Raw genomic sequence first — 144,179 nt, forward strand, 5'->3', positions numbered from 1 at the left:
GAGTGACCATTGCGGTTGTGAACGAAAGAAGGGAAACTTTAACGACTTTGCTAGAGATAACATTAATTAGAACTAATAGACAAGAAAGCCAAGGAAAGTATAAGGGATGTTACTTGTAGTAATTATGATGTAAATGTGAAGAAAGTCAAGTGCACGAAAAGATAACTTGCCGCCGGCAGGGACCGAACCTGCGGCCTTCGAATAACGCGTCCGATGCTCTGTTGTGGCCACATCAGAGCTAAGCACCACACAGAGGATCATAGAGATCGTATCTGGCACCGATGATTTCCGCGGCCAACACCCGCAAGTCCTTGCTATGTGGAGATGACTGATGAACGCGATATGTCTGCTCCTCAGCAGAATTTAAACACAATTAGCTGCAAGCGTACTGCGAGTTCTGCGTACCACGAAATCAGTACTCAAGTCTCCGTGAACATCATGCATCCAAGTCCATTTTCTCTACGACAATCGCAGAGGAACCGGACTCTAAATATCGTTCTCGGTTGTGACCGTCTGTACAGCCCACTGCTTCGACAGGCAGCCTTGAATTTAGATTGCCCGTCGTTTATAAAACGTGGTAATAACATGTACAGCGTAGATCAACCTATTACAGTCACAAATTGCTGAGATATTCAAAGTTTTCTCAGACCTACTGGTCTCGAAACTTTTGACGCCGACTGTACTTGCCCGATGAGCGCTATGTGTGCGTGCGTTCAAAAAGAAAGACAGAAGTTCAGGGGAAGATGGAAGCTTGGTGAAATATTCTTGAACACGGGTTGAGCCGACGTTTCGGCTGCAATCTGTGCGTGCGTGTCAATTGTTCTCTCTTTCCTTCTCCCACTCCTTATTCTATCTTTTTTTTTTTGCCGATCTCCCTCTATCCCAGAGTAGGATAACAGACCAAGTGCAACCGGGTTAACGTTCCAGCTGAACTTTACCGCTCTCTCTCTCTCTCTTTCTATCTCTCTCCCTGTAACCATACAAGTGCCAGTAAGTTGTGCTTGTTTGCGCAAACAGAGGCGCTACAGACACAAGTGATACGGCAAACTGGGCGATCGCTGTTGTCACCCTTGGTCGCCGCCGCGAGGCTGACAACCTCGCTCGCGAAGAAGACGAGGCTCCACCCTGACGGTCCCGCTGCCAAAGGCTTTGCCGCGGGGGCCGGAAATAGGCGCCCCCCTCCCAGTGCCGGTCGGTCGCCATCGTCCGTCTAGAGAGACCTCGGAGACCTTGGAGCGTGGCGGCCGTCCACACAACAGGTCTGACCGCTAGACACTCGCGGTGCCAACGCGACGACCCCCGCGACAGACAATGCGCGAAGCCCATGGCCTTAGGGCAGGCACGTCGATGGGATCTCACGCCGGCACAAACTGTAGCGATGTCGCTGAGACAGCCTTGACATCGCGATGCCGTGGATAAGAAGGCATGCCGAGGGGGGCACTGTTCTCAGTAGAGGGCATGCACTCTTTCGAAATCCCTAGAGCAAACCCTGGCGCTGCGATCTTTCAGCTACCATTGGAGTTGTGGTAGCCGAAATTTCTCTTGGCAATGAAGGGAAAGCTAAGGGGGCGGAGCTTCTGCAAACGCACTCCTGCGCGAGGTAGTCCCGTTTGGCGCGCGTTTCGTACAACTGTGGAAAGTGATGGCTGCGCGCAATCAGGGTTTCATATCGACGCATACGCCACCTAAAGTTTGAAGTACACGTAAAAGACGCGACTTTCTCACGTGTGAAAAAAAAAAAAAAACGCAAAGGGACAACGTATGAAGTACAACAGATACAAATATCTCACTGGTACGTACTGCGTCCTGCCTCAATGAGCTTCATGTAGAAAACGAAGGATATATTTTATATCTCACGTAGAAAATACGGACGCAATTGTGGAACTACATTATTTGGCGGTAGGATACGCGCGATTTGGCTCTGTAGCTTTCGCTGCATTGCCAAGAAAAGTTGCCCGCCAGTACAGTACGTCAATTTGATTAATCATCGTGCTATAGTGACTTCGGAAAACAGTAGGGGGGTGCGAATATTCGAGTTTCCCATTCGAATCGAATAATACCTGATCGAATAATTCGACTCGACTTTCGAATAGCTAGTATTCGAAGTTTCCTCTAATTCGACATGACGAATATCTAAAACGAGAAAAAGGCCAACCGTGCAACTTGGTTATGGTGGGGTGGCTAAAACTAACGCTAACGTCGTTACAGTAGGCCTTTCGTTATAACTTTCACCGATATGCTGATTCAAAGCGAGCGCATGTTTATTTTAAAGGAGATTTATGCCATTTCCGCAAGCAGAAGGAACACCCGTGAGAATTGTCGAGCCCTTCTCAACTGCGCTTCCGAAACGAAGGCGCGGACTTCTTGCGTAGTTCGGTCGCGTATGCCGCAAGCGCCGTAAAACGTCCCCACTTTTGCCCGCGACACCCTCTGTGATTGGCTTGACATGTGAAAATTTGTTCACGCTGTGTAGTCGCCACTGCCGCACCGCACCAGAAACTCCCATCGTTCCGGCGCGCAGTTAAAACGTTGCTGGTAACGCGCGCCCGAAAATTTTTGGGCCCGGAGCACTTATGACGATGAAGCACAACATTACCGTTGTCCTTTCTTTCAATTTTCAATGAAATTCTTTGTATTCGATATTCTATTCGTTATTCGACATTTCCGGCCACTATTCGGTACTATTCGATTCGAGATGAAATTTCACTATTCGCACACCCCTAGAAAACAGCGTTTATGCCCATATATGACAGTCGTTGAGTGAAACGCGCGGGTTAGGGCTCCCAAACAAGGGCGACCTTTAATTCGACTCAACTGCCCTTGGGTACTCGGTGGACACTTGTCAAAACCCGTGTTCGACCTTTGTAAAGGGTACTGCATGCACAATTTGCAGCGATTTAAACACAATACTCGTAGCGCGTGCCTGCAGCCACTTACTGTATGCGCCGCCATTGGGAGTTAGGAACACTAACCTCATTCATTGCGACGCGTCATGAAAAGTGAGAGCCTACGTGTCACGCAATTGTGTCCACCAGGGCCCCAGGCGATCGCCCACCGCTCAGTGGTGGCGCAAGAAGTGTCGGCCGCCATCCAACCAGGTTATCGCGCTTGAACATGATTACAAGGCACGCTAAAGCGGAGGACTCCGGATATATTTTGGCGATCTGGTTCTTTAACGTGCGCCTTAATTGAAGCACACATGCATTCTTACATTTCGCCCGCATCGAAATGCAGCAGCCATGAAAAGGAATCAAACCCGCGTACTTGAGCTTAGCAGCACGGCAGCTGAGCCGTTAAGCTACCAAAGCGGATGATGGCGCTTGAATCGGTGGGCACTATACAACGCAAAGGTATCCCTCCACACGTGATCTACGAGACATTATTCTGTGTGTTCAAGCCCATCCATATGTATACGTCTATTTGAAAATAATAAATATTCATTGATTGATCGATTGATGTGCTGACATCCGTGCTGAGCTTCACATGACAATTGGAAAACCCATTATACGGAGCAGCACTAAGAAAACCTACAGCGAAACCTTCAAAAATGCCAAATTTTCGTACCTTCTCTAGGGCCTTGTCGATAGCGAAGATAATAAGCGCTTCCTGGATGGCAAAACAATCTGCAATATTCTGGTTCTCTTCGATTAGTCGCACTAGGACTGTCCGAAAAGCTAGTTACGACAACGCTCATTGAGCGAACGCTGGCCTGGGCAATCATGGACGACACATCGAAGATGGCTACACTGATGCAATAGGAGCATCAATGCCAAGAAGGTCGTCACGGGAGCAGTATTGTCAGGAGAGCGCCTGCAAAACTATACTATCCGCAGATACTGGCACTGCAGAAGTCAGTGCAAACAGTCAGGGGTGCTTTGCACAGCGCATATCGCTTGTCGAAGTGTCCAAACTCGAAGGTGGCTGACGCTGTCAGCAATCAGCAGCAGAAGCAAAGCGCTTGCCCAAGGCAGACGCAAGGAAAAGAATTCTTCGTGTAATGGCCGCACCATCGTCAGACGAACTGAGGGTGGGTACTGAAAGAACGCGTCCTCTGCAAGACGACGAGGTTCAAGTTTGGGGCGCGCCGACGTGCGGTATCGCGTTACTGCGTCCCGACGCTGGTTGACCGGCCTGCATTGTTAGTAGCGAGTGCAGAAACACCGGGTATGCGAAGCCTTGCCCGATGCACAGGCATGCCGACGGAATCAGAAGGCGGCGACCGACGTTCCTCCCAGCATCGAGCGAGCCGCCGTATGCCAGGGACAACGAAGAAGGACCGATGTGGGACAGACTCGACGAGCGGTCGGCTCGAGCGTCGAAAGCGAAAGGCAGGCAACCCACCTGGCAGAGGCGAGGGCGAAACTAGGGCAGCTCGCCGCGAAAGAGGAGGTATATAAGCGCAGGGTCCGGCGGCATGCCGAGTAGTTGCCGTGTGTCTCTCCTTTCCTCTCGACTCGTTTTCTCCTAAACCGCCGCCGGGTGTTCTCTGCCTGTCCCCTGCACTTTTTTCACACAGTGCTGTGTGCGCGGTGGTCGGGAAGCGCCAGCGACCAGCCACTGCATTTCATCCGTGACTCGTCTCCTTGCGACGACCGCTGATAACGGACTGTCTTCTTCACATCTTCGCCGCATCTTTGGTGATCTTCTTCAGCGAAGAGTCGCCCACACCTACACCCAACGGTAGGTATACGCATCGGATGTGAACGTGAAGCCCGGGCTACGGAATCGTATACTCGCAAACTGATGAACCACGGTGGGCGGGTATCTATCTGACCGTCGATGCTGCGCTATCTTTTTGTTTGATTGTGGAGACAATGTGAACGCCGCGCAAACGCCATCTGCAGCGATTGCTTTCCGTCTGAGGATGATGCTCGTAGCATCTGACATGAGAATGTAAGAGCCGCTCATTTTTCCTTCTTTTTTTTTTTCGGGGGCTCGAAGAACGGTCCCCGTGTGGTGGCAACCGCGGATTACGCCGCTTTACCTTAACTTAGCACGAGTTCATTCAAACTAACCTCGCGCGGTTGTTAACATACGGATCGCAGAACGTGGTAGCAGCGTTTCGCCTTCATTGGAATTCGTGAACTCCGGTCTTCGTGAAGCTGATGATGAGACGTTGAACGTTCAGCCACCGTGACAGCTTCCGCACACTTTTCGCATGAAGCCCAATTTGATAACAGTTGTAGCGTTACACATATTGCAGGAGTGTGCCGGGCTGGGCTGGTTAGTACATAATTAGAACGGGAACAAAACAGCGCTAGAGACGGAACGGTGATAGGACGACAGGCCATGCGCTGATTGTACATTCCACTCTCTTAGTAAGCATTTCAGTGTGTGCACGATTTACCTCCCAGAAATAGAACACTACCTCAAGGCGCAATTAGGCGCCAATTGCAGCCTGGCAAGCGTTACATTAGAGTGTGCAGGGAACCGTAAAACGATTCAGGAATAGCAAAAAAAAAAAAAAGAATGACATTGTGTTCCCCGAGTCCCAGGGCGTCAGCCACGCTATCCAGGAAGGGCAACATCCGTCCCTAAGGGGGCTGGTCCACTTCCAGTAGCATATGCATCTCCCCAACAACTGTTAATAACGGTGCTTTTTAACTATCCGTGCGTAGAATGCCATTACTGTTGATATCTTCGATGACAGCATTAACAAGTGGCTTCCCTTAACTTTCACGTCGCTCTTACAGGTAATAACAGCGGCTGCCATCATACGAAACTATACACCAAGTAATGCATTGTAAAGCGCAGCGATCGCGGTATCCTTTTTAGTACCTGAAGGATGTCGCGATAATTTCTGTCTATCCGGAGGAAGGCCCATCATACCATAATAACGGCACTTAACGCCGTGTGTAGTGACGGCCGTTTTGCATAACCCGATGCTGTTTATGAGAGAAACACAACACACCAGAAAACAAATGTCACACTCAAACTTTCCCGGACAACTAACCGTCTTTTTATGCAGCGGGCACGTTGCTTGCATATGCGTGCTTGCCGCTCGCGCGATCCCATCAACGCCCTTAAGCATTTGCAAGCCGACGTCCTCCACGCATATACGTGAACCGACCGACAAACGCGCTTTGACAACAGGCGCGAGCGATGACCTTTCGACGCCGACAGACGTTCCCATATGCGCGATGCGCGACGCATGCTTAAAAAGCACCCCCCTCCCATGCAACATAGACACCACCCGCACCAACGGGAGAAGAATCCCCGCTTCGTTCTCGTTTTTTCACAATCTGGCACCGGCATCGTGAAAACGTCTGGGCACACACGCGGCTACTGCGTCTGCTGCCGCTCCAGTGGGGCGTATAGCATTATACGCTGCCGGGTGCAACGTAGGGATCCGCTTCCGCGTGCCTCGGGTCTATCGCCATTGGCGTCGTCGGCAGCGAGGTTCGTACAGTAATACGCGAGATATCGGCGCCAGATACTCGGGCTCGTATGAGACGAGAGTAACAGAGGAAGACAAGACGACGCGGCAGCGCGTCTCTTCTTTTTTGTCAACCCATCGCTCCCGAGTCTCAGCGTCGTGAGGTCCCGTTATTTGCCTCAGCATCGCCGACCGGAATTTCTGCTCCGGTTAATCTCTCCTCCCTGCCTCTTTGCGAAAGAACCCTTCCCTCTCTTTCATTACGCGCGCTCTCTCCCAGTGTTTTGTATCGCCAGAATGCTGCGTTGTTGCGATAGCCGAGCTGCATTGTTGAGTTGCAGCGCTCACGTGAAGAAAGTGACGAGCTCTAACAGCGTTTACAACGAGCGAAGCATATTGCTCTATACTCGGCAAACCAAATTTGTGTACAGGCACGTGTCTCGATCCAGAATCTGCTTTATGAAGTTACATTGTTATAAATAAAGAGCCACGAATCAGTGATCAGACTAGAGAAACTATGTTACGAAACAAGCTCGTGGTTTTTATCTGATTTATGCGTCTTTGTGAGATCGCTTGTTCGTATCCGTGTAGCGAAATCATCATCTCTGGAGATCCATAGATGCGACGGTGCGAGTGAAGGCCTCGTGCGATAGTGCAGTGGTTAACAGGTGAAAATGTGTCACAAACATAATCAGATTTAAGAAGTGACTGAAATATTCATTACGCTATTTTGAGCATTGTCGAATTCCGCCATATTTTCGGATTCGACACCATTTTTGTCAGCAGTGACCAGCTCAGGCCGCCATTGCCGTCTTGTTTATGTCCTGAGATCGCCTGTTCGGGCCGCTGTATAGAACAGAACTGCCTGCCTAAGATGGTACTTCAAGGTACATCGAGGTACTCATCAAGGTACTCATCAAGGTACTGTTAAATTACCTGCTTACCACAGTCGCGAGCAAAAGACGCGGGGCGCAAGCCGCGAAAGGATTCGCCGAAAACGTATAGTTGACTGTGCTGTATGTCTGACGCGAGCTTCAGTGCTGAGTCTCCAGCGCTGCACGAATTTACTACAGTGCAAGTGAGGCTGTTCCTCCAGCAGTGGATAAACAACGCATGCGCGGCTAAGGAAAGAAGGTGGCAGAGGGCGCGCCGTGTTCTTGTGCTTTATTTCCGCGGAAAGACCGGTTTTCCTTCTTTATGGTCTGTGAGTTTTTCCGTCCACGGCTGCCTGACAACAGCAGCAGCCGGCTCTTTTGGATTTTAGTTAGGTCACCGTGCCGCCACCGCAAGATAGAGCCGAGGAATCCTTACCCTCCGCTATATGGGCGTGATCAGTTCAGGAGAGGACTGCAGACTGGTTCTTGGCCGCGCAGCAGAAACACTTCTCAGCATATGACGAACGCCAAAACTTCTGAGTCGCGATACGTCCTGCAAGAGAGTTTGCCTAGAAGTCTAGGTCCTACAGTATATCAGGACAGAAGACATGTAGCCTAACATGGAGAAAGAAGATGCGGAAAAAGTTTACAGCGCCGAATGTGTAAAAAAAAAAAAGCAATTTATATTTTGTTGAAATTGTGACTTCTTCAGCAGTGCTTAGAGAATGACTGTCACTGAATACTCAATGTGACTTGCTTGTACATTATAATTTTCCAAGTATTCTTGATATTTCGTTTAGAAACTAAGTATAGGAAATGTACGTGGCTCGACCATTATTGTTAAAAATCGATATTTCCCGAACGGATATTTACTAATGGTCTATAAAAAGCCCGAACGATGTTAACGAGGATTAAGCTGGCTTCTATTTATAATGCGGAAAGAAATACAGCTTCAATGTCACCTGCATACGTTTAACAAGCTAACGCCGATTTTTTACCAAGATCGAAGCCAGACCATGAGATTAGGCTTTCTGCGCGCATGCTGTCAACAACCACTTGCTGCGTGCTAATTGTAGAAAGCGACTTCTTTCTTCCAGGTTAACAAGAGATTAATTCATTTTACCTTATACAGCCTGATGCTCAAATTTATTATTCAAAGAAATGTAGACACTACACCACTGTACCATCTATTTACTGCGCTTATTAAAGTTGGCCTACTCTGTATCGTCATTCCCACACACTGTTTCATGGATTCAAGCGAATGTCTTCTTAAAAACAAATGATAAGATGATGGTGGTTGTTAATGATGAACCCAAACAAGCTCGCGTCTCTCATGCTTCTTTCGTACCGGTTGAAAAAGAACTATGTTCCTATTTTCTCTCCCTTGCTTCAATGAAAAAAAAATAATAGTGCTTAAGGAAGGTCAATTGTAAACTGTCAAACGAGTTCGCAGAAAGCTGCTACCCGTTCATTACCGCTTTGGCAGCAAGGTCAACCAGACCAACGATTTCCGAAGGTAACGCTACCCAGCCGTAGCACCCAAGGGCGACCACAAAGAAATGTATAGGGATGTATCCGCAATCACGTTCACTGATGCTACCAAGCTTATGAATACATCCAGCAGGTCTAATTACTATACCTGCCAATCACTAATTGCATGCTGCCGCATATGCGAAAAGAAGGATCATGCAGCGTATAGATGGCTTGTACTGACTGACGACATCATAGCCACCATGTTGGAGGACGAGTAATGTCGGAAAGTTGCATCTGCTGTGGCCCGTGGGTAAGCGCGGTGGTTTTCGTACATGCGCCAGCAACGTTCCATTGCGTCTCGATGGCGCGGTGGTTCTGCTGCAAGTTCTCGTACACACTCCAGCAGCGTTCTGTGGCATTGAATGCGATACACTGACATCATCCTAAAGCCACCATAAGCACCGGTACCGTGGGACCGTGGGACGCCGAGTGTCCAACGTCATGTGCAAGGCATCTATGATGATGATAATTGTTGGGGTTTTACGTCCCAAAACCACGATAAGATTATGAGGGACGGCGTAGTGGAGGGCTCCACAAATTTCGACCACGTGGGGTTATTTAACGTACACCTAAATCTAAGTGCACGGGCCTCTAGCATTTCGCCTCCACCGAAATGCGCCAGCCACGGCCGGGATTCGATCCCGCGACCTTCGGGTCAGCAGTGGAGCACCATAACCACCAGACCACCCCGGCGGGTAAGGCATCTATATCTCTCCCATAGAGGCATGTGCACATACGCACAGACGTTCATTATCGTCTTTTGAGGCAGAAAATATCTCGGGATAACCGTCGGGGCTTCGGAACAGCTCGGACGTGCTTAGCTTTTCAAAAGGTGCACAAACAAGCGCCAAGAGGAGCGGTGTCTCGTTGTCCGAGAAGTAGCGGCCGAACATACAGGCACTCGATGGCGGCTACTTTTAGAAGACAGGGGCGTTTCTCTCGAGATCGAACGAACGCAACGCCGAGCGAAGCGCAAACCGACCGATTCATGCGTTGCGACGCTTATATTTAGAAGTACAGCCTCCGGGGCTTACACACACGCACGCAAGCGTGTACGAGAGCGCCAGTGGAGTTTTGCCAGGACGTGTACCAACGGGAAGACGTAGGCGGCACGCTGACCCAGACGCAGTGAACCGGCGAGCGAGCCGATGTGAACGGGCGCGCTGGAGCGCGAGCAGGTGCATGCCGGCCGCGTTCGTTCGCTCCCTTCTCGTGGCAAACTCTTGGGCGGCCGAGCTCTCTTTACGTAACCCGGAGGCGACGAAGTTAGCGCCCGCTCTGCTCTTCCTCCTTCGCGTCCGATAGCCTAAGGACTCATTCACACTGGCGATTGGCAGAGGGCGTGCGACCGATAGCGACTGACGACCAAGAACCGACTCGCGGCAACCGACGTTCACACCGGCTAGGTGGTGGGTGGTGAAAAACTTTGTTGAGTCGTTTGAACCTTATGCGGTTACATTCTAGGACTGGGTTGGCTGCGTGCAGCGGCTGGTAGCTGGTGCGTATCGCATCAGCGACTGCTAAAGCCCAGTTCGTTAAGTGTCGTTGCACAGCCGGATCAGAGCTAGACATCGCAGCCTCCCATCGCCCGAGGTTGGCGAGTTGCCAATCGGCAGGCGATTGGAGCCTGGATCCAAAGGTATAGCGCATCCAAGACGGGACAAAGCGAAAGACACATAACACACGCACACGGCGTCTTATGTGTCTTTCGCTTTGTCCCGTCTTGGATGCGCTATACCTTTGGATGCTATGAATCACCAACAAGCCCGCCGTGCAACCTTAGTGGAGCCTAGAGCATAAGTATAAAATGTAATGGAAGTCCGCCTTTGGCGCACCACAGAGGGCGCACTCAGGCGAGAAAAGCCTGGTGGCAGACATGTCACCGCCCCGTTATAAAGGGGACGCTCATAGCATCCATCCATCCAGGCCCGGGTGTGTTAGTGCTAGATGGGCGGGAGGGAGGAAAACGCGGGATTGCAGCTGGTGCCACGTCACCTGTGGCAGTTTGGTGAGAGATTTGTGTGGTGGTGGGCACCGGAGCCTTTGCTCTTCATAATGAATAGAGTATCCGGTGCGTGTGAGAGGTCGAGTTCGCTCGTCAAGTGGCATCGCTCGTCAGTCCCGCGTGCTCGTGACGCGATTGTAATGACGGCCAACGTAACTTCTCATCCTTTAGCAACAGGAGAGACACTCAAGCAAAATGTGTATGGGTTCGCGTGAAGACAACCATGTTTACTCGCATAATACGAGGACAGCAGTATTGTCAGCTACAGCTAGCTATCAAGGTAATTGAGTGTAGTTAAACGTAATCTCTCGCATTCACCGCTAAGTCACCAGTGAAATTATTTTCCTGGCCCAGTGGGTATTCGCTGAAACACAGCTGCAAAGAGCACACACACACGAAAGAAGACACACTGGCTGCCTCTCTCCTTTTTTGATGCCCTCCTCGCGGTCTATACGTACGTTCCTCAACAACACGAGTTCATGGGCTAGTAAAGTGTGGAAAAATTGCATGAGCGAACTCCTCGCGAAATTAGTGTTAGAGATGCATCCAGGCTTACGTTGGCAATTTTGCTTACAACGCTTTTCATAACAATTCCATTCGTTTTGCATTGCTGTTGTATTTTTTGTTTGCTGTTTTTTGCCATTGTTGCTTCTACGAAGAAGCGCCTCCGCGATCGCCGTCGTTGACTACATGATACGAAAATTAAGAAGAAAAGGACTATAGAACTTCAGTTGCGGAAGTCACGGTATGGTCATGAGGCACGCCGCAGTGGGGGTCTGCGGATTAATCCTGAGAACCATGGATTCTTCAGCGGGCATTTAAGTCTAAACAGACGAAGGTTCTTGCACTTCGCTCCCATCGAAATGCGGCCGCCATGGCCGGGATCGAACCCGCGATTTCGAGCTCAAAGACGCAAAGCCATAGGCACTGTGCTACCATAGGTAATACGATACTATGGCCCTATATAGCCGTTAAAGCAGAGGCCACCCACGTGAACATTCAATAGATGAAACAATAAATAAACTAATAGACTGTATGTCGCTTTAAGATATTAAACTCAATAAGTCAGTCAGTTGAGGAAATCGCAGAAACGCGTGGCCTCCTTTCGCACAAAGAAAGAGGTGTCACAATGGCCGTCTCGTCTCTAGGAATTCCGAGTCGCTCAAGGACGCACCCGGCAAATTGCATACCATTCACACACACACGCGCGCGCGCGAGCGAGTGATAGCCAGAGGGTGTCGCATAGCAGGCTAAACATTTGAGTGCGGGTGCGTATAGTCGTCAATGCGACTGCGCCACACTTTCTGTCCGGGGACACACTGGCAGGCAGGCAGTATAGGTTGAGTGGCCTAGTTACCGGACGCAGCTGTACGCAAGAGGGGCCGCCGTTCCGGACGAATTGAGAAGGGCTGGACGAAGCCGCGGTGGAACGGAGCAGATCGTTTAAAACTCGCTCACACCTCGACTTCGGAAGCCGTCTCTCGAAAGCGAGTCTGGTGGACGAGGTTCGTCCAGGAAGGAACGTGGGCCGGTGTGGAGAGGAGGGCGTATTTTTTGCAGGGCCCCCCAGGAACCGGACTTTCCTGATCCTGACCTGAGCGTGACCGCTCTCATTTCGAGTGTTTGTACTACTCCGCGTTGCGAGGCGCCGTCGCGGTATATTGCTGATCGGTTGTAATATAGTGATAACTCCTCGTATGCGCATCGAAGCACCGCACCGTATAATGCGATGTCGTCTTTGTTACGGTTTCTGATAGGCCAACAACTTCAGCGGAAACAGCGGGAAGACACGAATGGGTCCGGGATTCAACGCACGTTCGTTGGTCGTTATATGAATGTGCGCTCGTAAAATGGGCGGGCACGATTTCGAACACATCCGGACGACTGCATTTCTCGGTTTTTTCAACTTGTCAACTTGTTTTGCATAAGGATAATAACACCATATGAAAGAATTATGCGGAGCGCAACAACAGAAAACATTAATTTCACTGGAAGAGTCATTTTACCAGAGACGAATCATTAAACCGAAGAGCGGCAAACTTCGCCAAGCGTGACAGCAGTGGTAGGTGATCACACAAGCATTAGAAATAATGAATTGTTGGGGTTTTACGTCCCAAAATCGCAATATGATAATGAGGGACGCCGTAATGGAGGGCTCCGGAAATTTTCAACACCTGATGTCCCTTAACGTGCACCTAAATCTAAGTAAACGGGCCTCTAGCATTTCACCTCCATCGAAATACGGCCGCCGCGACCGAGCTTCCATCACCATAACCACTAGACCACCGTGGCGGGTCAAGCATTAGAAAGGGAGTGAGATGTCGAGAAAGGACTAACACTTGCACGAATGTTTTAAAGACAATGCCGCAGACAGCCGCCCTAAAGAGCCCATCGCCGTGCACTTCCTCAAAGACGTTATCCCACACGCGTTGCCTTCATTCGGCGCTGAAGCTTCGCCTCGGAAATGTTTTGCCGGCTCCGTTTCTGGGTCTTTACGCTCCCGCATGACGTTTTACGGGCGGCCCGTGTTAAAAGGCAAACCGGCCACGCATCGTTTCCTGCTCCCGTGCCGCCAATCACGAAAAGCGAGAACCGGCCGGCTCTGGCGAGCTCTACGCCTCTCTTTTGTTTCTTCTCCTACAGTTTGTTTCTGTATGCCTCATGCACGGCTCCGCTCGGGTGCCCCGCGGCGTAAAGCTTCGGCGAAGATTGATGGCTGCCGCACTGGGCGCCGCTGATCCTGAGAAGAAGAGTCCGGACGCTTCTTAGTATAGCACTCTCCGGTTCTCCATGGGAAAAGCCGTGTTCGTTGCTCCTTCCACGCGCACGCTGACGAGGCAGGATAGAGGAAGTGTCTTACGCGCTGTCGTCGTTATAGCCAGCAAGGAGCGACATCGGTATAAAAAAAGGCTGAGCCGTCCGTCTGATCAGTGCGGGACGCATAGCCTCGTACAGTGATCCGCAGCAACACTGCAGCCGACAAGGTCTCGCTGGAAAACGAGCACAGCTCTCGGCTTCCGCGCTAAGCGAGATCCCCCGGTGTGTGTGTAACACGTCGGATTCACTCTTTCTGACGACGCACGCTGGGCCCCCTGGCATATGGGCACCCGTCAGCTTCTCTGCTTAGCGACCTGTGCTCACACTATTAACGTGAAAGCCTCATATGCCTCGCCCGGCGCAAAAATACGGCCTGATCACGATGCGACACGAAATATCACAAACTAATAAATACCGTGGCTCGAGGCGCACGAGCTGCGCGTTCGCTTCGCGGCGTTCGCGTGAAGAAAAAAAAAGGTGCCTTCGTGAAAAGACCATATACGCTTTCGCCTTGAAGTCGTCTTAAGTGCATAAGGGCCCCGGTGATGTTATTACTGTTATAATGATTATTAAAATGAAAGTAATTAAACAGTATCAGTCAGATTATACGGCGGTGACCGCTACTCCTATTCGCGGAGCAATGAGGAAATAGAAAGTTAAGCCCGCGCTTTGTGCGCAAGCACGCCATACAGGGTGTTTCCGCTCATTTGCGCCAAGTATTCTCTCTCTTTTTTTTTAACCCGCATTTTAAAGAAAGGCTGGAATAAAATTAAAACAGGGCAGTTATCTTAGCATATGCGAAATAATCCCACTTTTTTCATTGAGCGCTACAACTTTTGTATTGAAGATTTTTCTCTATTTTAAAAGTTTATTAAGCAATCTTTGTTAATTACCCAGCTTGGCGGATATGAAAAAAACAACATGACGTGCTGCACGTGGCTCAGAACAATACTGAGCCAATTTTACGCGAATAGTGTATATATATATATATATATATATTTAAATACTTGGCGCAAATTAGCTGAAACACGACCAGGGCACTAGACTGTGCTATTCGATACATAGTGCTTATACTACCGGGAATAAAAGTATCCACGGCAAGATATTTGCGAAAAAGCCGAATTCACACTTAGCCGGGAAACGGAGTCTAATTAAAAGTCTCTACCTGTACCGTAGGTTTTGCGATTTAAACATTTGTCAGTTAAACTAAGGGCCATGTATTACCTAATAAAGCATAAACTCCTATTTTTCGCGAAGCCCGTATCCTGGAGTCTTTCGTCCGCGGTATAGTACATGTCGTGCGTGTTTGTACGACATACGGGTGGATCATTTTGTACATCACCTGGAGTATAGCATGCTCGGGGCCACGTATATGGTCATTTATTTATTCCTGTCTAAATAGATGGAAATGCAGCAGTTAATTTGGGGAAAGGCGTATAACAGTAACGTAAATGTTTCTTTACTTTGAATTTACCTTAGACGTCTTTTCTAAAATGAACAGATTCCAACTCACCCATTTCGATGCTATCCTCAAGTGTCGTAGGTTGTTAAAAAGGCGTCTAAGGTATTGACATGAACGGGGCTACAAGGATTGAAACTAAGCGCACATGCACAGCCGTCAGCACGCTTAACATGACCACTCCGCATGCAGCGTGATCTGAAACGGTTTGATTGACGCCAGCGCCGCGTAGCTTTGTGTTCTGTTGCCGAGATGTTACCAATACATGCCGACCAATCCGAGCATACCGAGGTATTATCCCGGCAAGAGAGCCTAGCACTTCGCGGCTGGCATCAGTCAAACCAGTCCAGGCCACGCTGCGGAGCGTTCGTGTTAATCTTGCTGTATACAGGCAGAAAGTCACAACAACCTGTCTAGTTCTGAGTCGTGCTGCGAATACTTTGGACCCGCCATCAGCCAATTAGAAAACAGGCTCGCAGAGCCCTACGCGTGCAGTAATGGTGCGTAATCGACACGTGTCACGTAATGATAGCAGTATAATTGAGGCAGGCTGGTGGCATACAAGTGTGAACAGAAAAACGAAAAGTAGAATACATGATCGCTGTTTCTCAATATTATGACAGCCGAATCCGAATTGAAGCGCATTCCTGTAGCCTATTTTAAAAATCTGTTTCGTGTCACTGCCATCTTGGGCTACTAACGTTGCCGTATTATATCCGTAACAACCACATGCACGATGAAAAATCATTGGAACACGCGGTGTCGCTGGAGCCCGACGTTTCAACAAGCGGATTTGTCTTCTTCGAGGCTGCAACTTGAAGTTGCAGCCTTGAAGAAGACTAGTCCGTTTGTCGAAACGTTGGCTCCAGCGACACCGCGTCTTCCAACAATTTTTCATCACTTCAAGATTCCATCTTCCCCTGGACTTCTACCTTATTTCAACTACATGAACAGTACTACAGAATTCATAGGCATGAAAACGGCTGTACAGGTGCCTGTGGCGTTTCATGACTTCCTTAATTTGACGTCACGATATATAAAACTGAGAATTAATTCCCAAGATGGCGGTGAACGCGAACACGTCCACCGCCAAAACAGACCGCCGCAGTGACACCGGCCGGCCTATGACGATAAAAATGTCCGAAGCTGCAGCCACCGCTGCAGCCACCCAATCGTACATTCAAGGAAATGTAAATTATCGGCATCAATTCGCACACCTGCAAGCGGCTTCGCGCATGCGCAGAGCGATTATCTGGTGGAAGGCACTGCGAAAAAGTTCTCCCAGACGACCTGGTTCGCAGCCCGTTTCCACGGCGCGAAGCTCTCGTGAAACATTACTCAAGACGCTCCGATAAGACGATGCTTCGTGACTTCTTTGTTCTTGTTCGAGCTTCTGAATCGCCGGTAGCGAAGCTTGACAAGACTTTCCTTGAGGCCTACACGCATCAGATGCACCGCGGCACCAAAGGGTTTCTTTCATTAGGCGTCCTGCGAAGAACACAGCCTTGGCTGTACAACTTCGCTATCGTCAATGGCGGGACACATGGCAACGTGTCTGCATGATCCACATTCGCCGACGTTGACGACGTTCGACGCTTCTCACTTTAGCGCCTGCACTCGCCCGCTTCGGTACGAACCGTTTTTAACTCGAAGCTCTCGTCACGTCTTCCTCGTACACGCGTTGTATACTATATGTCGATCCTCCGTGAGCGCTTTGTTCTACATCAGCTTTCTGAATCGGAGCCTTTTGAGTACGCAGCGGGTATGATCTACTTTCGCCGACGGTGTCAAGGTACGGTCGCTCCTTGGTTTGGAGGCGCCTTCAAGCAAATTGCTCGGCTGTCTCTTGTCGCGAAGTTCCTGTGAAGTCTTGTGCATACGAACATCCTCTCGCACGTCGACTGTTCGTGATGGCTGTGTTCTGTGCTATACTAAATCTCTGCAGTAGGTCTTGGCTTTTGCTTTTCTTCGTTTTAGTTTCCGACCGCGACCTTCGTAAAGGCGTACATTTGACTCCTAAAGGTAATATTCGCGCAGTTCGTACAATAAATATGTTACGGTCGTGTAACTTTTGGTTCTTTCATTACTTCTCGTCAAACACGTGGTATACCTGAATTCCGTCAAAGGATCCACATACACGGCGTGTTACAGTACAGTACGAGATCTTGACCGGTATTAAAACATCAGAATTGTATTACACCATCTGTACAAACTCGCACACCGTTCCGCAAGCCTTTAGTCGGCTCCCGCAGCATTCTGTCATGTTGAGTGAAGTTACGCAGAATCAGGTTTGCTTTTCGTACATCAGTATTTAGGCGTCATACCTTAAATCGCGGCGACTAAGACAGTGGGCAACTCGAGCGGCTTCCTATTCGACAGTCTAATGAATTGATGGAGTGCGTAAGCACCCCCTTTGAAACTCGATTGTAGCTGTTGTTGTAAAGCAGTATCGGGCTTTCCTATGGTTTCTTTTTTAACTTAGAGCGCGGTTCTTAGGCGCCCTTTCCTGCGTTGAGCGTGGTCCCTTGATGGCCCTCGCTGTAGGCGCCTGTCTCGCGAGCCTCGAGCCATGCGGTGCTCTTCAGTGTAGCCGAGGCCGGCTGGATCGCTCTGAAAGCTTCGCCGTCGAAACAGAAAATAAAAATAAAGAACAAAAGCATCTCTCAAATTATATGTTTCAATATATTGCCAAATGAAAAGTCACCAAGGCTTTGGACTGGGCTACTATAGGTACCTTCCCCTGAGACGACTCGTAATTAAAACTAAAAAGCGGACGCAGCGAAAAAGCTATCGGGAGCAAAACAGCAGGCGCGAATCAGCGCAGCGATGCGCGATTTATTCAGCGCGTGCTCCATCTTAAACGTGACAACAGAGCTTAGTCACGGCGATGTGCACCAGCAGGCGCACTGATGTCTCAGCAGGCCGATCTACCTGCCAAGCCGGCCATCTCATTCACGGAGTGTCATGCTACAGTTCGCACTTGTTTCCACACGAAGGTTGTCCCCGCCTCAACATGCCGTCTCATCACCGGAGAAACAGCAGCCTTCCCACAGCACTTCACGAGACTTCGCCCAGTCGGAGCATGGCGTTGGGAAGTCCAAAAGGGCCGGTGCGTCGTGTTCGAACAGTAATCACCGTGCGCTCGCGATACTGCGGAACCGGTCTTCCGTTCGCCAGCCGATTTGCGGCCAGAATGGAGGCAAAAAGGGGTTGCCGCGCATTGTTCGCGCAACGAGGATTAAACGCGACTGAGACCGATTAAAGCCGCGTTTCGCTGTTGGCGGAGGACTGAGATTCTTAAGCAGCGTCATTCACATCGTGGGCTCTTTTTTTTTTTTTTTCCCGACGTATTCCTGGCGCGGCCGCTTGCTGCCTGTTCGTCGCCGCGCCACGCTAGCGCTGCAGACCTATACTTCTGTCGGCAACGTCACAAGATATGCGGCGAAAGCAGCGGTCAGCGTTGCGGTATCCTTTGCTCTATCCTCACGAAAACTTCATGGACATCAGGTTTTATCCTTTTGAAAACTTGACTATAAGTGACAATAGAAATAATTCAAATCTAGCTTCGACCGAGCTGTTACATATATATATATATATATAAGGCACCGTATATCAATGGCTTAGTAATCAACCACATTTTACTGCCGCCGACTAAACTAAAAAAGAAGAAGAAGAAGAAGAAGAAGAAGAAGAAGAAGAAGACAGCATTACTTCATATAACACAATTGTATAGGGTCACGAAAGACGAAAAATGACAGTTCACGGTTCTATTTGCTGCCATCCGGTTGAAGGAATAAACACAGCCGACTTAGATATGATTAGCGATATCCATGTGTTCAGATACGCGAAGACCTTTTTTTTTAAAGAACAAACACGAGGAATCGTCACGTGGAGACCCTGCTGTACGCACGCACACGACAGAAGTCTCATCTATATCGAGGTACACATAGGTGTTCCGGAGCTTAAGTATCCTCTATACCAATCAATCAATCAATCAATCAATCAATCAATCAATCAATCAATCAATCAATCAATCAATCAATCAATCAATCAATCAATCAATCAATCAATCAATCAATCAATCAATCAATCAATCAATCAAGCAATCAATCAATCAATCAATCAATCATATAGAACTTTATTACATGAGATTCTAAACGCTTGAACAAATGTATTTGCCGATTAGGACTAGACCCCTCGCCGAACCCCGACTCCAGCGATTGCAAGACGTTGTAACTAAACGCCTCAGTCATGACACGCTATTCACTTCCGGACAAGCCATGGCACGCTGTATAACACGTTCCGCCGGGCTCGAGACGTCCGCGTCGATGAGCTCAAAACGTCCGCGCAGAAAAAAAAAAAAGAAAGAGAACGTGTTCTCTGCGAAGAGATCGCAAAACCCTCGCAACATGTCTGCTGTACCCTGAACGCCGTTTCCGCCATATGGCAGACATTGCATTTTGCGTGCGCAATGCAGCAATCAGTCAAAGCACTACACTCGCATATCAGACACGCCGTGACTTTGTCGATAACGACCCGAACGAGCGCCGGCGCGGTGTGGGCAAGGCGCGGCCAGTCGTGTAACGAATGCTCCCGTCCAACACCGACCGCATTTCTCGTCTAATTGGGCTCTAAATGATCGTGTATACGTACGGACTCGACACGAGAGTTGGGCGTTATGAAAGCTAGAACATGCACGAGCCAACGAGGGGACTGCTGAGATACGTACTTAGAACAGAGCAACTATAGGCCGCACCACAAGGCCGTAGAGCGCTTGTGGTGTGGCTTCATTGAGAGTTTGTCACCTGGCCTCGCACACTGCACCTTTAGGTTACACCATGATGCAGGGTGGCGGGGTTCGATGGTCCTTTAATCGCATCCCGACTGTTGTAAGTTGTTCACATGTCAGCCGTCCATGCCAGACAGTAGAATATGTTAGGTCAGCAGTAAATTTTCTTTTCGGTTACTTATAAATAAATAAATAAATAAATAAATAAATAAATAAATAAATAAATAAATAAATAAATAAATAAATAAATACAATTTTCATTCCTATTTACTAATTTATACTTGACCTCTAAATAAACAACCAGTCGCTGCTACTACTACGAGCTCCAACGAGCAGAGAAAGCCTGTATATATCAATCCACTGCGTTTTTTTTTTTTTTTTCGCTGGAGAAAAGTTCACGTTATCAGCTATTCCGCCGTTTCTCCTCTTTCTGTTACGCTGTTCTCTAAAGAACACTGGCGCCGCCTTCGTTCAATACCGCGGGATGTCGCACATATGTGAATTCGTTTAGTCTTCGTGCTGTGGCTTCAGACATCCCTGTGGCATTATTTAATGCAATTTAGCTCTCTAAATTTATCAGCAATCATTTTCTGCTAGACACGCACGAAGACAGTAGCTGCACGGTGTGCAAAAGCAAGGCGGCTATGACGTGTTTGCGGCTCCTCCACGGACATCCGGCGTTTGCATTACTTAATGTAACGTTCCGTGTGTTGCAGGCTTAGTGCCCAATCATTAGCGTCGCGAGTAACTACTTTGGGTCATTCACATTGTGAGTAAGGATAACGCGTTTCAAAAGCAGAGGCACTACGTTTCGGCTGACTGTGCCATAAAGTTTGTCCGCGCCCTGCGCAAGGTACGATTCTCATGCACACGCAGGCAGTACGAGGACAGTATTCAGGCGGGGCACTATTTTCTGCAGCGCATTAGCGATCACAACAGCAGACACCTTGTTCCTTTCCCACGACGTAGCGTGTACGATATTCCAACAACAAACTACGCAGCTTGTACAAGCTGTCATCTGCTTTACCAACAGCAGTCGAAACATGTACCGGCCGTTGCACGAGATTATTACTGCAGATGGACAAGCCGCAGATGAACAAGCCCTGCCGACTGTTTCGAAGACGAATAGACGATTGTCCACAAGGAGGAAAGAAGATGCCGCTCGTAACCAGGACATTCGCGCGCACGCATACGAATGCATGTCGTCGTGACGAATGACTTGTTGAGCGTGCAACGATGTATATACGTTCAAGTTCACCTCGTCGCGCAGTGAAAGTGTGTCATCGGCGACTAACTGCGCTTACGCACACTATGTATCGTGCGTAGCAGAGCGATGTAACGCGTTCGCTCTCGAAAATGCAAGAAGGGGGCCGATTGGTTGGCGTGACCAGCCGTGAGGACGTCACCGAAGATGCCTATAAACGCAGATGTTGACCTGGTGGACATGCGTCAGAAGCACATAGGTATAGAAGACAAATCCAAATGTTGCCTGTTGTATACGTACTATACTGGAGCTATGATTACGTTGTTAGCTGAATGAGAGGTCGCGAAAGGAAAGGATAGTTGCCGACAGTTCTCGCACTTCGCTTGATACGATCGTAAAGAGCTTAGAACGCCTGCACGACGCATTAAACAGACGAACCCTGTTCACAAACCGCTGACCTTGGTTTCAGGAAACCAAAGGAGCGACATGAACGGCACCGTAAAATAATTATGGGTTTTACGTGCCAACACTTATGAGGCACGCCGTATAGTGTGCGACTCCAGATCAATTTTGACCGCCTGGAGTCATTTATCGTGCACCCAGATCTACGTACACGGGTGCTTTTGCATTTCACCTTCATCGAGTTACGACCGCAGTGTCCAGGATTCGAACCCTCGCGCTTAGCAACACCTCAGCCGCGAAGCCACCAACCGTATTGAGCTGCACCGTGAAAATTACTTACCAAATTAAATGCATCAAGAATGCGTATGAACATAGGTGACAAATGTAGCGATGCGACGCTACCTTAACTTTGACGTATTCAGAAATTATGAGCAAGTGACCATTTCTGCACGTCGCGATTGTCGAAACAGAGCGACACAACTTTGTCACGACGGGCCTCGGAGATCTTGTCGTCACTCCCGAGTGAGAATATATAAAACCCACGCAGCCGCATCGTCTGGGACGCTGTTAGTTACCGCACGCACGTTCAGGTACAACCGGTCAAAGTTAAAGCACGACTTGCCTCCCAGATACCTGTGGCCTCGACGATAACAAAGCTTCCCACGCCACATGCTCGACTATACATACCGCTACAGCGTTGGCGCACACGGATAGATGCTGCTTCGAGCTGTCAGGCCGCGAAACCAGCGGCAGTGCACGGCACAGACGCTCCTTTGGCCGCAGCGGACATTCATCACACTTTAGATGCGAGACCGCCCAAGGGCGCGCGAACAGTTCCAAGGTCGACGACGACAAAAAAGAAGCGTGCGGACGTGTCCAAAGACGACGCCGCAGCGAAAAGTGGGGCCGCGCCTCAGAGAAGGCAAGCCATGAATAGCCGACACCGATGGCTGGAGGCCTAATGGACTAGTACGAAAACGACCTTGTCTCGAACAAACGTCAAATGCGCGTCTGTCCGACGCGAGAAAGTTTCCACAGAAAGGGCAGAGCCTGCTTTTGGCTCATACCGGATTGACCATATCTGCGATCAGGCACAACGAAAAATACTGTTATCGGATCGACGTTGTCAGTCATCGCATGAACGTGACCTGTCATAGTTGGCAACTCTCATAGAAAAAACATAATCACGAGAAAGGACGTCCACGATGACTGTTCTAATGACTGACTGTTCCGATTACTGTTCTGATGAATGTTCATGTCTCCAGTATACCTCCGGTACGCATCGCCAAAGGAAGTGACGTTAGCGCAGATGCTGCGCCAGGACAAGGCAAGTAGGATGATTTCCGACGAACGCGCACGGCGTTTCCTCGTGCCGACTTTCTCGAACAAACAGAGGCGCATACCGATCGAATGCCAAGCTTCAAGGACTGCGGTTGTCCTCGGCATACGACCCCTAGCGTACAAAAGCAGATCTACACGGCTCTGCGACATGCAAGGATAAGGACGCTATGGACGTAACGGCTTCAACGACCGCGCCCCAACCACTGCGAGGGAGAGAGAGAAAATACAGCAGAAGTCCCGTATGACTTGGGGCGGTGCCCAGCACAGCGGGTTTCAGGGCAAGGCACGTTGCGGAAAAGAAATTAGCAGCGTCGCAACGAGTGAGTGAGATAGGGACGCCCCGAGCGCGAACCATGTGGCGCCACTGAACGAAAAAAAATATATATATGGACGTCGATTTTCATCACTCGACACAATCAGACCACGCGGCGAGTGAGAGGGGGTGGGTCAGAGAATGGGTGCCATAGGCTTTTGCCTTGAACCGTGCTTCTCAGGGAAGAAGGCCGAGGGAGACCCGCGCGGACAAGGCGACCACGCCCGCGCCTGGAGAACAGCGATATAGTCCAACTCTCCTTCCGCTGTGGAAAGGGCGTATCTCTCTTCCGACGTGCCCAGTGCGCATATGCTTTTATTGCTTATGGAGCGTGTGTGTACTAGCAAGCGATTGTCAACAGGACGAGCGCCGGTAGCCGTTATAGATGTTTTAAACGATACTGTCCCTAAACATTGCCAAGACTCCTAACAGGCTCGTTAACGACGTCGAAGCGCAGTTACGATCAACGCGTACGGTGTGCTGAGCACAGCAAAATGAAAACGCAATGTCGCGCTCGATATAGACTGCAACACGGCGCGAAGGCGTCGCAAGACTGCACGATGACAACGGCAAACATTAACTTAACCAATCGGAACAATGCTTAGGTTTTACTTTTTTTTCCCTTCATTTATCAGCGCTGCCGTCTAGTATTACACATTTTCAACAGAATATTAACTTAATATTTCCAAAGTGCACATGAAAGGACAGCATATGAAAGTACACGATGGTTCAAAGGCGTTACTACGGAGCTTTAAGATTTCACGAAGAAAGAAAGTAATTATTGTAACGAAGAAACGACAAGCAAAAATCACTTTCGGGTAAACTATAAGTTGTTCTCGCCATTGTAGGCAGGAAGCAACGCTCATTCAAACAACTCGGTGTCGCAAAATGCTTCAAATACAGAGCGTATTTTAAAACGTTTGCTCCGCACGCGGCCACGCCGGCCGCATTTTGATGGGAGGCGAAATGCAAAATCATTTGCCTGCTCTGCTTTGTGTGCACGTTAAACAACCTCGAGAAACCAAAAATAACGCGGAGTCATTAACTATACAGTACAGCAGGAGGACTTGATGTTGGGCTTGTTGGTGTTTGCCGATCGTTGTAATAAAGCGCGACGACACAAATACACAGACACAGAGATTATATGTCTCTGTAATTGTCTTCGCGTTACATTATGACGACTAACTAGGGCACGTCTCCCATCGCCTACCATTCGGTTTCATTAAATCGAATCCCGCAATTTAATTTACTATTAAAACATCAGTGCCCACGGAGGCAAAAACCGAAAATAGAGCACGACGCTCACACAACGCTCGTTACTCCATCTGTCGGAACATAAGACGGGCGTCGAAATGGAAAAACCGGCGATCACCCGACAATAGGCAGTTTTAGAATAGCGTACGCAAAGCCTTGCGTTGGCTTTTCGCGCAACTGCGCATGCGTCCTACGCTAACCGCTTGCGGGCTCCCGTTATGACGGAAATAGCGGGCCGCAAACGCTAACGCTAACTTAGCGTACGCTATTCTAAAACTGCCTAATAATGACATACGGCACCGAAGTTTCCTGTGGCGTCTGGTTAGGCCTGGACGTCAGCTAGTTAGGCCTATAGACCACTACAGAAGCATATTTATTTTTTCCGATGGTAATATATAGAGAGATAACTTGGGTCACAAAACCTGACGCAGAGCGTAATTAACTAGCGAACGCCACCCTTGCGTGAAGCTCGAGCCCAAACAATATAAGTTAATAATGGCTAGGCAAAAAGAGACACCTTTCTCCGTCAGGAAACAGACGCTCGTTAAGCCTACTTCTGAGAACCACTTCCTTCTCTTTCACCACTTCGATGATACATACCGAGTGAGCTCGACGTATACAGAGCGAGCGCAAAAAGCTATTCACCCCAAAAAAGCGAGCTTGCCGATTGCTTTACCTGGATGGGTCATCCTCTAAAAACGAGCGAGTCAAACAAGCAAGAGTCGTCAGTCTCATGCAAAAGAACACGGTCGCGCTCACGACAGACGGTGCGCGTACTATACGGGCAAATGTCGAGGGCCGATCGTTTTTTAGCAAGCTGCATGCGGCACGAAGGCACGCGGCTCCCGGAGAAACGTACGTCGTCTCACGGATGTCCAATCATGCGGAAAGTTTGACCCCGCGATGTTCTCTCTTCTTTTCCTTTTTTTTTTTTCACCGAGTTTTGCCGCTTTCTCAACATTTCCTATCCAGGAAACGAAAACGCGTTTCCTGCGGGCAGCGTGTAAACACTGACGGATCAGTCGTGCGAAACGAGAAACCCGCCTCCTGGTCCCGTTCTTTTGAGTTATAACATTTTCGTATGTTCTTTATTTTTTGCAGCACGCAAACGACTACCATCTTAATTGCGCGCAGCGATGCGCGGCGCTATGCGAGGTGCGCTGAGCAGGTGGACGCTGAGAGGAGTCTGTTACGGGAAGAACCTTGAGTAAATGAATGATTGAATGAATGAAACTTTTATTTGATTGAAAGGGACGGCGTAAATGAACTTTGATCGCCACAACGACGGATTATTTCTGTGTGCCTCCCTCAGTAGACAGCTATTTCGACCACCACCTCCATCCCAGAGAGTCGCCCCCCAGAATACAATAATTTTGTTTTCTTTAGAGGTTTAGATTTTCTGTAATTTTCAAAAGAACTTTCTATTGCTCGATTAACCGAGTTGCAAGCTTCATGCTTCTTACACCAAATTTCGCGATCTTTAGCATTTTTTAAGGAAACAACTGATATGGCATAAGTACCAAATGTGCTTCCGGTCGGCGGATGTTACTGTTTTCTTTAAAATACACAACGAACCTCGTCAATATCGGTGCAGTGGATGTCGAGCAATACCACCACCTCGCAAAAATTTCGGATCGGGAGTAAATCTTCCTTTTGAAGTTTTCAGCGGCTACGCAATCATTTGACCAAGGAGCCACAATACCCTGCAGGGCCCTGGAAGAGGTGCTCCATCCGCAGTAACTAACCGCTACCTTTATTAAGCCGCATATGCCTCAAGCGACCGTGACCTTGAACGAGACGCCGGTATAAGTCACGTGACCATCCGTGCGCCTCGTGGCGCGCGAGCTGCGCGTTCACTTCGTCTTCGCGGCGTTCGCGTGACTAACGAAACTAAAAGGCGGCGTTAACGTGGTATTAGGTGCACCGAAAAATAGCAACACCGGGTGGCTTTCGCCTTAGAGTCCTCTTAGGCGAATACATAAGGGACCTTGTGAGTTTTTCTTTTTTTTTTTTAATAGAGCTCGCTCTCCCCTTTCAGAGGCGAGTAGTATATAGCCTCTGCAACGGTGCACGGTTTTAAAGGTACGCCTGCAGCAGCTGCGCTATCCATGCAGCGAACTCGTGCGTGCGTGTCGTACGCACGCGTGACGGAACATTAGACGCGTGCACGTTACGTGCAGTGAGCACGAACGCCGCTTTAGTGCCCCGGAGCACTTTTTAAATTTCTAGCCCGTAACGTCGTTATCGCGTGGTCGGCATTATGTTACACACCGGAAACTTTGTTGCGTGCGTCCGAGACGTGATTCGGGTAAAGAGATCGTGAAATAAAAGCGGGAAGCATTGTTTTGCAACAAACCACGCTATTTCATTTGAGGTTACCGCTATGGCGAACGACGCTGAACAAAAAGTACCTCCGTTATACAAAGAAAAAAAAAAAAGAAAACACCAGGCCTGCGCTGCAAACGCAGCACAGTCACAGCGAAAGTTGGAGGAGAGGCCTTTCTAGAGTCCGTTGTAAACTCTCCTGCAGAAGAGTTTGCAGTATCCGCCCCATGGGGCGGCTACTGGAAGTACAGTTGCAAGGTACCCGGTACACATCTGTAAGGCATTATGCGCACTTTGTTGATTCTGTGGCTGAAGACGATGATGAATGCCATTTGTAATAGCTGGGAAGCTTTAAACAACCGCCCGTTAGGCAATTCGCATTGCGTGACGCCTGGTTGTTATTTTAATCTTCTACTACGCTTTATAACATCTTTTAACACGATTCCTTGCCCGACATGACGCCTGTATAGGTCTTTTTGCGAAGGAGTTCTAAGCACCGGCGTGGCTATAAGCGACTGCCACGCAGAGGGCCTGGTATTCGTATTCCGCTCTATCCAGGACATTTTTTTCTCATTGTGCGCGACAGTGATTACGGACACCGGCGGCGGTGGCAGCGGACAACTGCCTCACCAAAATCGGCTGCTGTTGTGATCTCATAACAGCTTTCTCTGCAAAAAAAAATTCTTCAGACTGCATTCTCATGATTTATACCGCGTCTTCTGCACGACCAGAATGTAAAATTCGTGTTGTTCAAACGTCATATTGGTGTTTGCAACATGCTTGGCCTGTAGTGTAACTATATACACGCTGAATCAAGGGTCCCCGGTCTGCGTCTAGACTGTACAATCTTACAGAGTCAACGCGCAAAAGTGGTTTAGGAATCCGGCGTCTGTTGCACAATAAGCGAGTGATACAAAGTAAAATTAAGCGCCGAATAAAACTGCCCGACGACGAGAAAAGTCGTTAAAAGTATCAAAGCTCGCAAGCAACCATCCCCATCACTGCCTGCGCATCGAGAGCATAGCCTCGCTACACCGAGTGTCATAGATGGACAGCGGACGTTACTCAATTCGTGCCGAAATCGCAGAGCTGCGAAGAGAAATACTGCTTAGAAGTACCAAGAGGCAGAATACATGTCGCAGGAAAATCGAAAATACACAGAACAGTCATGCGACAGGACTGCCCCACAACAGCTTTTGTAACGGCAAAAACATTAAGTTGACGAATTTAATGCAGTAAGTTTTCATTCATAGTCATTGCAATCCATATTGGAATTTCGAGCAGAAACACGATTATCTACATGAACGTTTGTATACCAGTTTTTATGCCCGTAAACAGGCACTTCACATTATTTGCTACGGCGCTTTATCCGCTTATGCTGGTTCACTCTAGTAGCCATTGCATTATCAATAGTTATGGTGCTCTTTAGCCAAATATGTCATTAAAACACATTAACTAATCAACCTCACAAAGCACATCTACTATATTTCGCCAACACTGACGTACTACTATTTCACATAAACCTATACAAAGATTTTACACTGCGAAGTGTTCCTTCTAACTTCTGTTTTCAATATTCCTAATAGCAGTTCATACTGTTAGTGCGCACAATGCTACAATGTATAAATTCAAGGAAATAGGCACAAGTGTGGAGTAAGGCTAGCAAAACCTTCGTCTTGTAAAGAATCCGCGTTTTTGTCAAAGCTCGCTGTTGCGCTTTTATTACCTGGTCGTATGAAAATATTTGAACAGCAAACGAATATCGTGCAAATGCTTCGCCTATACGCACTTCGCGGGTAGTTGATGACTGCCGTTACTTGCGAATAGTATCGCCAATGCCGCTAAGGGCCCGCAAAGATTTTTGAAGCACGAATATGCATAACGATAGTACTTGGGCGTGTCTCTTAGAAGAACGGAGATTTGGCTCGCACTCCCAAGTCGGTTTCGACACCTGGTCCCCTACGCTCCATACCCTCTTTTGCGGATAATGCTGCGGCAGAATGGCAGCGCTGTATACATAATTCTAGTACGTACGACAGTCACGCAGTGGCGTGGCCATGGGGTTAATTAGGGTGCCCCAAGTTTCTACATTTCTGCATGTCGTGGTGCAGGACAATACCTTTCTTTTTTTTTCTTTTTTGCTAAAAATCATATCCCGTGCGAACACGGAACCCCGTAGACGGCCACGCGAGAGATTAAAAGAGGGCAAAAAACGAAGCGGGACAGCAGGGCATTAAAAATAAAGAAAGAGGGGGAGGGAAAAAAACAGGAACGCGGGAAAACGCCTGAAGGAAAAAAAAGTGAAGCCGAGATGAGTGATTTGGGTTAGCGCGCGTGCGACCTGCCGCACGAACGCCAGCAAGTAAAACACAAACATAAGCACGTACACCGGGAACAAGCGACCCAGAACTCTCGACGGCGCGAGCATCTGTTCGGTATTCAAGGAATAAAAAAACAGCGGCAGAAGCGCGCTTTCGCCTTCCAAAAGCAAGCGACCTTGGAATATGAAGGAAGTACACATTCGCTCGAAGGGCTCTTCGCAAGCATTTTTTTTTTTTTTTTTCATTCAGAAGGCGCGGTCGACCGCGTGTAACCTTGATGCCACACTTCGCCGGAGCCTTTTAGGCACAAATGTATTCAAATTCAGAGTTTAAAGAAACCCACTTTTTTGTTTGTTTAAGGCACACTCTCTCCGAGTGTTACCCATTCTGCAATGCGTTTTCGTCTGCACACGCGAGGAATAGCGGGATGCACGGAGCGATTATTTCTTTCTTCCTTCCTTTCTTCCTTTCCTTTTTTTTTTTGTGTGTGTGGGGGGGGGGGGGGGGGGGCATAGATCACTGCAGCTAGGAGTTGGAGAAACACTGTAAATGCAAAAAACCATTCTCGTCTCGTTTAGGACAGTGTGCCTAACGTGCATACGCTTTGGTTCCATTCCCGCCTCTGGGCAAACACTCGTTTTTTCATTAGAGTCGGGTAAAAAAGGTGAGAGGATAAATCGCATACGATTGACTCCATTTCCGTCTGAATAAAAAGGACGACGCGCGAAATCACACATACACAGCAGTCGAAGAAACGCAGCCAGCCACTGTAGCAAAGCCGTGAAGTACAGCAACGTGAAGTATACGTGAAGTATCGCTCGCCGTGAAGTACAGCAGTAGCAGTGTTCTTCATCGTCCGCTCTGGAGTTCAAGTCTTCGAACCTATCTCTTTCGAGCTCTTTCGCATGCGCGTGCTGAACTGTACGTCAAGCACGCCTGGGACAACGGTACGTAAGGGACTCCCCGCAGAACCGATTCGCAGTGTACAGTCCTGGTGCCACTGTTAAAGGAACACGCCGTTTGACTTCCACCATTGACTATCGTACGAGATATAGTGCGAGAAACCGAAGACAGATACCTCGTCAATGCATTTTGCTGGGCTATAGTTGGTACTGACTTAATGCTTCCATAACACTATAGCAGACACACGCGAAGACTACACAGAATGACACAGGGCAACAGCAAGACTTCAAGTGATCACAGTTGAAGACATTGGTTGAAGTCTACAGCGGTTGTCCTGTGTCGTTCTGTTTGTATGTGTTCGCTAGTGTTACGGGAGCACCCGAAGACAGGTTCCTTTATGTGTAGAGGTATGCTCGATTATATCAGGGGCCTTTTCACCGATAGGAGTGTAAAAATTGGTTGCGTTGCTTTTATCAATAGAGGGCAGTTCCCTTTCACGGTGAACAGGACCGCACTCGCTATACATCAATACAGTGAAATTGCCGTTCCTTAGAAAAAAATATCTGTCTCGCGAGTGCAGTCTTTCGGCGCCGTGTTCGTGCTCAAGTCTCGTGCGTAGTTTACGCAAATTTACACGCGCGAAATTTGAATTGAAGAAAGGAATTATCACCCTCACTTCGCGCTTTATTCTCCATAGTCGTTTATAATGAACGAGGCTCCTTAATAAATTTCGCTTCTTTCGTTCACTGTCACATTACGCCGACTACAACGTGCGGCATTGGCCACTGCGTCCGAACCTATTCCGAAGCTTCAAACATCTAAGTGAATCAACGTGGATTTTTGGGCTAGTTGGTTATATGCTTCAGAATATTAGCGCCTGTCCTGTTGACTCTTCCTCGTCCGTGTGCGTTAGCGCTATGGCCCATTCTGAATCTAAGTGAAGCCATTTGGTTTGGTTATCCTGCCCAATAAACTTTGAGCTTACGCAAAGAATCCTGCTTAAGTTCGTCTGCAGTGTCTGAAAATTGCATTGACCATTGAGGTCTTCAGAACCACCTCGGTAAAACCCCGTTTTATTTCATTTGTCTCATTGCAGGTGCACCATGAGGACCACGATTCTAGCGGTCACGGTATTCGTGGCTATCGCGGCAGTGTCAGCATCTAGGGTAAGCAAAGGACCTCTTACCGATTCCAATAACGAATTATTCAAATGATGACTGCGGAATTCCGTAAGGAGGCGGAAGGGTCATGAAAGAAAATTTACAAGAACCCTCGATTAATTTGCGATCGCACTGCCGATTGCTAGCTTCCTGGTTAGCTCAATTGGTAGAGCGACCGCACCGGAAAGGCGTTGGTTTCGGGTTCGATCCCCGGACTAGGACTAATTTTTCGGCAACTAACAAGCTTTTTTTTCTGAGAAATCCGTATGAATTTCATTGTGTCTTCGTGATGCAAACGGGTGGTTGTCAATTTTCCTTTCACAATATCGAATCCACAAGCTACTCATCTTACAGACAGAGGCTATCATTTGGGCTAGTTTGTAAATTCGTGCTCATTAAAGAAATGAGGAAGATATAAGGAACATGCGATCTGATATGACCGACAAGGCACGAACTGAACATCTCACATTGTATTGGCCTTCCTGCAGCATCAACTCTGGTGCTTAAAGGTTTCAAGTAAAAAAGTGCAGGTGCAGAATGGCAAAAATTAAAGTCGCTGACGATTCCTAGTGATGCCGAGTGCATGAACGCCTTTAAGGTGGAGATAACTGTTAGTTCAAAAGTCCATGGTGTTCCCAGAGCTCTACGCCAGCAGCAACATAGCTCAAAAGAATCTGGCGTTCTTTTTTTTTTTTTTTATTCTCGCAAGGTGCATACCTCGCACCCATATATCACCGCCGGAAAAGACAGGGCGTTAACGAGACAAGTTTGAGGCTGACACCAGCGCCTTTCATTACCTTTAAAAGTTCACTCATTGCCCACAGCGCCCATACAAGCATTACAGAGGGGGGAGGGGAGACACGGAAGAAGAACGAACATGAAAATTGCAGTTTTACATAAATTTGTGCAAGTGAAAAATGTAGATTATTTTATGCCGACACAAAAACACACAGCTGCGTAGCAAATGTCACATGTATTAGAACTACTACATACGTATTCATGACACATGTATTAGAACTTCACAGCTACTCTTCGCTGTATCTCCTTTGTAGAACTACCATCGGCGTCTGTTCTGGATCCTAGAAAAAAAATACATACAGTGCTCTACAACATCTGTATACTTCAGTAAAGAGTAACGGGCGCGGAGTGCGAAGCACCAAAGTAGATTCCGCAAGAAAGGCTCCCCTCCTCAATCGTTTTGTGGTCGTTCCAGTCGGCGCGGCAGGCGCATTACCAGCCCAGCGGCGGCGCAGCAGCTAGCCGGGGATCTGCCGGCTACGACGCCTACCAGCCTCAGCAGGCGCAGGCGCAGTCCTTCAGGCCGCAGGTGCAGGCGGCGCCGCAACAGTCGTACGACCAGTCCGCCTTCCAGGGACAGCCGGCCCCGCGGGGAAGGGCCACGGTGCAGTCCTTCGGCGGCGGACTCGCAAGGCCCACGCAGCAGCAGCAGTCGCAGGGAGGACAACAGGTACGCCAAGCATCGTCCGCTCCCATAGCGTGCTTTCGATGAGTGGCACAGCGCGGAAAAACAGGAAAGGACGACAACAGAGACAGAGTGCAAAGAGCGCTGTCTCCGTTGTCGTCCTCTCCTGTTTTTCCGCGATGTGCCACTCGTCGATATGAACCAACTAGCCCAGCAAGCAACCATCCTTACTTTTGATGTTGATGATTATGTTCCTTCACATATGGCTCATACCCACACTGGGAGATTGGCCAAGAATTGTTCATATGAAATTTTAAATATTCAATTCGGAGGTAGCCAAGGGCTCCCTCCAAATCAAACTCAAGGCGACTCTGCAAGCTTGTACGATCAGAGTGGACACAGGTACGACTTTTCTGTCTTCATGTTTGGACTATTTGCGCGACGACACTACCGAAAAAAGAATTTCAGCAAATGTACAGACATTTTGTTACGTTAGAAGATCGAAGTTTGCGCACCACTTGACCTGTCCTTTTTTTTTTTTTGTTAGTACTTCATGCATTTTGCTCAGCGCAGATACATTTGAACTAATGTACCAGCAAGTTTCTGCAGATCGCATACAGGAACTGCTCTCCTCGCGCTTCTTTCATGCTCATGCTGACATTGCGCGGTACAATAGTGAAATCGATAGCGGGACAAAATGACCTCACATTATTCGCAATACGAAACCCTTGAGCGAGTGAACAAGAGCCCACAAGACATTCCATTTTCGTTAAATAAAGCCATCTAATCCACAGAAACAAATCCGATATACCGCAAAGCGTCTTGGACGTAGCCGACTCCGTACCGACAGGTGCAAAAGCAGGGTGGCATTCTCCTTTAAAATGACCACGCTTAGAAAATACGTAGTTGACAAATGTATATAAAAAAAACCTTATAAAGAACCATATAGTGTTGTTCGAAGCTGTCGCTTGTTATCGCTAGAGATAAGAAATAAACAGAATGCGTTTATAGCAAGCCACTGATGCTCGATTCCCTGACATAAATTGTAGCACGGCAACCAGATACCCTGGAAAAATACCCGATGCAAAGAGCACCACGGTGTCAAATTATTGATTCCAGCCATATATTGTACTGCGCCAATAAATCCACAAGGCCCAACTGAACGCAACTCGGACCTTCGATATGCTATAGCTTTCCGTTCGCCAAAGGCGCCTGACAAGCGTGCTTCGCCGCAATATGTCATACATTGCGGAAAAGCCACCCTTCTGCAGTCCCTTCAAAGCTCGTTGGCACCTGCGACTAGCACCGGTCGCTCGACCATTTGCGACTGGCGATCAAAACGCGACTCTGTCTCTACGCGACCGATGTTCACACCTGAGTACGACCTATACCGTCGCCACACAGAATTCACGTCTGCTCGAATTGCCATTGCCCCGTAAAATAAGCTGACGTCCTGTTACTGCGCATGTGATTGGTTCGCGTGTGATTGGCACTGCGCATGTGACTGGCTCAGTCGCTTTGCGACCAAGGTGGCCATTTGCGACCAGCAGCTTTGCAACTAACTTGGTCGCAGTTGTGAACGACCCTTCACTCTCTCATTCCAGTCCCAGAGCGAAGAGGAGGAGGAGGAGAAGCCCAACCCACTGACGCTTCTGCTCGAGAAGTCCACGTTTACCTGCTCCAGCAAGACAGACGGCTATTACGCGGACAACTCGGTAAACTGCCAAGTATTCCACTACTGTGTCGGTGGCGCCAAGCACTCGTGGATGTGCCCCGAGGGTACAGTGTTCCACCAGGTGCACCTGAACTGCGTGCCCGCTAGCCAGGACATCTGCAACAGCGCCGAAAAGTTCTTCTTCGTCAACGACTACTTGCACAAGGCGAGTGCTCCCGCACACGAGCAACCTGCGAGTTTCTATTGGCCCTAGTATAGTGCTTTTACAAATACGTTAGTATTTACCAATATTTTTGGTACCAGTACCCGATTACCAGTATTTTTGTTCTTGTTTGCTGGTGTTCACTCTCCAGTGGTAACTATTTCGAGTTAATTGCGTGTGTTTGCCTTGTTTATGCTAATTTACCGTTCCCACTCCTGCTGTATTTCTACCACAGGGCTGTAGCATGTGCTAAGTTAAATTAATTGAATGAATGAATGATTGAATGAATGAATGAATGAATGAATGAATGAATGAATGAATGAATGAATGAATGAATGAATGAATGAATGATCCTTCTCTGATCCATTGAGGAAGCTCCGTGGCTATGCCATATAGCTACTGAGTGACAGGTCGCGTGTTCTATTCCAGGCAACGGTGGTCACATTACAGTAGGATCAGAATGTAGAAACATTGTTGTACCAGCTATTAAATGCACATTAAAGAATATCAACTAATATGAGGATCTCTCTCTTATGGTGTCTCTCATAGTCCATGTACGTGTTGCATTGGAGACTCTATATGTACATATACACATTTACATAATTTTTCTTCAATCTGCAAAGGCATTCACAAGCACTCCCAGAGCACTGCACGGGCCCGGGCCGGGCCGGCCCGAAAGCCCGGGCCCGACCGGGCCGGGTAAGGGATTGTTGGATCGGGCCCGGGCCGGGCTCGGGCCTGAGCCAGGCCCGTATTAGGCCCGGGTCTCATACGTATCTGTATAATTGCGTGTGTACGTTGTTTGGCTTTGTTTTTGTTGTTTTGTGGGGTTTAACTCTCCGAAGTGACCTAGGCTATATGAGACGCCGTCGTTGAGGTCTTGAGTCTCCGGGTAATTTAAACCACCTGGAGTACATTGGCGTGCACAGAAATTGCACAGTACAAGACGTCTACAATTTTGCTCCATCGGTATGCTACACATAATTTCAAGAAACGCCTAATATAAGTTTCCTCCATTACAGTGAGTGAAAGACGTTCTTGGGTACCGTGTAAGGAAACGGTAAAGTGCCTAGATTAGTGTATATAAGATGTGTTCACTTCGGCGCTCTAATAGACAGTTGTTTTGGAAGCCCTTAGTCCGGTCTTGCTTTAAGGCGTAACGTTTTCAAAGATCGAAGGCGGTCACACGAAGACGACGAGACAGCCACCTTCAGGGAACAGCGAGGACGGTGGCTCGCTCGCTAACGGGTGTGTCTCGCTTTGACAGATCTATGGCACTGCGGTGGCGGTGACTTGGGGAAGAAGGGTGGGACAAAGAACCTTCTTGTTTTGAACACGTTGGGTGCAGTTGTCTGCCGAGGAGTAAACACGACAGCTTTAATTTATGTAACGCTGCCCAGCCTGGTGTATTCCTTCCAGAAGCAGCTAGAGCACGTTTTTTTTTTTTTATTGCATTGTGCAATAAATGAAGTTTGCAGGAGACTTGCTACTATTACTCAACAGCCCTAGCTCGTATGCTGTTGATGTAGACTCAACCTAAAAATGTCTGCCATGTTTATTTTTCCCACTTTATGGAGGTATTTTGTAGTCGTTCTTTGAAATGCAAAACTAAGATTGCGTGGTTAGCACTGCGTGCGTACATGAAACAGCCAGCTATGACTCCAAGTATATTTTATATTGCCCTGCAATTATTTCGCAAGAGTGTTACGGGCGTAATTAACAGAAAGTATACACAGTACCAGTGAAAGTCGTGACACTGAAAAAAGTTCCTTAAACAATCTCTAGATAATGTCTGGTGTGTGGCAGGTATCTTCACAATCACCGAAGGTTGGACAGTGTCTCCTTTATGCTCAAGGCATAAGTAGCTGAAACGGGCCGGGGCGGGCCGGGCCCAGACCTTCCGGGCCCGGGCCGGGTACGGGCCACATTTAAGAACACCGGGACGTGCTCGGGCGGGCCGGAACATGGCGTTTTCCGGCCCGGGCCCGGCCCGGCCCGGAAAAATCGGCCCGTGCAGTGCTCTAAGCACTCCTACCAAAGCCACTAAGAATGACCATGAAAACACAACTGTTTTTAACAGTTGTGAAGCTGCAGGGTGTAGAAATGTGACCAACTATTCACACAAGGTGCATCTGTATGAATAATGCAGGCGTTTAACAGGCACAATTGGTAAAGTTGTAAAGGTGTTACACCAAGCCAGAAGTTTTGGTATTTGATAGTTGAAAACAAGCATAAATGGATCTTTCATTGTTTTTATTAGTTTTCAAATTGCAAATATTTTAAGGAAAATAAAACAAATGTCCGATGCCGTCCTAGCAATGAAGAGAGTCTTCAAAAGTGCAGCGATTAGCTCGCGCTGTGGTGGAAAATCACTGTCGATGTAAAATCTTCCAACCCTCCGCTACACCTAACTCTCAGGCACTACATTGATGATGTTGATTTCCACATGCTAAGGACACAGCGAGGAAAGATAGACAATGTGCAGCACCTAGAGTAATCAGGGAAAGACTGTCAGCTTAAAAACCCTGTGCCATCATAATTTACAAGGGCTATATCAATGCTGTATTGCCACATGGATGTTGTCCAAGTTGACCAAGGCCTGCAAAACAGGAAAAGGCCATAAGCCTGAGTGAGCGTCAAGCCAACCTTCCAAGCACTTGCAGAAGCTGTGAAAATTCAGCATACAAAATTTTATTTCCTTAGCCCTTTAGGTAGAAAGACCATAGGAGCCAAAGTTGCAGTGAACTTTGAGTGGGAAATTGCATGGTCCCTATCAGAAGCCTGCCTTCAACAGTCGTAGACTATAAGAGCACAAAGGTTCTGATGTGATGAGGCACTTTCATTGTTTCACGTTTCACTGGAAGAACACTGCTGAATAATTAATGCAGTTGTGTTCACAATTTTCTTACACCCACTGCTGCTGCCTAATGCCACTGCACTGCTCAGCTCAAGGTGACAGGTTTGATCCTGGCCACAGTGGCCGCACTTCAAAGTGGGCAAAATGCAAGAACGCTCCCGTACATACATCTCAATGCAAATAAAAAATCTCAGCCATTCAAAGCTAATCTAGAGTCCCTCATTATAGTGTACCTTATATTCATGCTGCAATTTTGGTACCTAAATCCCCAAAGGCTTGCCTTCTGGCATGAGCTTATGCAGTGAAAATTTTCAGATCAGGAGGCTAGAAAATTTGCACGTAGTATGTCTATCACATGAAACCAAAGCAAAAGACATGCAGGGAGTTACAATTGATATTGAATATTCCGTGCCAGTTCTTGACAGTATGCGCTAGACTAATGGAGAGCTGAACTAGTTGGTACATAATCATATTAAAAGACTGGGCGCGCAAACGCAGACACAAGAGAGAAGTCAAGACAACACGAACGCTGTGTGAGTGCATCCATGAGCCAACCATCGATTAACTTGCATAAAGAAATCAAATGCCTGAACAGTGATCTCTCACTTAGAGTTCCACGCGTGCCAGATTGATAGGTATTGCCTCTTGCCTGGGCATGCGGAGATAGGTTTTTGTGCCTACGTTCTTTTCTGCCGCTGTGCGCCTTCTCAATTGTTAGTCGGCGTTTGTGGTGTCCTGACTTCTCTCTTGTGTTCGTGTTTGCATGCCCAGTCTTTTAACATGAGTACGCACTAGCCAGAACATTGCAGTTTCGTTATAAAAGGAATGTGCCGCATAAGCACCCAGTGTTGACCATTGTGAACAATGAAGGCCTCGTTCACTCATTTTCTCACCCTCGTTTTCTCTCTCTCTACAAAAAAAAAACAGGAGCTGGAGACCCGTGGCCCCAACAACACCGTGCTCTACGCCCAGCGATACTACCCTGAGGGATACGTGCTGGGTGATCCCTTCCAAGTACCATCTGGTGGCCAGGCCCCCCGTGCACAGGCACCACCTCAGCAGGCCCCTTACGAGCCCCAGCCACAGGCTCCAGCCAGGCAGGCCTTCCGTGGACAGGCCTCCCCTCGTGGACCCCCCGCCCAGTTCCAGCCCCAGCAGTTCCAGCCACAGTCCCCTCCTCAGTACAGCTCTCAGGTACAGAAAACTTCAATGTACAGCCCCATCCAGAGACAATTTATTCTTTGTAAAGGAAATTGGCTTTTTAAGGGAGAACATGACCCTGTCCTCCCTTAAAGTGAAATCCCAGCTTAACATTGACTCACTTGCAATGTTCAACATATCATAACTTTTGTTCAAATGAATTTAGAGCATCCGTTTTTGTTGTACTGCACACAGTTCTGATTTCATATTATTGACTTTGCAAGTCTCTTAGTTTAGGAAAAATCTTGTTCCTCAAAAAGGCACATAAAATATTTTGCATTTCAGAAAATTACACATTATACTAGACAAATAACTGCATATTTGAAATGAGAACACAAACATACATAAACTCGGCAAGTTCCATCAAAATCTATCAATAAATAAAAAAAGAATTTTAAGAGCAGTGTTTAAGTAAGGTTTTGAACTCAGCAACTTTAACTGATTTTTATCTAACACCTTGTGGCTAGTGCAGCATAGCCGTAGTTGCCTTTTTTGCCATAAAACCTTATTTAACTAACGAACAACCTGTGCTTTCAAAAACGAGTGAACACTGTGAGCAAAAACAAATAAGCAAGCAGAAAACTACATCTTTTACATTGCCATTTGGAGCAAGATGGAGATTCAGGTTATTTATTTGATGTTCATGTTAAGGTTTTTTTTAAAGAATAATAACAAAATCTGGAGCACAGAACACAAAACTTGTCAAAATTTGGACACTGTTCCATTTTTTGTCAGGTGTGCTTTAACCTCTTGTCTATCATTGTAATTCAAGGTGAATTTTCACATTCGCAGCTTTGCATAATTTTTGCCAAGTAGCATTTTGAAACTTGTTTACCACAATTTCTGAGAGAATTTGAAGCCAGAAATTTGAAGGATGCCTGAGCTGTGCCTACGCAAAAGGAACATGACAGCGTTATCAAGCCCCGTTTGCACTGCCTTCTCATTTGCTTGCTATGCTTCGCTTCTCAGTGGACACCTCAACCGTGTTGCGAGAGAAGGAACATATGTGCTCGCTACGCTGGCGCTTGCAAACACTCCTAGGGTGCCTACTGCAAGTACAGTTGTGAAGTGCCCACTACATGTCCATGAGGCAATAGGCACACCTAGGCAGCTGAACACCTTGTTGGTGGTGTGGATGACGACGTTCATTATGCCTGAGCACTTTGTAATGAGTGGGCCATTAAACCACCCACTCGTTACGCACTTTACAGGGTGCGATGCCTAGTGCGATTCTATGCTTCCGCCACTCTGAATATTACATTTTTTAACACGACTCCTTACACTACATGACACCTCTAAAGAGCTCTTTTTTTCCAGAGCAGTTTCAAGAACTAGCATGCCTCTGTGATAGAACACTTGATTGCCTTGCAGAATACCTGGGTTTGAGTCTCGCTCGAACCCCTGACTTTTATTCTTTGCATACATCTCGATTTTTTCGCTTACGGACAACAGACTTTTCGCTCACAACCAATGCCGCCAATGTCAACATCAGAATTTCTGCAACACAGGCTCTTTAACGCTATCACGTTAAAATACCGTTCTTTATTGTTGCTACATAGAAAGTGACAGCTGCGATGTTGCTTCTCCAGTTCATCATGTCATGCTCTCCAGCTCAACTAAAGTTTCCGCACGAATATCTGTACATCCAGTGCTAGCAGCGATATCCATCTGTCCATCAATTCGTAACATTATTACTTGACACACATCTATAAAGTCACCAAAGAACAGACAAACAGGTTCCCAGTAACCTAAGATATAGTCTCGATTTTTTGCGTCTTACTGTTTATGACAATTTGAAATATTGGATTTTGTTACATTTGCCTCTTCTCTCGGAGCGAGTTTACGGTGTAAAATGCATAAAAGAAAGCACAACCAACAGCCACATTCACGATTACGAATTGCAGCGCTTTGAAACATTCACCACTGTCGCTGACAACACATTTTCATTCATACTCATGCCTGCAGCAGCCCGCAGCTCCTGCGCAGTTCGGTGGAACACAGCCCAGCCGGGGATCCGGTGGCAACGGCTTTGGCTTTCCCCCCACACGCACCTACATAATCCCCGCTCCTAACAAGGCACCAGCATCAGACTCAAACCCATCCTACCTCTACCGCCAGGGTGCCGCCTCCAATTCGGCCCAGTCCCATCAGAGCTCGGTCAAGTATGACGACGACTACTGAGAGGCATAGGAACAGTGTGAGTATATGCCAACATCAGTCGAGTGCATGCGTGTGTGGTGTAGGGGAGGATGGACAGAGACGTAGCTATACTATTTTCTCAAGGGAAGAGGTAGTGAAATAGAAGCTGAATCCGTCGTTGTGATCAATATCTTGGAGTTTCTTTGTACAATGTTCTTTCCAGCAGAATATTACTTGATGTCTAGAATGAAATCCAGTCAGTAACTAGGGCTGCTAACATATGCCACCCACAAGGAGCAGACATATCCGTGCCACCCTTAACTGATGCCCAAGTTAGTGAGTGTAGTTGCCCTGCCACAGGAAAGTGAGCTGACGATTAACTATATAGTAGATCAAAATTTAGGACAGTATGAAACATCTGTGTAAAAGCCCTCGATAGTTTCACTCAGCACTCAACACTTGAAACCATACATTCACCTTTCCTATTGCCTCATTCCCTGTAGCTCTACATGAAATATACAAAGCAATAACGTCTACACACAGCTCCAGACCAAGGACAAGTTAAGCAGTTCGCTCATCATTATTTATGGTCATGGAGAGCACATTTTCATATATAAAAAAATATGAAATGTTTTTGAACCAGTACTTTAGCATGATATTTATTTGTAATTAGTTTTTGAAGCCCTCCAGCGCTGAACTCTATCCAATGCATGAAAAATTTTATTGTAGGCTATGAGTTACACTTCCGACGCATTAAATCAGAATTTCAAGGCGTAAAATGTGGCTTAACAAAAATGATACATTGGGAATTAGTGTTAAAAGATACTGTCAATTCTAGCAACAAAAGTAAAGATTTCTCTGAAGACGGACCACTACCACCGCTGCTTAAACTGTGTTGTCCATCTTGTTAATAATGCACTTAAAGACTTCAGATTCAAAGGCACATAGGAACATGTTTCACAAGTGCTAATAAATACTAGCAAGGCTTCCTGGTCATAATATTACAATGTTTAAATAAACATAAAAGAAATTTGCATCAAAACCTGACAACATTGTTATGTCTTTTGCAGCAATACAGCCTGAACGGAAGTGGCATCAAACCCCTCATTAATTCATCACAAGCCTCCAGCCATGGCTTCCTTTGTGACACTGGCATGAGATAACGCAACGGGACAGTGCCGCAAGGGTTCGCCTGGCACGCATTTTGCTTCACATCAAGGTTTTAGTGCCTGCGAAGACAAGAACTCTGCACTGTCTAGCCAACAGCTTTTTTCCATTTGTGTGTGTGTCTTCGGTACAAGGCGACAGGCAGAGTCCTTCCAGTGGGCAACGTAAGCCGACACAGAGCACAGACAAGACGCCTATTTTTGAAGATGATGGTCTGGCTTCGAAAGTGTGTTGTTTCATCCCTCCTCTTATAGCTTGCCTTTTCTCCCTCTGCACTGATTGGACAGCTGGACGCTGCTGATGTGTTGATGTGGCACCATGGCTAACCTTTACCAGATGTGCAAATACCACGACGTTAAACCGTTTCACACTGCTTTCGCTTGCAAGACTGAAAGCATGTCAGTGAGGTGAAAGCAGGGAGGATGGAGCTCCCTGTGCATGCAAAAGAGAGCAGTAATTACGTAACTCACAGATAATCGAGTGAAGAAAAAAAACACATATAAACGACACAGGATTTCAGGGTCACAAGAATATTACTAAGCTTAACTAGACTGAAAGAGAAAAAAAAGACAGTTGCCAAAGTAATAGGTCACAACTGCATGCAGAATACAGCTAGCATTTCTGTAGAGGTCACAGATATGAAGTGCTAAGCGCAATAGCTTCACGTGATGCTTTTATGAAAGAGCACATTCCCAGCCTTCACGCTGCTCTGTCTGCAGGCCAAACAAAGTTAAGTGCACTGTTGGTGCTAGTGAGAATGGCAATATATATATATATATATGTACACATATATCTCTTTTCATCATAAACAAATGGAATATGATTACTGGAGCTGTGGAACTGTACATTCCGGAACAAAATGATACATAGTGTGTTTTTTAAATAAAGTTGTGTTGTCACTGTACAGAGTTTTTTGTTTGTTCCACATGGTTCGAAATTCGTGGACCGTACGAGCAACAGTAGTTTGAAGGCAAGAGGCTACTTACAGTATGCTGTCAACTCTTGGCTTTATCTTCATGAGAATCCTGGGAAGCAAAAAGTTTTAAACTACACATGAAGTCTGCAGTTGAAAGTGAGTGATATTTTACAATAATATGCACAATCCATTGTTTCTTGACAAATGTGTCCTCTTAAATGTACTTTTTCATATATTCAGCAGTTTACAAGTACATAATCAAGAAAAATGGCCAAAGAGATGGCACTGTGGCCTAATTGATAAGGCTTTGCATGCATAATTCAGGGGATGTGGGTTTAGTGAACATAATGTGCACTTAATCTTTTTATCTAATTTCTCTTTACGTAGTTATGCATACATTTAAATTCGACATAACAGTTAACTTCTATACTTACTGCGGCTTCATATTCAATCACTTGGCGTGACAAGCCCATTAAGATGGAGCCCACTGAATAACATAATTCTTATTCCTCACTTCACAGCCTATTATCAACACATAAGCTAAATATTAATCCCAGCAGCATGAAATGTAAGATATAACTCAGTTGTGACTAACATTTTCCTGCATAAAACATTGCTGAAAAAAAAATGTGCTGAAGAAGGTCACTGGATTACTTATAAGGCCAGGACTCCATGTAGGCTAGATGTTAAAGGGACACTAAAGACAAATAACAATTTATGTCAGAGTGAAAGCCCAATGTATGACAACTTCTAAAACGGCAATATTATCAACAGCAGTGCCCTACTTACCGAGAAATTAAGCTAAATGTATCACATGATGAGCGCCACGAGTGGGACATTTTCGAAGTGATCCCGATGACGTATGGAAGTCGGCCTACAATAAATCACTAGTAATCAAACTAGCAGCAGTAAAAAAAGAACATTCCGAGCATCAAAAGACGTAATAAAATGCTGTTTGTTCGTTTCCGCTTGATTCATGGAAAACAAAACCTCCGTGGAGTTGCCATGGGGAACGGCGCGCGTGGTTCAAAGGTTCCGTTTTCGCCGAACTGCGCCTCGCCCGTCTCAGTGGTAGTTTCGGGATCGCGTACTGCCGTGCGTGTTTTGCGCGCTCGTGAAAGTCGCTCCGACAGAAAGTTCGACAAAATGCCGCATGCGTGTGATATTGCCGGATGCCCGAATGGTGCACAACGCCAGTGCTGCAGCAAGGAAACCAGTGTGTCTTTTCACTGGGTGCCGCGGAATGAACCCTTACGCTCGAAGTGGCTTAGTGTCATGCCATTGCGCCAGTGTGCTAAACAGTCAAAACCTCTGCGTGTGTGCTCGCTGCACTTTCGTACTGAGGATTACGAGACCACCCGCAACTTGGTGAAGGCTTTGAATGTGCCCATCCGAGCAAGTCTTTGCCGCAGCGCCGTTGTTGCTACTGTCGGTCCCGCTACTTCCGCTCGGCTGCTACTAGTGTCGGCGGCCGCACAGTAAAGGCGGGCAACGTTGGGCACGGCAGCAGTGACGTATGAAAGTCGTATTTTCAGGCGGGAGATTTGAAGCGTGTTAACGCGATGCGGACCACTAAAAACGTGATTTTATTTCAAAATAAGCACTTCCTTGGCACAAAAACAGCACTACGAGGTTTCTGGACCGCTATTTCAACAATCAACGTCGACTTAATATTTGCCTTTAGTGTCCCTTTAAGCTATGAACAGACACCGGCTAGAAAAATTATGAACACAAATACAAATGTCCAGAAATTTGTGCCACTTCACTACATACTGAAAATAGAAAGGAGGCTATAAATTTAAAAACTTGTGATATGCACAGTAAGCAAAACCTGAATAAACATTCTTTTTATTCAGTATCTTTTTTTTCATAAAGCTCCACCATTTTAAAAACTTATGTTTTAGTAAGGTGACAAGTTATGATAGCAGCAGTGCCCTGGTCTACCTTTTTCATTGTATCAGCTGACATGTGCACCTCATACAGCTGTCAGAAAACATCTGCTGTTCTAAACAACACCTTGGAACAAAAGAACTCTGGAAAACACCAGCAGAATTTCAGTGACATTAAACTGTCAAGGTTTCAGGCTATGGAATAACAAGTTGGAGCTTATCATAGACCACAATGTACAACAGAAAATGCATTTCTGTGAACTACAAAGCAATAACGGCGCTACTCATTTAGCAAGTACTGGATAACGGAAGCTTGTCACTTTCAACAGTCAAGTTCATACCCTATGAAGGATGAATGACAGGAAGATGTCATAGACTACTGTGAGGCCACAGACGTAAAGAAAACGGTAGCGTGGAGGCAAGAACAAAAAGTTCAGAGCCTGCGCTGGAACGAAGCACCCCCAGTCAGCCTGCAATGACACACAAGGAATATTCATACAGATGCATTTCAACAAAATTAAAAATGCACTTTCAAAACATTTGTAAAATGCTGCAGATGAAAAAAACAGAAGAAACCTTCAGTGTTACAAAATGACATAGAAGCAGTGTGTTGTACAGCCCCTGAACTACCCCAAGTCCTGTTTCAGTTAAACTGCCAACAGCTGTGTGAAGCCTTTTTATGCTCATGCTGCATCAACTAGGAAATTGTGGGAAGTGGCTATATATTAGCCCGACTAAAGTTTTCTGGGTTCAATAAAACCATAAAAAGGTTGTTTTTATTGACGGGTAGTTTGTAAGCATGCTACACGTGACGAAATCGGACATCAAGTACCAAACAAAAAGATCATTCATTGCCACTTTAGTACAGTCAGGCTACAATATGGTTCATTTGGGCACTATTTATGTCTCGGGTTGTTTGTTATGCTGAATTCACATGACAAACAAATGCTACCGCTAATCAGTCAAAGAATGAGAAAGACAAACATTACTGAACAGCCCCGACTCTCGTAACAAGCAGACTGGTGCAGTGCCCAATGCCTGGTGACGTTTGGTGCTTCTTGGCTGTTGCACTCATCCACAATCAACGACATTGTGCATCATGCCTTACTGGTGACATCTGCAATCCATGTTGGCTCAGTGTTGTCTTCGCCTAACACTATTTTCTTTGACGATAATGTACCAACAAGCAGAGGTTTCAACTGTGCACTTGTCTTCTATGGTCAAAGTGCAACTTACAAACGACCTTAGAAGACATCACTATTTCCTGCTAGACAAATCACATTAACCACTTCTGTTTTCTCTTTGATAATGGATTTCTGGGGCTGACATCAATAATTAAAAGGATAATAATAATAATATCTGGGGTTTAACGTCCTAAAACCACGATATGATTATGAGAGACGCTGTAGTGGAGGTCTCCGGAAATTTCGACCACCTGGGGTTCTTTAATGTGCACCTAAATCTAAGTACACAGGCCTCAAACATTTTCGCCTCCATTGAAAATGCAGCTGCCATGGCCGGGATTCGATCCCGCGAATGATTAAAAGGAAAGAGCCCTGACGACGATCAGTCTATAGACAAATCGTCGCCAGGGCTCTTTCTTCCTTTCTTACAAATATGCTTGTATAAACATTCGTTTCAGCATCTTTTATTCAAAGCACTGTTGTGGGGCCTATTCAGGTCTCTATATGCCTGTCAGCCTTTTCATTTGAGTTCCCTCTTCAGTTTGTTCTTTTACAAACAGTGAATAAAAGTGTGGTGAAATAGTGAAGTTATGCAAGTGTCTCAACAATTATGTTAGACTTCCTCACTACATCATCGACACAGGTTAGCTGGTGTGTGTGTGCGTGTTTGTGTGTGTGTGCGTGTGTCATATATTGTTACGGGGCTTGTAAACGAGGTTAAATAGAGGTTTATTTACAGGGGATGGACGGCAAGTGCGTGCCGGTACTGCGCGCCGCTCTTCTCTTCTTCACACCTCTGTTATTGTCGCTGCTGCTTCTTTACTGGATTGGACCCACTGTAACATTTCTCCTCTCGCAGATGAAGCCTTCCGGGCTAGAAGACAGCTGGGCAGTCTTCTCACTAAGATTCATCTCACTAAGACGCTCAGTCACGACAAACAGTCCAACATAGTCGGCGAGTAGTTTTTGGCACAGTCCACGTTTACGTACAGGAGTCCATAGTAGAGCACTATACGGGCCGATTTTTCCGGCCCGGGCCCGGCCCGGCCCGAAAACGCCATGCTCCGGCCCGCCCGAGCACGTCCCGGAGTTCTTAAATGTGGCCCGTACCCGGCCCGGGCCCGGAAGGTCTGGGCCCGGCCCGCCCCGGCCCGTTTCAGCTACTTATGCCTTGAGCATAAAGGAGACACTGTCCAACCTTCGATGATTGTGAAGATACCTGCCGCACACCAGATATTATCTAGAGATTGTTTAAGGAACTTCTTTCAGTGTCACGACTTTCACTGGTACTGTGTATACTTTCTGTTAATTACGCCCGTAACACTCTTGCGAAATAATTGCAGGGCAATATAAAATATAATTGGAGTCATAGCTGGCTGTTTCATGTACGCATGCAGTGCTAACCACGCAATCTTACTTTTGCATTTCAAAGAACGACTACAAAATACCTCCATAAAGTGGGAAAAATAAACATGGCAAACATTTTTAGTTTGAGTCTACATCAACTGCATACGAGCTAGGGCTGTTGAGTAAAAGTAGCAAGTCTCCTGCAAACTTCATCTACCGCACAATGCGATGACAAAAAAAAAAAAAAAACTTGCTCTATAACATGCTTATAGCTGCTTCTGGGAGGAATACACCAGGCTGGGCAGCGTTACATAAATTAAAGCTGTCGTGTTGACTCCTCGGCAGGAAACTGCACCCAACGTACACTACGTTTTCGTGTTGAAAACAAGAAGGTTCTTTGTCTCATGCTTCTTCCCCGAGTCACCGCCACTGCAGTGCCATAGATCTGTCAAAGTGAGGCACACCCGTTAGCGAGCGAGCCACCGTCCTCGCTGTTCCCTGAAGGTGGCTGTCTCGTCGTCTTCGTGTGACCGCCTTCGATCTTTGAAAATGTTACGCCTTAAAGCAAGCCCGGACTAAGGGCTTCCAAAACAACTGTCTATTAGAGCGCCGAAGTGAACACATCTTATATACACTAATCTAGGCAGTTTACCGTTTCCTTACACGGTACCCAAGAACGTCTTTCACTCACTATAATGGAGGAAACTTATATTAGGCGTTTCTTGAAATTACGTGTAGCATACCGTTGGAGCAAAATTGTAGACGTCTTGCACTGTGCAATTTCTGTGCACGCCAATGCACTCCAGGTGGTTTAAATTACCCGGAGCCCTCAATGACGGCGTCTCATATAGCCTGGGTCACTTCGGAGAGTTAAACCCCACAAAACAACAAAAACAAAGCCAAACAACGTACACACGCAATTATACAGATACGTATGAGACCCGGGCCTAATACGGGCCTGGCTCGGGCCCGAGCCCGACCCGAGCCCGAAGATCACGGGCCCGAGCCCGGCCCGGGCCCGATCCAACAATCCCTTACCTGGCCCGGCCCGGCCCGCGGGCCGGGTCGGGCCTGGGCTTTCGGGCCGGCCCGGGCCCGTGCAGTGCTCAAGTTCATAGCCACACTAAGTCGTCAGGCTGGTAAGTTACTTGCCGGTGTCTGCTATCGTATCGCGATTTCGACCATTTTTGTGAAGCCAGAGTACGCAGTCGAGTGAGTCGCCGGGCCTCCTCCACCCAGCAAAGGGTTTCCGCGATTCAAGCGTCATCATGACTTAAGAAAGGAAATATAGTATCCCAAGTGTACCTCGCTGGACGAGCGTAAAGAAGAAAAAACGGGCTGTATCCAGTGGTCTCATGTTGCGCGGTGTTATAGGCATATGTAACGAATAGAAGCACTTCGTCCCAGTTCTTGTGGTCCGAGCTAACGTACATAGATATCATGTTCACAAGTGTTCTGTTTGTGCACTCAGTCAAGCCATTGGTCTGGGGGTGATAAGGCGTTGAATGTCGCAGGTTGGAGGCACACAGATGTAGAAGTTCTTCAACCATATCAGCCGTGAACTGACGGCCACGGTCACTAATTATCACATGGGGGGGACCATGACGAAGTACTATGTAACAGCGGGTCCAATCCAGTGAAGAAGCAGCAGCGACAACAATAGAGGTGTGAAGAAGAGAAGAACAACGCGTAGTACCGGCACGCACTTGCCGTCCATCCCCTGTAAATAAACTTCTATTTAACCTCGTTTATGAGCCTCGTAACAATATATTTATATATTTATATATATATATATTGGAGTTAAAAGATTGCGACAGAATGGAATGAGAATAAACACAAACAGTGGCAATGCAGGTCAATGCTTTGTCATTTGTGTTCTTGCTTGTCCCTTCTTGCAATACTCCGACTCCAACTTTTTCACAGTGACAGTAACGATTATATTTAATATTTACATACTCCTGCATGTTTACCCGCCCTCCAGTAACAGAATCAGAGGGACACACACAGACATATATTGTTTAGAAAAAGAACTACTACTTGTACTCAAAGCTAAACTACATCTGCACTGTACAGTAATGTCGAATTGGAGGCAACATGAATATACTTTAGTATGCTTGTGCCGTCGGGTTCCAGTGGGCAAGAGAAAAGCTAGAGCAAAATAAAAAGTATGTGGTTCAAATTTTGGCACAGAAGTGAACAAAACCGAAACCAATTCAGTGCAGGAGGATTGGCAATCAATCAGTCAGGAAAGCCTAACAATCCACTCACTATGCAGAATAGAACGATGTTTTTCTTGAATTCGGTGACACTTTGCTGGAAGGGCTTGCTGTTCAGAGCACCCACGCCGACGAAAAGGGCGAATGCAAGCGGAGGGCAGATGGCGAATTCGCACAGCAGTTTGCGTCCCACCATTCCTAGCGTATTTCCGGGAAACTTGCGGTCGAGAAATGAGTACCACTTGTGACCGCAAACACCGAACGTACCGCCGACAATCAGCATGTCCTCTGCAAACAGAACCGAGAGTTTCGCTCACGCTTAATAGGTCTGGCTCAACTTAATTTCGACACTATACGTTCGGGCCCGCTGACGTGCTGAATAACGCTGCACACCACTAACGCGCAAGTGAACCGCGATAACTGTTGTTGCACTATTATCTGTCTTTATTCATTGTAAATATGTAAAAACAGAACACATCCTCGATCGGGCTATGCCCCTACGCTCGAGCACTTGTAGTACACACTGCATGCTGGACAGTATGCGTCTACAAAACCGCAACCCTTATCATGCAGTTTATCAGATCAATCAGTATTTTTTTCCCTGTCTCAATACACGAGAATGAACACTAGGATGGAAGCGATTGACGCTAAATCCAAAACGGCAGTCACGCCGGACGGCTAGCAGCTGACGACCGGCGGTCACCGCTCGCTCGTACTTACGTGATCTCTTCGTGTCAAACTGCTTCTCTTTTCCAGCGTAGATTTCGTAGCCCTGTTGCAAACTGTCACCGATCATCATGAAGCCTGTGCCGAGAACAACGTTCGTAACGAACAAGTGCTTGGTAAACAGTGAGGTTACTACCGCCTTGAGCTTGGATAACGCCGGCATGTCCTTCCGCGGGGGTTTGGCAAAGGCACGGAAAGCTCACCAGGTTAACTCGGCAAAGACACGTCGCTCACGCATCCTGAAATCTTCAGTCATCTTGAGCAACACCACCACTTCGAACCAACCAGCACCGGTGACCTCAACGTGCTCACGTGCTTATCGTCCATCCTTATTGGTTCCGGAAGCGGAAGTCATAATTGTAGGACATGCGCGAATAGTGGCGCGAAGATTTAAACAAGTTAGAAGTCTTAACCGAACAATCGGGCACATTACGGTTTCCGAATCATTTAAATATGCAACCTGGACGACGCACACACAATAGGTAGGTAGTATAGATAGTCTACTATTATTTGTACGTCTTTAATTTTGTTGACTTGTTTGATTATGCAGATTTGTACATTAGCTTTTTTCTCTTAAATTGGATTATATCCGCCCCTCCCGTGTAATATTCATTGGGCCCATAGGGCAAATAAATGAAATGAAAATGAAATAGGTAGGTTTGAGTGAAAGTGTTTATTTTCTTAAGCAAGACCATAATAAATCGTTTTCAGCAAAAGTGATTTATTAAATGAGTATTTTTTCTCCGTTGCCAAAACAACCTATCTTCATTTTCACATAATTGCAACTAAATGCTGTGGGGTTACATTATTTCAAAAACTTTAAAGAATGGCAAAAACTCCAAACTACTATCAGAGTCGGCACTGTTGAATTATGGTTGGATACCATACAAAACCGCATGTCATAAAAATTTATGTTTACACTCACGCATGAGAACTGCAATGCTAATAATAAAATGTGCAACAACTTCATGCAGCCAAAATAAAAACTGGCACATTGAATATGCATTATCCCTCGTCACTGAAAGTTATCCAGTTCGGGCAGGCTGATGGTCAAGTCATGTTAAGGGAATGCTTGGGAACCTTTGCTCCACCATCTTCTCTCATTTGCTGAAAATGAAAAAAAGGTGAAAAGAAAAAAGATCAGTGCAATGAGATATCTATACTCGGGGACAATTTTCTGTGGCAATGAAGGGAAAGCTACGGGGGCGGAGCGTCTGCACATGTACTGCTACGCGAAATAATCCGGTTTGGCGCGCGTCTCGTAACGCCGTGGAAAGTGATGACTGGCATTCCATTTAGACATAAACGCTGCATCTATAGGGTATGGGTAAAAGGCGCGACTTTTTCATGCACGCAAAAACGCAAAGTGACAATGTATAAAGTAAAAAAATACAAATATCTCGCTTGTGAGCACTACGTTCCGTCTCAAAAAGCTACATATAGAAAATGAAGGAGTATTTTATATATCTCACACAGAAAAAAACGGATGCAATTGTGAGACTACATTGATTAGCGGTAGGATACGTGCATTGTGGCTCTGTAGCTTTCCCTTCATTGCCACAGAAAGTTGTCCCCGAGTATAGATCTACATATAAGTGCATATCAGTATGTAGAAACTAATATGCATGAGGGAATATACCTTATTTTTCAGGATATTTGTCACTGCTTAGCTAAATGTCTAATCATTTACTTGTTAAATGATAAAAATTATGTATATACACATTGATTCTTGCACCATTCCGTAATACTTCTATTTATTTTTGTTTCTTTGCCTGAAAAATATTTTTCAAGTGAACCTCTTGTTTAAACAGCGACAGACAGCTTATACGAACTCGCCTATGCTAAATTTTGTCATTCAATTAAACTGTGCCAGAAAAATTTCTTCGACCTTTATATGCAGCCTGGCCCAAGCACTTTAGGTGAACCACAGCACTGCAGAGCTAGAGACATCTTTTATTATAGGTTTCATGCATATAATCTACATATATAATGATGGGTGTAGTTAAAGTTAACTATAACAGACCACACAGTTTAGGATTAAGTTTACATTTCAACCTCTTGAATCTAAAACGAGAGATGCCATAATGGAGCACTGAGGATGATTTACACCCTGTGGTTGATTAACAAGCACTTAAATCTATGGAGGTACATGTCTTCATATTTCACTCCCACAGAAGGACAAGAAACACCACATCAATGAGGCATCCATGTTCCAAACAGCAATGTAGCATTGCTCAAGTATGACTGATTCAGTGTTTTCTGTCAGAAAATGAAAATACCAAAAGCTAAGTGCTAGGTGGAATGATAATTAAAACTTGTGGTGAAAAGCTTTTCTGATAACCACTTATAACCATCAGAAACTAACCACAAATCAGTCATATATGCTAACAAAACAATAAGCCAATTCATGAGGTCAATTTAGTTTCTTTTACATCTGTGTCCCACAGAAGTAGAATCAGCAAAAATTTGCTTAACATGGAAATTAAATAGCTCCATGCATGTATTAAATAAAACAGTAAGATAAAACATTTAGCTATTAAAGAAATAGATACCACAAATAGGCACAGTCAAAGCTTGATAAAATGAACATGAATGAGATAATTATACAATTGGCATCATCGTTTCCTTGGTCATGTTTTATCTAAATGAAGCATTTTTCAGCCAAAATAAAAAATGAAAATGTCAGATACAACATGAAATTTGTTATAACAAAGCAAATTTTCATTCATAAGTGCCTCAGAATATCGTGTGTGTCTCAGCTGACATCGGCCTGGCTTACTTAAGAAAGTGAAATGAGATACAAAGATGCAACCAAATGCATTTCATTAGTGGTTACCTATGCTCTAAATGGTTAATTATATGCACAATTGTGGATATTTGGACATCTACTTCTGCAGTGAATTTTAAAACACCATGCTAAAAAAATTTCCAGCCCGCTACGTCATATCTAGTTACTTCTTCTGCATTGCAAACTTGAGGCACAAAAGGCAAAGACACGAAGCGAACGAATGCTTGCACGACAGCAGGACACTGGAAAAGTATTTTCAAAGAACAGTGCTTGATGGATGGCTTGATTGGCATGGAAAAGTGACAAGGCAATAAAATTTTTGTTGGGTGCTGCTGTAGCCAACACCGCCTTTCCCCGGTGATTCTTGAGAGGAGTGCTAGTTCTTCAAAACTCCTTTCAAGCATGCTGCTGCTGTGCTCGCAAAGGAGCGAGTGTTTGCCTGCTTTGCTTTTGTTGTCACCTCTTGTGCTACAAACTTTAAATGCAGAAAAGTAATTAGGAATAACGTAGCAAGCCGGAAATTTTTGAGCATGATGTTTTCAATAGCGATACAGAAGTAGACATTCAATGATTTGCAATTGTGCAACTAACTATGTAAAGAATTAATTTTCACTAGTTATCTAACTGTTGAAAACAAAATTCCCTGGCATGTGCGAGGCAGCCACTAATAAAAAAGCCACTGGTCGCATCTTCATATCTCGTTGCACTTGTTTGTAATTAGCTTGGCTTAAGTTAGGTGGAACACGCTATATTCTGGTAACAAAAAAAAGTTGCATAGTTACAGACCAATTTTTCAAACTGCTAAGTCTTTGTGGCCCCATGCGCGATTGCTTCGGCCCAATCACCCAAAGAAGCAGCCAAAGGGGCACATTGATAATGCCCATTTCTCCTGCCTCCCCCACCTTGGAATTCCAGTGCACCATAGTACACGTGGCTTAAAATCATGCACAACACTCCCTCACCTGCCCAGCATGTCCTCTCCCATCAAGATTGTTTTGCTAAGGTCTATTTTTTAATAAGGTCACTATTCAGCTTTAAATAAGATCAATAAATCTGTGTTTCACAGAACAACATTCCTAGCAAGATGAATAACTTATTTTTCTTGTTCAGACTTTGTAGTTCACATCAGGAACATGGACTATCAGCCAAAACTCAATATAACGAAGTTTCATCCCACATGAGAAATGCTTTCATCTGATTGAATTTCTTATTAGCACAAAATATTTGTTAAAGTCAATGAAAATTTTGTTAGTTATACATTTATTTTAAACCATTAATATGCTTAATTCATGAGATCCACACTTGTTACATTGAGGAGGACTGTATTTTATGGCACAAGAAAATTTACAGAATGGAAAAAGAAAGGAACTGACAAAGAGAGGCAACATGGCAGCGCTTGGTCATGTTGCTTTTCTTCGTCCATTCAATTTCTTTTTCAGCACTGTAAATTTTCTTGTGTAATGAAGTAATAAATCGCCCAAACTTTCACTTTGACTGTATTACGCATATTTAATGTTTGTATACCTAGGTGGCGAGCAGCATGTATATTAGCCACTGGTGAAGGGTTGCTTGACTTGGAAGGTGGCCAGCTGTAGTGTTCACCTAGCAGAAGAATAGATGCACATGCAATTTACAAGGAGTCTGCTAATGGTGACATCTACAGGGAGCTGAAACGCAAAGCACTGAGTCAAGTTAGTCAACACAATCTATGCTACTATTACTATGTCCATTCTTTGTCTGCAAACAACTAAGGACTGCAGATAGACAGATGCTTAAAAACTAGTGCTCCAAGTTGCACCCCAACAACATACCAATAGGGCAATTACTTGCCATTTCAAGCCTCACTTCAAGAAAGTTAAAATTGACTTCTGTTCATTTGACCTTGATGGGACTGATAAATTGATCCAATTATCTTGCAGACCAAATTAAACAAGAGGCAGAAAAATTTATACTGTGGCTTCATTCACTTCAATGCACCTCCAAATCTAAGCTACACTTAGTTTCTACAGCTTCAGGGTAACAACACTGAAATAACATCACAGGCACTGAGTAAAGTTGAAATTTAATGTGCACTCAATTTTTTAACAAGGAAGTTGCAGCATGCCTCCAATTCTGGCAAATAGGAAACAATGAAACCAGTGAAATTTGCCTTTGACAAATAAAAATTTATTTACACCCAACGTTCATTGTGATTGCTGTCTATGAAGTGAATTTCATCCTCATTATGGTATACTGTATGTCGTACAACTTCCCAAGTGCGAATATGGTAACCATCTCTGCCTAGACTAATAATTTTACTAGTCTGTCTTATAACACATGCAATTTTCAGGATTGCCAAACAGCTGACTTAGTCGCTGCTAGCTTAGCATGTAAAATGACTTTTTACATGCTAAGCTTTTGTAATAACTGCAATAATAACTGTGCATGCATAACTTTTGTAAATCAAGACAGACCATTCAGTCAACTTGTGATGACAACGGCGATGAAACTGGTTCTGACAAAGGGCTGTTGGAGACACATTTTCATATACAGGCAATTTTAAGGCAATTTTTCTTGAAAAAAGCTTGCACATTAAAATTGGACAATATCGTTATCACACAGACACCAGCTGGAGAATTCAGTTGGGATATAATTAATCGAGAAAGTGAACTAGGCAGAGTAGAATCAAGAAAACTACTGCAGTGCAAGTGACTTTTCAGTCCCAGCTATCTTCATGTACATATAGATACATCCCATGGGAGCCAGCTGCAATGGCACAACTTTATTTTGGCTATGAAGTTCAGCATGTTTGGTACACTAAAATAGTACATAAAATAAAATCGCTGCTCTTTTTGCATGGAGTATAGTGGCAGCCTCAGTGTTTTAAAATGTGTGTCAATTGTGACAGTCAAAATTATTTATGTTTAGATAAAAGAATGGTACTACCTCAATGGTATCATGACAATAAAGTACAAGGGCATTCACATTATTAAAATTCCACTTGCATAGACTTTAATGCAACTAGCAAAGAAAAAATGGTGAGGATCTGTAAGGTTACAGTATATAGAACCAATTGCATAGTATATAAAATAAACTTTATAAAGATTTGTTGTGATAGTAGACTCCACAGCAGCAATACTAAATAGCCTAGAACAGTGGTTCTCATATGGGAGTTTGCGGACCCCCCGGGGTCCTTGAAGCCATTTTGGGGGTACGCGAAACCCTTCCTCGGGAAAAAAAAAACTTTTTTTTGAGCCACACTATGTCCCGTGACAGTGGCCCCTTCCAATTTTGGTATGCTTCAGCGCATAACACTTTTGCATTGCGGCGGAGCTGACTTATGTTTCCCCTTCTCCATGACATGGCTGTAAAGCTTTTGTTTCAGTTTTCTACGACATATGTACGCAAGCATACTTTTTCTAGGCTTGCATATATGAAGAGTAAACATAACTAGAAACAGGATGAATGTGGCTGCAGACTGCACAACTTACTGACAAGCTGTTGAGATCGAATTGGTGAGGCACTTTTGTTTGACCAGAGAGAAATAAAGGGCACCTATTTCACACTGCATGTGACACCTCCCCCCCCCCCCCCACCCCTTTTTCTCTCACTGCAAGGGGTCCCTCATCACTTCCACCGGTCCACAAGGGGTCCTCAAAACATCCATAACTGAGAACCCCTGGCCTAGAAAGTGTTGTATTCAAAACAATTGTCCAAGTACAACAGTAGCTCCAACTAGTCATGAAAATAGCTAAAATCAAAATAATTATTAAAAAGAAGTCGCAGTCAATTTACATTGTAGCCATTATATTTATCACATCAATGGTTACATACACAAAAAAAAATGCACAAAAACATGGCAGCAGTGGGCCTGTTTCAGACAAGTGACATACGTAAGCCACTGACAAAAGACACTGTTGGCATATAAAGCTATGGCATGATTGCAATGTACAGGGATAGCATAAACAATCTCCCCAGTATACTCACTAGCATTGATATAACAAAGGAACGCTTGTTCGGGTTTGGCCTGATAACGGAAATTCAGTGTGAACAACTTGTTTTCCTATATACCTATATGCTGATAGTATTTCTGTACATTTGACTCCCACTAATATGACCCTTGCAGGACTTAAAAGATTTCATGAAATTTGTGGCAGGTGGCATTAAAAACACTGGCAAAATGTGCCAATGCATTTTTTTTTATTGTTTGGAGTGTTCCATAACATATTTTGCTCCTTGATCTTGAAGTGTGACTGAGCCAGCATATGGCAGAGTACTGATGTTTTACTTCAGTAACGTATGTTGGCAGGCTAGTTGGTGATGCAAACCTAACTGGTGATGCACTTTGGAGGGTTCTTGTTTTGTTGTGTTGTTTTTCGTTTATGGGTTGGTTTTTTTGGTGATATCTAGTAGATATCGATGGGGTTTCCCATAAATATGCAAGCTGAACGAAAATAAACCGTTAGCTGAAGTCAACACTCTGTCCAGTGTTCTTCCTGGTCTTCGTGTCTCGTGTTCGTGCTGTTATTCCTACGAAGTGATGTTTTACATGCTGCCTCAGAATTCAGATGCTAAATTTTTGTCAATGTCCTCATCCATAAGCTGCTTACACTTCTCAAAAATGTCACGGTGCTGACAAAATTCTAACAGAATACAGAAGTGATATTGCTGTTTATTAACGATCTCGTGCTTTCATGCCTTTTATAACCCATGTGTGTAATAAAGACTGCCAGTGACGGTTTAATAAATGAAGCCACATCCATTCACATTTGAACTGAATGAGTTTTCCTTCATAGCAATGTATGGTGTCTCACTGAGACTCTTTGACACGTTACACTTGATTGAAAAGTCTAATTAACAGAGGCCATGTTAGTGGGGGTCAACTGCACTTACATATGGGTCTGTGAGTATTGATAGTTCACGAGGATGGCTTGGTGGGTAGTTGATACTGCATCATGAAAGGTTACAGCGCACACAGACGGGGACGAAGGAAGAACACAATAATAACTATAATAATATCAGGGGTTTTACGTCTCAAAAGCACAATATGATTATGAGGGGCGCCGTAGTGGAGGGCTCCGGAAATTTCGACCATCCAGTGTTTTTTAACACGCACCTAAATCTAAGTACATGGGCCTCTACCATTTCGCCTCCATCGAAATGCGACCGCCGCGGCCGGGATCGAAGGAAGAACACACAGTGCTATGTGTTGTGTGTTCTTCCTTCGTCCCCGTCTATGTGCGCTGTAACCTTTCATGATACTAGATAGTGTCAAGATATGGAAGATCATCTTCTGCTAGGCCTACGTAATGGCAAGAACACAACGAATTTCGTAAAGTAATAATAAAACAATGGCAGGCATCTAAATTGCAGTGTACTTGTGGCGGATGAGAGCAATGTACAAAAATAGACAATAAACATCACAGAAAAGTGTGTACTGCATAAGTCGCTGTAAAAAACGAGACAAAGGTGGCAACGGCAAAGAATCATAAAATGAACGAGTCAGTGATGGAAGTGTAAATCTTTTGTCCACACTGTAAAATGACATTGTCAAGTAAAACCTACTCTTCCCTGCATAGCTTTAATTCACATATTTCACTGTATTCCTCAAAAAAGGTACTATACAAAATGAATCCAAGAAGTAATCTGACACTTGGCCAACTGAATTAATAGCTACAAACACATGCACAAGAAAATATTGTCACCAACTTACAATTTACACAGCTTTCAGCTTACAAACCTTTACCCAACCCTGATGTCTACATTCATAAACACAGTTAGCACAGAAATTATGTCGTTGGGAAACTACCGGAAAATTCCAAATATAACTTTTCGTTGTTTCAAAGAAAAAGTTCAAGACCAGTGAAGAAATGAAGATTCTGAAATTCCACATTTGTGACACAAAGAAATTAAGAGTTTTTTTATGCACTTTTGAAGTGCTTGACAGACAAAACAGACACTAGAATTGCACTGTCTATGAATTGCTGCCGTGTTATGTGAATTCCACAGAAGTCTTTTTTATTAAATGCGGGTATGCTGCAAAGCAAGCTGTCCATATTGTCTGTTTTATTAAAAAGTAAGAAAGATTGAATTTACAGAAATTTATTCATTGTTTTTGTTGACAGTTCTCAAGCTTTGCAATTTCGCCAAATATAACTGCAAGCGGTAGGGAACTGAATTCAAAATTGTACTACTTGTAATCAATAAAGTTGAAGGCTTCCTTCAAGTGCAACATATTTTTCTAAATCAGTGCACATGAAGCTTTCACATAAGGACATACGAGCTGGCTGTCGGCCAAATGTTTCAGCTGCGTAAAAATCTGTAGCTACACACTTATGAACCCTACTGTATTAATTTAACAAGCAGCATCACAAATTCTGCACACCTTCAACCAGGATCTCACGTTCACATCATCACACTCACCAGCACAAAATGTCAATCACAAGTCCAACTTATGATCAACATCACAGTCGTCATGACCACAAATAATCAACCATTGCACAGGCACTGCCATGGCTTCACCAGGTTCTCATTTCCACCGAGAACAGGACTGCCTTAAGTAGGCTATGTCGTCGCTGGAACTGTATTAACGAATACAGGCCTTCCATCGCCTGTATTCTCATCAATAACAGAATCATCAAAGAAGCATCCCATCTGCTTTGTCAGGATGAAAACAGCTCACAACTTTCCCTGAATGCTCCCTGTCTGGCGCCAGCTCCAGGCATTCACTGCCTTCAGTAGTTCGCACAGGTCATGCCTCGTTTTTGATTGCGTCATGTACTATTTAAGCCATACTGTTGCACCCACTAATGAGAAATCTAACGAAAAATAATTTTTATTTTTGCGCACACTACAGTGCAGCTCAAATATGTAGGGTAACGAACACCTGGTACCTCTAAATGATAGATCTGCCATACGTGGGATCATTAGGAGTGGATTTAACAGTACTACGCTTTACATGCCTTGGAAGTGGAAGCTACAAACAAAATCAGCCGATCGAGGATGTAGTTGTAGGAATGCGCATATGTTTCAAGACACTTTGTGAGCCTATGTTGCAGAGTTGCCTGCAGCAACAAGAGCGGTCTCAAACACTACAGTTACTTGCGAAGGGTTAACCGTAAGAGCATATTGTCATATCCACCCTATGTCATTATTTTGAATGTGAGATGAATGGAAGCATACTGAATGCCACTGCCATGCTTCCTGAATTTTGGCCTGCGACAGTGGCCGCGCCTAGAATTCAATCCTATTTTGTGAACCATAGTGTGGACTTATGTCTCTACACTGTGCTGAATTTGACAAGGGCGGTAATTCGAGCTAGTTGGTTGTTCAGGATCGTAAAAAAACAGCACAAAAACAATGGACATACACAAAGAGACAAACAAGCGCTGTTTGTCTCTTTGTGTACATATGTTGTTTTTGCACTTTTTTTACAATCACTGTGCTGAATGTAATGTACAAATGGTAGAGCAAACAAAACAGTCAATGGTATATGCAAGATTCAGTCCACCTTAAGGTGTGTAATGTGGTTGACAAAAGAATGTTGCTGGAGGCTCCGAAATCATAGGTTTGAGCACAGTTATCCCCTTCCCCTCTTCCTGTGAGCTGCTCACTCAACTGTGATCCATATCCATATTTATATAAAGAACTGCAGTCTAGGCAAGTCATTACCTTCTCTGTTGAACCTACTGTACAGTCAAACCCAAGTCAAACGACACCGTTTTTAACAATACATCGGATATAACAATGAGCACCCTTTGCACTGTTAACTTTTTTATGTCTTCTGTGGTGAAGTAATCCACTTACTACAATATTCCTGTGCTACATTAGCGCTTACAAAAGAATTAATTCTGGGCCCCTGCGTGTCTGAGGGGCGAATGCCCCGAAATGCATGAAAAGAAACAAAACAATGCACGCTGCACATTCTTAGAAAATAGCCAGTTTTCCAGCCTTCTTCGCAACCCCAACTTAAGGTGCTGTCTCCAGTCGCCCTTCCATCCTTCCAAACACAAATGGACTGCCAGAGCAAACAGTACATTATATTGCCTACCTGCATCTGAAAACAAAGTAATTAGGTGCTACTCAAGCACTTCACGAAACTATAATGAGCAAATAGACTGAATGTGTTGATGACCTTATATAAAGTGAACACAATGCTGAATTAATTAGCTTTAAAACACTGCAAGTAAAACATTAGCCTTTAACGACTCGATGTCATCTCAACAACTTGGCTATGTATACAAATCCATTTCAGTCATGGTTCAACAGGAAGACAATACAACACGATTTCAGTACTAACACTTACTATCACTATAAATTCCTAGGCAAACAAGTCGCATAGACTAGAACATGCACTCTTGTGCCTACATTTTCTGGCACATGCAATAATGGCATGATCCACTTTTCGAATGTATTGCTAATGGCCATAACATTTACTAAACACACTTGCAGGAATGCAACAGCACACATTCGTATAGCATTATCAAGCAAAAGACCTACACTCGATTACTTTGTTCTGTTTGCATTTCAATTCATGCTGATGGTATATCACAAAGAGGTCCTGCCTCGACGTTGTTCCAGCCTGTCTAAGTTGTCCATTAGCACTGCGGCAATGCATACGAATCTCGCTTCAGAACGTAAGGCAGTCAAGTGGGCAGCTGCCACCGTCGTGAAAGACTGATGCCTCCCGACTCTTCATCACGTGCCTCTTGCTATCACCAAGGGTGCATGTGCCGATGGCAGCTCCGGCGTTGGCATCATGTCACTCAGCTCCTCCACCCTTACGTAACTGCAAGTGTTCACGGACTCTTTCTTTTCAGCTGCTGCTCCACGTTTTGCAGAAAAAGGTAACAGAGTGGTAGAAATGGGAGAGAGAAGGTCGGGAACAGAGGATATTGCCACATGAATGGTAATGAAAAGGAAAAGGTTGAAAAGTAAAAAGAGGGTGATTGCAATTGACATAGCCATTTAGGTATAGAGGTATGATAAAGGCCAGGAAAAGGTAGAATGAAAAGAATGCATAAAGGAAAGGGTGTGTGTGTGGGGGGGGGGGGGGGGGGGCAGGGGAGGAAAGAAAAAGGCGGATTAGACTGTTGTACAACCTTGGTCTATATGACCAACTACAGTTTCTAATTTAATATTAATGAAATAAGACACAGCAGAGTTTTCTCAAAGGCCCTCAAAATCTTGTCGATTCTACCAAAAGTCCAAGTTACTCGAAGTGCAGTGGATCTATGAGAAACCAAAAAAGAGATACAAAAGACCCCCTTCATAACTATACAGACTTGTGGACAATTAATCGCAACAATGTTCATCCTAATGTAGGTCTACTGTGCTCTACATATGCATCATTATTCGTTAGGCAAGTGCCTAACAAATCTTGTTACAAAGGCAGCCCCACATCCTGATATGATAACTTCATAATGAGCTGATATACGGATGGCTAAACGTTTAGACACACCATTCAATCAAAAATTCCAAAAAGATGAAAGCATAATATTATGCATGGTGTCGAATAACTTTAAGCTGTTCAGCAGGGACCTCAGCCAGACAAAGAAAAAGATATGTATATTGGCAATTTCTGTTGCTAGAAAGTGCAACAAAAGCACTTTACCATGACTTCCTACTGTACAAGCCACAAGCACCATTTTCAAATAAGGTCAAAATACACAACATGGCTTAACCTGAAGTTCCAAGCCCGACAGAAAATATTTCAGCTCAGGAGTGCCTACAATAAAAAGGCTGGCCAGAAACATAGGCTTTGCTCTCCTCCCTTTACCCTCCTCCACCTTATCTTCCATCATTCTCACACAAGTGCAGATTATTTCAAAGCAAAAATATATTTTGCCCTGTAAACTTGTGACACCGACTGTAATACGAGCATCAACAGCGTTGGATGCAGGGGGCATGCGACTTACATTGACACCGCCGCTTTGGGGGCAAGACCAGGAAGAGTGAGAGGCCAACCAGCGCATGCCACGCACTGTGCACGTAGGCGTAATTGCGGCGTGTTTCAAATCCCAAGTATAGAGCTGCACCTACAACACCCAGCGCGGCACCAGGTGCCAGGCTTATCAGCCAGAAGCGTGGCTGTGGAAAACAGCTCCTCCTTGTGACACACTGCCGAACCTGCAGAGAGTTGCAATCGAAACAAGCACAAGGGAAGTTGCTAACTGATCACTGCTGCAAAAATAAAGAACGACAAAGGTCACATGCCATGACCCACCCTCATTTCTACTGGTACCAACCTTTCATGTGAAATGTTCAACGTACACGGTTTAGAAAACTGAAACTGGGCATTGTGTGTTGGATCATGGGCCCGAACCACGATGCTAATAATGTCAGTTCAACACAATAGATATGTCTTCCTGCTGCTTTTGTGCTGAAGTCCTGCGAAAGTGCCAGATTGAGCTCATGTAGCCAGGCTTGTGTTAATATGCAACCTAGCCCTTTTTATTGGTAAACGGTCATGTAACCCCAAGAAACAGCCGAAACGCATGCGGTGACAGAAACCGGCATTATAAACTTCAAGGTGGCACCGTGTTTCATCTTTCAAGGAATGCCTGGTTGCTGACTTCCTAACCCTGTGTTAACGGTAACACTAGCCTACTTGAAATTCCAAGAGTGCAATCTAACAATTTAACAAGAGTGAATATTTTTCTTTGGCATGTCCTATAAGTCCAGAGAGTTGCGTTCATAAACATACCCAGGAGCCAAATACAAGTGTCAAGCCAAGGCCAGCTGGCAGTGCAATGACCAGGAATCCTGTGCGGTCATTCTCAACAGCAATGGCAATGCAGAGGGTGCCGAAAGTTGACACCAGTGTGCGCAAGGGCATTGACACCTCGGCCAGGCAGAGTAGGGTAACCCAAAGTGACACCACGGCTGTCAGGAAGTCGCAATACTGCAGCACGTTTGGCCTCAGCACGCAGATGGGGGACAGGTCCGCATCACACGCATGGTACAACTGAAAGCAGAGAAGACAATGTATGCCAAACTATAGTGAGCGCATACACGTGAACATTATAATTCTTAAATATCATATGGACACAACAAAAGAGTGAGGTGCAGCATGCATTTAAGGTCCTTGTGGGCACAGATCTTTTGTTAGATACATACACACTTTATTAATGGTGATTGAACTTTAGGTGCAGCACACAAGCAGTAGCAAACTTGGAACCGATTCCTTCAGGAATTGATGTAGCCAAACACGCTTGTAGAAATATAATAATTGTTGGAGTTTAACGTCCCAAAACCACAATACGATTATGAAAGATGCCATATTGGAGGGCTCCGGAAATTTCAACCACCTGCGGTTCTTTAATGTGCACCTAAATCTAAGTACACGGGCCTCCAGCACTTTCGCCTCCGTCGAAAATGCGGTTGCCGCGGCCGGGATTCGATCCTGCGACCTGCGGGTCAGCAGTCAAGCACCTTAACCATTAGACCACCATGGCGGGTGTGCTTAGAGAAAATATCCGCCCCTCGGTACATGGCATCTTGTGCTGCTACGAGAGGGCAGTGTAGGTAGAGTAAAGCTTCTCAACAACTTCTTTTCAGCACACATTTCTTGCAGACTTGCACCACTTCGTATCTCTCAATAACATTCAATTTTTTCATGAATATGTATAACTTCTTTTTAGTAAAACTTGATGCAACATTCATCAAGATGCAGAAGCACTCCACATTCATAAATCTTGCAAGAAATTTGGGAAAGTTGGCAGGTATGTCATCTTACTGCAGAGAGGGTCACACCTCTCTTCACCAAGAGTGCAGCTGGCCAAAAATAAGATGCTGAAAAACTAAACACAAATAACCACACAGGAAACAAATTCCTACCGTTACAAAAGGAGCAGATGACTATGCCCAACAACTCTCTTTGGCTCTAAAAATTGTTTTTTTTGCAAAGTAATTCTCAAGAAACATGGCCCATTTTGCATTCTCTGAAAATTCACACTAGTAGAGCAAGCTCAATTCTTTCTTTTCCTGTACAGTATGCAACAGAAGCACAGCCATATCTGCATGACATCTCACTCTGCAACATGTTAATTGCTGGCTGCCCTTCAATCATGGCAAAGTTTGTCTGCTAAGGTAGCACAGCAGTGAGCACAAAAAGTAGCAAAATGTGACAGATTTAACAGCAGGCAGTGCTTCAATCAAATGATCCGTTTGCTTCCTTTTGCTACAGTCCTTTTTTCACTGTCTCAATACTCGCCACAGAAGCGCTCATGGTGGTGAGGTAGACCAGGCCCTCAAGGAAGTGGCGCCGGTAGAAAGCCAGCAGCACAGCAGGCACAAAGAACACATTGCTGATTGTTAGCAGCAGCAGTTCAGTCAACATGTGTGAGTAGTGACGGGCTTCCCGGTTGTCTGTACACCCCCAGCCACGGTAGCCTGTAACAAAGGACCCTAATTTTGAACATACAGCACAAATAAGATCAAGGGGATTATTTCCATCCATAATGCTCAGATCTAGCCTAATTAGTTATTTTATTCATTGATTTCTGTAGCCCAAAACATCGAAGACTGTTACAGGCCTGTAATGGCCTGGGAAAGGCTGACAGTATTTGACAAATAAAATATGAGTGTGTGATAACCCTCAACATATACAGTGAACTCTCTCTAAAAGAAACAGGACATCAAATGACCAGGGAAATGGATTTTGTTTAACAGGACTTTGATTTACTGTGTGAAACAAAACTGAAGGGTAGGCAAAGTGCTGTCTTTATAGAAGCATTCGGTGCCTGAGGAAGGGTTACTTGTGGGTCCTGAAATGTCGGGCCTATCAGAAACTGGCTGGTGCCAGTTTAGCATCTAGAATTCTTTCACCCGGCCAGGCAGATGTTCGTCAAAGATGTTTACATTTAAGAAATAAACTGCATATAGCATGAGGACACTACAGTCAACTGCCGATTTTTCGGACGCCTGATTTTCCGGACATGCTCGAAAATTCAGACGCTTTCGTGGCACCATCACCAGCCCCATAGACGTCCATGTATTAGAACGTCCAAAATTTCGGACACTGAAACTTTTCCGTGTCCGATTTTTCGGACTTTCTGCCCAAATTGCAGGTCCGAAAGGCATTATTTGAAGGCCCACCTCTGCCGCGTCTATCATCTCGTAGGTTCAAACCAGTGCTTTCGCGAGTCGATCTGTTTGCGACAGCAGCAGAGTCCAAAAGTCAGCCTTGCCACAATGGCGAAGCGTTATGGGGTGAAGCAGACCAAAAATTCAAAGGGGCCGCTATCACGGCGCCATGCGCCGATGTCTTTACGGATAAGCAGCGGAAATGCACGGAGGCGTGATGGCGGCAGGTGGCAAACGCGCCAGTACGGCTTAATCGCTGACAACCCTTACGATAAGCATCTTCAGTTAACTGCCCGGTAGTGCATGTGGCCTAGCGCAGTTGCATGCGTACTGCATGCATTTAATCTAGGCGAGAATCCAAATGCGCTGCCCCGCCATTCCTGCTGCCTCTTTGTGCGAGACCGCCAAGTGCGCCACACAGACGCGTTGCCTTCACGGACGAAACCAGCTCGTCATTGCCGCGCCCGTGTGCGGTCAGGAACAAAGTGTGCATCACGAACCCTTTCATGATAAATGCGTGCGTACGATATAGCAACAGTGCAGTGACGGCGTCAGCTTAGTTGGCGATGTGCTGCACACAACTAGAAACGATCGGCTTGACACGACAGCAAATGCTCCGTATCGGCGCAGATTCGGCGATGTGTGTGTGCATCGTTTACATGCGCACACCCATCGGGGAAAGCCGGACGAGTCGTCTGCTCTTCCGCCACAGTCTTTGTGTTCCGCGTCATCGTTTCCAAACGCTCCATGCGAGAGAGCCGTAATCTATCCCGCGCTTTGCTGGTATCAGCGGCGTTCATCATGAGATGCGAACTTGCAAGTAGCGGTTGGCTCGTAGTTAAGCGGGGTTCGCGGCGGATACCGAATGTATTTGCGAGAGCCTGGATGCACACCAAAATGCCTGATAATTGTACTGGGAGGCATTAAAGCTATTTCGGACGTGGCTGTGGTGATTTGACCGCTTAAGCGGAATAAAAAAGCATGAATTCGTTTTTTCGGACTGCCCGATGTTTCGGACGATTTCGCGGTCCCTAGGGAGTCCGAAAAATCGGACGTTGACTGTACATACATAACCTTTCAGCTAAAAATCATGATGAAGAGCCAATAAGTGTGCTAAGTTACATTCTATGTTAAAGCAATGAAGTTGTGGACACAAACGCGTGTGCACCTTAGCTGAAAGGATTATTATTAGGGGTGTGCGAATATTCGAAATTTCGAATATTTTTCGTACAGTGTTTGCTATTCGATTCGATTCGCACTGGAATTTTACTATTCGAACTTCCCAAAAACAAATACAGTCAACGTCCGATTGAAAGTGACCCCTTCAGATTTTCAATATGCTTCACCTCATTACACTCTTGTATTGCGGCAAAGCTGCCTTTCAAGCTCCGTTACGGCCGAACTTAGCCAAGACACAGTCAACGTCGAATTGAGAGTGGTCCCTAGATTTTCAATATGCTTCACCTCATCACACCCCGCTATTGCAGCAAAGATGCCTTTCAAGCTCTGCTACGGTCGCAAATGTACTAACTCAAGAAAACGCTGGTTGCAACATGGAGACGAAAGATGTGGCAGAGGTGGGGGCTCAATTAATGCTGTTTTAGACCTGAAATTTGGGCAGAAGTCCAAAAAATCAGAAGCCGAAGCTTTTTAGCATAAAAATTTTCAGATGTTCTTATATATCGACGTCTACGAGGCAGATTTGGAACTCCGGATTTGAAGGGAGCACACCCTTGTCTGCCACATCAGTTGGGCTTTCACAGAAGTTCAAAGAGGAGGAGAGGCTGAGGAAACGGCATCTTTGCCTATCACGTGTAAAGTGTTGTCGGCAACACTTTGGTTGCCCCAAATCATGTACATAAATAGAATTCGCCCTCTACACTGCCTCATTCTTGATAAGAAAACTATGAAACACCTCCCCACCAATGCTTCATCAACCTAGCGAAAAGAAACACTTTCATGTTGCTATCGCATAAGAAAATGATTAGGAATCCTCTCTAACTTTTTTTCTGCAATTTTGCTTTGAAGTATTCGAAAAATATTCTAGAAATATTCGAGAAATATTTGAAAAATATTCGATTCGATTCGCACTTGCACTTCAATATTCGAATTCGCTTTGCACCCAAAATTTTGCTATTCGCACAGCTCTACTTATTATTGTTTGGCATCTCTTTCAATCATCCTGCCCATTTTCCCCACCGTGCCAAGCAGTATCCTACCAGATGTGCAGTAGCAGCTGCTGAAGATCATCCCTCCGCTGATGTACTGGAAGCAGCGACCAAAGAGACCGCACTTGTTGTTCAAGCAGGCAGTGGAATTGACGGTGAGTTCCACGTGCATCGATTCCATCTCGCAGGGAACCCAGTTTGGCTCACTGTAAATGCATGGTATGGCAGACATGCGGACACTGATATGACAGAAATGTTAAAGGTCCCCTAAACCACCTCCGATAATTTTTATAACATTTCAAGTAAATGCGCGGATCGAGTCCAGAATGCCGTCATGATCAACAGTGCCAAACGTGGCAACGCTACGTGCCGTAGGGGATACACAAAATAAACAAACAATCCCTTCTCCTCTCCAGGCCTTTTGGTATCCCCAGCACTGGTCGTAACGTCACAAGGTCATGGTCATGTCAGCAGCAGCAAGAACCTGTTTGTCTGCCTGCAGGGATGTGTGCTCCCTGCTTATCCTCCTTGCACGGTGAGGAGGAACGCTTGTCCAGGAGGAAAGACGAACGAACGAACGGAGAGTAGCGAAGGAAAGAGCAAAATGAGCAAGAGCTACATTCCGATAATCAAACACGTGTAACTCCGCTATTTCAGCACCATTTCAAAAAATTCTCATCGCTACATGTTCGTTGAGACTCATGCACAACTGCCACACCACAACTAAATTTCGACCTCTGGGTGGTTTAGGGGCCCTTAAAGGGGCCCTGCAAGACTTTTCCAAGTAGCCATGGAATGGCTTCACTAGAGGAGCTTACTGCCTCACGAATCGACCGCTGCAAAAATTTTTAGAACCTGTCCAGTACGAGCGGAGTTACAAAGATATGTCGTACGCTGCAATTGCTTCCTTTCTTCTCTCTGCCCGACAAAAGCGCTGGAAGCTAAGCAGGGAGGGATGGCACAGGGGAAAAAGGTACGTCACGCGCACCTCGTGACCTTGAGCACTTTTTTGTTTTGCTTCGAACACACGGCGTACTTTCAGTGTAATCACGCGCGCGCCGGCAAGTGGCGGCCTCTTGCGGCGGCCGCAGTAACTACCGAGCGCGGCTTGTTCAAATCAGCCAATGGCGTGGAACTTGAATTAGTGACGCAGTGATCTTGAGTAAATAGCATCATTTATCGAGAGAAAAGGAAGTGATTTTTAGCTGACTTTGAGAACTTATTGTAAATCGCAAGCCGCGTGCTGCGCTATAACGTTTGGCTCACGTGTTTTTGGGAGCCTCGACTACCAATCGGAAGCGCTTTCTGACCACTGAAAATGTGTTGCAGGGCCCCTTTAAGCGATCTCAAAGCAAGAAAATATTAAAATTCCATAAAGTACATTGTGTACGAAAACAGGCTTCATTTCTGTGAAGAATTTTTGGTGAAGAATATGGGCTAGCATACCAGAGACGTTGAAACATAAAAAAGAAATCAAATACCTGTGTTTGATGTTTAAGCACAATACAACGTCAGAATTTGACATTCCACTTGTTCAAAGATATTACTGTGGACAAATATGTACTATGAATGCTTTGGATTACCAGCCACAGATTGATTGTATGCCCTTGCAGAGAATTAAATCAAGAAAAAAGATTGGTGCTGCCACTAATTATCTAGTATTTCTATTGCATCCTAACTATAACAACTTCAATTTCAAGTGCGTTTTATTTTTCTTTCTCACAAGGAGTAAAGCAGCTGCATAAAAGCGGCTGCACTGAGCGATTTGATGGAGGTGGCTTCCTTCTCCTTTGGGAGCAATGGGCAGCGTAAACAAATAGTAAATAAATAAATACCATGTTTCAGAAAGGCATACGAGGCACATAAAAAATAATAATCGGCACAAAGTGTTACCGTGCATGTACATGAGCGTGTAAAAATTTATACAGTGATAATATACATTCATTACACATTACTTGGATATAATAAAACCTTACTGAAAACCAGCAGATAATGAAGCCAAGGAAGGTATAAGGGACATTAATTGTACTGTTTTAAGTGTACTGTAGGGATTCCGATATAGATGTGACGAAAGTGGACCAAAAGACAGCTTGCCGCCTTGGATATAATAATCACATTGTATATGTACTAAACAAAATAAACAAAACCGGATTACCAGTATACATTACTTTGAAAACACGACACTGGCTTATTGTTCAGTCAGTTGAATGCAGGCAGAAGGTGGGTAGCATAAAAATAAAAGTAGAGCTTGACAGAATACAAAGTGGTGAGCTCTCATCTTTTGCTAATTTACCAATCCAGCTACCCAATTCAACAAACTTTTAAATAGCATTGTATGTATTGAATATATATTTTTTTCTTTTCCCACATATTGTTTCCATTTCTTTTTATCTTTATAAAAGCGAGATGACATTTGCTATTTGATTCAACTTGGAATGGGCAAATATTCCGGCACTTCGAATATTCGAACTAATATTACAGTATTCGAAATGATTGAACACATGCATAGTTAAGCACATATAACCCCCTTACTAAAAGTGGTTTCACTGCAGCGTCGGTGTGCTATGTGGTGCAACCACCTGTCCAGGGGGAATCCGCACTGTCGCAAATTAACTCTTACACGTTATGTGTACGTGTTACCATCACCTCAAAGTAATTTTTAAAACGTAAAGTATTATACTAGTTACAACTTGCACACTACTACTGTACAAATCCTGCTACTATTCAAAGTTGCTTCCACTTCAAACCAAGAAAAGTTACAGTCACAAATGCCTAGTTCCGATTCTTAAAAAATATTGTGCAAGTTAGTTGGGTCATGACAAAAATGCTCATTTTCCTTAATAATATGCCATATATACTATTCGAACTATTCGGTTCAAAATTATCCGACCAAATCACTATTCACTTCAAATCTCAAACTTACTATTTGTCTATTCCTAGATTTAACATTTGCAACCCACACTTTTACAACAATTTATTGATTTAATTTTTACGACTTGTTATTCCAACACTCCTAATACATATGCATGTTGTGAGCCCAACTTCAAAACCAAAGACTCACCTGGAATTTCCATCGTCATCAAGATAGCACAGTGGCAACAGCCCCAGGTACCAGAGCCCAAACTCTGGGAATGGAACGTGCAGCTCTGCTCTGGAGCTGTCATCACTGCTGGTGTTCGCTTGGAACTTGTTGCCCCACTCCCATGACTTTTGGTCCTCCTTAAGCGGAGGTCGCGACCCGTACGCCAACACCATCCGCAGGCTCACGTTCGTTGGCACGTGCTCGTCCTGTATTCAGTGTGCAAGCCATTTAGAAATGCCCTCTGTGCAAGCAGTAATTCTTCAGATCAAGTCGAACCACATATTTATTTTCGGTCCATACAAAATACAGACAGAGGGTCTGCGAGAAAAAGCTGCCTGGACAGCTTGACAGGTTCAAAACTCAGTGGTCTGTGTTTTTTTTGTTTTGTCTCGTCCTATAGCACTGTTTTCTGCTTATAATCCCAAAACAACCAGCCCAAATGCATGTTCACATACCTAATGAAAATTTGGAATGGTGAACACAAACTTGCATGCCAAAGAAATCACTACACAATACAAGTAAGTAATACTATGCCATTATCTTGGAGTCATCAGAAAACACCACACATGGCAGACCATCACAAAAGATATCAAAGAAAAATAATAACTAGAACGAGACACTACATAACAGCCTACCAAGCATGAAAAGAAATACGCTAGTTATAAAATAATAAGCTAGTCATCCATATGCAGAGCAGATTGTGAATAAGATTGAAGGCATAAGTACTACTGCCCATATGACAAATTGTTTCATTTTTTATGCAAAGGTAACATTAAAGAAGTCAAACTGTGGACTGTGGCAATCACAGACAATAACCATTTTCTTTTCTCTAGAACAACATACAAAGCACACAGATGACTATTTGAAATGTTGGAGTAGTTACACAAATTCAATCCACACACAGAGCTGTATGCCAATACCGTGAAAAAAAAAAAAAATCCTTCTCACCTTGCCTGGGCTGATGAGATGCAAATTGACGGACAGTGTTCCACCAGAGTCCAAGACTGGAAACACTCTGAATGTGATGAGTGTCGGCTCATGCAAGCTCACGTTAAAGCCAGATGTGAAGTTGGAATTGTCAGGCTCAGGATCCAATCGGTAGCCATATTCGAATGTCTCAGGCATGTTCACGTGCTGGTGGAAAGACACAGGTGACAACTTTTCAATAAAGTGTCCAGCTTCAGGTTAGACCTGCTATGCATACTTGACCATAAAGGCTTTGAAAACAAGCACTGCATAATTTCTTTATTTATTTATTTTTTGTGGACAGGCTTAGCAAACTTACTTTCATGTCTGTCAGTAGCAAAAGCAAAGAAAAGTTCAGCATTTTTGTTCAAGTGGCTTATCAGGCTATATTTCCCACACTCTTAGAAAGACATGTCAAAAACATTAGAAGGAATCCTGAGTGTACGAAAGGAGAGCATAAAAGTATGCTAAGAGCCTAACACAGAATTTAGGCTTTTGGGTATGCTAAGCCATTTAGTTGCAACATTTCTGAAACATTCCACTTCTGCTTGCTTGAACTACCGACAAACAGACCTCCTGCAAAACAGATGTGCCTTTGTGGCTCTGAAGACACAAACATTACTCAATGTACACCGTGTTGCCTGACTTGTAGCACAGAATGCTCACCGCAAGTTCACGAGAAGGCCAGCAAGAAGTGGGAAATTTAGGCACTCGTAGATACTCCTGGAGAACCGTCCTGAGTGTGGTTGCATTGGCACTAAACATCTTCTCCAGCATTTCCAGGTTCTCCTTCCTTCTGCTCTTTGCCGCCGGGCTCATGTGCGCTGACCTGCAGTCTGATGCGCACCAACACAAAGGAAACAAGTTAACAACCACATGCAATCACCAATGCTGCTTGTCTTCATGAATGCACAGTCACTTTTACATATCTGCTTATTTCCCTGGACAGCCAGATTGTGATGACGTATCTATAACATCCCAGTCGTCACTGGTTCATCAGGCTTGTGGGAGAGGTTGTCATGCATCATACACCATAACAAATTGAACAGCCTCTAATATTTTTGTTAAACTGCTGTAGAATGTGATGCAGAATGTGTTGTGGATGAGTGGCTATGACTTCCAATACAAAGAAGTCTGCATACTTAAAAGAAGCCCAGATACTAAAAATTAATGCAGAGTCTACACCACAGCATGCCTCCTACTCAGACTGTAGCTTTGGCACGTAAAAGCTCTGAATTCTGTGAATCTATTATCTTTCTGCAACACTCTGCCTTATGAAATTTATGCTGGGACAGTGGTTCAACATTGCTTGTGATGGCAAAATGTGCAGAAAATGAAGACGGATGAAAGGAACACACAACACAGTGCCGGCTAACTACCATATTTTCCGGTGTATAAGACGCACCTTTTTTTCCGATATTTTCGCTGGTGCATTTTATACAACGGTGCGTCTTATATACGCAAAAAGTCATGCGATTCTGCTAGACCATATGTCCATATTTCATTTGCGAGTACGATAAACTGAGCGCGAGAGCGTTCATACAAATATATCTAATCTTGTTATAACAATGAAGTGGGTGTGGTCTTAGATGTCAGCTACTTGCTTTTCAAGCAGTGCAGCCACCAGGGAGATCACGGCCGCAATAAAAGCCACCACCGTCACGCACCCTATTGTACTGTTTGAATTGTTTGTTCTTAAATGAAGCGTTAAACCCACGGAACTGAGGCAATAAATAAAAAAGGGCACCACAATGTTTAATTGTAACGTTGCAGCGGCCACAATACGTACCAGTTATAAAATCGAACGTACCACTTCAGTTTTCGTGTGACACATTGCTGTAGCCGCAGCTTTCGGCTTCCGGTCGCCATTAACCAGGGGCGAAGCCAGAGAGAGGGGGGTTCAAACCCCCCCCCCCCAAAAAAAAATTTGCAATTTTGCTTGCGTATATATGACGCACACATACAAACACACACACGAACTTACATAAAGTGTGGTTGAACCCTCCTCAAAAAAATTTCTGGCTACGCCCCTGCCATTCATGTTTTGTATGCGTGTATGTAAGTGTTAACTGTGCGGCACGTTCATTGTTTGTGTTCCTGCCAAGCCTCGTAATGCCGTAGAGGCAACGCCAACGATTTGCTTCAAGGTGCTCAGAGGCCGACAACGGCAACCCAGTGATGCTGCCAACCGAGGCGGAAGAACTTTTGACAGTGCACCGGAGGACGTGGCTTCGAATCCAGTGGAATAAATACTATTGGTTTTCTGTGCCTTACGACACGTTATTTACAGGTCTTATACTGCTGCTTACAGATATGCAGTGCCGTGCGCGACTACGCATTTCGCAATGAATGTACTCTGTGTGCGTCGTTGTGTTTTATCATGTTGGACAGAGTTAAAAATAGATGTGTATTATACAGATGTGTGTCTTATATATAATTTTTTTACCGCGGGAGTCGTAAAAAGCAGGGCGTACGGCCTATACAATGGTGTGACTTATACACCAAAAATACGGTAGACGGTTTCAGTTAAAATTGAGCTGCTGTTGTTTTGTTGCTTTCTTTTTTTAACACTAAAACCTTCCCAATGTTAGTCAGCGCTCTGTCACATGTGTACCTTTTGGGTATGCCCTTTTTCTGTGTTTTTTATCATCAAAAACAGAAATCTTCAAGATAATAACATTATAGCAAATACTAAAAACAATGCCAAATCTCCCCTGCAGTGAAGTTCTATAATTCCCTAAAGCTAAATCAACAATTTAAAAACATTACATAAGTGAACCACCAATCTTGTGCACTAAAAGCATCGCTGCATAATTTTTATACAATCAATTTTTTTTGCTGCTATGTTGTGTCAGACCAAATGTGTTGCAGAATGTACAGCACTGCACACTGAGCATGATCATTTACAGTGAATCGTCGTTACTGGCATAAAAAAGTTTCACAGAGCATCGCATGCTATGCACTGCTATCTAAATATGCTGCTCAAGAACACGAGTCAGTGATCCTGTTAACAGCACAAAACCTGTCCCAGCGGACCATAAAATTGAAAATTAAGTTTGAATTGATGTGAAAACATAACGCATGGGTACTCTGCATAAATCTGCTGCAGTACTTAATTAATGCAATAAGTTAGATAATTAGGCTCAATGAAAACTAACATACACAGCTAGTAGCAACAGATTCAAATACAACTTTGCATCATCTAGAGGCATATCCATTTTAAATGGTGACAATCACAAAAACAGTAAACGATTTTACTGACCAGTAAACTTACCGTATGGGGAGAGAAAGATTTTGAATTCCACTGGATCATCTATAGTCGGTTGGACTAGAATGTAGTTCCACGCATCCAGTGCTGGAGTCATGGTGCCTCCACAGGTCCTATCCTCTGAACAGTTAACCATGGTAGTCCGTTGTGCAACCTCAGAGTCAACAGCGTCCTCTTGCACCGTAGGCGGAACTTCGGCAGTGGCACTAATAATCACCGGGCATGAGTCGGCAGTGCTGTTGCCTTGAAATTTACACTCGGATATGTTGAAGTCCAGGCTCCACAACTCCCGTGATGTTGCAAACCTTTGAACAGGACAATAAGTACCATATAAGGTATACACACTGCAATGTGTATTTAAATCAAATTATCGGTTCTAAGGGCTAACATACATGATACCGCACATGCTGAAATCATACCTGGAACTGTTCGAATTTTCACTGCAGAATATGTCAGATGAATGCAACAAAAGTGACCCTATAACTGCTAAGTAAATGATATATGTTGTATTAATGTTGCTGTTTTTACTATGTTTGCAAATTACTCCTTTTTCTGTCTAATTATGTTTCCATTCATTCACCAATGCTACTGTTTTGTTTCACAGTAAGTGCAGACATGGCTCGTTACAAGTATAGTGAATTAATGGTAACAAATATGGCTACCATCTAAAGGACTGCTGACCCGAAGGTCGCGGTATAAATCCCAGCCGCGGTGGCAGCATTTTTGATGGAGGCAAAAATGCTTGAGGCTCGTGTACTTAGATTTAGCTGCACGTTAAAGAACCCCACGTGGTCGAAATTACCAGAGCCCTCCACTACGGCTCCACTACCACATAATCGTATCATGTTTTTTGGGATGTTAAACCCCAACAATTATTATTATCTACAGGACAGCTCTGTCAAACTATAAAATGCTCAGATTCAAACAGTGTAGATACAAGCAGCCTCCACGCAAAAATTTCAACTTAAAATTTTAATTTAACAACAAGTGATTTTGTTTGAAACCAAAATTTTATGTTTTAAAAACAAGTGAATGCATCCAGTCTCTTGCAAAATTCCTTTTTTTTAATATCAAAACTGAGAAAAACACCAACATTTTCACTCATCAGATAATAATAATATATCTGGGGTTTTACATGCCAAAACCATGATATGATTATGAGGCACGCTGTAGTGGAGCGCTCCGGAAATTTCGACCATCTGGTGTTAACTTGCACTAACATCACACAGTACACAGGCCTCTACCATTTCGCCTCTATTGATTCACTAGTCAGAAGTGATGCATGATTCAAGATGAGCAACTCCTCTGCAATACTTACAAGATGCTGTGAAGTCTCAGAGGCAACATATGAGTATTTACGTCATAACCGGAAACCACCAGGTGTTCACGTCATTTGCTTAGGCGTTGTTAAAGGGCTACTAAGAAGAAAATCTTACGATAACCAGCCTTGCAGCTTTGCCACGATTGCTTCAGCAGTGTACAGCTGTGGGCATGCTTACGAACACTCCGCTGCCTGGCATGGACAAGCTTGGACTGACACCAGTGCCGTGATGTGCTCGTTGGTATGTTTGCGGTGGCTGACGATAGCTGGAGCTATCGATAGTGAGCGCACTATCCCCGCCATTCAGACACAAGCGAGTGACAAGCCGACCAGTCAAATCAAGCTGTGCTCCAGCTATTGTCAGCTGCCGCAAACATACCGAGACACACTTCGCGGCGCTGGCATCAGTCCAAGCCAGTCCAGGCCAGGCTGCGGAGCATTCATATTAATTAAACATGCTGACGGCTGTACACATACTACTCACTCATTTATCACTAAGCTGATCAAAATTAAAATGGGCCTTCAATCTTTTTGCCGTTTCATTATGGGCTTCAATTGAAAACAGGCAAGAGCAGGAGGAAGTGGGTGCCATTCCAGGTCACTCACCTGAAGTAGGTGGGCTTGACAACGTGGTGTGTGGTGGCCTGGCCGGGCAGTAGGTCAATGACCTCGTCAAGCAGGTACGGGGTCAGCGAGCTTGAAAGGTACACTTCACAGGGTGCAAACAGGCCCTGCACGCATCAGGAGTGTTTAAGGTGGGACGCGGGGATCGCTTGTAACTTATTAGTTTCTTGGTATAGGTTGATGAAATTTGGCACAAACACTACAAATCATCCTAAAAAGGCAAATTCAAATTTTCATAAAGATATCTTTACCAGCTTTTATTTTATAAAAATTCACAAGTTCCTTGCTTGTGGAAAGCCTGGCACAGTGATGAAACATGCTAGGAGGCTGGAACTACTTAGTATCCTTGCTCACATACTGTTTGTACTTAATGACACTCTTACCATAAAATGCCGAGCAAGCGACCCCCCTACGGTGAAGGGTAATCCGTCCAGATTTGGAGAGGGGACGCTTGTTCGGTCCTGGACCGAAATTCAAGATGGCGGCGGGAGAGCCGCTAAAAATAAGAAATGCCCATCCATGTTTCTAACGAAATGCTTTATTTATTTACTGTTTTTAGTCCCCCTCGTCACTGTCAAACAATTGAAGCAGCGACCGGTTTGATCAATATACGACCGGCCACATGACAATGGAATTTCATAAACAACATTAGATACGCATGCAGTGTACTCATTCTTGTGGTTCTTTTTACACAAGCGACACTCGTCTTGAAAAAAAAGTGGCCGCAGGAAAGGAGGGGGAGGGGGTGCTTGCTCGGTCATTGGCGCTTATTTCAGATCTCCCGAAAAAGGGAGGGGGGGTGCTTTTATTTCTGTCTACAGCAAGGTCATTTCCAGAAATTCAGTGCGTGGCCAGAAATTCAGCGGGTGGCCAGAAATTACTCATAACTTACAACGTGGCATAAAATCCCCGAGTGGGAGGCCTTGAGATGAGGTGAGGCTTAGGACTAACCAAGATCTCATCTCTTGAACAATTATGATATTGCGTGCAACACATCTGTGAGACTCTTTACACAATAAATTCGTCTACTGTTATAGTACATATTGCTATGCACTGCTTATCTTGCAGATGAAGAGGAAGGAGACCAGCTAATCTCTCCTTTGTTACTTTTGTTGTTCTGGGCCCGTTCAATGTTGCAGTGTAAGTATTGTAAATATGCCCATTTTCCGACATCTCCCAGTAACAATATTAACCTGTAAATTAAAAATTTGTCAAAACTGTACATATCTGACACTGGGAATGGGCAAAGGGAAAGTGGAGTGACACAACACACAAACAGCAACAGACTTAGAACATTAAAGACTTGTGAACAAAACAATGGTTTCCAGTTTCCGGTGATTTTTTTCGGTGACACTGCTATTGCCACATACTTCAATAACTTGTTTGTAAAAACTACTTAGAATAAATAGCCCTCTGACTTCCTCTCACCATCAATGGACACCAAATGGAGTGTAGTGAGACCAACGAGCAAAACTTTTTCGTGAAAAAATGCATTTTTTCCTAAAAGTTGACGCAACATTCAGAAAATCAAAGTAAGCCCAAATTTGTAAATTTTACGCAGTATTTTGGACAATGAGCAGGTATGCAACATGAATTAATGAACGTTGACGCAACATTCAGAAAATCAAAGTGAGCCCGAATTTGTAAATTTTACGCAGCATTTTGGAGAATGAGCAGGTATGCAACATCAATTAATGAACAGGTGCATTGACAAAATAGTCTTTCATGCCTTTTGCAAAATCCGTTGGTGATGATCTAACGTGAACGCTGCTGCAAACCACTGTCCGGGGTCAGGTGAGCTGATGTTGATGAAGCGCAGTTCCGAGTCGGTAGGGAAATAGAGGCTGTGCAGCCGCTGTCGCTTGGTAACAAAGTTATCGGGAAAAGAAGCATTCAGAGGGCTCAACACGGGCAGCCCTCCAAACTGAAGGTATCTGCAAAAGCACAGGTAGCACACTATTACTTTCAGGACAAAAATTAAACTGTTCACAAGCTTCCGACATTTGTGTTTGACACATTCTTCACGAAGTTGTTCGCTCATGCGCAATTTGTTATGTACAAACAGAAGTCCTAATTGCAGTGCAAACTTTATAGCACATTTTATGCACCTTTATAAAGGCTTGTGTAAAGGTTAGTCTCAATGTTTTCATTTTGATTCTACGGCATGAAGCACTGTACTCCTGTATACATATGGTGTCACTAATATTGTCCCGTGAATTCGTGCATAACAATTTATTACACAAGGGATTTGTAAAGATTTTGATTTTATGTGCAGCCTCAGGACAGACCAGTGAACTCAAAGTAGAGCTGTGCGAATAGCAAGATTTTGGATGCGAAACGAATTCGAATATTGAAGTGTGAGTGCGAATCAAATAGAATATTTTCTTAATACTTCGAAGCAAAATTGCAGTTAGAGAGGATTACTGAGCATATTCCTATGAGATAGCAACATGAAAGTGTTTCTTTTCACTAGGTTGATGAAGCATTGGTGGGGAGGTGTTTCATAGTTTTCTTATCAAGAATGAGGCAATGTAGAGGCCGAATTGTATTTAGGTAGATGATTTGGTGCAACCAAAGCGTTGCCGACAACACTTTACACGTGATAGGCAAAGATGCCATTTCCTCAGCCTCTCCTCCTCTTTCAACTTCTATTGAAGCCCAACTGATGTGGCGGACAAGGGTGTGCTCCCTCCAAGTCCGGAGTTCTAAGTCTGCCTCGTAGACATCGATATATAAGAACATCTGAAATTTTGGATGCTAAAAAGCTTCGGCTTCCGATTTTTCGGACTTCCTGCACAAATTTCAGGTCCAAAACAGCATTAATTGAGCCCCCACCTATGCCTTATCTTTCATCTCCATGTTGGAACCAGCGTTTTCTTGAGTTAATACATTTGCAACCGCAGCAGAGCTTGAAAGGCAGCTTTGCCGAAATACCGGAGTGTGATGAGGTGAAGCATATTGAAAATCTAGGGACCACTTCCAATCAGACATTGACCGTGTCTTGGCAAAGTTCGACCGTAACGGTGCTTGAAAGACAGCTCTGCCGCAATACGAGAGTGTAATGAGGTGAAGCATATTAAAGATCTGAAGGCGTCACTTTCAATTGGACGTTGACTGTATAAGTCTTTGGGGGGTTCGAATAGTTCGAATAGCAAAAATTCCAGTGCGAATCGAATCGAATAGCAAACACTATTCGAAAAATATTCGAAATTTCGAATATTCGCACACCCCTACTTAAAAGTTCTAAACTGGGAAAGTTTTTAGAACCTGCACAGTGGTCCATCAATTCAGAAGTGTCATGCTTTAGCTGAGAAAAATACCACATTTGTCATTGTAACAGTACTTCACATACTTTTATAGTTGGCTGTCCTTCCTTTGCCTAGGAGCGAAATGCTGTGTATGCTGCGCTGTTCTATGTTGCAGAACCAAATGCACTGCGAGCCAAGGAAGTAACAGAATTGGAAGCCTGCTGCATATGCTCTGTCACTCCCAACAAGCATTACAAATACATATTGAACTGAAGACATGGATATAATAGAGCTTGCAAAGCATTCATGTTTGACCATGGCTGCTATTTAAGAGGACATGTGTGATGTTACGAACACAGCCACCGTAAGCCTTAATATTCCTCATGGTCAAAAACACAAGCATGTAAGATATGTAGTCCGACTCACAGGTGGATAATGTCTGGCCTGCAGTGGCTGCTGATGTTGGCCTTGAACGTCCAAGTGGCTGAGTGCGTGCCCTGCGCGATGACGAACGGCAGCAGCGTCACATCACCGTACCGCCGAAACGGGTACACCTGCCGAGGCTCCAGACTCTGGCTCATAGCAGCTGTGTCCATATCTGCATTGCATCATCAGTGCATGATCACTACAGTCAGTCAAGTATCTCTCAGCAGGAACACACGTATGTACTTGAACTGGTATAGCGCGTTACGGGGAAGAAGAAACGGCCGAGCAGACCGACACAAGAGGACAGAGCGCTCTGTCCTCTTGTGTCGGTCTGCTTGGCCGTTTCTTCTTTCCCGTAATGCGCTATACCAGTTCAAGTACGACGAACCAACTCGCCCAATCTTCAACACTTGTGAACACATGTATGCATATGCCAGAAAATGACCTGGTGTATATAGCTCGCGTTCCCTCATCATGTAATACACCTTTCTGCTTTCAAGTGACAGAAAGTCAAGGTACTAGTTGGCAAGGATTCATCGTTGAAGGCGTTTGCATTGTCAATTTCTCTTCTCTTGTGCCTCTGTCTGCGTGCCTTACTTTTTTCTACGGTGAATCTCTGCTTTCGCTTTCCTCAACTCGGATGCTTCTTTGCGACAAAACCTCTTACCTTGCTGCGGGAGCTCTATATATATATATATATATATATATATATATTAAGGGGCTAATAATTTCTGACGTATTACATGTCAAAACCACAATATGATTATGATTATGAGGCACGCCACAGGGGGACTCTGAATTAATTTTGACCACCTTGGGTTCTTTAATGTGCACCTAAATCTAAGTACGCAGATGTTATAGCATTTCACCTCCATCGAAATGTGGCCACTGCGGCCGAGAATTGAACCCGTGCCCTCAAGCTTAGCAGAGACGTCCATAAGTGTACAGCAGTGGTTCTGAAATGTGGGTCCGCGGACCCCCAGTGGTCTGAGAAGCCATTTTGGGGGTAAGCGAAAACCATCTTTGAAAAAAAAAAAAAATTTGTTTTTTGGAGGCATACGTCCCGTGACAGCGGCCCCTTCCAATTTTCGGCATGCTTCACAGCATAACACCTTTGCATTGCGGCGGAGCTTACATTTCTCCTTCTCCATGAGATGGCTGTAAAGCTTTTGTTTCAGTTTTCTACGACATATGCACGCGAGCATGCTTTTTACATGCTTGCATATTTGAAGAGCAAACATAACTAGAAACAGGGTGAATGTGGCTGCAGACTGCACAACTTATTGACAAGCTGTTTAGATCGAATTGGCATGGCACTTCAGTTTGACCATTCTTTGCCAGGGAGAAACAAGACACCTATTTCTCATTGCATGTTGTGTTCACTTATGACCCCCCCTTTCTCTCACTGCAAGAGGTTCCTCATCACTTGCACCAGTCCACAAGGGGTCCCCGAAACATCCATGGCTGAAAACCACTCGTGTAGAGCATGGTTACAAAACAAGATGTCTACTCTACCCGCCCCCCCAAAACTTCCTTAAACTCTTCAACAAGAAAATGTTGACTCTTTCAACTTAAATGTCTGAATATTACAAATGGAATATAGAAAGAATGGGAACAGATCGAGGGGCTCATTTCTTTTTTTAGGTTGTTGCAAACCACTGAAATATGACAGGCAAGAGCACGCTTTTTGTTATTTGTTTGGAATCAGTGAAACACAAAACTGACATAGCATTTTTTGACAAGCTTTTTGTTGTTGTTCAGCCCTTTTAAACACTGGAGCACACTGGACAACTTAGTGTAATACTAGCTTGTAGAACCATTTTTGGGAACCAAGCGCATAGTGAAGACATTACATTTTTCTTGCTCACTCCATTCCTGCAACTCCCGTCACTATCACGCACAGGCCAGCCCAGCCATGAGACGTGTAGCACTTTCCTTAAGATCATATCAGGCCTTACTGCAACCCAACAAATGAAAACTATGCTGTGTGTCATGATAATGTTGATGATTTGAAGTCACGCTTCATGAATAACATTTGTATAAAATTAAAATATCCTACAGTTATTCCCAACTTAAAATATCATCATCATTCGTGGTCATTCCAAGCCTTTAGGGCATTCTTGTGCGTGCAAGAATGCCTGAGATGGACAGGACGTGCAAATTTGCTAGTGGTTATAAGGTGACGTCATACAATCAGCACACACCACATTGCGTTCTAAGCAATGCATGAGTGTTATGCTTTTGTAACTGCCACAATAAGGTACAGACAATATACTAACAACAGATCCTTGTGATGTTGTGCTTCTTTTGATTGGTGTCACCCCATGTTATACTGTATCTTTTAGGTTGTCTGAATAACAAAACAATGAATTGTAATTTCAACATCTAGCACACAACACAAGACACGGACCAAGTGACAACAACGAAGACTCAGTCCTTGTCTTGTGTGCTGGATGCTAAAATCGAATACCAACAAGCCCAAACTTATGCGATTTCAAATGAATAGTAAGTACAACCACGAAACTATTATATGACAGGTTTTTAACCTCTTGTGAACCCCACTTCCCAATAATGCACTGACAAACGGCCGTAACTAAGGGGGCGTTGAGGGGGTTCTGACACCCCCCGAAATTTTTTCATTCTTTAACTTTTCGGGTGACTGTCAAATATTTGCATGCCTTCACAGCGACCATGAGTTGCCAGAGTTGGCCGTTCGTAGAACAACTCGTGGTCGCTGTGAAGGCATGCAAACACCCCCCCGAAAAAAATCCCTGGGTACGGCCCTGCTGACAAACATGCAAAACAAATAACGCTGATTATCATATACAGTTGCGGTCATTGATTTGGCACACAACTTTTTCCATACTATGATAAAAAACGTCTCTTTAATTTTTTTTGTAGAATAGATCATGCAGCCTTACCCCACACAGGATATTTGCTCACAACTCTCTCATAGCCACTTTCGGTAACTCATTAAACGTGACTGACACCAGCTCTGCTATCTGTCGCAACGCTTTGATGCTCACAGACAATGATCGACATTCTTCCATGTAGAACGCCAGACAGCTGCAGCAGCAATTGCCAGGAATGTATGGCAAAACAATACAAGGAAATAGGTCATTGAATTGGTCTTGCATGAGCTGAGATTCAGGTTATGAATAACACTGTGTTAGCAATCTCAGCTATCCACTTCCACGCCTTTGCATTACAAACTAACTTGAGTCAATCCTTTATACAGTTTAGGGCTTCTTTAAAGCCCACACACGTCACTGAATCTGTATTTACCGCTAGAGTATGTTTTGAACGCACGTACTGTAGTCGTGACGCGTTTTTCTTCCTTCACGGCATATTCACGCGCTCTTTCTACTACTTTCGGCGCTTGTAAAACCCGCCCCGCTTTTGTCAGGCGCTTATTTTTCCTCAAAGGAAAGGATGATAACAAGATACGTCACATCAACACAACGCCATTGCGCAAAACGCGAAAAAAAAAAAAGTAGCAAGGAAAGTTGTCGAATACGCAATAGGCAAAGAGCAAGGTCGCGCGGCAGTCCATGCCGCCGCGGCGTCTACAGAATCGGCTTGAACAAAGACAGCACAGTGCAACGACCTCCGCCGTTTGACACCACTTTCATCACGTTGCCCTGTTTTAGAGTATCAATAAAACCAAAGCAGGTACCACCAATAGATAAAGAAAGAGGAGCGCGTTCACACATCGCATTGCGCTAGTGCTACACGTGCTTCTAACGGGTCGGCGCGACAACAAAACAAGTGCTGAGATCGTCCCACAGTGAAACGTCTTCGAGGAATGAAACAAAGACAACAGGAAAGGGAGCATGAAGTCGGAGTTGTAAGCGCTCGTCGAGGGGTAGTTCTTAAGCATTCGAGGATAACGCAGTGCCGACAGTCGATAACGGTATTCAATCGCAAGCAAAAACGACCTAACGGAACTTGTTTTCAGCTGGGAACCGCAACTGTGTTGCCAAGACAACGAGACGAGTGGACAGATAAGATCGGGACTTCCGATACGGGTAGTGTAAATATGGTGTAAATAACAAGACGCGCGACATGGCATCGCGCGGTTTGTGACAGCTGCAATTGGAAAACAGAAGCAAGTTAATGAATGCGGCGCTTGTTTCTGCATAAAATACAGCCGAACACACGTACGCTACCGCCCTTTCGAGGATAACTGACTCTGCTGACCCTTCTGCAGAGCTGAATGGAAGTGAAACTCACCCGCGCTTGCGCTTTGCCACGGCACAAGTGCGACGATCAGGATCACACTCTGCAGAAACCACGATGCTGGAGCCATTCCCCGAGTAGCTGTCATGCTGGCTGCCCCATACAAGCCCTGCCCGATGTGCCTGCTCCAGCCGTCAAAACGCTGGACGACTGGTTCGCACAGCCTAGCTAGCCTAGCACGGCTGCGCTCGTGCAGAGATGTGACAACAAAACCACAAAACTTGGGCCGGCACTCATCAATCCATTTGTGATGCCCCCAATGCGCGGAGTTATTCAATCATACGAGTTATGAAACTCCTAACACGACTTCGATCAAAATTGGAAAATTTACTGATTGTTGCGCCGTCTCTTTGCAGAGAAACGAACTGCTAAATGGCATTTTTGCGTATTTTTGCGCTGCACAGGAGCGAAAGCGATGTCGCGTGAATGAAGTGAGAAGTGTGTTTACATTCGCGGTTTACATTTTGTGGTTGCAGCCACAGAGCTTTTCGATCTTGGAAGTACTTATCTATGGTAATTCACGCTGTTACAGCGAATACTGCAGCATCGCCTGACTGCAGCAATGCGATGGTGGCGCGTCGATGCGCTAACCTCCGCAGATTTGGGCATGGTGATGTGAGGGTTTCGGAACGAAGTTTCGCAACTATTATTATTGAAAAACTTTGCGCATGGGGCGCTGCCAGTTATTTGTAATCACACACTTATAAAAATAAGTACGTCTATATATTATATTCTGTCCATGCGTCTACGGCTTTGATTGGCTTGTAAACTAAACTGACTGGCTGCTTTATAGTGTACTAGAATAATCTCCTAGTGACGCGTCCAGGAGGCAGGGACAATAGGCCGGTTGAAGCAAACGCCAGTAGACGCCACTGGTGGCGTTGCTGCGCTTTTTTCTAGTCGCGGAGCCAGTTCGCGCCGGTTTGGGCCGGTTCAGACGCGCTTTGCAGCTGCTTGCCTCGTGCGCGTCCCCTGCGACGCTACGTTCAACGTCGTAGTTCTTAAAAAAAACAAAAAGAAATGGTGGATGACTTTTTTTTCTCCGGACGCTTACATGTGGGATGCTTCCATGTAGCACGAAAATAGCGCACCTTTTCATTTCCTTCACGAATCACTCTCGATTGCACGCCGTAAAATGAGGTAAAGAAACGCAGGAATAATCTTGTTTAGCTGCGTTTCTGTAACCGAGAATAAATCACGAAAAGTTTGCCACCATCAATATGCGTCCGTCGAGGCCGTTATTTCATCGTATACGCCTTCTGGCATAGCAACGCAGCGTATACGTTGCTGAGCACTTTTGTGTAGTTTGCGATGAGCATGGGATTTAAATGTTGTGCTAGGTATTGCGCAATAGAAGCAAAACATGCAGAGTAGCTCATATGATGGGTTTGTGCAAATAGATGATAAAAAAATGCGAATAGATACTGCTGCAGGCGATGTCCCGAACTGCAATGAATCCGCCGGTCTGCGGCATTTACGCTAGCAGACGACTAGAAAAAGGCGCAGTGGCGGCGTCTGGCGTCGTCTACACAAACGGGCACGCGCGCTCCTTCGCAGACGCGTCACTAGGACATTCTTTTTAGGTGAAGAGCCGGGGAGCCGGCGCTTGTGCAACTCCTGCGTATTGTGTTCGTTTGCGATTGCGTTTCGTTCCGACTTTTTTTTAGAGAAAACTGAGAAGGCTGCTCCAGAGTCAGAATGGTAAGCTACACTGTCTTTATACCTTCGTCATATCTTGCCAAACAATACATTTAAGATTACTTGCTAAACTTTTTGAACGTGCAGTAATTCAAGTGTGATCTGCGCTTCTTGCAGTTGCCGCTATCCTTGCTGCGGACGGCTCAGAATCATCCTATGGTAAGAGGAAGACCTGTGAAACACCCACTTGTGTCGAGCGTACTCTGAACGCACTGTGCACTTGTTTGCAGCTTGTAGAACTCAAGAACGGCGAGACGTACAACGGCCACCTTGTCAGCTGCGACAACTGGATGAACATCAACCTCAGAGAGGTTATCTGCACGTCCAGGGTACGCACATGATCCTTATTTATTTACCCACGAAACAACCTCATTAGCGCTGACAAACGTTATCTACCTGACATCAGCAGCAGACTGCTGCTAACCTTCTCGGACTGACGGCGTACATGTCCGGATCCCGTGAGCTGCTTCTCCATAATGTTCTTTGTCAGTTACGGGGAATACGGCGGTGACTAGCAATGCAAGAGCACTTGGTTTGCGATGCGCCCATTCTAAGCGAAGCATACCAGCTGGCTTAATTTCAATCGAAGCGCAAGTACTTTCTCACCGCCAATGTAAATACTACGCATAATGCAAAATAAAAGTATGACTAAAATATTATCTTTGGCTGCGTACTGATGTCAGAATCCCTGACAGAATTGTCGAGACGTTCAAGTTTTCTATCTAAAACCAGGAACACAAAACATGCATCCGCATGGCGAAGTTCGGCTATCTTAAATGCGCATAAGTACCCGAGGTCACGACAATGAGCGAACGTAATTAGATGGAGCATTTGTGCAAAACCTTTTTGTGTGGGATGGTAATTGCTTTAGGTGGGGCGTGTATATTTTATTAGTTGTGACCAAATGAGTTTCATGTAGCCTGTTATGTCCCATGGATTGATCAGTGCCCTGTGACATGCTCCTCGTCTGTGCACATTCTTGTACAGGATGGTGACAAGTTCTGGCGCATGCCTGAGTGCTACATCCGGGGCAGCACAATCAAGTACCTTCGCATCCCCGACGAAGTTATTGACATGGTCAAGGAAGAAACGCTGATCAAGGGTCGGGGACGCGGCGATGCCGGAAAGCGTGGCGGACCCGGAGGCCGTGGTGGCCGAGGCGGCAGAGGTCTGTGGATTTGACAATATTATACAGCGCTCAGCAATTGAAACGCAATAATTGGCCCGCTTGGCAGCCAACATTTTTTTTGTGACAGTGGCGAGCACTGTAGAGACTTTGCTGACTCATGTATCCAGTGAAAGCATTGTTCCTACATTGTAATAGCATTTGACCCCCAGGAGATCACCTAACACCCACCAGTAGCGGAAAAATGTACCGGCTGCCACATGGGCCAACTGTCAAAAGCCAGCAGACATTGAAGACAACAAAAGCACAGGAGAAAAAAGTTGCACCATTTCCCGCTAAAGGGGACCATGAGGCGATGCGAAGCCAGAGCACTTGCACGATCGCGTTCCGTTGGCGTTCTTTGGGCATGCTACCGACCTCGCGTCGTGGAATGCGAAGAGGAACGCTAAGCGCGTCTTGTCTTCTCTCTAGCCTGGCCGTTAATTCTCACAGGGCGAGTGGGGAACACAGTCGGCAGGCGTGCGAGAGGCGGCCAGCGTAGGAGAGGAGAGAGGGGGGGAGGGGACGTGCATGCGCTGGTGCTCATCGCGGCGTTGCGCAGGAGAGAATTTCGGCATGTCTAGCCCGCGTTTCAGAGGAAGAGTGGAAAGGGGGAGGGGAAGTGGAGAGGGTATGCGCAGTAAGGGTGGTCACGCCGCACACCACCACCACCGGATTGAACTCCGCCATAAGATACTTCGCATTAAAAAATCCTTTGCTGCGTTTACTTACGAAATGAAAGTTACCCCTAGAGTTTCCACAGTGGGAGCTAACATCACAATAACCGCATGATGGTACTTGCACACATTGAGCTACAGCAGCAGCTGTCCCTCCTTGCATTTTGATTTACGTACAGCTGCTGTCACACCCAAACAATGAAGCTGCGTCTATATTAGCGTAACTTTAACGAGCACAGGCTGTCTGAAGGTTGAAGGAAACATACACTCACCAACTAAAATAGAAAAAAATACAACAGGATTGACATTATGGAGCCCAATACAGGTGCCTTGTTTACAATGAACGGCGGTCTTTATCATATATGCATTGAAAGACACAACGCGCTTGTATATAGCTCATGGAGTGGACCCCGTGTCCGATTTATCGTGTTATTAGATTGTATGCAGAAAGATTCTATGAGCAGGCGGGATGATAATTTTTTCTCTTTTTCAGTAATGGAAGCTGATTGCCAGTAAAGACAGTGTCCAGTTTTTTCATGATGCTCTGCCAGGGCGTTCAAATCGTGTGTCCTTTGGCTAAGTCATTGCAGTGCTGCTGTAGCCTTCTTTTAAAGTTTGCAGTCTCGCCTGTATGCACGCCTGGCAGTCTTGGCACGGAATTCTGTGGACGACGTCAGGGTATCTTTTCTTTTCAAGGTGGCCTTTGACTCTAACGAGTTGTTTCAGCTTGCTTGAAGAAATGTGGCGGACTTTGCACTTCGTACTCTTGGAATATTCTTGACAGTGGCTCGCTCACGCCTCGTGCATAGGGGAGTGAAGCCCGCTTCTTCATTGTTGTTGCCCTGGCAGGGGTGTCAGCTGCATGCCTTTCTTCAGTTTTTATAAATTGGCTGGGGTAGCCATTGCTGATCAAGTCCTGTGTCACACTCAACTCAGCTCTGCGTGCGTCAGAAGTAGAAAACAATCTGTATGCGCGGTTAAACAGTGTTGATGCAACAGATTGTTTTTGTCCAATGGGATGCGCCAAATCAAATTTAAGATATTTCCCTGTATGCGTAGGCTTTTGATAAACACTTGTTGAAAGGCCGGATGCAGTGTGTATGACTTCAATGTCCAGGAAAGCCAAGCGACCGTTGACTTCTTCTTTAACGGCGCATACTGATCATGTTCTACTTCCTGGTGCCTTGTTTGTTGTGAACAAGGCAGCTGTATTGGGCGACGAAATGTCAATCCTGTTGTTTTGTGTTCCATTTTAGTTGGCGAGTGTACGTTTTCTTCAACCATGATTTTTCCTCGCCAGACGAGTTTTTGTCAAAACCTAGACTTCAGGCTGTATGAAGGAAACGTATCCTTGTGTAGGAAGATACATTGAGCTAATACATTCAAGGCATCTTAACCAGAAATATCTGGCACTATATCTGGTGCCAGAAGCTCATATATGTGGGGACAGTGATCAAGTGCACATGTTCACACGAGTGCTTCCTATTGCACACCGAGTTTACGGGAAACAGTGTTGATTTCTATTTTATGTTCGATCAGTGCAAGAAACATGGTTACTCTTCTCTGCCAGGTGGTCCCTTTGGAGGCCGAGGTGGCAGGGGTGATGGAGATGGACGAAGAGGTGGCAGCCAAGGTGGCAGGGGCGGAAGAGGAGGGCGTGGTCGTCCAAATTAGTCTCATACTGTTCAAGCGCTACCAGAGCAAATTCATTTTAGGGCTCAAAGACTGCTACTATCATTGTGTACATTGATACAATGCAACTACCAGTCACATGGATACCATCCTGTAAATAAACTTTCACTGCAAAACTCTAGGCTTCGCTCTGCTTAAATTTTGTTGAGCAAGTACTGCGTGTGTCCTTGTAACAGTCAATCGATACATGGCTTACAAGGAGGTGCAATTGGGATCAAAAGCTTATGGGGTGGGTTCCACTAAGAAGTTGAATTTGCCTGCATGCAGTAAAACAACAGAATATACTGTGTACTCACATTACCAAAGCAGACTAGAAAACCAATACAATGCTTTGTGCTCATGCTATGGATTTCTTTTTGTGACATGTGTCCCATAAACTGCTGTCCTGCGCAGGACAACTGTCAATTATGAAATAACTTGGGGTTGTTGCTTACGAGATACATTCTGGTATTTCTCTTCCTACGAGTGGAGAATGCATGCTATACAGTCACGGTGGTGTGACAAAGCAGCTCCAGCATAAATGAGGACAAAGGAGGATGACTTGTCCAATATGAACTTCAACCAGGTTTCACTACCACTGCTACTGTTGTTCAGTAAAAAATATGCCCACTTTATTGTCTCGAATGCCAGGTTGCAGATCAAAAGAAAAGAGCAGCTGCAAGGTTCTAGGTACTTGAATAAACACTTCGTTACCATAGCATCCCTTTTGTATTTGCTGGCCATAATCACCCTCAAATCAGCCAGCAACACTAGACTATACATTGTAAAAGGTAAAAACAGCGCAAAATAGATGAGACGAATGAATAACCACACAGGACGAGTGCTGACTAACAACTGACTGATTTATTGCTTCAATGCAATATAAAGGAAAATGGCGGGGACGCAAGTCGCTTGGAACTTCAAGCTACTCGTTAGAGCACTGCACGGGCCGATTTTTCCGGCCCGGGCCCGGCCCGGCCCGAAAATGCAATGCTCCGGCCCGCCCGAGCCCGGCCCGGTGTTCTTAAATGTGGCCCGTACCCGGCCCGGGCCCGAAAGGTTTGGGCCCGGCCCGGCCCGGCCCGGCCCGTTTCAGCTAGTTATGCCTTGAGCATAAAGGAGGCACTGTCCAACCTTCGGTTATTGTGAAGATACCTGCCGCACACAAGATATTTTCTAGAGATTGTTTTAGGAACTTCTTTCAGTGTCACGACTTTCACTGGTACTGTGCATACTTTCGGTGAATTACGCGCGCAACACTCTTGCGAAATGATTGCAGGGCAATATAAAATATAATTGGAGTCATAGCTGGCTCTTTCATGTACGCACGCAGTGCTAACCACGCCATCTCATTTTTGCATTTCAAAGAACAACTACAAAATATAATACCTGCATAAAGTGGAGAAAAAAAGCATGGCAGACATTTTTAGGTTCAGTCTACATCAACTGCATATGAGCTAGGGCTGTTCAGTAAAAGTAGCAAGTCTCCTGCAAACTTCATCTATTGCACAATGCAATGAAAAAAAAAAACGTGCTCTAGCTGCTTCTGGGAGGATTACACCAGGCTGGGCAGCGTTACATAAATTAAAGCTGTCGTGTTGACTCCTCGGCAGGCAGCTGCACCCAATCTACACTACGTTTTCGTGCTCTAAACAACAAGGTTCTTTGTCCTAGGGATGGTAAAATCGATGAACGATTAACCGATTAATCGATTAAAGGTCCACAATTAATCGATTAATCATAATTGATTTGTGCATTTCGATTAATCGAATTAATCGATTAAAACTATTGGATTAATCGATTACGGCATCCCCCACTCCCGCCCCCAACCTCGCCCCTTGGCCGGACCGCATGACTGCGAGGCGCGCTATCCTGAGACGCAGACGCTGAACGCTATCCACGCTGAACGCTATCCTTAGACGCAGGAAGTTGCAAAGCCGATTACAACTACTTTTTCTGGTTCTATTTGGGATGCCGTCGATCGCGCACTTCTACGCAATTGCGTTGCACTGGAGTACGATCCGATGAACTAAATGCCTTCTCAGTTCAAGACATACTATAGTAACCCTGTAGTCAATCGCCGCACCAATCCGAATTCACTTGAGACTTGGCACAGCATGCGAACTGGCCTAGATCATGTGTTTGACGTTGCAATGGAGTATTTGCCAATTCCTGCATTGTCAGTAGCATCCGAGCGCCTTTTTTCGCATGCTGGATGTATGGCGACCCAAAGGAGGTGTCGGTTGCTCGGACAACTGACATTTCTTCGCTCAGTAGAAAAAAGCATGTGGTTCGGAGCAGCAACCCCATGAAACAAAACAAAAGGGGACTGTTGAGAAAGTTAGCAGCACGGCGATTCGCCAACTTTCAAACGAGAAGTTGATTCTTTTCTGTAAATTTCATACGTGCCAGCGCATCGTCTTGTAGCTTATTTTGTTCGTGTTTGTTTTTTGCCGCGCTGTTTCATCGTGTTGCCGCATAAACGCATGTCTGCTTACATTTGGTAAACGAGTAGTTTTCATCACCTGTAGTGTCAATCGCAACTTTCTTTGTATTTTATTCAACCCTCAGATTTTACTCGTTTCTTGTGTAAGTGCGGCATTGTAATATGCGCTGCTTATTTACTCACTGGTTCTTAGTGCCGTTCTGTTTTACTCTTTAGCAAATAAAATATTGTTTACCAATGAAACAGAGAGAGAAAATGTATTATAAGGCAGAGAGGGTGGCCTGAGCTAGTACGCCCCTGCCTGCTACTCTGCACCGGGGAAAACGCAACGGGGCAAAAAGAGTGATGAAGTACGATGATGGGGAGATGATTAGGTAATCCGAATATACATAATAAGATACGTTTGCTAGCGTAAAGAGGACAACGACGCTAGTAACCATCTTTTATTTGCTGTATACCAACTAGCCCAACTGTCCGTCTTATAGGGTATATATACCGTTTTCATAATTGTTGAGCTAACTTTCCTACGATGCAGTTAGTCCAATTAATGGCAGCTAGTCACTTCTTCAAACAGAGTGTTCAAGCGTGGTTTGCTTGCGCTAGGACGCGGAAAGTGTAAACTCGGCTCTCTTGACACGAACACGCATAACAGACAAACGCGAGCACGTGCAACTACGACCTCGTCTTCTCTTGAAGCACGAAAGTTGCTGCCATTAGTTGAGAGAAAATGTAGTGCAGGAATGCGCACTCGCGAATTGTGAAAAGGCCCTTATAGACCCTTTATGTAATCCGCAACTTTACGCGTCGGCTTACCGAACGTCTAGCATCCAGTGCATTACTATTGAAGAAGTGACCTTGTAGCACTTAGTAATACTGTATGGTCGCATATTTAGGGAGAAATACAGCTTTCAGCTAGAGGCCCCCGTCTTCTGCTGTGACAAGAAAGGACAGTCGCGCAATTTATGTTGTAATATCTGGTACACTAGATAGCGCTCACAGTTCAGGATGTCCGCACAATTGAAAAGGTGTGAGTGGCGCCGTGTTACGGCAAAGATCAGGTGAAACCTGCGGAGTATACTGGCGCAGCTGCTGTTTTTTCTAGCCGGGAGGCAGAAACTCATGTCACTCTATTTCCCGCAATATTAATTAGAACTGACAGACAATAATGCCAAGGAAAGTATAGAGGATGTTATTTGTAATAATTGTGATGTCAATGTGAAGAAAGTAAAGTGGACGAAAAGATAACTTGCCGCCGGCAGGGACCGAACTTGCCACCTTCGAATAACGCGTCCGATGCTCTACCACTGAGCTACGGCGGCGGTCATACCCCGTCCACTTCATAGGGTACACATGTGCATTTAAACCTAGGAGTGTTAGTCAGCGCCGATCACAGCCATGGCGGCGAGTGTGGAACACTCTTTTTCTGCCTTTTGGCGTCACGTAGCAAGTGACCTTTTTTACGAGCTCGCAGCTGACCAATAATCCCTCGCATACTACCTGAAGGCACCAAGTCTGCCAGAACGAGGCCCTCGCTATGAATGAGGGAAAGAAGGTGACTTTTAAGGGCTCGTTTTTCTTTGTCATACACCCTTAACCTCCCCTATACTTTCCTTCGCATTATTGTCTGTTATTTCTAATTAATATTGTGTCTAACAAAGAAGAACGAGCCCCTAAAAGTAATTCGAAGGTCGCAGGTTCGGTCCCTTCCGGCGACAAGTTATCTTTACGTCCACTTCACTTTCTTCAGATTTATATCACTATTATTACAAATAGCAACCCCTATACTTTTTCTTGGCAATATTGTCTCTTAGTTCTAATTAATATTGTGTCTAACAAAGAAAAACGAGCCCCTAAGTGTCATCTTCTTTCCTTCTATTTCCCGCAGTTGCCTGTATGGATGGTCTGTTTGAGGCCAGTATATTTCTGTGTAATCTCTGCATAGGTGACCTCAAGAAAAAGATCGCGTCAGTCCGCAATTATAGTATTATGTAGGGCTTCCACAATATCTAACCGACAAACCGAGAAAAGATGACTTGCTTACTAGAGCGAGCGTCTTATTTAATTTCTCCTCGTCTCTCTTTTACCTTTCTCGGGATTTCCTCACCCTCCGCCACACTGCATGTTTCAACTGCGACTTTCCAACCAGTGTGGTCCCCGAACGCGCCTCCGGTTTCGATGAGCTCGAGTAGGCAGGGTTCGAGAAAATGCGACCTGCTGCCGAATAGTCCAGGGATGATGGCCACAGATGCTTGAATCCGCGACATCAACCAACGACGACGGGCCCCTTGTGTCCAGTGTGCGAAAGTGTGAATTTTCGCACACTGCACGCAAGGGGCCCGTCGTCGACACTTTCGAAAGGGGGAATTTTGGATCGCCAGCGCGTCTAATGAAAATATTTGGGCCCATATTAAACACGAACGATGCCTCTCAAACAAAGAGATATCGGTTTTAAAGCACCCATTAAAAATGTCGATTAATCGATTAAAAGATTCCACCGAAAGCAATTAACCGATTAAAGGCTAAATCGATTAACGATTAACGATTAATCGATTAAAAATTTTAATCGACCATCCCTACTTTGTCCCACCCTTCTTCCCCGAGTCACCGCCACCGCAGGGCCATAGATCTGTCAAAGCAAGGCACACCCGTTAACGAGCGAGCCACCGTCCTCGTGTCAGATGTGTGTACAGTAACGGTGTGTGGAATAAAGGGTGCTTGAAATAAAACTAATCAGTCTGCGTGTTGGTTATCCCCAGACTCCCGGATCGCTTCTCTAGCCTGATCACTCCAGTTGTGAGCCACACTCGGGGAAACGAGTGTCTCTATGGTCTGGCGCCTCACCACTAGTAATGGCAAAATCAACAACGGCGTTCGCCCTGTGATAAGAGTCGCTCCGCATCTTGCACTCAAAATGCACGAAAAACAGCTCCTGAGATATTAATGACTCACAAGTCGCGTTGGCCAGTCTACGGGCATGCGAGCGCAGCTGCATATTGGAAATGTTTCCCTAGATACGAACGCGCACATCTTATATACACTAATCTAGGCAGTTTACCGTTGCTTTCCTTACACGGTACCCAAGAACGTCTTTCACTCACTATAATGGCGGAAACTTATATTAGGCGTTTCTTGAAATCTCGTGTAGCATACCGATGGAGCAAAATTGTAGACGTCTTGTACTGTGCAATTTCTCTGCACGCCAATGCACTCCAGGTTGTTTAAATTACCCGGAGCCCTCAACGACGGCGCCTCATATAGCCTGGGTCGCTTCGGGAAGTTAAACCCCACAAAACAACAAAAACAAATCCACACAACGTACACACGCAATTATACATATACGTATGTGACCCGGGCCTAAAACGGGCCTGGCTCAGGCCCGAGCCCGACCCGAGCCCGAAGGTCATGGGCCCGAGCCCGGCCCGGGCCCGATCCAACAACCCCTTACCCGGCCCGGCCCGGCCCGCGGGCCGGGCCGGGCCCGGGCTTTCGGGCCGGCCCGGGCCCGTGCAGTGCTCTACTACTCGTCACGATACAGAGGGTAGAGCTGTCAATTGACGAGATTACAACTAGAGATTGCACCTAGGCACATGCGAGCGGTTCACTAACGCATGTGTCACCCCTTAGTTTAATAGCGAAGGCCTTGGCTATGAGACGACTGTACACGCTTGGGTATCCTCCTATGACTTTGCAGTCTCAGAACTCTGGTGTGTACCATGAAACATAAGTGACCGTTTGTAGGATGCACAGCCATCGTCGTCTATCAAGTTCCGCTCTCCTGCAAGAAGACTTACAGTCGCGCTCAATATGACTTTCGACATGGGGGCGCGTGGCCTCACGAGTTCCAAGATTGCATATGGCGTCAACTTGTCTTTATTTCAACAACTAAATGATATTTTCTTACTTGAGATCATACCCAAGTGGTAGAACAGCATTTAGTTATGGAAATAAGGGCTAGTGGAAGCCAAGTGCTGTCTTTGAACTGGTGAAGCCACGTGCTCCCGTGTTGCAAGTCATATTGAGCACGACCGTACATTGGACAAACGGGTCGTCTTAATCAGCGGCTAGGCGAGCATCATAACAATCGTCTAAAACAAGGCAGCAACATGGCGCTCCACTGCAGCGCGTGCAGGTGCACGCCAGAGTTCCGAGACTGCAAAGTCGTAGGAAGGTGCAATCTCAAGTTGTAATCTTGTCGATTAACAGCTCTACCTTCTGTATCGTGAGGAGTAGCTTGAAGTTCCAAGCGACTTGTGTGCCCGCCATTTTGCTTTATATTGCGTTCAAGCAATAAATCAGTTCTTAGTCAGCGCTCGTCCTGTGTGGTTCTTCGTTCATCTCATCTATTTTGCGTTGTTTTTACCTTATATAATGTGTGACCAACTAGCCCAACGAAAAACACTTCTTAGACTACACAGTACATTTATTTGCATTGTAATGTACCAATTGGTAGTCTGCAGGCAACAGCGTGGAAGCTGCACAAGCAGTGCATTCGTAAAATTTGCACTCCACGTCCCCCCCCCCTCCCCCGAATGAAATTGCTTCCTCTATACATTACAACTTATGGACATCAGGTTGCATCAAATTGCATACTTGTGCACCTTTGCGATTACAGTATGGCATGTGCTATGTCTTGGTCATGAAGGCACACGATGCACTGTAGCTGCTGGTAACAAACGTGTTGCTCTGCTCATTTGGTGAGAAGTGTGTGCAGACCTTATACCTTTCATGCGATATTTGCATTGTACGCACGTGTCGCAACCTAAAAAGATAAAACAATCTTGTATCAAGTTGTATGACTTGTACACAGTGTATCTTTTACATGTGATGGACATTTCCATTTCTCTGTAAGTGCAGAAGCTTGTTTATTATAATCGTGAAATTAGTTTTGTGTCTGCTGCATCTTCATCCTTTTCTCCACCCTGCAAAAGCTTGTTAAATTATCGTGCAAATAGTCATAGTTAGCGTGTGCAAAAGAAACTCAATTCAGAGGTAAATGTGAGAAAAATATAGCATTAGGTTGGGGGATGGGGCACTGGTGAGGCCAAGCAATTCTGGACTATAAGAGTGATCAAGAGCACTGCACACAGGCCTCGCACCTCCACGAGCATGCATGATACGAGACTGACATCGAACCGTCCGCGTTGTGAAAATACGGCAAGCGTCTCGACGCACTTGCTTGTATGCGCAACCTTATTATGCACGCATTTGTGATGTCTCGGAGCATCAAGTTTAAGTGCTAGATACCCACCGTTCAAGTCCTGCCGTAGGAACATCTTTATGTTTGGTATTTACTTAGAAACACCACTTCCGTCCGACCCCAATACACAGCTACACAAACACTGCCGGCTTCAGATTGACTCAGAATGCAATTTTTCCAAGCCAACAGTCCTATTGCTAATGCAACAGAATGAGATGCACAACCAAGTCATGCAATAACTTGTTTATTAAAAACCAGCACTCAAGTCTCGAGGATTTGGCAGATGCTTCATCTTAGTGGCAACAGAAAAAAAAAAGTTGGGGCGGGAGTGGGGTTGGAACATCTCTCGACGCTAATAAAGAAACATTTCGCTGACTTTTCTTCGTCTCTCTGGAATGATAACAAACAACCAACTTTGCTGACTAGACTGCATGGGTGGCGCTGGTCAGAGAAAGTACTACTAGTAGTGCTTCGATCAGTCATCGGAACAGGATAGCCATTGCACTGTCGATTCCCGTTAGCAACATGGCACGCTGGCAAGCTTGCAAACATGCGTCATCAATATGAGCATGCTGTCAACTCTCACGTAGCTTCGCTCAAGTGATATGCATGGAGCAATGCAGGCACACCCGACAATAAGCACAGTATTTTAAGAGGAAGCCTCACGTCGCATGCTCTTATAAAATACACTCGAATAAAAATCTTCTTGGCCATCACACAAAAGAAATATAACTAAAATCTATAGTTGAATACAACTTTAGAAGTCCGCGGCATTTCCTCCTCAAAGGCGGATGCACGCAAGCCTGCGCCAATGGGCGTGCACTTCGGACTGACGTCATGAGCCGGACGGCTGGTGACCCCGCCTTCGGAGAACATTGCCGAGTGCATGAGTGGGGCTATTTCTTTAGTCGGGGAAGTTATCAGCTGAATCACTTCGGCCGTGTGGGCGGGACCTTTCCTGACTTCTTAAGTTGTACCCGACTATAGTAGCTGTAAAGTGCAGATGATTCAGGCTATCAACTATTTCTTTACAAAAAAAAAGTGATGAAAAACCAGAATATTTAACTAAGGCATCATGCTTGCAACTCAACTCTGCAGTGAAAGATGATATCCCAATTGAGTAAGCTGCACTTTTAGATCCACATGATTCATAATTTTGAACTTGCTACATTTGGTGATTAATTTCGATTAATTTCATTCAAAATGCCAGTAGCCTAATCTGAGCACTTCTGTGCTCTGCACGTATCTGCATGTGAAAATCAGAGTTGACCCTGAGTGAAAGCTTCCTCTTCACCTTTTCTCACAGAAATTATGAAAAATAAGAAAAGCTTAAAAACAAAGAAAAGAGACATGGCTGTGCAGCACAGCTGCGCTGCTTGATGAGAAAGAATCGAAAACGCCTAGAAAAGAAAAAGTCTGTAAATAAACATCAGATGAAACCAGCATGATCAGCTTAAAAATTAAAAAAGAAAACATGAAACACCTGAAATAAAATAACTCTCACTGAATATCTTGATATTATTTACAAAAGCAGCAGCAGCAAATAAACAGGAACTCAAAAACAAAGGCTCGATCGTAGCCTGGCAGATGCCTACACGACCAGCCGCAAAATGAAACAATGTCTTGGCCTCACACTGCGGGTCGAGTGGTTTGCTTGGTCTTAAGTACTGGAAGCTGGAATCACTAGAGAGCATGCATGGGTGTTTGGAAGGGAGGAGAGGGGTGTCAAAATATAGACGCTCTTCAAGCACACATTTGTTCGTGGAGGTCTAGGCTACTGCTGACAGAGCTCTACTTGACGGTCAGACCCTGGAAACCGTGTGCAACCAACTGGGACTGCTGGAACTCCCTTCGCCCGTCTTCTCCTGAAATGAGTGTACAACGGCAGAACATTCAGAGGCATTCATGCAATGCCTACATCTTCATAGGCACTGCACTGGGACAGTAGGACAGTCGTGTGCAATATGAAAGGGAACAAAAACTAGTACTTTCAAGAGGCCATAGTGGCTAAGTGCAGTTGCCAAGCACAGAAGTGTTCATAACGTACACTACATCTTCAAGTGGAAAAGTACCTCTTGCAAATAAAGCATCAGATTCATATCACAAATCACAGGTAATCATTGCTTAAACAATAAGTGTGTTCTAGGCTTATGCGAATAGTAAATTTTAGGTTTGAAGCGAATTCGAAGCGAATAGTGATTTTGGTCGAATAATTTCGAATCGAATTCAAATAGTATATATCACATATTATAATGAAAAACTAGCATATTTGTCATGACCCAACAAACCTGCACAATACTTTCTTTAAATTGTAACAAGGCATGTGCAAATGTCATTCTTTTTATTTCAAAGGGAAGTGGAAGCAACTTTGAATAGTAGCAGGATTTGACTTTTGGTAGGATGCAAGTGATAACCTGTAAAATATGTTAAGTTTTAAAATTTACTATACTTAGAGCATATAAGCCTGTATAAAAAGCTTTTAAACTTAAAAAATGATGAATCGATGTGAGAGTACTAATATGTTCATTTAGCCTTGAAGTGGGACTTCGCGGCAGCGCAGATTTTCCCTGGAAAGGTGTATTCACGGTACAGCATCCCTCCACTGCAGTGAAACCACCTTTACAGGGGGGTTACAAGCGGACTAATACACACTCATTCGTTCATTTCGAATAGTACTTCGAAAAACTAGAGATAAAATTCGAGCAAAATAAATTAGTAAGGAAGCGATAACATAAACAGACTTCGTCCATTGATAAGTGGGCACCACAAAGGTGATGATAAGGCCGAGATAAAGGTTACGAGTTTTGAAGGACTACAATAGTTGCATTGACCACAAACAAAGAGCAAGAACGGGAGAAAGAAGGAATGAAGAGGAGAACAGCTTTGAACAGATCTTTTTCCAGCCTTTTTTATCACGCACATGTGCAGATTAGAACAACTTTCCCACTGATGCTGTAAATATTACCAATATAACGGCCTTTTTCGTAAACTTTTAGCAAACATTGTATAACCAGGAATATTATTTCAATTTGATGTTTTTTATAATAATAGCTGTATAGAAAAGAAATTGTTGTAGCTTACATTGGGTTTCGTTTATTTATACACAGCAGGAAACTTCTGTAGCTTACTATACTGCATTTTGCTTATTCTATCACTGCACTTTGTTTATTTCTCATGTATCATATTTTGTACCCTTTGCTATATATAATTCCTCTGCCACCGAGAATATGAGAAAAGAACAAATAAATAACTTCAGGCTTAAGTAACCATTGCTCTATAAAAAGCAGGGATGGGGTAGTTGTCACCTACCGAACGAGAACAGTGCTTCTTTGGCTTGTTGTCGCACTTTGGCCACTTCGTCTGCATAGGAGAGGTGCACCAACTCCTCCATGTACTCCTGAGCCTGAAAAGAAACCAACAGATGTGTCAGCAACTTTTACTCCAGTTTTTTCTGAAGTACAGCAAGTACATCTATTGAATAGGAACAGCTTGTAACAGACATTGCAGTATAATCCAGCAAACACTTATTTCTACGTTTTGATTTCAAGCTTGCGCAATTCAAGGACACTCACGAAGGAGCTGCCCTATTGCACTACATTCATTGAAACAAACTCTGCATATCACGCAGGCTTGGTTGGTTGAGATTGGACAATTTACTTTCCCGCTTTGAGCCTTCTGTGGTGATATCGGTAATGTAGATATTTTGTCTGGCTATTCCCGCTGTTTGGCACAGAAAGTAGAACAGCAATGGTCCACAGCCTGCAAAAGCGAGCTCTTGCACCCTCTATATTCAAAGATGTTCTTTACCAAAAGGCCTGTGACAAACAGGAAGAGTTCAATATCGCTAATTGCTTTCCTGAGTGACACTGGGCTTATTAACGATTGGCCACGCACCCCTGCTATCAACAAACGAGAGGCTCAGGCGGGAAAAGTGTCAACTATGCATGCCAGGCTAACCTCGCATGCTATACCACCATTACCACCGCTTTGCATCTTGTGCCTGTATCTTTTATCAATGTCCATTTGTCTTTCCTTTGCTGTTTTTTTAGTCAGGGCATGAAATGCCATCATCACGGAGCTCAACTGATGAGTAGTGAAAATTGCATCTTTTGGCAGAGTCCCATGCCAACTCTGTAGCTACAATCTCCAGATATATGAATTAAATATCATTATGTAAAAGTATCTGTCTACATCAGCAGCTTTCCCATTAAAAAATTCTGTGGTTGAATTTTGCAACTGCTTACTTGTAGAAAAGACAGGGCCCTGCAGCATCCCTGCCTTGTGAGTGCAGCATCAGCCTCCAATCCTTCAACCAGCAGCGCACAGATCTGCAAAGAGATGCACGGGCTTGAGGAATCCATAAATAACTATGCCCTAACACGTTCCCTACTTGTAGGGGTAATAATTACCTGAGCTTTGGAAGTGACTTTCGCTGCTGCCTTCAGGTATTGTTCTGTAAGAAAACGCCAATAATATCAGGTATGATGCCTTCTCCCAAGAAGAGATGGTTTGCTAAGTCTGACAAAAAGAGATGATTGACACTACATTCTTTTTAAACAACCATGTATCTGCCAGCTTGCGAACTTTCAAATTTGTGACAATACTCACAGACAAACAAAGATGGCGGGGTGACCGCATTGCAAAAGGAAGCGGTGTACATTAGAACGGAAATTAAATTCTGGGGCTTTATGTGCCAGAACAATGGTATGATTGTGACCGCCTGGAATTTTTGTAACGTGCACCTAAATGTACGTGGGTGCTCTTGCATTTTGCCCCCATTGAAATGCGATCGCCATGGCTCAGGAATCGAATCCACGTCCACAATCTTAACAACACAACACCCTGGTCACTAAATCATGGCGGGTATATGCACTTTTGTTTACCCTCAGCACATAAGGAGCAGCAAGCGAGGAACAGCTGACTTAGATACCATCAAAAATTTTAAGGCCTTTTCATTTTCAGTCTTGCTCACCACCAACCATAGTGAAGGTTAAAATTTCAATAATATATAAATTTTCATATAAAGAAGTAAAGTGCCAATTTTACTGACTTCCTTAATGTTGAGGTTTAACTGTATATTTGAAGTTTGTTACGTGGAGGTTGGATTACTGCATTTTAAGTTCAGTGTGGCAAAGGAGTATCTTTACCTCTTTCAGAATCCTCATCTTCCAGGGACAGCTCTAGCTCTATCATAATGACACACGGGATTAAACAGTAAATTGACGGAACTGATAACCAAATTCTTGAAGTTGAGCATTTCTACAGAAGTGCCTGTCTGATAGGGTTAATTAGGGCTTTTGAATGGCTCCAACAAAAAAAAAGGGGTGGGGTATTTTCTTGTTTTGTAACTAGCTCGATTCCTTCTTCAGGGGGAGCGATGGTGGGAAAGATGGGAGGAGGGAGAGGAGAGGTCGTTGAGCTTTGACAAAGAAAAAGTGGTAGTTACCGTATTTACTCGAATCTAACGCGCACCTTTTTTCCGGGAAAACGAGTCCAAAAATCGCATGCGCGTTAGAATCGAGTACCGAAAAAAAAAAAAAACTCGGTTATCGTATTGCCATCGACATTTCAAAATGGCCGCCTCCTATGCGCATAGAGTTAATATACTGACTCTAGAGGAAAAGCTGGGCCGCGAGACCTATAACCACAAGAACGCTGACATCTTGGAACGTTGTCATTCTTGCCATCACATATCAATCCTAAACAAGCATCTTCGCAATTAAAAACTTGCGGATATTGTTTTGTGTTTATTTTGAATACTTCTACGAAAGAATACGACGGCTATTTATGCAATTTACTGCGCGCGGAAAGGAGCGTTTGCAGGCTTGTTAACTAGATGGCACCACCATATCAACACTCGCGAGTACGCGAGTGTGTGCTTGCGGCCAATTGCGCCGGTTTGCGCGTCGTGTTAAAGCCCCTGAAACTTCGTTCGCGACGTGTATCTCGTAGTTGTCATAGTATCCTGTTGTGTGCGTTTTCTGTCGCCGCATACCACTCGACTTCATGTGACAGCCCTTTTTTCTTTCGAGCTGGAACCTTCAGTCAGTGCATCAGTGCAAACCAGGACGGACGGCAAAGAAGAGATGAGACAAGTCCTGAAAGTTACGTACGAACTGGTCGCAACCGATTTTTTAAATACTTTTTAACGGCGATAAAGCTTCGTGGGCCGTGTAACTTTAGTTTCGATTGAAGCTTTCGGGAGATGTCTCACTCACATTCGCCGCTGCATGCTGCAATAGACATTTTTCTGCTTTACGGCTCTCTGCGCTGAAGTGCGGCAGCAATGAGCTGAAAAAGAACGTGGGTACAGGTGTCTCGTCATTGCAAGTCGAATCAGCGCGCGACCACGGCCTACGGACTTTGCTTCGAGCTGCGAATCTGTCGAGTGACCTTTGTGCCAGCGAACGGAGAAACTTTGGTAGGGAGTGCCTAGTAAAAAGCATGCACGAACAGGTGGAAATTTTAACTGTTATCATCCGGACCACCTGCACAGACAACCGTACACTAACACACGGCTTCACGCGTCAAAACACAGCTGATGTTCTCTGAACAGCGCGTAGCTGCCTTAGGTTGGTAGATTAAAACTGATTACTACCGTCAAATGTAGCGAGCGTCTCAGGGTCTGGTAACGCTGGCAACGATCGTTTTGTTCCATCATGGCGGAACCCATGCGGTTATAGGTTTCAATGCATGGGCCCTATGGGGAGCTTTTCCTCTAGAGTCAGTATATTAACTCTATGCCTACGCGCCTTGGCCATTTCTGTCATTTTTTCAGTTCGTACGTGTGCTGAGGAGATTGTCATCCCGTTCTGCGTTCGCATCGACGGCATGGAAGTGCCGACTCCAAATACTCGACTAGTGTACCACGATGCCGCATTTAAAAGAATAGTTATTACATGTGCAGAGAGACGGACGGAAATCGGGCCGCATCGCGGTCGTTCGGAGTTCCCGAAACGTGCGTGCGAGACTGGCGCAAACAGAAGCAAAAGATTTTTTTACAGCAAAGCTTCACGAAAAAGTTTCTGTGGACAAAAGCAGGGCCGGTTTCCCGAAATCGAAGAGTGTTGACAGCGACAAGGAGTTGTGCGACAGCGACGAGGACTGATCCATTACGCGACTCGTATCGCCGCCGTAGTGGTGACAGTTTTAGCGGCAAGGCCCGCTTTTTGACTGTGTTTTACTTTTTTGAAACTTTAGTTCTTTAAAACCCAAATACTTGTTCTTCTGAATGTGCGAAGTTTGACTCCTACGGACTTTTTTTGTTCTTTTCTCTCACGAAAAATGGGTATGCGTTACAATCGATGTATTACTTTTTTTTTTTTTGGTCGCGGAAAACGGGTGCGCGTTACAATCGAGGGCGCGGTAGAATCGAGTAAATATGGTAATAATTAGAGCTGTGCGAATAGCAAAATTTTGGGTGCGAAGCGAATTCGAATAATAAAGATTGAGTGCGAATCGAATCGAATAATTTCGAATAATTTTCGAATATTTCTCGAACATTTTTCGAATAATTCGAAGTGAAATTACAGAAAAAGTTGCAGAGAATCCCTAAGTATGTTCTTGTGAGATAGCAACATGAAAGTGTTTCTTTTCGCTAGGTTGATGAAGCGCTGGTGGGGTCATATTTCATAGTTGTCTTTCTTATCAAGAATGAGGCAGTGTAGAGGCCGAATTGTATTTATGTACATGATTTGGTGCAGCCAAAGTGTTGCCGACAACACTTTACACGTGATAGGCAGAGATGCCATTTCCTCAGCCTCTCCTCCTCTTTCAACTTCTGTGGAAGGCCAACTGATGTGGCAAACAAGGGTGTGCTCCATTCAAGTCCGGAGTTCCAAATCTGCCTCGTAGACGTCGATATATCGGAACATCTGAAATGTTGGATGCTAAAAAGCTTCGGCGTCCGATTTTTCGGACTTCCTGCCCAAATTTCGAGTCCAAAACAGCATTAATTGAGCCCCCAACTCTGCCACATCATTCATCTCCATATTGGAACCAGCGTTTTCTCGAGTTAATACATTTGCGACCGTAGCGGAGCTTGAAAGGCAGCTTTGCTGCAATACGGGGGTGTGATGAGGTGAAGCATATTGAAAATCTAGGGACCACTTCCAAACTGACGTTGGCCGTCTCTTGGCTAAGTTCGACTGTAACGGACCTTGAAAGGCAGCTTTGCCGCAATACGGGGGTGTGATGAGGTGAAGCATATTGAAAATCTAGGGACCACTTCCAAACTGACGTTGGCCGTCTCTTGGCTAAGTTCGACCGTAACGGAGCTTGAAAGGCAGCTTTGCCGCAATACGGGGGTGTGATGAGGTGAAGCATATTGAAAATCTAGGGACCACTTTTAACCGGACTTTGTCCCTTGGCTAGGTTCGACCGTAACGGAACTTCAAAGGCAGCTTTGCCGCAATACGAGAGTGTAATGAGGTGAAGCATATTGAAAATCTGAAGGGGTCACTTTCAATCGGACGTTGACTGCATTTGTTTTTGGCAAGTTCGAATAGTTCGAATAGTAAAATTTGAGTGCGAATCGAATCGAATAGCATACACTATTCGAAAAATATTCGAAATTTCGAATATTCGCACACCCCTAGTAATAATCATCAAATAACTAAGGCTTATGGGTGCAGGAAATTGCTAATGTACTAGTAGTGAAACAACTTCAGAAGCCAAACCATGTGCGAATAATTAAGGCTCACCTGCTAGATTCGAGAGCTGGCGATCCCCGCAGACCAGAATTTGAGAAACAGCAAATACCAGCTCCTTGGTAGGCACTACATTCTTTAGTGCTGACAGTGTCCTCTTCACAATGGGTAGCTCACGCGAGGACAGTGAGTCAAGGACCTTCACTGCAACGTTGAAGATGAAAGACAGATTTCAAGTTGCAGCACGTATTGACACATTTGGGGAGTCCAAGAATCAAAAGGAGCAGCACACTTATTGCAGCTGTCGTGACTAGTAGGAATTTATTGCAGCATCGTTTTATAGTTGAATATTTTGTTGTGCATGTACATTGAAAGTGATAAAGAAACATAGTTCAACAAGATAGCATTGTTCATGCCAATTCGGTGGTACAACCCTTACTACCTAGTCCATTTTTTGCTCTCGTTCTATCGTGATGTGAACAATATGAGTATTCAGCATAGTTTATAAAGCTCATGATAAGGTCAATTCATCAAGTGTACTTTTCATAGATTTAACAAAACATTTTAAGAAAACATTTAGCAAAAAGAAAGGTTGCTTTGTAAAGCACTAAATGAGCAGCAGCACAGTTTATGACAAACGAAAATGAAACAATACTGTTGACACTATCTTAGTGTTCCAGAAGTGCAAGCAAATATCGCAGCATGATTCCACTGTTTTCCTTGTCGTCATAGATCGCCTGCTTTTGTTATAGTTGCAACTGCTGGCTTTTGAATGCTACTGATGTTACCGCTGTCACTCTCACTGCCATTTTTGTCTCATGACTGACTAAATATAGGACTAATTTGTGTTCATTTCCATCAACTTCATGTAAGTCACACATGTTGCACTCATGCAGTGGTGCACAGAGAATGAGTTTCACAGTGTCTCGTATGTACTTACACTCGGCTTCCAACTGCTCCACGTGATCCATGAAAAGTGTGCTGCCCAGCTGGGCAAAGTATGTCTGGAACTGCAGCACCGTCACCAGCATGTCAGGCTCCAGTCTTGTGACATCCAGCATTTTCTGTAGCACCACTAGCACCACTGTAACAGGAATGTACGAAGTCGCCGCTTTGCATACATGAAGGACGCACACAAGGAGCCACTTACACATGCATGCCCCTAAATGCACAAACACAAACTTACATGCTGAGAACAGCATTAACGTTCTGGCTATGACAGGCATAGCATTCAAGGCTAACCTGCCAATGGTCAAAGCTGTGGGTGTTGCAGCCGAAGTCAGTTATGGAGTCAGAACCTCACTCTGGAGTAGGTAGATATGAAAGGGGGGAGGGGGGATGTTTTCGGATAGATGTTGATACTAAGGGGTTACCACAGTTATTTAGCTCATAACCTGTTTTTTCTTTTGGGAAGATGTCATGAATGTTTTTTATTCTTTATGATTTGTATCACTGCATGCAGTCTTAGAATTCATATTTACATCTTTGTAGCCTTTTCGTAATATTGTGATTATCTGGCATGTTCGAACTTCCATGCATTTGTTTCTTCACAGCATAATTACTAGCAATGTTCTCTCATTTGTATAACTGTAAGCTGTCTAAACTAACGTATTCTGAAGCTCTCCTTACCCAATGCCCTCTTTGGCAGTGTTAGGCATCTTGAATAAATGAATACTGATAACTTGTGAGATGGCTTTGGTAAAAGCTCTAATGCTAGAATGACATCTGCCTACTTGGCTGTGCCCTTCACCACAGCTCAATGAGGAAACAAAATATGGTTCAAGCCCTTTATCACAAGAGACATCAACAGAATAAGGAAAAGATAAAAGCTTAAAAAATTATGCAGACGAAACAATCTGGGCAGACATGAGAGGATGTGATAAGATTCGAAGCCAGGAAAACCTCAAGAGCTAAAACACATGCACTGATGCAATAATAACCAGGAAACAAGCAGTGCTGAAAACAGGCCTGACACATAAAGAACACAGGGCAATGTACAGACTGCCAACTAAAAGGTTTTATTCATGCAAAATGGCTTTATGCACCTAAAACCGAATGCATAAACCAGGTGTGCAAAGTCACCTTGCGTAAATACTAAAACCTTTCAGTTGGCAGTCCACACGTCGTCCTATGCTCTCTTTTGTCTAGTCCAGTTTTCAGTGCTGCTTGTTTACCAGTCATGTAGCAACCAACTCACCGACGTGCGTTAGCTCAAGAAATAACCAATACACTGAACGAACGAAAGAAGGGGAATTTTAAGGGCTTGTCTTCTTTGTTAGACACAACCTTAATGAAAACCAACAGACAATGAAGCCAAGGAAAGTATGGGGGACATTATTTGTAATCTTTCAACTGTTTTGTACTTAGTGTTGAGGAAATTAAAGTGGACGAAAATACAGCTTTGAATGAAAGCATGAAAAAAAAGGGGGGGGGGGGCTTGCCTCTTTCAGAAACGGCTCCATTGTTCAGGCGGGAGCGGACGAGCCGGGCCAGTGGGTCACGCAGCCTTGTCAAGGTTGTGACTAGGCCATCGTTGGTGCCCATCTGACACCACAAGTGACCAATGTCGTCCTCCTCAACAAGTTGAGATCCTGGTAAATATGAGAACACCTCTGTTTATGGCATTGTTGACAGAAGCAATTACCGTATTTACTCGAATCTAGGCCGGCCCCGATTCTAAGCCAACCCCCGAAATTTGCAAGGCCAGAAAAAAAAACTTAATCATTGTACTCTAATCTACGCTGACCACTTTTGCCGCTGCTTCAATGCAATTGAACGCAGAGCTACTGAGGATGCGGTTTGTGCTCATTCAGTTCAGACATTTCTAGAGTCAATCAGGAAAGTTCTACCTCAAGCCACTTCTTGGATTTCAATGACGCCAACAGAGCCCTTGAAGGTATACATTGAACTTTTGGTGAAAAGGACAGTAGGGCAGTGAGAGGGGGGTTAAGACAGCCTCACTGGGGCAGGGGTGTTATAACCCCCAAAACCACTCTCTCCTTGGTGCGCCACTGGTTCATGGTCCAGTTCATGGGACTCCATGAAAAAACGCATTTCAGTTTGATTCTAGTAAATGTCTGCATTGTGCAGTCCTTGTATTTTTACAAGTATTTCCAGAGGTTATAGATAACCTTATTTTCATCTCAAAGTGGGAATCGCAAGTTTAAGCGAACCGGTGATATCCCAGTTAAGGGCGCATGAGCAAAGTTTTAATTCGGCAGATACAGATAATCAGTGGTGTAACGAAGTACCAGAATGAGCACCAAGGGAAGGTAACACACAGTTGAGATTGTACAAAAATTAGATTACACAAAATCTATGAAATCATAAAAATTGTTAGATGAGAAATCTGGGGCATGTATAGGCTTAGATTTGTTTACATAGGAAAGGGGGCACTTGTGGATCTCTAGTATTTGTAGCAAAGTGAGCTGCAAAAGCTGCATAAACAGTCTGCAGTTATGATTAGATTGTGAAAAACAAATATGCCTCGAGAGACACATACCATAAAGTTGCCTCCTATCTTCAGCAAATCTGTTTGCCACACGCAGCAACTTGTACAAAAGCCTAGACTGGTGCTGCAGTTTTTCTATAGAGGTCCTCTCCCGACACCGGAGCGGTCCAAAGGTGCCCAAGCTCTGCAAACGGAGCCAGGAACATATCAGTTTTTGTCCATGCAGTATATTGCAGTTTTACCTGCCAAAAACCACAATATGATTATGAAGCCCACGATAATAGGAGACTTTGGGTTAATTTTGACTACCTGACGAATTCTGTAACGTGCACCTTAATCCAAGTACATGCGTGTTATTGTATTTTGCCCTCATCAGCCTCATTACTCTCAATAGATATAACATATTCACAACAGTGACACCTGATCATAACAAGGCAACATCTTGGAGCTCAAACTAACAAACTAAACTTGATAATGCACAAGCTCCTTCACACACTTGCACTTGTGCTATGGCACCACTACACGAAGGTTATCCTCAAGAGAAAGAATACACATGCTTGCCTTTAACTTGGGTACCAATTATTTACATGTGTGAAAGTGAGAGACATTCCAAATTTCTTGAAGCTAAACCTGATCGAAAACCTCGTTCTTTCAACTTAAACTTTGCCAGCATGAAAGGGCACTTGCTAATTCATTTGCACAGTTCAGTTTTGAAAGCGAGAATTTACTACAGCTGAGCCTTGTCATAAAGTTGCATTCAACATGAATTAAGGTACCTTTGTTATGCTTAACAGTATATTTATAATAACCATATAATTTGTTATCCACCAATATCTACTAGGTGAATCTTAGAGGGCCCCTAAACCACCTCCGATATTTTTTTAACATTTCAAGTAAACACGTGCATCGAGTTCAGAATGCTGTCACGATCAACAATGCCAAACGCGGCAGCGCTACGAGCCACGGGCGCCCCACAAATTCCAAGAAGCAACCCATTCTCCTCTCGGTTCCTTTCGGCATTCCTCATCCCCTCAACGTTTGCCGTGACATCAATATTTTCGTCTGCTCATCACCTCCAACAGCTTTTTGTCCGCTCGCAGGTATGCACGCTTGCTTCTCTTCCTCCTCGCACAGTGAGGAGGAACACTCGGCCAGGAGGAGAGACGAGCCGATGAATGGAGCATGGCGAAGGAAAGAGAAATGGTCGAGGGAGTGTTTCGTATCATCAAACAAGTATAACTCCTCTATTATGGCACCGTTTTGAGAAAAATTCTCACACTACGTGGTTGTTGTAGACTCATGCCACACTGCAACACCACAACTAAATTTCTACCTCTGGGTCGTTTAGGGGCCCTTTGAGTTTACTTCATTTTATCATTTGCTATGACACTATCACTGCTCCTTTGCAGTTATTCCACAGTTAGCGCAGACTGCCATCAGAGTTATCTCGCTCCAGTACCAAGGTATGCAAACGTTCATTCAGAAGGAAACTTCAGGAAGAAATAACTGAAAATGAAACCACTAACCTCAACTAGACGAATGCAGTAGCGACAATGCACAGCGATGACACAGTCCAGCTGATCCGAGCCGGTAGAGACTGTGACTGGGCTCGGTGTGGATCCGCCACTGATGGGACTCTTGCGATCCTTGAGCAGTGCAACACCGGAGTCTGCTGTTCCACCATTCTTGGTCTCCCGGCTCTTGTAGGGACTTTGCCTAACAGGACTGTGAAAGAAAAAGACTTTCAGGGACTTCTTTCTGCTGAGACGTGATGCAAACGTGCATGAGTGGTCTTTGCTGGTTTAGATCATTTGATACAAAGTGGTACTTAAGTTTATTAGAATGCAGGTTACAAAGTGATGCACAAACACAGAACACAGGCTCTTAAGTAAATCAGCTTTCACCTCTCTTTCCAATAGGTATGTTCGACCAACCAGTTCAACATACAAGCTCAACAAAATCTGTTTGCAAAGCCAACCAAAGGATCTTTCTAAAGGTGTCGCAAAACATGTTCAACATTGAACAAGCTTGGCTTGTCATGGACTCTTGCTTCCGCTCATGTGCAAAGCCAATGATTAATTCTTAGTTATGTTGCTACAGGACTCGGGCAGCTTAATGCAACAAGAAAGCCATTACCACAGATGCTAAAACGTCATTTTTTGCACCAAGACAATTAATACAGTGACAGAATGTGAACAGGGCATGCACTGTGTGTCTGTGGTGTGTAATCAATGCGTGAGAGTCCGACCTGTCTATTCAGCTACGCTGTACCAATACACTAAAACACACCTGCTCTCGGAAGACTCTGTTTCTTCGCTGTCGAGGAAGTCGAAACAGCCAAGTGCACTCTCAACGGAGATGCTCACGTTTGAGCCTGTGGATCCACGTCGGTGATGGCTTCGTTTCTGAAAGACAGGGACCCATGCCTATGTTACTTAATTATGGAAGAATCCATTGTATTTAGTTAAAAAGCCAGACAGCATGACCTTATGTTATAGTTAGTAAGAAACTCGGCAGTGGTAAAAGAATGGGGAAAACATAAGAGCAAGATAGGACAAGAAAAGAATGGATTAGTCGAGGTTTAGCATGCGTTGTGCTCAAGCTTTGCAGGAAAATTGGAAGAATCAGCAGAAACGTCCAATTTTGACTATGTGTGCCTAACTTTAGGCTGTTGTGTTTGAAACAAGTTCTAAGTGGTGAACGAGTCGGGAGCTTTATGTTCACAATAATGTTCAGGCAGCTTCGGGCGTATTTTAAGACAATGTCACGCAGTTTTTAAACCTGATCTCAAAGATGCCACTAGGATATGACAGGTCTAATGGAGCATGTAAAAACTGCAGTGCTCCAGCCTAATCCCAAATACCTATAATTCTTCAATGTGCTCCAAAATTTCATGACAGTATTCTTACTCTAAGCACTAGAATGCATTAATTGTGGCTGGGAATGTGGTAGCTCCCAAGCTGTCACACCTCTCGTAATGTCTGTGTCCGCATCGTTATTCGACCTTGTTCTTTTGTGCGTTCAAAAAGTGAAACTCTCGTAATCTTTCAGCCCATAACAAAAATGGTGCTTTAATTAAGTTAGCGATATGCATTTAAGTTGTAACATTACATGCTGGTGAAGATTGCACAGCACACGTATGCAGGCAGGCCTATCAGAAACACTGTCTTACCTTCAGGAAAAGTTCATGAACAATGTAGGCTGGCACCAAAATGGACGCCAGGTTTTCATAAAAACCTATGAAGTGAGGTCCCTAATGGTGGTGGTCCTCTCGGTTTATTGCAAAAAGTGACAGGAGAAGACAGAGGTGACAGAGAGACAATGAAAGTGATAACAACAGAAGAATAATTAAAGGCAAACAATAACAAACAGAAAGAAAAAATGTTTTCAAGGAAACACAGTTGTACAGAAGATTGGGACGAGCATGACAAAAAAAGCAGAGATCGAAGAACAACTTAAGGTATATGTACTAAGCTGTATGACAGGCTCACATGGAAACAATCAAAATGTGACAACTTTTGCTTGTGTCTAATTCCAGTCCAACTGATACTTGTCACATAACAGCTGTGCTGCAAGTTCTGCAGTGAGTGTGTGTCATGTACTGTACTGTTAAAGCATGACAAAACAGCCTGAAATCATGTTAGGCCCTGTGTGACATGATTAACATTTCTTACTTCTGCATTGACTACAGACCACTACAGGCCATACCAGTGCTGCATGCATGCATACCACTGGCACTGCAGCCACAGCAACAACGATTTGTACATTTCTCAGCATTGCCAACTGCCTCTGAATGCACTCCAAAATGTCACTAATTGATCGCTAACATGTACCCCAGTATTTGAGTGTTAAAAAGATCAAGAAAACACATTCGATTACAAGATTACTCAATGTGTCACAGAAGACCCGTAAAGCTGACGCATCCCGTATCAGAAGACAGTACATATATATTGCTGTTGAGTCCAGCTATAAGGCGCAAACAAGACAAAGCTAATTGCACATATCACTAATGTGACATATATGAGCAACAACATGAGTGCACAAAACAGGTTGGCTACCCTAGTAAAACAAGGCTTCACACTTTAGCTGTTATACAAGCACTTTTCAATGGCGCAACAGCATAAGAAGGTGCCACCAGCAAAGTGAACACTTTCTATTACTGTGTTTGCAAATGCAGGATAAAAACATAAGGTGATTAGTGACAGAGCTCTATTCAAACAGCTCAGTTTCTTCACGGCACAGGGGACATGATGTCGATGTTATCTGTCTAGCAGCCTCATAACATAAGTATGAAAATGCAAGAAATCAGCATATGGAGATGAATCGAGGATCGTACTTCAAGATACACATTCAAGGTATCTCGATTGTCTGACACAGTGAAACCATGTCAGTAAGTATGATAGAACTCCTAGCAACATTATTTTTATGCTGCCTAGGTCTCAAGTGCACTGGTGAGATCTGAACCATATCCTGTGAGGCATCACGCTGGATGTCGTGTCATGAATATGTTAATGCACCCTAAATGTGAGTGAACGATGACAATACCTCGAGGCCCGATTGCTAAAACAGTACTGATACAAAATTTTTAGCAGATTCTTGGTTCAAGCTAGTTAGTATTGGTTATAAGTGAAGAAACTTTTCGGCGCAAATTGAACGAGGACGACGAACGTACAAAACAACAGGATGGGCACCAACTTCCAAAAGTTGGAAGTTGGGATCTATCCTGTTGTTTTGTACGTTCGTCGTCCTCGTTCATTTGTGCCGAAAAGTTTCTTCATTTATGAACTTTAACTCTTCAATCCTCGTGCCTGCCACATGTCATCCAACACGAAAAGAGCAGGCGATAGATTTTCCACAACTTCAATAATATCATGTAGACTTGCGAAGGGCTATACCTATGCAAGGACCCCATCCCCAATTGGCCAGTACGAAAGTTTAAAAAAGAATAGTTCTAACCGAGGACAAAAATCGCAAATAAAAAATTCCAACAGACATATTCCAAGTATATGACGCATTCTAATCACCAAGTAGCTGTTGTGAGAAAGCATCTGTGATCTCTAATGCCACGAATGCACTGCAGATGGCAAACCACAAATGTAGTGAACCAAGCGTAAGCAACTGTGGCTGCTTATAAGCTCCGTTTGCCTGGCGAGTAGCCAGATGAGTAGCCAATTGCGCGGCATGCACGAATTAAAGGATAGATTCATTATGAAAACGTAGGTTTCATACTCGTCAGAAAAGTTAGATCAAATGCCCCTGTCCCAAGTAAGATCTGCACCTTGATCAGATCGCGGAGAAAAAGAAGTATGCCCTTTACGCGTATAAGCAGTATGTGCTGGCACTCCTGTAGAAACCCAAACGACTAACGATAAGTGTTCGTTTCTTATAAGGTGTAAGCAAAATAACGCAAATTGAACGAGGACTAAGGAAGAGCGGACAAAACACGAGCGCAGACTTTAAACTGAAAATTTTATTGAAAGAACACCTTAAAATACTATTAACTGTGCATGTTCTTACAAGGCACAAAAAAACAACTCATGGCGATCACTCTTGGTTAGATTAGTTGAAAGTGACTTAGTTTCTTGAAAGTGACTGACTGTCATCTCTTAGTCGAAAGTCAGCGCTCGTGTTGTGTCCACTCTTCCTTAGTCCTCGTTCAGTTTGAGCTGTTTTGCTTATATTTGCTATGAATCCTTAGCAACTTGCCCAGTTCTGTCTTATGCAGTGTTCATTTCAATACCATCTCTTGCAAATTCTCTTGTAGCCCTCTCCTCGCAGCAAGGCACTTCAGAAGTGAAGCATGGTGGCTGTGCAGTTCCTCACCCGAAGCATGCGATCCAGCTCGGCGATGCTCTGTTCAAGTGAGTGAAGCTCGGGGTAGTGGCCTTGGATGTCTTCGAGGCAGGAGCTCAGGCCCTGAACGGCCTCACGCAGCGGTGACTGTGCCGTCGAAGGTGGAGACACGTTTCCACCACATTCGGCCAAGTCGAGGCTGCTGCAGCAGTCCGAGCCACTGTCACCACCCATGCTTGACCACCTAAAGGACACAGGCAAAGCCAAACCACAGGGAAGCTTTTAGTTTGTCCGCAGTTTTCTCAGTGTTTGCAGTATACCAGGTCACCAGAACCGTAAACGACCGGATCGGTGGCATCATCTGGTGATGCAGAGGTCGACCAGGCAAACGCAGAACTATTATTCAAGCAGTCATGAGCATTCTACTTCACCACTGTTATAAATCATCAGCAGCGTCCTAATCGTGAATTGGCAAGAACACTCGCCAAACACAAAAATGTGTCTGTGAGGCAAGGTGGTTTAATGAAATTACTTAAGATTCCGTGAAACTCACAAAAGCCCCTCCATATACTGAACTACAGGTCACACTAGAGCTCTCTAATGAAAAAAAGAAAAAAAAAATTGGGGGACCCTTAAGCTTCGCCTTTAAGAGTTGAACGCAATAGCGAAATCCAGCCCCTAGTGCGCACTTCAACCACTAAGTGCATACTTATTAATTTGTATTGTTACACACATGCGCGCGCTCGCGCGAATGGTACAGGTTTTTGATCTAAAGCAAGAGTCGCATGGCCTCCAAGATACACGCCGCGCGCTCGCCATCTCGGAGGCCATGAAGAGTCTCACAATGCCTCACAGATGGCAGCACATTATCTAGCGTTTGCTGTTTGCTTGTTGATATGTTTTCCTCTAGATGGACATAGTTGTCCATTTTTAGAGCTGTTTGAAAGTTCGTGTGTGTTTTTAGCGGCGATGGCTGCACTATCCCGGCCTTTTTCGACATAGTTTGATGGCCTCCCAAATGCGCCTACAAATCGCCGAATGGGCTCGTTTTCGTCGTGACACCTGTCGAACAAAATGCGTTAAGGAGACTCCTTCCACTACGTACATGGCATTTATGTAGTGTTTTTTTCCAAAGCAGCTGCAAGTAACATAGTGGCTTTGTGGTAGGACACCTGCTTGCCACGCGAACGGCCCGGGTTCAATCCTCAATGGGACCGAAATTTTTATTCTTTATTTTATTTGCTTCTTTCTCGATTTTTCGCTCAAGGTCGATTTTTCGCTCACAACCAACGGTGCCGACACCGACGGCGGAATTTCTGCAACACGAGCTCTCTAACGCTATCGCGTTAAAAGGAGAATAATATAATTGTTGGGGTTTGACATCCCAAAACCACGATATGATTATGAGGGACGCCGTAGTGCAGGGCTCCGGAAATTTCGATCACCTGGCGTTCTTTAACGTGCACCTAAATCTAAGCACATGGGCCTCAAGCATTTTCGCTTCTGTCGAAAATGCGGCTACCGCTACCTTCTAGTCGGCAGTTGAGCACCATAACCACTAGACCACCGTGGCGGGTAAAAAAAAAAAGAAAAAAAAGGGAGAGAGAGGAGCCCACCACTGACTTAATGTGTTTAAGACAGCAGATAGCTCCAAGCAGATTCCAAGCAATGCGTGATCGATAGATGATGCTGTAGAGGACTAATTCTGGAGCAAATGCAATGAAATCATGGGATGTGAGAAAGCCAAGTTTTAGAGAGCGTATGTACAGACATGAATATCTACATGACCAACATGATTATAACAAATTATCTATCACATACACCAACTCACATCTCAAATCTTTGTCAGCAATATCAGCATATAACAATCATCTGCTTCCAATGATTATTAAATACGAGAGTATTTTTGGTCATATTCAACAGTTGTGGCAACAAAGTTTGATTGCAGATTCCCTAACGTAAAACCCAATGCATCCCTATAAAAGCTTAAAAAGGTACAGTTTCTATACCAAGAGCGAGAAAACATAGTGCCTTTATCATATTATATCTGCAAATGATTTCGAACTCATAATGTTGAGAACCACCACAATTCCTCAACATGTTCTCTTAGATTAAGCTGCGCCCATCGCATGCTGAAAATCCCAGTTCCGAAATTTATGTCCCGTTTGCTAAACATCAGGTGCCTGCATTTTCTGCTTAGGTGCTACCTGGAAAGTGCTGCTAGGACTGTACGACTGCCAGCCTTGCATCTTTATGAAGATTGCTGGTACCAATAGCAAACACAACTCATTCGCAGGAGATTTAGCCAAGGTGACTGTCATTACAATTCAACTTGAATTTTTCCCAAGTGCAATTCTCTAACATGGCTGCAATCCTTGGAAGACTAGTGGTTTTGCATTTTACCTTCATCGAAATGCATTCACAAATCAAACCAGCTATGTCGCAAGTGAATTATTGAGCGAATATAGCTGGAGACCTCGTAATCAGCAATAAAATGCCTTTAATCAGACAACATGCACTGTTTTTCTTTTTACACCTTTGTGTTATCGTAACATCGTGAAGCGGTACCGAAATAGATATGTACCCAGAACTCTGTAACGAAAAGGAATGCAAAGCAGTGCTGATAGTCAAATCTTAGGGACATGCTTTATTAGTAGTTGGAGCAGAACTCTGATCGGCACAACAAACTGTATTCCACTTTTCCACTGACGCAACTGCGCAAAAGTTCTTGCCAGGTAGCGTTGGAAATTCGTCGCAAGCAAGTGGATTACAACTGAATCTGTCGCAAACAGGGGTGTAGACAAATTTTTTTCAGGGAGGAGGAGTCAGACTTCCCTTTATGTACATTTGTGCATGTACATGTGTGCACATATAAACATAAAAAATATAAAAATTTAGGGGGGAGGGACCCCAAATCACCCCTTGGCTATAACGATGGAGACCAACCAGATGAAGTGTTTAACATATAAACAAGTTTTCATTTAAAAGTGAAGCCTTTGTTAAAGAAAGTGAAGCTACTGTCAAAGAAATTGGAGGACAACTCGGTCATTGGACTGATACTGAATGAAGACAATGTTGCCGTTATAATAGCGAATAGCCAATATTAGCCAACATTAGACATCTTTAGCCAACACTGGCAGATGTTATCCACGAATTAGCTAACACTAGCCCAAATTAGCCAGTGCTGATAAGTGCTTATTGTAGGGTATGTGCGCAAAGCTCGGACGAACACAGGAAAAAACGATGTAGACAGAAGGAGCGCAAACTATCAACTGATTTATTCTTTCTTGAAATAGCTTATATAAGCTTCTTCAAACGTCACAAGAAAAGTGGATAAGGGGAGAAAGCAAACAAATCATGCCCACCTCATGTCACGCAAAACCTGCGCAAGAAATTGCCTTCTGCCTTATATAGGTTAACCGAAGTATTGCTTACGCAATCATCTCCCTTCTCTTTAATGATAAAAGCTTCCAACAGTTCCCGCCCCAATCTGTTCCTACTCGTTCCTAAAATCTTTATCTTTTTAAGCAAAGGCTCGCATCCTAAGCATGTGCCGCAATGAGCGGGCAGGTGCGCTCCTTCTTTATTTCGAACCGACAAGGCATGCTCCTTGGCGCGCTCATTTATGCAATGCCCCGTTTGTCCCACGTAGGACTTTCCACATTTGAGGGGTATTTCATACACCACTTTCGTGGCACATTTGACAAAGCTTTCAGCATGCTTGATTCCGCAACCATTGCGTAGGGATTCCTTTCCGCCAATCCTTGAACATAATCCGGCAAGATTTTTGGGTGCTGAAAACACCATAGCGACGCCATGCTGATTTGCCACTTTTTTCATGTTATGGCCGACCTTGTGCATATACGGCACAACAATGCGCTTCTTTTTCGGTGGGCACTCGGTGCTGCCACCACGTCTTCCATCATTTTTGATCTTCTTAAGAAGATTGTCAGCCACTGCTGTGATTACCTCACAAGGGAACCCGGCCGCTAGAAGCCTGCCAACTTGATTATTGAAACTTTCATGCATGATATGCGGACACGATTTAGTTAGAGCGGAATGAAGGCACGAACTTGCAATCGCCCTCTTTACAATCTTTGATTGCGCAGAATCAAATGGCATAAGCGGTTTCTGCGCTCGCGGTGCATATTTCCAGCAAATATGGCGTCTTCCGATTTGCAAAGTAACATCTAAAAATTGTAATGAACCATCGGAAGGGATCTCGTGTGTAAATTTCAAACCTTTCCCATGAAGCCTGAAAAGGTTTACAATACTGCTGACTGAATCCGTGTAAGTCCGGGCGCTCTGTCGTGATAAAAGTATAAAAAAATCGTCGACGTATCTAAAGGTGTTAAGTACCCCTTCATTTGAAAATGCAAGCCCTAGTGAGCGGTCAATCGCGGCTAAAAATATGTCACAAAGGACAAGGGCAACACAAGATCCTATACAAATTCCTTTGCGTTGGATATAGAAATCATCATTAAAAGAAATAAAGGTGGATTTTAAGTAAAACTCTAGCAAGGACATGAAACTGTCTACTGACACTCCAGCAGTGTTCTGAAATCCAATAACACCATTAGTTTCAATGCAGTTTCTGACGGCCACAAAAAGTTCACCATGAGGCACCGAATAAAACAAGTCCTCCACATCTATGGAAAAGGCATATCCTACATGTACATTGGAATTCAGAAAACCAACTAGTTCACTGGAGTTCTTTGTAGCAAATGGGTCATCAACATGCAGGGCACTCAAATGCTTTTGCAGAAACTGGCTAATTAGGCACTGCCACGACCCCTTCTCGCTGACAATCGTTCTAAATGGAACCGAGTCCTTGTGGGTCTTTGCAGTAAAGAAAACGGTCAGATCTTTCTTTCTACACCCTGTGATTGAACTTGCAAGCTTACTAAGTTCTAGGTCTTTGCACAATGCAGCTGCCCTGCCTTTCACCCTCGTTGCGCCTGATAAGTGCTGATGAGTGCTGATAGTACGCAAGTAAATATACAGTTAAAGTCACGTGACTCAGTGGGGCGCTCACTGTCAAAGTGTGCTGGCTCCAAGCATCTGACCCTGTTACAGAATAGAGGTCAAGGAAGACATTGCCTTCAAAAAGAAAAATAGAGAATGGCTTCTAACCTCTGAGAAGTTGTAGTTTCCACAGCCCTTAACGTAGGGCTCTGTGGCCTGTTGTGAACGTACGAGTTGACAAGAAGAGTTTGACCAGCAGCTGCTCGCGGGAATTCCTCGTTCGGGCTGGTCAGAGTCGAGCTGGGTGCAGACATGCTTCCAGCCGATCCTAGGCTGCCACCAGGACTGCTACCTTGCGGGGTCATCCTTCTCCGAGGCCCCTCCCACTCAGTCACCTGAGGCCGCCAGTCACGCTGCCCCGTCTCCAGTTCATGCACCATGCTCTGAGAAGGAAGACAAGCACAGCAGGTTTGCAGATTATGAGAAAAGTTCATTATCTTTAAGTTCTGGGGTTTTGTATGCCAAAACCAAGACACAATTATGGGGCACACTGTAGTGGGGGACTCTGGATTAAGTTCGACTACCAGGGCTCTTTAAAGTGGTCCTGAAACACTTTTCCAAGCAATCATAAAATTACCTCAGTATTGGAGTTTATTGCAAAATGAATTGATTGCCACACAAATCCTTCAAATGCATCAAGTACAAGCAAAGTTACGGATATTTGAAGCTACGCAAGGCTGCACAGAGACTTGAAGCTACACATATGACAAAGGGGCAAGAAGCGACGTCAGCGTGTGTCATGAACTAGATCATTTTCTCTTCTTTTTTACGTTAAATCATTTTACGTGAGAATTAAAGCCACGTCTTCAAGCTTAGCAGTGTGACACCCTACCTACTGAGCTATCATAGGGTATGGCATGTCTGAAAACATCAACACAAATAAGTCAAAGTAATGTAGTACCTCTGACATATTGCACCTGCCATCTGATGTGTGAAATTACTACAGCTGAAAGCAAAAATGCTAAAATCTTTTTGGAAAATGCTTAATGTTGCTAAAATAAAGGCCGGAGCGTACATTCATGCTTGGATTCCTTAGTGTAACATAGTACTATTGCGCGTGGTACATAAGCATGTTGCTCACCCCTGTCCTTTCAAGGATGGTGTCCCCCCTGAATGGTGATGTCCCACGCCGCCTTGAGAAGGGAGAGCTCATCACACTAAGCACTGGAGGTGACTGCTTGCTGCCAGAGAGATTATCTTCCATGCAGCCATGGAGAGGACTAGGGGTAGCGTGACAATGGAAGACAAATTAAGAACATATCAGTGGGGAAAAAACACAATTAAGTCTACTAAATTGGCTCAGCTTGTACATCACTGGAACATGGTTGGAAGTTCATCATGTAAATAGCCTTCTGTCAGTGACAGATGGGCACCAAGGGAAAGGAAATGCTGTCGACGATATGCATGGAGTCACAAGATTAGGAATCCCAGGATTAAAACATAGTACTGTATTTAATTAAGTAGCGCTTAACAGACGGAAAGCCAAAATGAGAAACATTTAGGACACAACATAGAAAATATTGTTATGGAGAGATGAAGTGAATGAAGACGAAGAGCAGGAGAAGCTGACTGGTGCGTGAGTGTGTTGGTTACAGCCATCTCGACTCTTTTTACTGTTGTTCCCAGTAAATACCTCTTGATGTATACATGCAAACAACCCCCTAATAATATGTTTGGGTTCAGAAGTGGCACAGTATAGAAGTTGTCCAGGAGACGTCTTTGTCCTTGAATGGACTGAAATGGGCAGATTTAGATCATATATATAGGTCTCCTTTTTTACTTCCTTTTCTGATTGCTCATCTAGGTACACTTTCATGTTTCAGTTTAAGTTGTTTGGCTGCATGCTACTTGCCAGGTTATGCACCACAACAGCAGTGCTAGAAGCCAATGCAGGTGACCTGCCAGTAAGTGACTCGGCCCCCTACTGTTTTGTCTACATAAATGACATTGTCAATGTGGTTAGCACCCCAGTACAAATTTGTCTATTTGCTGATGATTGTGTTTTGTTTAGAGAAGTAACCTGCCTTAGTGACCAACGTGAACAATGGGGAATGCTTCTTAATGCAAGTAAATGTGTGTGTCTCCCCATAACGCGCAAGAAGGCGTGATCTATAGCATCCCGCTAACGTGCGGAAAGCAGTACGTCGGTCAAACTGGCCGATGTGTGAACGACCGGTTGCGCGAACATAGCAACAATGTTCGGCAAATGAACAGTGGACACTTAGCCCTTCATTGCAGCACGTGTGACTCTGCTGAGTGTAAACCCCTATTCGAGAGGTGCTGTGTGGTGGGGCGATCTGCTTCTCAATTAACGCGGGAAATAATTGAGGCTGCAGAAATCGCGAAACTTGGCGATAAGTGCGTGAGTGTCCCGTCCATTGCCTTGATGGAAAAAGAAGTTCGATACATGTCCCGTGCGCATGACCACCGCAAGTGATGTGGGCTGATAACACTGTTTTGTGTTTTTTTGCAAATAAGTGCTTTGCAATCTTTTTGTCCACGTGCCGTTTCCTTATATTTTGTCTCGTTTCGGAAATAAACTTCAGTTGTAAGTCAGCGCTTGTCTGTGCTTCTTCCTGGTCCTTCGTCCTTTTTTGCGCTGTTAGTAACAATATGGATCACCAACTTGCCCAACGAATCGCTCTCTTAAGAAAGTCCCCTTAGACTACACATACAATTTAGCTGAAGCATCTTTACTGAAAATAGTCTCCTACAAATACTTAGGTCTAACATTAACGAGTAACTTATCCTGGAATTTGCACATGAATAACATCTGCTCTTGCATTTCCGGAAATTTTCCATAGTCTAAGATCCCCACACAAAAATTAAGATTAAAAACCTGGAAAGAACTAAAGAAAAAGCAGTACGATTTATATATAGTAAATCTAGGTCTGCCGACTCCCCCGCTGCATTACTAACTGCAAACAGTATTGAATTATTACAAATTTGAAGAAAAAAAATTCGACTATATAATTAACCATAGCCTAGCCTTAGACACTGCAGTGTACGCACCCCCCTTGTTAAGTGAGCTACACAGCACCACTACCCTCATTCTCTAGCACCAATATTTGCAAGGACTGACACTTTTCGGTACCCTCTTTTTTTCCAGAAACAATAGCTGATTGCAATAAACTAACTGAAGCATTTCCCCAATGCCCTTGACCTGTATACCATTTTATTTGTGTAAATAATGTTGTTCTTTTACAACTCCCTTAGCGTTGTATTATGACCAAGTTGTTCCATTGTTCTTTCTTTTTTTTAATCGTAACCCTCTACCTTATGACCAAAAAGTTGTCTAGAAAACGTGTTTCAACCTTGTTGCAATCTGTTACTTTGTGTGTATCGTGTGTATATTGCTCACCCTGCTTGAACTTCTTGTCCGCAGTCTTTTATATTAAAAAAAAATAATAAATAAAACAGCCTTGTTGCATCATTATAAAGCGATGCTAAAATTAAACGCTACATTGTTCTTTATGATCACTACTGTCGTCAATTTCGCCATCAGAGGTTCGTTATTAGAAGAGGAAATTAACATCAAAGTTTCATGTTTGAATTTTACGCTGGAATCTCAGCACACCTGAATGCGAGTGCGACATCGCAGATTTCAACGTCTTTTTAAAATGTTTTCACTACATTAGCTCAATAGAATTTCCTGAAACTTGCTATGCTAAGTCTATGGCTCCCTTTGAATACAACGTAATACACTTTTACCCATAAAGAATAATGTATGTTGGCATTAGCGGATGCCATCAAAATCTGCAACATCAAAGGAAGTTGGTGCGAGAACCACTTTGTTTGTTTTCTGGCTTGCCAAGTGTCTTCTCACAGCAATAGTAATGTTTTTCATACTCTGAAAGGGTGATTTACTATTTATGAGAAAAACCTTTTTTCTCTTTTAAGCATCCCTTTAAAAGCAAAACTTTCAGATGCTAGATTAACGTCTGTGCAAGTATAGTAAGAAATGTGCCCCGATAGCGCACTCACTTCCATGTGATGACCAGATTGAGCTTGAGCGATCCACTTGAGTTGAGGTTTATGGTCATCAGCTGTGAATGAGAGCTGAACAGTTCCTTGATCTCGCAGGACTTGTTGCCCAAAAGCATGTTCTTTCCAAGGCCACGCACTTCGACTGCCTGCATTGCCAACAGTGGTGAATGGAAGTGGATATTAAACCAAGCATGCATTGAAGAATAGAGAAACTTGCAGCCATGCCTGAACTGCAAAAAAAGTTCTACAGTGCTGTATTTAGTCTCGCTTTAAGGAAACATCCACAATTTTTGCATGAATAATCAGTGCTTAACTGTCTGTCTGCAAGTACATCTTATACATTTATTAAAAAAAAAAGAAAACGAAATACAAACGAGAGAAGTTCATGGGAAGATAAAGGCTTGAAATTATGAGAAATGGTTTAACAAAGAATGTCGCTGGAGCCACTGTTTTGACAAGGGTACTTGCCAAGAGAAGTCTTCTTGTCGAAACAGTGGCTCCAACGACATTCCCTCTTCGATGACATGCTAAACAAATACAATAATTCAGCCTGATCTTGACCTGATTGTCAGTGAAATGCTACAGCATTTCATGTCTTCCCAAGTGAATGCAATGAGTAGCTACCTAGTAACTGCACACATGGCTAGCTCAAATGTCGGTGAACCGTCATGGGCAGATCCGGAGGGGCTGTCCGGACGTGCTGACACCCCCTTAATTTTTGCATGTATACACCAAGACACTGTTGATGCCCCATACTCAGCTTTAGGTATCAATCAGGCTTCCCAGAAGCTGAGCCCTTTCCTTGAAAATATCCTGTGCCTTCCCTTGTGGACCATGGGCATACAGGTACCACACAGCCACATGGCTTTTAGCACCTTTAAAAAGTCACTGTTGCTAAAGCTTCTCTGCACTTGTTATCTGCAGGAAATGTGAAGGATTTTCATGAGATGGCTTTTAGCATACTTCACTAATTATATATACAAACAACCACAAGTCATAACACAGGCTTCTTCTTTACTGTAAATAGAAAATTATGCCGCAATATTGACAGGAGAGGGCTGTGGCACCTTGATGAAGAGGAATTCGCCCAGCAGGGCCTTCATGATGACTTGCTGGTTGTCCCAGACCTGCTGGCCATTTTTCTGAACCCTACCCCGTGACTTCCACTTCTGGTCTCCGTGCTTGACACTTATCTCAAAGACGTCCCCAGCACAGAGACGTGCAAAACCCTGGATTCCTGTCAAATAGACAAATGACCATCAGAAAGTGGGGAGAATGAAAATACTGCAAGAGGACACCACGATCCCACTTAACACAAAGCTAAATTAAAGCTATCATGGCACAAACAGGTAACAATCGTGCATCAATCTTTAAGAAGATGACATTTACATACCACGGTTTAATAATCTTGATAGTTTAGATTCTGCATGAATGAACAGGAAAGACCATTTCTGATCTTAAAGCATGTGATGTTATTTCGCTACATGTTTCATTCATGCAACCCTACTTATTTCAAACCGGCATGAATTTATTGTGCAAATACATAAGTACCTTGCACGTAACACTACAGATACAGTTGTGGAACACTGTTCGTGGCTATGGCAATGCAGGTGGAAATAAGGTGAAGATAAGCAGATTATACTGTGTTTCATACATAGTGTGCAATGTTATGAAAACCAAAGAAGTTTGTTGAGCAAAATGCATTACTGTGCACATTTTGCGATCAGCTTTCGTGTGGCAAATGCTTGTGGGAGCCTTGAGCAAGCCTGCACATGAATAGGTGTGATGATGGGCTGTGAATGAAAAACCGAAAAAGAAATAATGAAACGTAAAATGTTCTATAACAATGCATTAACAACAGCATAACATTGTCTGTCCCTTTTTATGCTAGCAAAACATCTTTGCTAATTACTCAGCCCAAACAAAAGAGCAATTTGCATACTTAGCAGGAAAAAAAAACCCAGCTATTTCTTGCTGAGAACAGAGCTAACACAAGAAGTCTCAGTAGCCTCCACAGTGTTGCATACTACATGTATGACACACAGTGCAGGAAAAGAGAGAGAGAGAATAAAATGAGAGAGAGACAGGGAGGTAAACCAGTATTATAGCATCCGGTTTGCTAGCCTACACTGAGGGGAGGGGGAAAGAGAAAGAAGAAAAGAAAAGCAGTCACACGAAAAAAAAGAAAACAGCACAGAGCGGGAGTACTATAGCCTATCCAATAGGCCACTACCACGCAAAAAGTTCAGTAAGGCCTTAATTGATTTCCGGTGCAGCGACAGTTCGGGTCGGCATTCTAGCAGCTTACAGCTTCTTACAGTGATAAATATTGTTACCCCTGTGGTGTCACAGGTCACATATTGCAGTTTTGCAACCGCCGTAAAATCCCAGGGGGTGGCTGAACACCCTCTGTATTAACTGTGGTACGTACAATAACAGTGAAGTTCTAATAGCATTTGAAACTGAAATGAAAGCCAGGACAGCATCAATGCAGCAGGACAATCACTGAGAAATACTGTTGCCATACCACTCAATTTGAGTGGTGGAGTGAGTGCAGACTCACCACGCATCTGAAATTGCAGGGTGCCCATAAGTTGCTCCAGGTGGGCTTCCAGAACGCAGAGAGTGTCAACACACTCCCGGTACCCGGAGCGGACACCATGCAAAGCGTTGTCCTTCTCACACCCAGGAGACAGAACGTAGGCATACGCCATGCTACGCACGCCATCACGCATCCTCTGCTGCACCTCGTAATGCTCGCGCAACTCCTCCACCTAAAAAAGAAAGAATAGCAGAATGGTTTCGCCGCGGGTCTCACCACATGTTGCTATGACTGCAAAAGGTTATCGCTCACTGCAGAAGGTTGCTACGACTGCAAATAGGTTAAGTACCTATTTGTAGCACGAAGCCACAAGAAAATCCATGGATTTCTCAGAAAGAAAGGCTTCTATATGAAGAAAAATTTGTCCTGGTTTGGGGATCAAACCCAAGACCAACGCCTTTTCAGGGTGGTCACTCTACCAAGTGAGCTAACCAGGATTCTAGCAAGTGGCAGCACAAGGGCGCATTAGTCAATAAATATTGCAAGCGAGTTCTGCAGAAATGAGTTCATGCTACAAACGTGTGGTTGTCAATAGTCCCTTTCATAACCCTTCCGCCATCTTGCAAGTTTCCGCAAAACTCGTTTGCAACAGACTGAAAAAGGTGATTGTAATCCTCCACGGGGGTTATATGCATAGCAATATGAATTCTGCTGTTGAGCATGAGGCCATGGATTTGGTTTTTCGACGTGACAGCCACATTATTGATACTTGTACTTGGATGTAGATGAATGCTAAAAAATCGAAATGATCAAAGTTCTGCGAGTAATTTCATTGAACATGATAAATAAATTAGTAACCCATTTTATTTAGGATGTGTTATTCTCAACATCCACTCACAGTCACTCTTCTCACTTATAGTATGCATCTACAAAGACCGGCCATCAAAGCAAGAGAGCTATTAGAAACTGGTACTTTACCTTGGAAAGCTGGAACTCAATTCGCTTGAGGTATCTCTCAGCTGCCTTCAATTGCTAGAAGAAAAAGAAGCAACATATTCAAATTCAACAAAGACACTTTGAACACTGAATTGCTCAAAGCAGCAGGCATAAGTTCAAGTGGAAAGTTCTCAGCACTTAGCAACAGAAACTGAGTGAAAAACAGGCATCAAGACATAACTGTAAGCATGCAAACAGACCATCCCATATCAAAATTCTATGACAATGTGTCTTATTGATTGTTAAGTTAACGTCACAACAAAAATACATCAAAGCAAATTTCAAGGCAGGCATTGTTAATCAGAAGGTAATGTGCAAATCGAACAGGGTCAATGATGTAGACAAACATGCTGAACTCAAAAAGAACAATGGTAGCAGGCTTGGAACAGCTGGTCATTGTGTACTCCTGAGTGCAATGTCATAGACAAGACCTGAATTGTCACTTAAGAGACTACAGGAGCTCAATATTTATTCCAAACATAAAAGTATATTGCAGTACAGTATATTCATCAGGAAATACTATGTACATTCATTCACTATGTACATTCAGTCACACATTCATGCATCATTAAAACTGTTGCTTGAAAACAAGCTTGGTGTCCCTTTTCTTATTGTTCACGGCTGTACGGCTCTTTCACAGTGTCTGCTTCTGTTGCACAAAATGCATTGCTAGTATACAAAACGGTACACTGCTTTCCAAATATCAGTTGCACGGGAAGGAAATGCTTGTCGACGTTCATGACAATGACAAGAGCGTGCATGCAAGAGCAGAACCACAGCACAAGACATGCCAATGGTTCCTCACCTTCTCGCAATCGTAAAGTTTTCCCTGAGACTGAAGAGACAGATAGGTGAAAGGAGAGGCGAGACAAGAAAAAGAGAGGAGACAGATCTAAGCGAACAAGACGAGGAACAGAAATAGCCAGGATAGTGAAAACACGGGTATGCAAGCTAAACAAGGCTAAATGTGACGAGATCACACAGCCCGGAAATTGTGGCACACTATGGCATGTTGCAACATTAAGGACGTAAATAAAGTAGCTCCTCAAGCAAAACCAAAGAATCCGCCACGATGAAATTTTGTAGGCAAGTGGCATTTTGAGGTGGATTTCCTTCAGTACCATGTCTGGATGGTACTTAAATGATTTGTCCATAAGTAAAAAATGTCATCTGTAGTGAAGCCACACCCGAAAAATGTAAATTTCCCAATCACTGTAAGGCAGGGCAAGCTTTGTTTTTTGCAGCGTCACCGCTCCATTGCAGACAAATTTTTCATCTTGCATTATCGCAAATGGTGTCTCTACTTTGCGAAAAAGACAAGTATAGCTTCCAGATTGCATAATATGAAATGCATTTTGAATTGCTATTTGTGTGCAAACGACAAAGCAGTTCAGCCTAATATAAATATATAGTATGTGTGCTTCCATTAATTATGCAACATACAGTACATTCAAGAATACGGCACTATACACAGTGAAGCTTAAATTGAGCACGTTTAAATCACATATAAGCATAAGCCCGACTAACGTTGGAAGCTGCAAAGCGGACATAACACAAGGTGTTGTTCTCCACTCCAATAGAAACGTACCTGCGATGAGGAGAGTGACAGATTATCCACAGAGGATCTCAAGCTGAGAATGTCCTCCTGCGCTAAACTGACACATTCCCTGCAGAAGAGGAAAAAAATGAAAAACTGCAACGATTAGAAAAGGATAATTATAGATCATTATATCAAGCCTAGCTCCTTACCACTGCTATAAAAAAAAGTATGCCTAAGGTCAGATTTTTCTCAACAAACAAGCACTGTCCTCGATGTTTAATGTAAGCAGAGATTAGTGAAAGCTAATGAAGAACACAGTATGAGCAATGTCTATACTCTTAAAAGTTCTTTCTGAATGAAATCGTGCTCATTCTCTTGCTTAGTCATTCCCGTCTGTATACGTGCTGCTTACTTCTACCATTTCACCATCCTTCACATTGCTGCTTTTGAAATGTTTCTGTTACGACAAAGAGCAAATTGAGGAGCACTAAACACTTTTTTAAAACTGGTAAAAAAATGTTTCTAATCTGTAGACAATGCTGCCATGAATGTGCGAGTCAACTGTTGTTCCACTGCACTCAGGGAGCCAATCAGCTTTCATGAAAGATGGCTTGCCCACTGTACTTGCTCATTCAATAAATGCGCATAAGCACGCTGTGTAAAAAAGACAGAAAACGTAGTTGAGAGTTCAACGAAAGTTCGTCTGGTCAGGTAACACAATGAGGATGAAGATGCGGCCGTGATCGAGGAACCCGTACGGCTCCCGTAAAGTCTCTGTTTTCACCTTGACTTGGTCAGTGACTGCATCTTCATCCACAAGAACAAAAAAGGTTTTACAGGGTTACAGGCTTTACAGGTTTTACTGCTATTAATGTTGCCTAAGTTTAGATGAGTCAATGTACTCAGTGGGAACGAAGAAAGTAAACATTTGACTCATTTGATGTCCTATTCATAAGTTTCTGGGAGTGACAATCGACAGGCTAATGACGTGGACGCCCCACGTTCGAGTATTAAAGGAAAAAATTGGGTCATACGCGAGCATCTTCCGCTTGTTATCAAGCAACGCCGGGGGCTGCTCCGTAAACGCCCTGCTGCGAATGTACACGGCTCTCTGCGAAGGTCTTCTGCGATACAGCCTTCCTGCGCTACATGGAATTTCCCAAACCAACATACAAGCACTCACTGGAGCTCAAGCAAAAGCCCTGAGGGTGTGCCTTGGCCTACCAAAAAATACATCAACTATCGGAACCCTTGCCGAAAGCAGACGCCTATCAGCTCCAGTGCTCCTACAGCAGGAGTTTCTTCGTGTCCACTTGCGCTATGCCACCAGAGTGCCAGGTCATCCGCTTGCTTCAGACAGCGGTCCTGTGGTACGGAGCTTACTCCCGCTGCATTATCAAAGCGCGTCAATGCCTGCGGAGCCATCGTGGAAAATTCCTTCGTGGTCAATAGTCACTTTCGTGCCTGGGTTCAGTAACAAGAGGCGCACACCCGGACCAGCACTAACATATTTCACTCTGCAGCACATGGAAAACAGCTACAAGGCTCACCGTCATATTTACACTGACGGCTCTGTCACGCCTACGTCATCTGCCATTGGGGTATGGATTCCGTCTGCCAATGTCACCATTTGTGCCACTCTCAGTCACCGTACTTCATCTACAGCCACCGAACTGGCCGCACTACGGGCTGCTTTTAATTTCATCGTAGACCAGACAGCCGAGTCTTGGGTCATCTTCACCGACTCAAGATCGGCGCTACAGTCTCTGAAGTCCCCAAGCACGCAGGAACAGCTCGTAATGGACATCAAACGCCTATGCAATAAAGCCTGCGAATTGAATCACCACATTGTTCTACAGTGGATACCTGCCCACTGCGGAATACAAGGCAACGTCCAGGCTGATGACGCTGCCAAAGCTGGACATGACGCCTCGAGAGAAATGGTTGAAATACCTTTCTCGAGAAAAGACGCGGCGACACTTGTATCGGCACATGCATGGCGCTTCCAGCGATCCCTCTGGACAGATGCCAGTCACCAGTATGGGCCTCTTTACAAAATTGATCCATCGTGTGCCTTCGATATGCCGCGAGACCTCAACAGACAAGAGGAAACATGCTTGCACCGCATCAGACTTAACGTCGCCTACACTCATTACTTCAAGAACAAAATCAAGCTGTCGGACTCACCGTTGTGCGTTCAATGTAACGTCCTAGAAGACCTAAAACACGTTCTCTGCGAATGCAGGCGATACGCAACAGAAAGACTTTCTCTGAAGGCGGCTTTGCACCTTCAACAGGACTCGTGCTTAGAACTGCAGCACATTCTGGGCCCATGGCAAAACAGCACCTGTGCGTTACGTGCAACGAAAGCGCTGCTGACTTTCTTGCGGGCCACAAGCCTGACCGAAACTTTGTAAACAGTGTAGTCTATGTATGTATGTGTGGTTGTCAGTGTATATATCATAATCATCACCCTGGAGCACCTGGAGTAGCATGTCAGGCGAATAGCCAGGCAAACATCTCCAGCTTTTCATTAAAACATTTCTCTCTCTCTCTCTCTATTCACAAATTTACTTGGAAAGATGTTCCTTGAAATGTCCAGTGCACGTATTCCAGCATGTTGCTGAAGTTTTTAAGGGGTGCACCAGGGTTCAGCGAAGGAACAGTTAGTGTAACCTAGTTGAACAAAAGCTTAGTATTTCTTAATAAAGAAGCATTATGCCTGCAGCAGAGCATCCCCGATCTTTATGTTGAAAAAAAAAGTTCCCACAATGAAGCTAGACCATTGATGTCCAGAGAAATTGATGAACTTGGGGGGAGACGCGGGTCTTAACCCTTTGCGGTCCGAAACCCTTTCCTACCTTCCGTCCGTTCTGGTCCAAAAGTAATAGACTCAAAGCTTAAGTAAAAGAAGTTTACTTACTCTTTTACAGATGGTGCAAAATGCAGTGAGATAACGCCTGCATGAATCAACCACGACAGAACATGTCCAGCAGTGCCCGACCACGGACCGCCGCAGTCGTGTTGTGTTGTCCGGCAGGGCCCGACAACAGACCGCAAAGGGTTAAGAAATATTTCTTGAGTAGTTGGAGGAACAGCATGAAATTTAATACACTTATTAGGTTTTCTCTGCAGATTCAAAATTTATAAGTAGATTTTTAATAGCTGTACTAGAACAAATCATATGCAGTTTTTAAAACATACTTAAGCAGATTTCTTATGGGTATTTTTGGCAACTTTGCTTAGTCAAACACAAAAAGTAAAGTATGTGACAAGATTGCCAGAAAGCTGGTCTAACTGGTGATTGGTGATGCTAGTTATTGTTTTATAACGTTGTTCACCAAATTGCACTTCTTGATAATCATAAATAGCATGCAGTAAAAAATTTTCACTCATATTTGCATCCACTTATTTCGCACTTGAAGTTCATTTAAAACAATAAGATTACCATCACCGGCTCTACTAGCTTTCTGGCAGTCTTGCCACATCATTTGTTTTGTGCTTGACAAAGCAAAGTTGCCGAAAAGCACTGTAAGAAATATACTTTTAGAAATTGCATATGTTTTGTTCTAATGCAGCTATTAAAAATCTACTTATAGAATTGGAATCTGCAGAAAAAACTGAATAAGTTTAACATTTCATTCGGTTCACTCAACTAATAAAAAATATATTTTTAAGACCAGTGTCTCCCCTTTGGGGCACTATCTGGTTTTTGAAAAAAATCTCTCACATGGCAGCATGATAGGGCAAAATAACAGAAGTAGGCCTGACCTGAGACCCCTTTCCACGGCGTTGAAGATGAGCAGAGTCCTGGCCGGCCGCGGAGACCTGGGTGGTTTCCCAGACCACGTTGAGGAAATGCCTTGGAGGATGCGTCGAGGTGCATGCGGACTATGGTGTTGGCCTAGCACTGAACCTGCGCACGCGGTAGAAAATACAAGCTTAAGTTAAGAGTGTAGTTCACTTTCTTATGGCAATAAGGCTTGCTTTTAAGCTATAATACCTTGTGTCTACATGTGCATTAGATGTATGCTGTAAGGCCTCTGTTGTGTATGAATTGAAGCAGTGTTTTTGCGAATCTGTTATAGTGGTTATAGTTCGTGGTGACACTGTAGTGAAGGCTGGCCTTCAGTAAAAGACTGGAGCATTCCGATTGTAATAATACTTAAGAGTGCGTCATGCTTAATTCTCAGGATTAAGTATGACAATATGACATCAACTATGCAAAATTTTATTGTTATTTATTCATTCATTTAATTATTTATAGCGTACCATAGTCAACAAGACCAAGTTGGTTTGGCTTACATGAACACTGCATTTTGACATCATTTACACATTTTAACACAGTGTTTAGCATGTGTAATCGAATATCTACTGGAGCAATCCAGATATCATAAATAAGTTCACTAAACAGCAGAAACATACGACAGGAAAACAATTATCAGCATAACTTCGACTGGATCTTTACCAACCTCCCAACTTGCCACACTTATCAGTTATCAGCATAACAGGTATGAAGAGCAGTGCATCAAAACTAGACTTCATGCTGAAAAACACTCACACTGGTTATAGGGACATGCAAAAGTAATGCTTTCCAAGCTTTGGCCGTGTATTGAACAAAAAAAAGAGAAAGAATGGGCTCATAAGTACAGATCTGCTATACCAGAGCTGAATATATTCCCAGGGGTTTCAGTAGGAATTGACATGGGGTGGGAGGTGGGTAGCAGTGAAGTGGGATACAGTCTAACCTCATTGTAACAGTCTCATCTGACACGAAAGTAGGTTCGTTATATCCGAAAATTCATTATAAATGTACATTCGCATCAGTGTACTTGCCACACAACTATTCTTCCTTTACTTCGTTATATCCGTATTCACTATATCGAGATTTTACTGAAGTTCTTTTTATTTGTGTGAATGTCATATGTATGACAGGCCATGTTGGTGTCTTCTGCACAACAGCAAACAATATACTTCCCTTTACACAAGGAACATAGTCGCACTTATGAACATACAAAACTAAAAATAACATCAGGCTACCTATAATGTGTTTGAATTTAATAAATTTACGGCTGCTACACGCACTAATTAGTTTATTATGAACGAACACAGGTACCTCTCATTCTTCCAGCGCTGGATATCAAACGAAATTTCCCGTCCCAACTAGCACAAACAAGGGGGGTGCCCAACCCTTACTAGGGTGGTGTAGGAAGTCATGGCTGTACGTACTCTTGGAGAGGGTGCTCGATCCCGAGCTTGCTCCGCTGCTGCTGCTCAGGCTGCCATCGGCAGGGACGCCGTGCAGCGGCTGTCCTCCTCCCGAGGAAGAGGCGGCGCTCGGTGTGCGCCGGTGGCCGCCGTGCAGGAGACCCGCGAACGACCGGCTCCGGGCCAACACGGAGCCCGAGCCAGGGTCCGCGGCCGGCCGGGGCTTCAGCCGCTCGCTCAGCGACATGTCCGCGCCGTCTGCGAACCGAAAAAGAACTGGTCACGAAGGTCACGAACAGCAGGCCACCGACCAAGTGCGTTTGTAAAAAGAAAAAAGAGCGAGCGTACGACGACATAGCGTAAGAAACTTAAGCTCCTCATGTCATGTCCGCGCAGGGCGCTCAAAGGCACGTACACGGGCGGATCCAGAAAGGGGATGGGAATCGTATGATATTTATTATACGATCTGCGTCGTTTGGTGATGCTTCGTCCGTTCGTTGCGAGGCCAGATTAATTATTTAATATTACAAGACTGACATTACTGATCGGGGGCGCGATCTTGCACGCGTTCTTAAAACGAACGGAGGCGGTCCGTTCTATCCAGCCGCACGCGAATGGTCAATGTGAACCGTGACAGGAGTCACAGCTCACAAGTTTGGCAAATGTTACACTAACACAAGAATGCCAAAGCATGTCTGCAGTCATGTACGCGATATGAGCCGCAACGAGCAAGTGTACCTAGATATGTTTTGCATTAAATCGGCCCTTTGGACGCCTCATGCGAGAACTTTTTTTTCTCTCTCTCTCTCTTTCTTCTCAAGGCCTGCGCCGTTAGTGTCCTCGTTACAGTGTTAGTAATAAGGAAATGCGGGTGGCGACGCCGCCTTGAAGCGTCCGCACCAATCCTCGTGATCTCATAGTAACCTACGTAGTTCCTAATCGGTAAATATGAAGTGCATTGTCCTCTGAGGGGCCGAGAGACTTAGCATACTAAAGTTTCAGAAAAGTTCGTTGAGCCGGTGTGGCCGAAATCCGAAAAAAAAAACATTTTGAAATCCGTAACATCACTTGCGAAGATTTGGGCGCGAAGTTTAAAGATGGAACGTTGGCCTCGATTTTCTCTTCTATTAATGAGCTCATGATGGTGAAATTAACGACAGTAGAGTTTTCAGAGTATAATTTATCAGTCTAAACAGATTCATTGTTTCACTCTAGTGTCCCTTTAAAGCGAAAGCCTTAACTACGCCAAAAGACACAACTTCGATTAGTCGACACAACACTGGCTAGGTTTCCTCCACAACTATAAAACAAATTTCGCCTTCGTCGTCACCAGTTAGGATTTCACTCCTCCCTCATTCGCTGTGTAGAATTTCGATTCAGGCTGACCTATGGGCAGTTTTCCGTAAGTAGTTCTCCTGCTGTACTTTTGAGGTACGACATTACGGCGAACGATCGAAGCCAATGATAACCCAGGGGCCACCGCAGGTGCGTTTATTTTGGCCACCTTCGTTACACAAAGCCAATGTTTGAACAGCAAGGTGCACAGTGGCTCAAGAATGGGACAGGCGCAAGTATTATATAACAAAGAAATGCAATAAACAGACTCCAGGACAAATGGATCGCAGCTATAAAGGCGCAGCACAGAACTGCAAAGGTCGGATGAGAAAAAGGGGAAGACGCGTAGTTAGATGGTGCTTGAGCCTAGGGACAGATCGCACGCACGGGGGGTCTCCATTCATCGCAAATGACACCTCATTATGTCGTCCCGAGAGACACGGATGATACGCTGCCTTTTTAAAAGAAGGATCTCGCGATCCGCAACAGTGACGCCCTCTAGAGAGCGCGAGAATGAAAAATGGCGGGACCGAAATGACCCAAGGGCCGTGCCAAGGGCGAAGGAAGTCGAAGGAGAGGCGGCTCCACGGTGCGCATCATATATAGTTGCATGCAGTAAACGGGAAGGCGATAGCGGACGAACCGGCGCTGACTCCAAACTCATGCTCCAGTGGAGTTGATTGATTGATTGAAGAGCGGCGGGGCAACACCGTTTCCCGAAGAACAAAATTATTCACTGAAAGCTTTAAAGCTTTCAGTGAATGATTTTGTAATAACAAATGATGGTGCATCAAACTCACAGGCGGGGCAAGGTGGGCGGGTTGGTAAAGTTGCATAGTGACTCATTGGATAGCGCTAAAAAAACAACGACAGAAAAAGAGGTTCACATACGTGACAGGCGCGGACTGTAAACCAACATTTACTCAGAAGCACACGCGTAATACATAGCACTGTTATAATCGCAGTTATTTAATCGATTAGATATCTAACTGACAATAACTTTAAAGCGATTGTAAAGCCGGTTAACAGTCAGTATTTGGAGGGCTAACAATCAGGAAATAACATAACAGCACCCATGACATCAACCTGCACAATATTTGTATCAAGTGTTAAGGGGGTCATTTCGTTGTACAACAGGTGCGTTTGTGACGTCTATCTTTTCTCTGTCCTTGTGTTTTTTAGCGCTATCCAATAAGTCACCACGCATCATACTCATACAATTGAATAAAGGGAAACAGTCAATAAAAGAAAACCTGAGTGCAGTACATTCGTTTATTCTTCTTGATGGTTAGTTAATTCGGTTGTTATGGCGCAAAAGCAGCTGAGGCTATCCTGCGCCAGTCACAGGGCGTTAAGGAAGTCACAATGAAAATAATGTCGTTTTAAAGATTTTTTATTCAAAAAGTCACATTCCTTTAGAAAGTTCAGAACGTTAGGCAAGGGTACAGGAGGGTGATCTCCTACAAGCAGAGCACCTAATGGTATTAGGGATGAAAATGTTTACCACTTATTCAACACCTTCATATATAACGAAGTGCCACTCTGCATATAGGGTGTGGTCTACAATGAATGAATGAATGAATGAATGAATGAATGAATGAATGAATGAATGAATGAATGACGCTTCGACTGATGATGATAAAGCTTGGAAATACAGAACAACTTTCAGGCGTGCATCGTAGACGACGCACCTTCTGACGTTCTTGAGCAGCCCCTCCTCTCTCGATGCACGCAACTGCAGTGAGGCGTACCTTAACGTCGGACAGGAAAGGACAGCCCCCGTTCTTTACTTTTCCTGCTTCGAGTCGCACGAGAGAGACAGCGTAAATAGTGCTTTTTTCTTAGACGTATATAAAGCTCGTTACTTTCGCTTTCTCATCCGCCGGCGGGCGAAGGAAAATTGATCGAACCTCCGGGGTACCAATTACTCGGCGGGGTACAGGCTGTGAAAGGCAGCCCGCGGGAACAGAGGAGCGGAAATAAAGACAACGTCGTGGTTTGCGTGAGTACATTGACGGAGACCTCTTGTCTCGTATCTCATCTGCTGCTTTCCATTTCGATTCCTTCATTTAGCTTTTCGTGCAGCGAATATAATGTTGGAGCACAGGACAAAATCTGACATCGGAGAAAGTTACGCAAGTATGGGATTGGCGAACCCGAGGCCACAGTCACCGTGGCGACCACGAAAATAATTGCCTCCTGCAAAAATCGCTAGGAGGAATTTGGTGCTGCGAGTGTTCAGGTGCATGGATTCGTTTTGTCTTCGCCTGTGTGGCTCCAGGCATTCCTGCGCGGCCATTTATCAAGCTTTATATTTATAAACTTCAGAAAAACCTTAGTTGTCTTTTTTTTTTCTACAATACAGTTCCAACACGTACCTGCGAAAATGCGCAATCACTGAGAATCGTTGCGCCTAAATCGCTATATTTCGTTGAAGATGACCGATTTCCGAAGTGAAAAAGCTGCAACTGAAATTAGAAGCACGAAGGTTATGGAGCTTCACGAATTAAAGCATCACTTCCTTGCAGACTGAACGCTCATAATCGTAGATTCTGTACATAGACAATACAGCGTGAGTTCCTTCTACCAATTCTTGTCAATATACGTCGAAAACTGGAAATTTATTGAATTAAAATCGGCATCTTTCACTGTGAATACGAGTAAGATGACATACAGAACAGACCAGAAGTCCTTATTTTTCAATGTTCAGCCGTATTTTTTTGCTGCAGGTGTCGGAAAGGGCTTTACGCGCCGAAACCACGACGCGATCCTGTGAGACGCCGTGATGCCGGACTGCAGATTAATTCTGACCGCCAATGTGATTCAAACCCAATCATACACGGGCATTTCTGCATTTCATCCATGACTGAAATGCGGCCGACGCGTGCTCGGATGGACCCTGCGTCCTCTCGCAGTACACATAAAGTATACTGTACTTGAGCTAATATACATATTTAAAAGGGGGCGAAAATGAAAGCTATACTGATGACCGCAGTGTGTAGTGGCACCTTATAATGCAGCGGTCAGCGATATGGGAGTAACCGTCGATGGGAGTAGGCGGAAAGGAGTAAAGGACAGCGAGAGATGAAATGTGTATATAAAGGAGTCTATCTACACATATGTACAGAGAAGAGACTATAGAACATATCTCATAGTTTACTTCTCTGGCGACTTCATCACATCGAGCAAAAGTTACGCGAACGTGTGAAAACGAAAATACCTCGGCTAATTGCCTCCGAGGTTGAGTTGACGACATTGATATCGTCTCTATAGACTAAACTTCTGCCTGCTGTATGAAGGTATATCTCACATAATGCGGCGCTAAGTAGTCGTCTCCATTTGTAGTCCACCCGCGAACACGCACCGCAAAGCGAAAAAGAATAAAAAAAGAAGGATCGAGAGTGGAGAGTGCCATCAGCGATCTCTTTGCCCGTCTTTTATACACGCCGCTTTCGATTTCCCCAGAGGGACATGGGTTTCCCATTTGCAGGGACCAACATCGCCGCTCAGCGGAGCAACGCCCTTCGATCGCCCAGTCGTGAGCTGTATACTGCACAGAAGCCCACACTGGCCAAACCCCTGCGATGACGGGTTCGTTCACCACAATCGAGGGTTCGCGGATGGGAGTATTATATAACTGCAACGATCGCTGTAGTGGTTCTTGCATCATTTTGCTACCGTTTGTGCACTTCTTTTACGTTCATGGCGTTTCTGCGTTGTTTCATATAATGATTCCCAATGATGTAATGACTAGTATGTGGAAAATTCTCTGCTCTGCTCCGAACGAGAATGGAGCTTCGCTTATGCGACCTCTTCAACAATCTATATAGATCGAGATGGGAGACGTCTTTTTTTTTAAACAGCTAATTTTTTCCGAGCAGTTCCCGCTTGAAAAAACGTCAAGTCAGCGCCCTTTGTCTGGGTCGTTTCCCTGTACAAAAGGAGCATTTCCTTTTTTCTAGATTAATAGAAAATGTAACATTTCACGAAGGGGCGTAGCCAGAATTTTTTTTGGGTGGGGGGGGAGGGTCACCCACCGTTTGTATATGTTCATGCGTGCGGTTGTATGCGTGTCGTTTATATATAAACATGCAAAATTGAAAATTTTCGGAGGTGGGGGGAGGGGCTACACACGCATCCGATATGTGGCCGGCGAATATTTGAAACAGCTACATTCAAAGCAAGGCTTAATAGTTTGTTACTTTTCAAATTGTATGCGTGCAAAATGACAACACGAATTCATCAGCAGGTCAGAAAACTTTCGGCCGCAGTTGGCGAAATATTAAAACTGATGCTCAAAAGATAAAATTATCACACAGGAGCAAGTGCACCAACACCCAGCGTCAAGTGATTCTGAAGTGTAAACATTTCGCAATGAAGATGGACGAATAACCGCGTTAAAGGTTAAAACTGACGCTCACTTTTAGTAACTACACGAAGCTGTTCTGGTGCGGACGAACTGAAGCGTCCGGCGTGTGCTTACAAACACACATTTTCCCCCATAAAACTGTCCCGCCTACAGTTCGCATCTGCCGCGAAAACCGACACCGCCGACGTTCGGGGAAATAGCTGTCGCGCCATGTGTTCCCAATCTCAAAAGCGTGCACTTGTGAAAAAGGAGGCGCCGCAAGGTGCCGCATAGTGTCGCTTTCTGCGCGCAGAGCGAAAAGGACAAGAAGGAAATCTAGAAATGCACAAGCAATAAAAATGACGCGAAAATAATCAGAAGTAAAGGAGTGAAAACAGCGGGAGACGCAAAGCGATAAGCATGAAAAGAGGAACGGCCTTTCCTCAGAGCGGCTTTTCTTGGAGCGAGAAAGAAGCTGGCTGAAAGGAGAGCCGCTCTACTTCGGGGAGCGTGTGAACTCGGAGTTTGAACATGTGAGACGCACCCGCCGCTCCCTGCACTCCCTAATGCACCGGTGCGGGTAGCGCACTTGCTGCTCGCTCGGCGGGGGAAGACCCCGGAAGAAAGAAAAAAAAAAAAGCAATATGGAGACCGGAAGACGGGCGCAAGAAGCTAGGAAGAGGAAAAAAGCCCGAGCCGTCCGGCCGCTCCCTTATTTGTTCCGAGAAAGCCATTATTCCACGCGAGGAAGGAACCCCGTCGTCCCTCGGTGAGACGCCACCGGTCCCCCCTCCACTCGTGGAAGAAAAGGAAAGGGAGCGTCACAAGTATACCGTATTTCCTCGCATATTACTGAAGCCGGGTTACAACCTAAGTAAAAGTGTCAGTTACGCCCACAGCCATCGCCGTCCCTCCCACAGAAAACTCACATAAGTGCTCCGTCCAAGAACGCTTACTGATTTTCGTGACGCCAAGCACTCTCGTGGCCTTTTAGGTCGGAAACTTGAACGTCCTGGTAAATTTCGTCAGACTCTTGACATCGCTGCTGAGCCAAACGTAATGTTTCGGGTAGTAACAACGACCCTTTAACTCTTAGTATGCGTACTATTTACATTAGCCAAGAAAAAGTACTTATTGTTTGAGCGGAAACCAGCTAGCACGATTGTCTTCCACAAGTGAAGGGCAGGCGCGCCTCAATTCTGTGGGCGGAGCTGCCATTTTTTCTTAGGTTGTAAACGACTGCCTTGCGTTAGTATGCTTCGAAGAACACGAGGGCCGCTCCGGCTTGTTGTTACCATAGAGTTTCCTAAAATTAACTAGAGGGGACTCTGGCGCTGCGATCGTTCAGCCACTAGACTATCAGCCACCATGGGAATGATGGGTAGTACACGGATTTTCCTAGTCTTCGTACTTGTGGGCTTGGAACACACTTGTGGCTTTGTTTATTGCTGTATTTTGGTTTTCTTTCGGATAAAAGAATTGATCGTTGTGAACTTCGTGACCAGATTTGAGTTGGTGAGGCTAAAAAAGTTAAGCGGTGAAGTGGAACTGCTGAACGTTTGCTGAACTTCGTCTTGCGACAAAGCGGATGCAGGCGACGCTGAGCCAAACGGAGCCGAAAGTACGAAGTTTAGACAAATCCGTGTACTACCCATCATTCCCATGCTGGCTGAAACGCCATGCGTTGCAGCTCCCATAGACACTAGCGCCAGAGTTCCCTCCAGTAAGTATTGTAGGAAACTCTATGGTTGTTACAACGCCTCCTTTACCTTAGGCGCTGTTAACTTGTTACATAACGACAAAGTAATATTGAAGACAGGGACAGAGAGGTAAGGCAACACCGAGTGCTTGCCTCCCCACTCCTTGTTTGAACAGGTGACCAGAGAAGAACTGGAACAGTGAAGTTTTCTCACGAGGTCACTACAAAAATGAACAAAGAGCACAGCAAGGTTTACGTGCAGCACATTTCAGACACTGCACTGTATCACAAATAGTGTCAAAGAAAGAAAGTTACTACTGATACTATTAAAAAAAAAGAAAGCAAGTCACAAAGGCGATAATAACTTCGAAAGCCCTGAGGCGTCGATCTTTCACACGCGCGACAAGCAGCGGTTCGTCATTATGCGTGAGTCGTTGAAATGTATAAAATTTCGTCAGTCACAACCATAAGAAAGTTTTAAAAAAGCATAGGGGAAAGTACTTGTTAGAACTGTAATATAGAAACGATAGCGACAAAAAACAAGAAAAAAATAAAGAAGGAAACTTGCCGAACCCTCATGTTCCGTATCACGTGTGCGATGCTCTAGACTGTTCTCCCACATCCATCACACCTTGAGTAATTATATGCCGTTTCGGTCACCTGTTTCAGGTGTTATATAGGTGAACAAATGTCCAAGATAAATTGCATGAAAACATGCAGACCTTCACCATAGCTTAATCGGTAGAGCATGTTCCCCTTTGATAAATAAGTTGAGTTAATTAAGTTATTGATTGACTGACTACTTAATTAATCACTTGATTAATTTACTGTGAAATATAATTATCTTGTTCCCACGAGAGGCAAACAGTGTCATCGTCCACTTCCATTTGGCTTTACGTCTTAATTTCTGCATTTCATTGTAAAAAATATTTTGTCCTATCGTTTCGGTGGCTTCATTAATGTCCGCTGGTTTAATTAATATGGGACAAGGGGACCGACACTGGCACGCCTCGGGGAGACAGTTCTGCACGCAGAAACACGGTAAGTGGGGAACAAGGTCGCGGCTCTCTTCCCAAGGTGCTGGAATGCGCTTGCTTTTCGCCTTCGCGTGCTTTTATTTCTCTCTCTCTCTCTCTCTCTCTCCGCGCGCTGCCCTGGGCTCGATGCAGACGAGCCCCGCGCTGGTCTGGGGTCGATAAGGCCGTGTGCGCTGACCGTGGACTCTGCCGAGGGGGAGAGGACGAACCACTTCCGCTGTGCGCCGCAAAAGGAGGAAGAGTCGGCGGGCTTACTCATCGGGCCCGAAGGTCACGTCGTACGAAATCGTCTTATCAGCCATCCCCCGAGGACATAATCAAATTACGACAAGCACGCAGTAAGGGCTATATGACGTCGTAGCGGCAAAAATGTTAATCGCAGTCCAGAAGGGAAAATGCTTACAACATTTCATTGAGCCTGAACTCAAAATGTACACATTCTGCAAAAAAGAAAAAAAAAAAAAGGCGAGAACGACAAACTTGAGCGAGAACAAAATTGAGGT

General features: G+C 44.7%; 5 protein-coding genes across 7 annotated transcripts in view; 2 read left to right on the plus strand and 3 right to left on the minus strand.

Annotated features, from left to right (window-relative positions):
* The first annotated feature begins 31,016 nt into the window (after positions 1-31,016).
* Positions 31,017-40,631, plus strand: LOC119404654 (uncharacterized). Its single transcript, XM_049418956.1, has 6 exons — positions 31,017-31,083; positions 32,291-32,545; positions 32,615-32,632; positions 34,105-34,380; positions 38,162-38,428; positions 40,400-40,631. Exons 1-6 carry the CDS (start codon positions 31,021-31,023, stop codon positions 40,613-40,615), a joined length of 1,095 nt encoding a protein of 364 aa, XP_049274913.1. The 5' UTR covers positions 31,017-31,020; the 3' UTR covers positions 40,616-40,631.
* On the minus strand, positions 36,614-50,349 carry LOC119404656 (mpv17-like protein 2). The gene is made up of 5 exons (XM_037671245.2): positions 50,013-50,349; positions 49,345-49,580; positions 44,887-45,015; positions 42,727-42,765; positions 36,614-36,976 (listed from the first exon to the last, which is right to left on the minus strand). The coding sequence occupies exons 1-4, from the start codon at positions 50,179-50,181 to the stop codon at positions 42,736-42,738; spliced, it is 564 nt and encodes a 187-aa protein (XP_037527173.1). The 5' UTR covers positions 50,182-50,349; the 3' UTR covers positions 36,614-36,976; positions 42,727-42,735.
* Positions 50,350-57,012: 6,663 nt separating this feature from the next.
* On the minus strand, positions 57,013-85,432 carry LOC119404657 (post-GPI attachment to proteins factor 6). The gene is made up of 13 exons (XM_037671247.2): positions 85,208-85,432; positions 80,975-81,146; positions 79,030-79,234; positions 77,283-77,407; positions 75,362-75,660; positions 72,754-72,923; positions 72,070-72,255; positions 71,101-71,327; positions 68,091-68,245; positions 65,000-65,178; positions 63,491-63,751; positions 62,703-62,913; positions 57,013-61,607 (listed from the first exon to the last, which is right to left on the minus strand). Exons 1-13 carry the CDS (start codon positions 85,299-85,301, stop codon positions 61,483-61,485), a joined length of 2,409 nt encoding a protein of 802 aa, XP_037527175.1. The 5' UTR covers positions 85,302-85,432; the 3' UTR covers positions 57,013-61,482.
* A 1,353-nt stretch (positions 85,433-86,785) lies between these two features.
* Positions 86,786-90,564, plus strand: LOC119404658 (U6 snRNA-associated Sm-like protein LSm4). The gene is made up of 5 exons (XM_037671250.2): positions 86,786-86,914; positions 87,029-87,070; positions 87,142-87,240; positions 87,899-88,079; positions 90,324-90,564. Exons 1-5 carry the CDS (start codon positions 86,912-86,914, stop codon positions 90,425-90,427), a joined length of 429 nt encoding a protein of 142 aa, XP_037527178.1. The 5' UTR covers positions 86,786-86,911; the 3' UTR covers positions 90,428-90,564.
* Positions 90,565-98,296: 7,732 nt separating this feature from the next.
* Positions 98,297-144,179, minus strand: part of LOC119404659 (rho family-interacting cell polarization regulator 1) — a 102,094-nt gene continuing 56,211 nt past the window's right edge. For 2 of the 3 annotated variants that reach the window (XM_037671251.2, XM_049418957.1), the window contains exons 2-22: positions 135,279-135,515; positions 133,821-133,965; positions 130,098-130,176; positions 129,315-129,344; positions 128,492-128,545; positions 127,535-127,745; positions 126,039-126,208; positions 124,969-125,117; positions 122,066-122,204; positions 121,093-121,367; positions 115,990-116,203; positions 112,456-112,571; positions 111,693-111,891; positions 110,218-110,350; positions 109,157-109,306; positions 107,656-107,799; positions 106,770-106,919; positions 102,477-102,520; positions 102,312-102,395; positions 101,377-101,470; positions 98,297-99,932 (exon numbers count right to left, since the gene is read on the minus strand). In XM_037671251.2, coding sequence (XP_037527179.1) covers positions 99,859-99,932; positions 101,377-101,470; positions 102,312-102,395; positions 102,477-102,520; positions 106,770-106,919; positions 107,656-107,799; positions 109,157-109,306; positions 110,218-110,350; positions 111,693-111,891; positions 112,456-112,571; positions 115,990-116,203; positions 121,093-121,367; positions 122,066-122,204; positions 124,969-125,117; positions 126,039-126,208; positions 127,535-127,745; positions 128,492-128,545; positions 129,315-129,344; positions 130,098-130,176; positions 133,821-133,965; positions 135,279-135,504 — 2,880 coding nt within the window. In that variant the 5' untranslated portion in view covers positions 135,505-135,515 and the 3' untranslated portion in view covers positions 98,297-99,858. The remainder of the gene's footprint in view (positions 99,933-101,376; positions 101,471-102,311; positions 102,396-102,476; positions 102,521-106,769; positions 106,920-107,655; positions 107,800-109,156; positions 109,307-110,217; positions 110,351-111,692; positions 111,892-112,455; positions 112,572-115,989; positions 116,204-121,092; positions 121,368-122,065; positions 122,205-124,968; positions 125,118-126,038; positions 126,209-127,534; positions 127,746-128,491; positions 128,546-129,314; positions 129,345-130,097; positions 130,177-133,820; positions 133,966-135,278; positions 135,516-144,179) is intronic. The other variant, XM_037671252.2, reaches the window with a different exon arrangement.

The sequence above is a fragment of the Rhipicephalus sanguineus genome, chromosome 9 (genome assembly GCF_013339695.2).
Source record: "Rhipicephalus sanguineus isolate Rsan-2018 chromosome 9, BIME_Rsan_1.4, whole genome shotgun sequence".
Taxonomy (NCBI): Eukaryota; Metazoa; Arthropoda; class Arachnida; order Ixodida; family Ixodidae; genus Rhipicephalus; species Rhipicephalus sanguineus.

Bases quoted from the DNA above. Each gene is read 5' to 3' on its own strand.
- LOC119404657 (XM_037671247.2), bottom strand. From the start codon at position 85,301: ATGACAGCTACTCGGGGAATGGCTCCAGCATCGTGGTTTCTGCAGAGT. The intron at 71,328-72,069 runs GTGAGAAGGATT...CACTGAATACAG, and splicing joins ATCTCATCAGCCCAGGCAAG to GACGAGCACGTGCCAACGAA. The intron at 68,246-71,100 runs GTGAGTCTTTGG...ATGCATTTACAG, and splicing joins GATGACGATGGAAATTCCAG to TGAGCCAAACTGGGTTCCCT.
- LOC119404658 (XM_037671250.2), top strand. The intron at 87,071-87,141 runs GTAAGAGGAAGA...ACTTGTTTGCAG, and splicing joins CGGCTCAGAATCATCCTATG to CTTGTAGAACTCAAGAACGG. The intron at 87,241-87,898 runs GTACGCACATGA...ATTCTTGTACAG, and splicing joins AGGTTATCTGCACGTCCAGG to GATGGTGACAAGTTCTGGCG.
- LOC119404654 (XM_049418956.1), top strand. From the start codon at position 31,021: ATGAGGACCACGATTCTAGCGGTCACGGTATTCGTGGCTATCGCGGCA. The intron at 31,084-32,290 runs GTAAGCAAAGGA...TGGTCGTTCCAG, and splicing joins CGGCAGTGTCAGCATCTAGG to TCGGCGCGGCAGGCGCATTA. The intron at 38,429-40,399 runs GTACAGAAAACT...TCATGCCTGCAG, and splicing joins CTCCTCAGTACAGCTCTCAG to CAGCCCGCAGCTCCTGCGCA.
- LOC119404656 (XM_037671245.2), bottom strand. From the start codon at position 50,181: ATGCCGGCGTTATCCAAGCTCAAGGCGGTAGTAACCTCACTGTTTACC. The intron at 45,016-49,344 runs GTGAGTGGATTG...GTGTCATTGCAG, and splicing joins ACATCGTTCTATTCTGCATA to GCTGACTGGGGGTGCTTCGT. The intron at 42,766-44,886 runs GTATGAACTTGA...TTTGCTTCCCAG, and splicing joins TGTCATTCATCCTTCATAGG to GATTCTCATGAAGATAAAGC.